Here is a 144,179-nt window from a genome sequence, read left to right as displayed (position 1 = left end):
GGGTGCTGATCGTGCTACACTGCTGCAGTTGTACAAATCCCTCGTGCAATCCCGTATTGCCTTTGGAAGCGTGGTGCATGGTTCAGCATCGCCCTCCACACTGTGTCCGCTGAACCCTATCCACCACTGTGGAGTTCCGCTCATGAATGAACACCATGAACAGCCTCCTTGTGGAAGCTGGTGTTCCTCCACTGTGGCTCTGGAGGCAACTATTGCTTGCAAATTATACTGCCCACATTCGCAATTCACCTCGCCATCCAAATTACCATCTCCTTTTTCCTAACATGGCGAACCATCTTCTACAATGGAGGCCCTGCACTTGGAATCCCCTCGCTGTCCGTGTCCTGTCGTTTCTTAATGAACTTGACACTTTCCCCCTACCAGATTTCTGTGGGTCCACTTCTGTACACCTCCATGGTCCATATCTCGGCCATGGCTTCGCCTGGACCTATCACAACGCCCAAAGGGCTCCGTTTCACCTGAGGTCCTCTGCTGGCAATTTCTCTCTCTTCTCAGTGAGTTCCAGGGCTCAGAAATAATCTACACCGATGGATCAATGGTCGACAGACTTGTTGGCTTCGCTTACACTCACGCTGGGCATACTGAACAGCATTACTTGCCGGATGGCTGCAGTGGTTTCATTGCAGAGTTGGTAGCCATTTATCGCGCCCTTGAGCATATCCACTCTTGCACCAGTGAGTCCTTCGTCATCTGTAGTGACTCCTTAAGCAGCCTACAAGCTCTCAACGAGTGCTTCCCTCGACATCAACTGGTAATGACCATCCTTGAGTCTCTTTATGCCCTCGAGAACAGTGGACATTCCATGACCTTCATTTGGACTGCCTGGACAAACAGGCTACTAGTAAACCATGTCTGGAGATTGGCCTGCTGGAGACCGATTTGCGATCGGTTTTCCGCTGCAAAGTTTTTGCGATCTGGGATACTGAATGGCGCACCCTCAGTACACCAGACAAACTCCTTGTTATCAAGAAGACAACAAATGTGTGGCGGTCATCCATGCAAGCCACTCACAGGGAATCTATTGTTCTTTGCTGGTTCTGCATTGGCCATACATGACTAACACATGGTCACCTCCTCCATCCCAAGGACTCACCTCGGCGTTGCTGCGGCTCCACTGTGACTGTCGTCCACATCTTGTTGGACTGTCCACCTTTTGCCAGTCTGCAGCGGACCTGCACCCTTCCCAGCACCCTACCTACGGTGTTGGGCGACAATGCCTCAATAGCAGATTTAGTTTTACATTTTATTCGTGATGAGTGTTTTTATCATACCATCTAAGGGTGGCCGTCTGGCCTTCTTTCCAAGGCCTCCAACCTCCCTCCATTTTAACTCTGTCTCTTTCTTTGCATTTATTTGTCTTGGTGTTCGTCTTCTCCGTATGTGTGTTTATCTCACCTTGTCTTTTTGGGATGGACATTTTAGTGTGTTGCAGAGTGGCTGGCACATCCTCTTTTATTCTTGTGATCAGCCGGCGCAGACCATTTGATTTCTGGTTTTCGTACTTTCTTCTACTTTCCCTTGTGGTGTACGTTTTCCCCTTTTCTTGTGCATTTCTTTCATTTTCTCTTTCGTTGTGGTTCCCCATTCCTTTCTAACCCAGTTTACTGTCTCACACTAAATTTAGGTGTCTTACTTTGCGCTTTGTTTGTGTCAGGAAAAAGGGCCTGATGACCCTGCAGTTTGGTCCCTCCACACTCCAAACCAACCAACCAGCCCAAAATCAGCAGGAACCCTGTCATGGTGGAACCACATGCTGCGCTTCACATTTACTGTTACATCCTCAAACAAGCGCTATTCCCCCTCTTGCGTACAGCACAACCTAGCAGTGCATGACAGTGTTTGCAACCATGTATTGCCATACACTTCTCAGTCCTTATGATGAGCCCCACCTCACATAGAAGTCCATCACAACATGAAACAGTTCAAGTTTTGCAACACAGAATTAAGGTGTTCTAAGTAAAGCAATATATAACAGAAACACAAGTAGTTGTGTGCTAATCTTTACATTAGTTACAGATTTAAAATAGCATGAATACTATTATCATATCAATATAAGCCACTGCAACAATGCACAAGAACTTCTACACCATTTGATACATGTTGTTTTGCAAAAAGTGGAAATTTTCCTTTAACATAGGCGCCAAAGTTTCGTTCCTGTAATGTTATAGTCTCCCTACACTCAATAGTAATTGTTAAAAACATTCACCAAGTAAGTAACGAGACTTTTTGAGAAGATACATCTTCAGCTGGTTCTTAAATGGTGGCACTATTCTAGCCAATTTTTTTGATGTTCAGCAGGATCGTCATTGCACAAACTCAAGCCTTTTTAATACTGTGCAGTTAATATTTTCGTTTCTTTATTTTTTATTTGGTTTTCGGTGATATCCATCTATTTTTGTTTCTACACAAGGTGCACTATCAAGATTTACATGTGACATATTCTCATATCATCTTTAACAAAACTGAAATTAAATATTTATGTGACAGTCATAGATAAATATTCATTACAAATGTAACTACACTTTGATGTCTGTGTCCTTCAGACACATTCCTGTAATGTGATAAATCCCTATATCATTTGCACTTAATAATACAGTAATGGATGCTGGCAATGGGATCTTCAGCTGGTTCAAATTGCAATATAATTTCACTTTCTGTGTCTGGTATTTGGTGCATGATTGTATTATATGATTTAATTTGGCTTCTCTTCACTGTCATGACTGCACATGATGAAATCGATAACATTATTAATTTTATAAAGGTGACAGGTAATATCCACATCCTAACTGCATTCTTATTACAGACCTTTGGTGCCTTTTACTCATTCTGACTCCACTGAACCACACTTTCCTCTGCAGTTTCAGTTCCGGCATAAAATCGTCCTTTGTTCCTTTGGGCAATGGTCCTCTCCTTGGTCCATTCCTCCCATGCTTTTAGTGTATTTTCCATATAAAATCACTACATGGGACTCCAGTTCCTTGGAACATGCCTTGAGTTATGCTTTTGTTAGCATATCTGTCATCTATATCATTTCTGTTGATGCCTGTATGTCCTTTGATCTACAAGAAGTTTACATCAGTATCAATGCCATCGGTTCACTGTGGGGTGTATCAGGAGTACAATCAAGTATGATGGCAAAATATTTACTTCGTTTTACAAAATGAATTATTCGTTTTTTTTATTTTTTGGCAAGCATTAACATATCTGTCAGTGATTTCGTTTCCAAAAATGCCTGTATGTTCTTTGATCTACAAGAAGTTTACATCAATATCAGATTTTCTAGCAGTATGAATCAGACACAGCATATCTTAAATGTCGTGATGGGTGGTCGCATTCCAATAAGAATTTCTATCCTCTGGAGAGTACTTTTAGAATCTGTTAAGAAGAAAACTTTTTAAATCCGTTCCTTATTTCATACATAGCCACTTCGTGAATTGCTAATATTTCTGCATGATAGATAGACCCTTCATGAGGTATAGCATACTTCCTCATACTGTTTTTTAATGGGCAATAGTATGCATACCTTGTTCCTTTTAAAATCTTGGAGCTGTCCATTTACATTTGGATGAATTTTTTCCACCTGTTTTCTCTGACAGATTTTGGTTGTTTGTTCTCAGTATCCTCTTTCGGTGTTGGGAATAATATATCTTGTTACCCAAGGAAACTGGCTCATATAGATAGCTGTATTCCAGATTGCTTGAAGGTCTAATTGCGATAAAGCTCAGAGCTGGTGATAGCTTGTTGTAAGAAGAAGAGTTCAGATAGTATGTTTGTTTATTTTTGTTTCAGTAACCGTTATCGGATGAAGAGGGACATTTCTTTTCCTTCTATGGGAAGTGCGTGGTCGGTGAGGCAACATAGCCCCCAACCATGTTCTCCTTGTTCTGTATTATGGTTTCTCCACTTTAATAGAAATTTTAGTGCACTCAGATAGGATATACACCCATGATCTAGTACCAATCCTATTAACGACCTATAGAGAATCAGAAGAGTCTCTGGATCAGCTAGTATCAGCTACATACACTTGGTGGATCGTAAAATGCTCAGTTTTTTTTTATTAATTTTTAACGTCACATAGTTGATGTAACACTACGATCTGCTGTCCAGATATAGCCCTAAGAACCTAACTGTTGGTTTATTAAGAAACATATACAGACCCAATAATAGGTTATCAGGCGTCAGCATCAGCTTCGGATCACGTCCAAATTTCGTAGAATGGTTTTGAATGGTCTCTAGTGGTCCAAACATGAACACGATAGCTATTATTGCAGTAACACTGTACCCAAAAGTAGCGCGATGACGTTCAGTGGTGAAGCAGTCCCACAGTGTCTTTAGAAAAGGGTTGAAACGTCTCAGGGAGTCAGCAATGTCAAAATTTGTCAAGAACGTCTTCTTGTAGCTCATTGAACAGCGAACTGTCGTTTTCGACTGGGAAATGTATAGGAGTCAACGCCCCAGCGAAAGGGGTGGTTTGATTGACGCCCTTTACGACAACCCCTGTGGCCTTTTCGTGTCAATTTCGCGCGGTGGTGTGTGTGAAATGTTTCCCTCGGCGACTCATAATAAAACCGTCTGTTTTCAACGCTGGGTGTCGTGGTTCTAAGCTCCATCGCAGAGACGTCAAAAGTAGGGTTGAAATGTGGGTAAGAGGGGCTGTGATGATCTTCTCATCGTGTGAAACATCCACGGTGGCGTTCGGCAGAATTGTGACGAAATTTTGTGCGAATGTTGCGTTGTTAATCTATCTTACAGGTCACCTGAACTTCCGACTTGGGACCCCTTTCTCATGTGTCGACTTCTTGCTCTTCGTAGCGTCGCCAAGACCGAGGGTGGCGTCGGTGGGTACCAGCCTTCTGTACCATTACAGAGGTAGGTCGTAGTCACCTTTGAACCAAATTACAAACTTATGCGGTGCATTGGGGGATAATTACGGGGTTTCGAAAAAGTGATCCTTTAATTTTGTTGCACAGTGCAGTTTGGCGTAAGGATTGTGGGGCGCAGTTGTTATAGCTTAAGCAATTCCTATACTGTATTACTGGAGTAACATATCGTTATAATAAGCATCTCGTACACAGATTTATTAAGTTAAGCGGTAATATTTGAGTCCTAAATGCGTTCTTGCATATCGGTAGTAGCACATTACGTTCTGTGTTTGTCCTAACTGCTCATATGTATAGCTGGACACTAACAACTAGGTATTGGCTCTGTACGTCCACGTAGATATTTTTTCTGATAAAGTTGTGTCAATATCAGGTATGACCCCATATGTACATAGCAATAAATTGGGGATATACACATCCAGTTTTTTTTCTTTGCATATAGACACCTCGATTTAACTGTTCGCTGCAGCTGCTGACTTCGGATGAATTTTCAGTCTCTTCTTGCATGCCCGACTGATATAAATGTGGGCGCTGTAAGAGTGCATCAGTTTACGAATAGCCATGAGATGTAAATTTTCAATATTTTTTTCTAGGTTTTCCACGAAAAGAATGAAAGACCCCAGATCCATTCTACTGTCCTCGTTGTTATTACTTTTACGTTAATGTGTACTTTCTACCAGAGGAGGTTGCTGATCCCACACCTGACATCTTGAGCCAACACTACTATAGGATTACGTTCAGTAGTGTATGTGTCAGTTAACTCTGTTGTTCATTTTCCCCAGTTCTTTTATTCATCATCCTTTTGTGGATATCAAGTTCCATGTCAACTTATTATCTCCTACTATAGTCATGGGATCAGAAGAGGTTTCACTTGAATTGTGAGTAGCCACTGGCACCATGTGCTTATCTAATATCATCCTTTTTCCATTTCTGCATGTCATTTCCTTGGTGTCTCCGTATCTGGGGTATCCATACTAAGGTCTTTCTCCTGCAAGACCTGTACAACGTTGGTGACAGTCACCAATGTTTTAAGATTTTTGCGTAAGTCATGCTATGCTCTCTCTGCAGTCTCCATTGTCCATAGTGGAGTGTCAATTATAGTCCTTTGGAGTTCAGAATATAAGTAATTCACTCTTTTCTAGCTTATGAATTTGATGTACACTTCATGTTTATCAGTTGCTAACCAAAGATATTCCTCATAATATTTTGAGCCTATATTGTGAATAGACATAATCTGTTTTTGTGAGTTGGCAAATAAAGTTGTCCTTGACCCAATGGTTAATTTAAGAATTGCAGTACTGAAGTAAGAATGGTCCTGTTAGAGGTGATATGTTTTTGCACTCCTGCTTCCTCTAACATTTGTGCTGACTTACCTAGATAGTTGAAAGAGGAAGATCAGATTAATATGGACTCCAAACCACGATGCAAATTGCCATTTGCCACATTTATAAACAATTGTCAGAGATGATTGAAGTAACGAGTGATATAAACAACAGTATAACTGGCTGAAATTTTAACCTCAGAACTTTATATTGGCAGCTGACATTCACTTTATCACCGATCCACATATATTAGTGAAGGGGTACATAAACAAGAAGACACACAGAGCCAGCTTTGTGTACACAGATTCCACATGAGGTTTCTTCATACATGTCTCGAATGGATGCCACCAGGTTTTTAAAATGCTCCATTCACTGGGAAAAATTCCTTAGCTATTTCCACGAGAATGATACCATATGAAAACAAAAAATAGAAGTACCCCCGTCCCCTCTCGCCATTTATCAATAGTTGACAGAATTATGCATAAGACAGAACTTGCTGAGCTGTTATTTATCAGGTCAAGTATAGGGCAAGACCAATTTCGTCTGTTGCCAATGTGTAGGTCCAAGAATTTACTTGCTATTTTGTTTATCATAAACCCTCTGATTTTTTTAGAGCAGAGTGTGCTGAACGTCTTTTTAATATTTACGACAATCCCACTACAACTAAATTACTGTTGTGCATTCACAGAAACACTACTGATAGATAGAATTTCTGAGAGATTCAAACTTTTCTGCTATATCCCCTATGAAATTAGCACCATCGCATTCTGTGGGTTATGCTCTTGACTGACTCAGCATCCAGAACATTTCTTTTGAGTACAAAACTTTATATATGTCCTTCTGCATGACTTATTGGACTAGTTAGCCTGTGAGACAGTATGTGTCTAAGAAATGGTGTGAAGCGGGGTTGTCATAATTCAAGAACAAAAATCAAGGACATAGTCCAAGCATTAAAGCTATGAGCAAAGGAGTTGTCGTTAATGAAGAAAATTGATTTTAGTTTGCATTAGCTAACTTTTTTAATACAACATTAAACGCAAATTACCATATGCATAACTGTGTTGCTGCAGTTGGGATCTATATTGCACTAAGATTTGTACCAACAACATTTCTCTGAGCTTTGAACAGAAAAAAGGAACTTTCTCTGATTCGAAGTGAATCTGTGCAAACCAATGGAACTTATATTTTTCGTTATACTGAATTTGTAGCATTGCATTGACTAAAGTTAATGCCAAACTGTCCTTTGTTCTGTCCATTGTGCATTCACACTAGCATTAAGCTATGGATTGCACAATTGCAAGCAGTTCCAAATATTGCTCATCAAAAACACAGTCTTCAAAAAAATTACCCATTTTTATGAGGTACAACTCCAAATTATGATTCTTGCCTCTCCTAGAAAATGTTAAAATTTTACAATCTTGTCAAAGACCAAACTCTCATTCACTTTCCAGGTTACATTTTCTTGCATTCACTTCAATGAAGATTCTACATTTACCCCATCACATACAGCCTTCAACAGTATCCTGTCAAAATGTTCAAGTTAGTATAAAGACTTGCTCCATTTTATGAGGTAAGCTGGAACTGTTGAACAAAGTACCATGTCTACTTCTTGAAATTTTCACTACTGATACTGTGTCAGATCTGACGTTAATTGTTTTACTTTAGTAGTCATAAAGTTACATTTTTTCCCTCTAAAACATGCAAGGCTTGGTGAAGTACTTCAATGGTGGTCAGCAGTAACACCCAAGCTAGCTAAAAAATATTTTAAACACTCACTACTTTCGTAGACTTTTATCTCTTCGTTCCGATATTCATATCCTAGTATAAAATCGTGGATTTTTCGCGAAATCCGCGATGTATGGCAATCCTAGTGCGAAGATTAAGCTTTTACAATACCTGAACAAAAAAAAGCTCTACACTGTGTGCAAAAAAACATTAATTGATGAAACATTTTTCACATTTAGTGACAGAGAAAAATAACATTTTTTTACGTTATTTGATACTTAGGAAGGATAAAAAATTGTTCTATGTGTTGTCTACTAAACATTATTTGAGGTCTTTGTACCTATCCAGAAAGTAAGTTTCCCGATGTCGTTTGCTTTAAAGTAGACGTATGTAGCAGGGAAAATTGCGCATGCCCAACAAGTCTATGAAGTGACAATCAAATGCCGGCCGACATTTCCCGCCTGTTGGCAGTACTGCGACAGCAATGCCCTGAAACGGCGTCTCTCATTCATTCTCCCGCCGCCTGTGAGGTTCAGTCAGTGATAAGGTTCCATAATGCACAAAATATAGCGCCCACCGAAATTCATCGTCAGCTCTGTCAGGCCTACGGGCAGAGCATCAGGAGCAAACTGATGGTGCATCGCTGGTGTAGACTTTTTTTTCCAAAGGTCGTCAAAGTTTCCATGATGAAGAGTGCAGTGGGCGACTGTCCCTATCAGTGATCATCTGGTTGAGCTGGTGCAACAGTGCATCCCGGAGAACCGTCGTTTCACGATTATGGAGCTCAGGGCCGGCGCAAGCCCAAGTTCTGCCTCGTGTGAGCTGCTAAATTGCCACCCCCCCCCCCTCATTTTTTTCCAAAACGTTTGTGGAATTTTATTTAAGCAAATCTGTAGGAAATGTCAGCAATCAATCGCAATTTTTGTTTTTACTTTTCAGATCCACCTAGGTTTCGGCCACTGAGTGGCCAGTCTCAAAGCATAAATCTAAACCGTCATGTTGACAGTTACGTTCAGCATGACGGTAGAGATGTAAACATAACTCAAAGCATTGAGAATAGCCACACTGTGCCCGAAATCTATGTAGACCTGGAAAATAAAAACAAAAATTGCGACTGATTGGTGACATTCTCTACAGATTTGTACAAAACAGTCGCTGGGCATCAGCTCAAAAATGGAGTCAACCCTAATTGAAGAAATCTAGCTAATTTTAATAAGCCTTTTGAATTTACAAAAATGTTCAAATGTGTGTGAAATCTTATGGGACTTAACTGCTAAGGTCATCAGTCCCTAAGCTTACACACTACTTAACCTAAATTATCCAAGGACAAACATACACACCCATGGCCGAGGGAGGACTCGAACCTCCGCCGGGACCAGCCGCACAGTCCATGACTGCAGCGCCCTAGACCGCTCGGCTAATCCTGCGTGGCATGAATGTAAATAAACATTTTCAATGGTTGTAAACAGATAATATATTCAACGGAAAACAAAATATATTTACAATTTAACGATAATTTGGTTTGAAGAATAATATTTAAAATAACTAATTAATGTTGAACAAAATAAGAAACAACACAGTAAATAGCCAAGACACTGATCATAATATAAAAATTTAAAAAAATACTAGACAAGTCGAACCTTCCTTGGCTTTTGCTTGTACAAACTCTTTCACACGATCTGTGTAATTTAAGTCCTCTGCAAGCTCGTGTTCAATCGATATTGTTGCAAGATCATTCAAATGAGTTTGACTCATCGTTGATCGGAGGTATGTCTTTATCAATTTCAGTTTTGAGAAACTCCTCTCTCCGCTCGCAACTGTCACTGGGATTGTTAGGAGAATTCTCAGAGCAATGTTAACATTAGGGCGAAAATTATATCTTCCTATAAACTTCAGAGTCTCTTTTGGACCTATTCCAGGTTTCAACAATGTTGAAAGCACTTTTAGTTCTTCCCTCAACTCCAGTGCATCAATGTCGCTTGACTCATGATCTTGCAAAATCGCTGCGAGGTTTCTACACTTTGTGTCCAGGCTGCCAGGAGTTGCATTCTTCAGCTCGCCGATGTCGTAGAGAAAATCAAAATAATCACAATGAGATTTCAGCTGATTGAATCTCTCATCCAAAGATGTGGTTACTATATCTAAAAGATAATAGTAGAATTCAATCTTGTAACATTTTGTTGGGTCAGCTATTGTCTCATCCCTTCCTTCCTAGGTAAAGTGTATTGGCTTCTTACTTCTTCGCCGGGAAACACTTATTCGTGGTAACGTTAGATCTTCTAGCTCTAATTCTGTAGCCAATTCTTTGGAACCCATCAAGAAAGACAGAAACTTTTCTTCTGTTCTGCAGGTCTCAAAATATGCTTTCGTTTTTTCAAGTATTTACAGGGCCTCAGAAACATTTATGTCAATGGTCTGGAGGGTCTTACTGACTACACTGATGTGAAGCAGAACATCGTACCAGATTACCAGAGAAGTGAGAAAGGTGTAATTTTTTATTTGATTCGCAAGTGACGTTGCTTCGTGAGCGGTCATGGCATCTAATTCTTCTGATAGCTGAACCAGTGCATCATAAATGCCTCCAATTTGAAACCTCAGGGGAGTAAGTGCATCGATGCGACTTTCCCACCCAGTATCGCTCAGTGGCTTCAGCGAAAGGTTAGGCAGATACTTCTTCAAGACATCCTAACGTCGAACAGAGGACGAGAAGAAGTCATACAAGCTTTTCACTGTCGAAAACATAGAAACAGCATATTTAGAAGACATAGCAGCATCGTTTACAACAAGATTCAATGAGTGACTGCTACATGGTACATAAAATGCTCTCTTGTTCATATCTGAAATTCTTTTCTGGAGATCAGACTTCTTTCCTTTCATGTTTGCTCCGTTGTCGTATCCTTGCCCTCTCATATTACACAATAGGACTTTTCTATCTTCCAAGAACTTGAATACGACCTGCGTCAAAGTGGAGCTTGAAGAATCGGGCAGTGAAAGAAATCCCAGAAAATGCTCCCGAATTCGGACATCGTATACCCCTTCGAGTCTTGTCTCCTGGACGAAACGTACCACAACTGTCATCTGCTCAACTTTTGAAATATCTGATGTGCAGTCCAGAATTATACTTTATTACTTTGCAGATTTCATCATTAATAGAATATTGTTGGTTATAGATGATCCAATAAGATGAATTATTTCATTCTGTTTCTTTTCCAAGATAATGATGACCCTTGTTCTCACCGTGCTTTATTCTGTGCAGGTGTTCCATCAGCACAGTGTCGAACTTTCCGAATAATTCAACGAGTTTCAAGAAGTTTCCGTTGTCAGGCTGAAAGAGTGTATCTGTACTTCTCTCAAAGGCAGACATTGCCGAGCCAGGAAATGAATTATTGCTATTAAGCGCTCAAGAAAATTTTTGCAATGTTCGCTTTCAGTATTCAGAAGCCTTTGATGATGGGCGTCGACAGTTCATGACTTTTTCAGTCCCTCGGAAAACACGATCCACTTTTTATGTGAATTCAAATGCTCGGTAGACTTCCCGTGACTTTCGAGATACTAAACAAGGTGCCGCCGGTCTCTTATACCGTGCTTTGCAATTTTTACTGTAGATGACGAAAAAAGTTTGCAACAAAATCAGAACACAGCTTCCTTGCTCTTTGAGTACACCAACCAATGTCTATCTGCTTCTTCTAAATTCTTCAAAGAATAGCTGTAGTACACAGGGCCGAAACGCCGGTTGACCGCGTTTTTAGGACATTCTTCAGCTTCCTTAATGCGCTCGGGAGGACCTCCCATGACCAAAGTCGTTTGAATGCAGTCGGTAATAATTTCCGGCCATCTTCCGGGATTTGAGTAAATTGTGTCTTCCAGTTTAGGCTCGCCTTCAATTCCTTCTCCGGTGGTGAGTACCTCGGCTGACGTTCCTCCGGTATTTTCCGAATCGAGTCGCCTAATTTCAGTTCTGCCTGATGTTTCAATCTCGGAGCTTTCGTCACAAAGCACGTCTTGAGTCCAGAAGAGGTCTGTTGAACATGTTGTGGATGGCCCACCGTCAGCATTGCTACTGTATGCGGTGGTCGCAGCACTGTGTTCGTCAACTTTCTGGTCATGTCCAGAAGACGAAGATGTAGCTGCAGTAGCTCCACTAGTTTCTGTACTTTCTTGATCTCTTTTTCCACCCTCGCCGCTGCTAGGTCGTTCTCTCTTTGGCTTGAAATATCGTTGTAGTGCATCCTTTGCCTTCTTATCGTCATCTTCCTTTAGCGTCCGTCTTTTCCTATATTCACTGCCAGACAGTCTTTTTCTACCGTCGGAAATGTTTCGATCCAGCCTGTGAAGAACGATTACGTGAAACTAACTGTTGATGTCAGTGTACTAACTTCATTTGCAACACACTTCGCAGACAGTTTCCTGATATTCCACTGCACGTAAACGGAAAATTATATTACTGTAGGATACACTGTTCAGGAGATGAAGTGATAAGAATTGAGCCTCGTGAAATTGAATTTCAGGCCGAATTTCACTACAGACGCAAACGAAACGGTCAAAGAGTGGGGCGGAAGACAATGGAGAGAGGAAGAATGAGGAGATGGAGTAATATGATAATGCAATAAATACACACCCGGGCATCGACGGGTAGCAATGCTAGTCGAAATATATTAACTCACTGCACTGCGATTGTTCATTTCAAAGAACTGACACTCGACATCTGTCGTAATTTCCATGTGTCACTTCCGTCGTATCTGACTATGGAATAAGGGGTAACAAATTAGTCATCGCCGTATCACTTCACTTTTCTTCGTTTTATTTTCATTCTAGCTATTGGGACGACTCGTGCTTATTTGCCGACTTGCCAATTTTTGAAGTGACAGATAATTAAAAAAAATTCCTATTCTGTAATCTTGTAGGAGAAAAATTCTAACTTATGAGTAACGTGCATGCGCAATACTAATTGCACGTTATATGAAAAGACTATTACATCCCAAGTTGCAAGAAATTCGGACGCACCAATTCTTCCGTTCTTACGAAACGCAATGAAAGTGCTTCTGACCAATCTTGACTCCCTCGGCCAACTACCGAAACGAATTCTGTAATTTTCGTTGTAGAGTACGCAATAATACCTATTGCCTGGATGGCGAAGAAGTGGAGACGCGGCAGTGCCAGGAACTAGGTCACATGACGAGGTACAACGAGGCTACGGTTAAATTAGCGTCCAGGAAGAAGCAAGAAGCTCACAATAAGTATGTGACCGATGATCTGGATAAATGTATTATCAGACAGCAATTTCTATGGTATTACGAACAATAGAAAGAAATACGAACTTTGCGAAATCTGCACAACTTTTGTTAAACAGAAATGAGATTCAAAGCTAGCAAGGAAACCCTTAGAAGCAATGTTCTGTCTATGGATTTTCGTTTTGTTTTGTGCAGACGAGAGGGCATTGTTGCTAAAAGACCATACTTTCTCGGGTTTTCATCAGATTAAAATCGATCAGTAGTTTATTAAGATGAAACATGGATTCACACGTATTATACAGTAAATAAATGTTGGCAAAGTGATAGTGTGAGAGTAGTATTGTCAAACAAAAGTGCCGGCTAGAGTTTAATCATTGTTCATGCAGGCGGTGACAGGTGTTTCATGGCTCAAAAACCAAAACGTCCGACTATCACTCAGAAACGGATAGCAAAAATTTTCAAAAATACGTCGAAACCCAAATTATGCCAGGCTTATTAGTAATGCCTTTGTCCCTTGTAATTACTCGTAGCATATTTCGTCTTCTGCAAAATTAGTTGTGAGCAAACGCACAGCACGTAGCAGGCTGGCAGCACTCCACTCATAAGAACACTGGCGTGTACGCCAGACTGCTTCCCCCTCTCTTGTTCCTCCGGCGTAAACACGATGGTCCTGCCACAGTGGCGAGGAAGAAATTAGTCCCCCTCCTTCCCCATGTTCAACAGGGGCGGCCGGCAGGTAGTCGAGGCGCCATGCCACAGTTCCCAAAGCCGCTCCCTCCGAGGTTTGGTTTCGAATCCCTTCTTGGGCATGAATGTTGAGTTTTTCCTAAAAAAAAATGTGGGGGGTGGCAGATTTGCCGCCCTCGGAATTGCCGCCCCGTGCGGTATTATGACGAAGCGACTAGTTCGTCGAGAGGATCGTCACGAGCGATGAGACATGGATTTCTCACTTAACCCTGTAAATCAAGCAGCAGTCGATACATTGGTGTCACAGTGGATCTCTGGTCAAGATGAAATTCAAACAGACTGTGATGGTGCAGAAAATGCTGTACATGATGTTCTGAACAGGAAGAACATTCTGCTCGTTGACTCCTGCCCACAGGTGGAACAGTTAATGTTGACCATTTCTGTAAAACAATACGGAAACTGCGACCTGCCATTCAGAACACAAGGTGTGGAATGCTTACTGCAGGTGCTGTGCTGTTCCATGACAATGCTCGTCAGCATACAACTTGGTACACAGCAGCTGTTTTGCAGAAATTGGGCTGGGAGCTGTTTGATCATCCAAAATACACTCCAGATCTTGTTCCCAGCAATTTTCATCTTTTCTTGCACATCAGGAAATTTCTGTGCTCCAGCAAGTGTTTTGATAGTGACGAAGGGCTGAAGATGACTCACACACTGGTTGTGTTTACAAATGGCAGACTTTTATGACAAAGAAATACTAAAGTTGATCCCATTACATGACAAGTGCGTCAGTTCTTTTGGTTACTTTGTCGAGAAATAGCTCAAACATTTCTGCACCAGTTACCAATAAAGTTTTTCATGTAAGTATGTTGTCTATTTTTTTAAAAAATATAGAGAAACTTACTTTCTGGATGTATCTCCTATTTTCTCTAGTAAATAAATGTGGATGATTTGAAATGTGTGGATGACACTTTTCTACTGTTTCTCTTCTCAGCAGCTTACCACAAGAACTTTATCAAGAACTACATTATGAATTTTGCTTTGACCATCTACATAAAAACAGATGCAGTAATATATAGATCATTGTTCTTAGTTTCTCAATTTTGATATTATATTCCAATTCTTTTTATTGCAAATACTATCTTCTTACCTCACTTCCACCATTCAGGATTGTGCTAAATGAAGTGACATGTTGAAGTTCCACCTAGTTTAAGCCCCATTTTACACACTCTGACTATTTGAGACAAGTAAGTCTACTGCAGAACCCCTGGTGTTTCATTCCTGTATGGAGACTTGTGTGTTTTGAATCAACATTTTTGTCTGCACATCAGTGGTAAAATTGTGTGTGTTGTCAGAGCTGTCTGCTGTGAAGTTTGGCATCTGATCGGTGAAAATTAGTTTATGATGGGCTATCCTTTTTATGAAAAAGGGAAAAATAGTAACAAAATGTAGGAACAATGATGATACTAATCCCCAATACAGAATTCAAGTTCTTCTAGACAGTCATGTGGTAAATTTTTTAAAATCTTGAGAACTAAAAGAATAGAAAAGTGTCATTGAATCATTTCAGAACATATAGATACTTTTCACTGAGTAAATATGTACTTGAAAACATATCAAAATATATCTAGAACGCTGTAAAAAGCACCTTATGGTATAGACTATCGATTGTACCATGTTCCCTTATTAACTACCGAGTAACGTCAATTTTTTTTGTCAAATAATTCTCAATTTTTGACTGGAATAATTTTCATTAAAACACATTTATCTATTTATATTCTTATTTATTCATAGTGTAGGTTTCTCTCTGTGTAAAACGTAAATACCCTCTTGCTTTTGGATATTTCGCCTCTTTTGTAGGGGAACACTAACAGGAAATATACCATGACATTTGTAAGTTTTCAGAGTGTCACGAAAACAAAACAAACAACACAATAAAGATTAAGAAGGCATCAAAGCCCAAAATCCATGCCTGTAATAGAAGTGAGCTCAGCCTGAATAGGTTAACTTCCAACACTGCAATAATTCCATGTATCAGCATATGCACAGTGTTCAGCACACTTTGAAAATTAGAATTCCAAACTCAGCACAATCTATAGGTCATCCACATCATAGGTAAAGGAGATTAGAATAAGCCCTTGTGTCATGGTTGTCTGGTGATTTACACCCATGCATGACAGAAGCAAGCACTTTGAAGGGTTGACTTTGACCAGAAAATCGCTCATGTAAAACATCCTTAAAAACATTACAGAACATCAAAACATAAGAAGTGCAAGGCCCCTGTCATGACATGGAAACAGAGAATTACAGCAGTGTTCCAAGTGGTGTGGCAACGAACCAAGGGCTTTTTATCAGAAGTCCATATCTGAATTTCCCCCATGTAAAAGATTACATCACACAAAGTTGTCAACATCCATTCCATTTTGTTCCATTGACATCCAGTGTGACTTGGCCTTAATGTGAAATATGTAGATGGTTTCAGTGTACTTCAGAATCTATGTGGAAGCTAATAAATAATTAATATGTTTCTGTAATCTATTACACTTTTGGAAATAAATCTAGTAGTAAATAGTCCCACAAGATATAGTAAAGATACGTGAAACATTAATAGACAATGTGATTACCAATAAACCATAATACAGACAAAACGTACAGATCATAAACACAAACATTGCTGATTACCATGGGGTATTATTACGATTATCAGATGAGATAACAATGTCAGAAAAAAATGTTTAAACAGTTGTGACAAACAAAGCAATCAAACCTACAGAGGCAACAAATTACACAGATCTTGCACGTCCATTAGTATGTAAGAATACAAATGTTAAGTGGAATAAAAACTGGGTCACAGCAGATAAGGAAATGAATGAAAGAAAAGAAAGCTAAAAACTATTGTGACCAATCTTGGACAAATCCAACACAAGCAAACTATGATTCCTACAAGGGTCAAGAAGACATTATATAAGGAACTGATAAGAGAAACCAAATCCAATTACTACACAAACAAAATTATAGTGTTTAATAATATCACAGAGCCCACATCGTCACACATAAGGAAATAGAGGGAAGGTGTAGACATGAAAATCATTGGACCCATAACTATAAAGAAAATGGGAAGAAATCAGAGACCCTAAAGAAGTCAGTAATATTTTAAACCAACATTAAGTCTAGGCAGTGGATAAATTAATAGAGCAAACCTCTTCTAACACAAAATGCATACAAACTACTCTTCACCAGACAAAAGTTTGTTCCTTCTCCCTTCAAATGAACCTCAATTAGTAAAAATAATAAACTGATTAACAACAAAAAATACTGAGGGACTAGTTGGTATATCAATTAGAATAACGAAATGCTGCTTGTAGTGGGTGGTAAGGCCTCTGACTTTTCTCATAAATTTGGCCATGGAAGAAGGAATATTCTTGAGATATTTAAAAAAGACTATGGAAGATCCAGGAAATTACCAACCAATAACTACTACACCTGTTGTAACTTACTAGTCTTTCTTTGATTACATATACTTTTATTTTCAATTGAGTGTGTAATTAAGGACAGAATAGTATATTTTATAGAAAACTGTGGTACTTTGAATTATGCCCTGCATGGGTTTAGGAAGGGTAGATCCACCAAAAAGCAACAGCTGAATTTATGGCATGTGTAACTAAGGCACTAGACCAACAAAAGAAAGTTTGTGGTCTGTTTCTTGACTTTTCAAAAGCTTTTGGTTGTGTATGACCCAAGATATTATTAGAAAAGCTGAAGTGTTATGGAATAAGGGGAAAAGCAGCTACTATCATAAAAATCATTCATAGAAAATAGAGAACAGTGTGTAGAAATAAAACAAAATGTGAACAATACTATTATGTATATCTACTCCAATTTTGAATTTGTTAAATATGGAGCTCCTGAAGGATCAGTGTTTTGCCCACTGCATTTTATTTTATGTAGATAAGATATGTCCAAAATAATAGGTGGAAAAGCTGTCATTTATGCAGATGAAACTTAGTGTTTGTTGTAAGTGATGTTTCAACAGATGACTCACAAAAACGAGTGTTCACTAAATTTGCAAAATTGAAACAATAATTTTAGAGGATGTAATCTTTTTATAAATGTATATACAACCACATACATTTAAATACATGCAAACAAAAATGTAACTTCAACAGTATTACTGTCAATCTCGGAGACTTGGGTCTAAAAGAGACAGAAACTTATAAATTCCTGAGTGTGATAGTGAATAGGTACTTTACGTGAGAAATGTATATAAACAATATTTTCATAAAGTGATGTCGAATATATTTGTAATGAGATAAATGTCAAACACAATAAACATGCAAACACTGCTAATAATGTGCTACAGGCTAGTTCATTCCAAATTTCGTAATGTATCCTGGTCTGGGGAAATCATGCAAATGTGCACATACTAAGAGTACTAAATCTACAAAAGAAGGCTATAAGATGCATAAGAAGTTATCTCCTACAGATTCCTGCAGAAATAAATTCAGGAAGCTAAACATATTTACAATTGCATCATTATACATATATGAAATGATTACTTATGTAAAAAGTAACTATGCTTCAATGTTAAACAGAGGTATCCGTAACTACAACACAAGAAATGAAAATGATTATCATATTGTAGGAAATCGTCTCAAATTAACTAACAAGGGACCTATAAAAGCAAGATGCCTTCTATACAACAGTTCGCCAATCTCTTTAAAGATATGTCTGTTTTCAAAAATAAACTAAAATGTCACATGTAACTGTGCAACTATATAAAAACTTTTAGTAACAATAAGTTTACTTTAATCTTTGTAATTATTATTTTAGATGCTTGTATTTTAGAGGCTTTTTTTAAGAAATTAGTAATTTTACTGAAATGTGCATGTAGTTGCGTAATCTTGAAACTTTTTTTCAAACTTCATGTAAACATGATTTGTACAATACCATTCTACAGAATGAACCACTGATATAAATAAATAAATGATCTGGAACGTTGTACCCATTGCTCGTGATTAATAGTTGAGTCTATCCCCAGAACGCACCTTCATTTGATTGCATAGTTCCCTTCTGTTCCATACCCTTGCTGTCCAGCGCGAATCGACCGTAGGCACATCTATTAATACCTTTGGTACGACTGTTTGTTTATGATATTGAAGTAAACAGTAAGGTATTTTTTGTCATTACATGTGGAAGTCAGGTTTTTTTATGTGTTAACGATGCTTTCTAACGTATGCGGTTGCTTGCGAGTTGTGTGTGCACCGAGAGTTCAACAAATACGCTTTCATGCAAACAATTCAATGACTTTTTCTGGACCAAAAATTGTTTTCACTGATAGTGGTTCGACTATAGTGTGTTGGCACCCGGAAGAACCATTCCCCTATGAACATTCATTACCATTACCTGCAAAAGAGAAGGAGGCAGACTATGTGCTCAAATTGCATGACAGAGAGAGAGTTATGGCTCAGTTTAAAAGTAAACACCCCGAAGTTGTCCGGCAAGAACTCATGAAAATAACGCATACAACGAAACATCGGTGGTTCCCACGTGCACGTGACAAATATGCAAAGAAGACACCACCTGATCGTGAATATCTTTAACATTCATAGCGATCACCTATAATTTGCAACGTGAATTGTAGAAAACTGTATTTATGAAGCGTGGTTAGTTTCAAACTAAACTTCATGCAGTATCGCTTAATGTTTGTAAAATATGTAATGCTGATGGTAGACAAACCTCAAAGCTTCACAAATTGTTGATAGCAGAAACTTTATAAATACGAGCAGTAATGCCCGCTAGAAAATAAATTAATTCGATTGAATGGTAGATTTTTATGATTACCTTTACATCAAGTAAGAGGCATATATGCGTAACATTACCAATTACATGTCTGACTAACCCATAACTCCTCAGCATCTTGATTTATTGCATAAAATATTAAAAGGTAACATGCATATAATACCGGTAATACATTATTATAACGTGTTCATGCCATTTTCTTTAGTAGTGCCCTGTACAGATGTTCGATTTCTTTCCAATATCGCTACTTCTAGTTTCAGTAACAGTGATTTGAAGAAAGATATCCACAGATACTGTAATTCAGTTCATTAAAGTGAGTAACTTAAGAAATAGGTGTGATTGAAGTTAACAATATTTGTACCAGTATCTGTAAAATGGGTCTGAAACAGTGCTTGGCTATGACTCTGAAACAACTTGTTCACCTCACTTTGTGTGCTACTAAATTGTTTCACAATTGTGCCATCCTGATAATACTATCATAATTCAAAAGATATCAAATTAAAGTCCTGTTGGGTCACACAACATGTAAATCAATGCAACAGCTCTACAGTACTAGTTGTAGATTGAGAAGTTGTGAAGCATAGAGGTTTCCTTATTATGTATCTACAATAATGTAATGATCACAACATTTCATGTAAATGTGGACAATGTATACATCCAGATACTTTTTTCACACATGTACTGCAATTATAGGGTCAATACGCAGGCTACTAGATTATGTTGAAGTGTTAGTCATGAAACGAAAATAGTTAATGAAATCCGGTTATTCCACACCTATCTTCAAATTTCGATGCAGGAAGATGATGAAATACCAACAGAAATTAAACATATATGTGTACATGGATACAAGCTAATATAATATTTTGTATAACCAGTGAAGGAATGGGGGAGTGATTAAATACTGGCATTTTTTATTTTCATGCGGTAGTTGAATTTATTAATGGAAAATATATTAAAAATTTACTAGCATTTTTGTGGAAACAATACATCCATTTGAAAGCACATTTTAAGGTTTGTTGGACCATAGGTAGTCCTGTATTATTATTTTATACAGAAGTAAATTTACAGGCATCAGTATTTGATACTCAGATATTTATGTCAGCTTCTTGCATGTGACACGCTGTTAAACTGTTCATATCAAATTTGTTCCAATTCATTAAAGTTTCAATAGCTGCATGTATTACTTTGTATGTATTTGTTGCCAGTTGTGGTGATACAATCCAATGTCTTCATTCCCCTTGACACGGCAACCCTATCATTTGTTGTACTGTAAGAATGACAACATAGATGAAGACAAATTTTTGATATCAGCTTTGACCAGTGACATATGTTAATGACAGGCATGATGTCACCTTTTGGAGTGTGTTTTCACAGTTTGGTTGTGAGTAGGTGAAGCCAACAGATTTGAAACCAGAAGCTTCATTGTGATGACAGACCAGTCTGTAGCTTAGGCAGTTCAAAAAATTGCTGTTGATATTACATTATAACAGCCAAGTTGCTTACGATGTTCATCAAGTTTTCTACATCAATGGTCAAAGCCAGTGATGAATATTGAACATTCCTCTTTATCTGATAACATAATACTATATTTACTTCATTACACAATGAAATGTCACCTATATTAGACAACCAATTTTCATCACATGTCACCTACATTAGACTAAAACAATTTTCACAACATAGCTGTGTGTCTGTGACTGTTATATTATTAAAGCTTGGAAGGCATCAACTATAGGTAGTGTCTGCATTGTACAAATCTGTAATAATGAAACACCCAGTAGCTTCTACTGTAAATGGATAGGATTGTCCAAGAGGGTCTAAAAACTATTAGTGTGTCATTCCATGTCAAATCAACACACCTATTTTACCTCACCCTCTTAGATTTTGCTAAAAGTTGGTATACATGTAGTGGGCACTGAGATTAAGAAAAATACCAAATTTCAATTTTTTATCTCAAACCATTCCTGAAATATGGCTATGTAAACTTCTCAAAAACCAGCCAAAAATGTGTGAACGGACTTTTTTTTAAATTGTCGTAGGAGCTGCCCTAATTGAGCTAGAGAACTGGGAAAGGTGTCATTTTGCATGCTCTTTCCAGGGATATACAACAAAACATACCTTCTAATTAATAACCTTTTTCAAAATTCTAATTAATATTTTGATTTAATTTTAATTTTTTTTACAAAAAGTACATAATTGAAAATTTTCAAAATATTTCCATAACTACTTCATACTATTGTAAATCACATGGCAAAATATAAATCTGGGATGATTATGGGTTCATTGTTAAAAAAAACGGCCCTAGTTTGATTGACCTTTAACAAACAGGAATTTCTTTAAAATATACTGAAAGGTAAGTAAAAAAAGTATTAGAAATATCAGAACATCACTTTATTAAACCAAAGCTAATCAGCATATTTTATAATTAAGTTGACTGCTTATTTTAATTTCATACAACTTCACTAACAGTATATTAACCGTTATAACAAAAACAAGAAATTGAGCATTTAACTACAAACTGAAATAAAGTATGAATAAGTACAAGTATTTACATAATAGTTCTGGTCCATGATGTTTGAAATGGACTTATTAAACAAATTAAATACGTAATGCCTGTTTTTGAGTAACAGAATTGAATTGAATTGAATTTTATTTGATCCTGTAAGATTACATCGTGTACAGTAAATGTACGTGTAATATAGGACATGTCAAAGTATTACAATTCCTTATCAATTATTTTTCTACACCTTTAGCTTACATTTTTACATCACTGATAATGAGTAACAATATATACAAATTTAATGGCATAAGTATTCTGCAACACTGTAAAACTCTTTTTCAATGAGATGGTCTTTAAGTTTCTTTGTAAATTCATTGTGAAGTACACTATCTTGCAGGGTTTTGGGCAGACTTCTTAGTAGTCTGATACCAGAGTACTGGGGTCCTTTTTCTAGCATTGCCAGTCGGTGGGGTATGCTCCGTACTTCATTCTTCTTTCTTGTATTGTGGGTGTGTACACTAGCATTTGTAATCCAGTCCTCACTACCTTTTGTGATGTACATTATAGTTTTGTATATATATAATGATGAAAAAGTTAAGATACCTAAATTCTTGAAACAGTTTCTGCATGTTTCAGAGGTCTTTCTTCTTAAAATGGTCCTAATTGCTTTTTTTTGTAATGTGAACACTCGTTTTGTCTCTTGTTTGTTTGAGTTTCCCCACACCGTCACTCCATACTGTAAGTATGGTTCGAAAAGTCCATGATACACTGTACACAGAAGGTTCTTGTCTGAATACTGTGATAGCTGCATCATTAAGAATATGACAGAGCTCAGTTTCTTACAGACATTATTAATATGTTTTTTCCATTTCAGTTCATTATCCACAAGAATACCTAAGAATCTAGCAGATTCTGCTTCTTCCAGCCTTGTTCCGTCAACCTCTAAATCCATGTCTACAGCCTTTTCCTTTTTTTTAAACACTGCATACATAGTCTTTTTTAGATTTATAACCAGTTCATTTTCCAACAGCCATTGAGCTGTGACATTTGCAGATATGTATGCTCTTCGCTCAAGCTGTTCCATATTTTGGTCACTATTTAGTATTGTCATGTCATCAGCATACAATATTTTCTTTTCTTCCTCCTCAACACCTATATCATTAACAAATACATTAAATAACAATGGCCCCATTACCGAACCCTGCGGCACTCCATATTTGATGGATTTGGTTTCTGATTGGTACGAGTTTCCTAATGATACATACTGCTTGCGGTTGCACAAGTATGATTTTATCCATTCACCTGGTTGCCCCCGAATGCCATAGTTGCTTAATTTTTGTATCAGCATTTCATGGTCAACGGTGTCAAATGCCTTTGAAAGATCCAGAAACATTGCAGAGACAACCTTTTTCTCATCTAAGGACTGTAAAATGTATTCTGTTAGACTGACAATTGCTGATTCTGTAGATTTACCCTTTCTGAAACCATGTTGTGAGGTCATGAGAATGTTATGTTTGTCCAAATAGTTAACTAATCTGGTATACATAAGCATTTCTAGGATTTTTGAGAAACTTGATATCAGTGAAACTGGTCTGTAGTTGTTGGGATCATCCTTACACCCTTTCTTGTACACTGGCACTACCTTCGTTATCTTCAGTTTTTCTGGAAAAATTGCATCTCTGAAAGAACAGTTTGCTATGTTCAGCAGTGGTGTTATTATCTCCTCACATACCAGCTTTATTACATGATTTGATATTTCATCATCACCAGCTGATTTCTTGGACTTCAGTTTCTGTATAGTTTTCCGCAATTCATCTTCCGTGACTGGTCTTAAGAACATAGTACTGCATGATCTTTTTGGTACCTTAATACCCTTTTGTTTTTGACTATTTCTTTCCAATTTTAGGTTTTCTACTACACTGATATAGTTATTATTCAGTATGTTTGCTATTTCCATACCATCTGTGACCACTGTGTTGTCTACTTTAATTGACCTAATATCTTCTTCTTTGTTTGACCCATCTTTTTCCTTTCTTTCAGCATTGATTGCATTCCAAGCTGCCTTTGCCTTGTTTTTTGAGTTCGCTATAGTGGTGTCAATTGCTCTTGCTTTCGCTTCTCTTATTGTTTTTCTATACTTCTTTTTTAACATTTTATAGTTTTCAGCTTCGCCCATCCGTCTCACGTCCTGAAGCTTCCTTCGCTGTTCTAGTATTTCACTCGTAATCCACTGTATTTGATCTTGATGCCTTTCTTGTCTCTTTACTTTGGGAAATGCTACATTAAAATGGTACTTAATTGTTGAAATAAATGCATCATATTTTTCATTTACATTCTGGGCCTGTAGGGTTTCATTCCAGGTTTCCTTACTTAACATTGTTCTAAAGATGTTGATATTTTGTTCACTGATGATCCTAATTTCTTTGGTTGTTTGTTTTGGTTCTGATACTGTGTCATCACTTTTGCAAAAGCTGATTAGTTGTCCATGGTGATCATATATTTCTGTCTGAACTACATGTGACTCATAGTTACACATATTAGTAATTATGTTGTCAATAATTGTCTCACTTTGTGAAGTCACTCTTGTTGGTGCAGTTATTGTCACTTTCATGTTATGCTGTATTAACAATTCTTCAAAATCCTGTCTTATTTTTGTGTCTTTTCCCATGTCAATGTTGAAGTCTCCACATATAAGGTATCTGTACATAGCTAAATTTAACACAAAAGGTACTAACAATAATTTTGAAACAACTTTCTATAAAATATACATTAACACTAACCTAAGACAAAAATTAAGTTTTGAGTTGAAAGCAGTTTCCCAATAAATTGTCTTGGGTCTTCACATATTACATTTTAATAAAGCTGACTGGGTTTGGTTTACATCCCTTTCATTAAGAATGTATGTTCTCCCTGTCGGAGTAAGTGGATTCACTTTCGTGAGAACATCCACAACTGACACCCACAGGACATCTGCATGTGCAGGATAAGAGAATGACTTAGCTGGTCCACACGGATGAAGAAAAGTTATTTTCATTTCATCAAGTTCTTCATTTTTTTCTAAAATGTACCCAAGCCACCAGTTTCTGCCATATACAGTGGTGACATAGCCTGATACATCTTGTAACTTCAGTTTGTCTGGTGATGTAGTTACTTCCCTCTCCCAACTCTGCACCTGAGAAGTATTTGACTATTAATTTTGATGTAGTGTTGGGAATGAAAGCGTGAAATATACAGACACAAGCAGACATATTTAAAGACCTTTAAATATGTCTGCTTGTGTCTGTATATGTGTGGATGGATATGTGTGTGTGTGCGCGAGTGTATACCCGTCCTTTTTTCCCCCTAAGGTAAGTCTTTCCGCTCCCGGGATTGGAATGACTCCTTACCCTCTCCCTTAAAACCCACATCCTTTCGTCTTTCCCTCTCCTTCCCTCTTTCCTGGTGAGGCAACAGTTTGTTGCGAAAGCTTGAATTTTGTGTGTATGTTTGTGTTTGTTTGTGTGTCTATCGACCTGCCAGCGCTTTTGTTTGGTAAGTCACATCATCTTTGTTTTTTGATAAATATTTTATATTTATATATTTGTAATTTAATACATTACACATGGCTGTGTACAAAGCTCCACACACTTCTTCCAAGTGAGGCAAGTAAGTGATCTGGAATGAGATTCCTCTAAGTGTGTTGCACCATAACAGTGAGATCTTATTAGTAACAAGGCAACATAGAGTAAATTGTGTACATGTCCTCAGCTACAAGATGCAAATAAATGTATCCACATGGCGTACTGTGGTTATATATGAGGTGGTGTCTAAATGTGAAGCTAGAAAGTATATCTTGTATGAATATCAAGAGCTCAGATGGAAACCCAGTTCTAAGCAAAAAAGGGAAAGCAGAACATTGGAAGGAGTATATAGAGGGTCTATACAAGGGTGATGTACTTGAGGACAATATTATGGAAACGGAAGAGGATGTAGATGAAGATGAAATGGGAGATATGATACTGCGTGAAGAGTTCAACAGAGCACTGAAAGACCTGAGTCGAAACAAGGCCCCCGGAGTAGACAATATTCCATTGGAACTACTGACGGCCGTGGGAGAGCCAGTCCTGACAAAACTCTACCATCTGGTGAGCAAGATGTATGAAACAGGCGAAATACCCTCAGACTTCAAGAAGAATATAATAATCCCAATCCCAAAGAAAGCAGGTGTTGACAGATGTGAAAATTACCTACCGAACTATCAGTTTAATAAATCACGGCTGCAAAATACTAACGCAAATTCTTTACAGACGAATGGAAAAACTAGTAGAAGCCGACCTCGGGGAAGATCAGTTTGGAGTCCGTAGAAATGTTGGAACACGTGAGGCAATACTGACCCTACGGCTTATCTTAGAAGCTAGATTAAGGAAAGGCAAACCTACATTTCTAGCATTTTTAGACTTAGAGAAAGCTTTTGACAATTTTTGACTGGAATACTCTCTTTCAAATTCTGAAGGGGGTAAAATATAGGGAGCGAAAGGCTATTTATAATTCGTATAGAAACCAAATGGCAGTTATAACAGTTGAGGGACATGAAAGGGAAGCAGTGGTTGGGAAGGGAGTGAGACAGGGTTGTAGCCTGTCCCTGATGTTATTCAATCTGTATATTGAACAAGCAGTGAATGAAACAAAAGAAAAATTCGGAGTAGGTATTAAAATCCATGGAGAAGAAATAAAAACTTTGAGGTTCGCTGATGACATTGTAATTCTGTCAGACAGCAAAGGACTTGGAAGAGGAGTTGAAGGGAATGGATGGTGTCTTGAGGGGAGGATATAAGATGAACATCAACAAAAGCAAAACGAGGATAATGGAATGTAGTCGAATTAAGTCAGGTGATGCTGAGGGAATTAGATTAGGAAATGAGACACTTAAAGTAGTAAAGGAGTTTTGCTATTTGGGGAGCAAAATAACTGATGAAGGTCGAAGTAGAGAGGATATAAAATGTAGACTGGCAATGGGAAGGAAAGCGTTTCTGAAGAAGAAAAATTTGTTAACATCGAGTATTGAGTTAAGTGTCAGGAAGTCGTTTCTGAAAGCATTTGTATGGAGTGTAGCCATGTATGGAAGTGAAACATGGTCAATAAATAGTTTAGACAAGAAGAGAATAGAAGCTTTCGAAATGTGGTGCTACAGAAGAATGCTGAAGATTAGATGAGTAGATCACATAACTAATGAGGAGGTGTTGAATAGGATTGGGGAGAAAAGAAGTTTGTGGAACAACTTGACTAGAAGAAGGGATCAGTTGGTAGGACATGTTCTGAGGCATCAAGGGATCACCAATTTAATATTGGAAGGCAGCGTGGAGGGTAAAAATTGTAGAGGGAGACCAAGAGATGAATACACCAAGCAGATTCAGAAAGATGTAGGTTGCAGAAGGTACTGGGAGATGAAGGAGCTTGCACAGGATAGAGTAGCATGGAGAGCTGCATCAAACCAGTCTCAGGACTGAAGACCACAACAACAACAACAGAAGGTATATAACAACAATCGCAGTAAGTGTAGTTAAGTAGGCACTCATGGGCTAACAGAGTTATGCGATGGTATCAGATACGACTTTAAAGTGCAATTAGCTCCAAACTGCCTTTTATAATGCATTATTCTATTTTGCCTATGTAACAAAACTATAACTTAGTAAAGGGGTAAATATTTCCGCAAGTATGTCAATCCAGAAATGGATGTGTATCCAATATATGCCATGTTATCATAAACATAGCTTACTGGCAGAAGTAAAGCTGTGAGGATGGGGCACGAGTAGTGCTTGGGTAGCTCAGATGGTAGGCACTTGCCCGCAGAAGGCAAAGGTTCCGAGTTCGAGTCCCAGTCTGGCACACAGTTTTAATCTGCCAGGAAGTTTCATAAACTTAGCATAGGTTGTTTGGTTTGTGGAGACACTATGTATAGTTGTCTATTGGATCACTGAATGGGTTCACATATAAATAAAAACTAATAAGTGGAGATAAAGTTATTATCATTTTTGCACATAAATATAACAGCTACAGTTCTAACGACCATTGGAAGATGAATGTACAGAAATTGGCTTAGACTCGGTAATCTTGATGTTCACCACATGTTGGAGATTCTCTCTCTCCAATCCCTATGGAGGTGTGCACGGAAACATGCATGCCGTAAAACTTTATGCAAATAATTAAAGTATTGTGTCTCATTGAAAGGGCTTTTTCTGTCTGTGATGTTTGCCACTGGTATGCCTCATTAATTATACGGAGAAAGTTGGAATTTACAAGTTGTGTAAATAGCAGTTTTCTTGCTTAATACTGTCTTTTGTAAGGTCATCTATTACTTCATTTTGTCAGATGCCAAAGTGCCCCTTTAATTAGATTCATCTAATTCAACAGTCATCTAATGTTTTTTCTTTCTTTCTTGGCTTTCATTATTAATTCCACAACATAAATGTAGCTGTTGATATGAGATTTCTATTTCTGTAATTGCTCCATTTTTGGATACCAAACATAGTTTTTTCTCTAATTGTAGACTCTTTGTAGGGACTTTGTCGATTTTCTATAGATAGCAATTATAAGAACACACACAGCTGTTGATTTCCAGCTTTAGATCATTTCCACCCTTAAAGTTTATAGTAAGGGTTGAAGATCATTCTCTGACAGCTTTTGAGTTGTTTTTTAGGAGTAAATCCTACACTGATAAACAGAGGTAAATGTTACAGTGATGAACACAAGTATATTAAAACATGGCAAACAATTAGCGTTAGATCACAAAAGAAAAATACTGTGTAACTGATTTTTCACATGTGTTTGTAACTAGTGACTCAATTTCAATGTTAAAGAAGTGAGAAGTCTTCAAAGCACACACTGAAGTTAAAAGTAGTTGTTTTTCCCTGCAGCACTTAGAGTCCATTTTTAAATAAATTAAATGACAGTAAAATTCAACAGAAGCAGAGATAAGGGCAACACTCTGGATTACAGTGTCTTGAAATAGGAAGAGATAGCTACTGATTCAGAGAACAAGCTTTGTTTGTGTGTTGAAACTCCATTAACATCATTAATTCAGAATCCTCCAGTCTATTGAGAGAGTAATTTGTGACAATTCTCAGATAGTTCGTTCTCGTTTCTCTTGCTGTATGCAAACAGATTTGGACCAGTCCCTCCATTAACAGCTGACTCGAATTGATATCATGATGCTCTTTTACACCCAGCAATGCAACACGAGGCATGTCAACTGACTTTTAGTTGTAAAAGACACAACATAAAAAAAAAAAGAAAAACTGAGAAAATTTTATTTTCCAGTCTTTTATAAAACGTGAAACATATGACCTCAAAATCTAAAGTAGAGTATTATTGGATGAGACAAAAAATGTGAGCTGAATAAAGCTGCTTGAAAATAGCTATGACAGAAATGATGACACATTGAAATTATTGTACGTAAAATTCAATGTTTACTTTCAAAAAGTGGCAGCCGAACATTGCTTCTACAAAAATAAATAAAAATAAAAAAAATCAAATGCACATATATTAGATTTACTCTGGCAAACACTATACATCAATGTTAGAATTTAATTGAAAAAATACAGCTCCTAAGGTGACTGAAAACAAATTAGGGTATTAAAAATGATCATTATTCTGGCTATAGTTGTTTTTCTACTTTAGTATTAAAAAATCTTGTACTGATGTTACTGGGTACATCCTGTACAAAGCCCACTTAAAATAACTTCCAGTAACATAGTAGAAATGTTCATGTATAAGTGTTTGCTTTGTCAATATTTGCAGTGCTTACTAGTCAGTTGCTACTACTATTATATTACCACACACAGATAAGAAAAAGTCTGTCATTTTTAGCTGAATATTTATATTATTTCTGACCAAACAAGTTTCACCTATTCATACTAGGCACCATTAGTGTTTGAAAAATGAAAATTGGTAATTCTCAAGATCAATACCTCTTCAACTTCTTGAATCATCGTGTGAAGAGAAATTGGATACGACGACAGTAATCATTTTGTAATTTTTGGCAGGAGGTTGAATGCTCGTCAGTATGTGGCAAGGATGAAAATCCCTGTTATCATACTCTTCATGACCAATGCATGTGCCCCAAGTCATTTTGGCATGTGAAAGTACAAATGTAAGAAAAATGGTTGTGGGGACCTCATCTTTGATGATACAAAATATCACACAGTTGAAACTCTTTGGCAGTAGGGTTGTCCTCAGTTCACTGTGAATGATTGTATTGTGTGCAGGTGTTTTGTCTATATGTACCATTGGTTGTAATAAATTCTTGTTAACCTCACTCACTAGCATCCAGCTTTATCTCACAGACCTACTGCACTAGAATTTCTACATGGTGGACAAAATTAGCTTCTAACAGTTGTTTTGCTATGTTAATGTGTACCTTACCTCATTCCTCATCCTCAAATGCTGTCTTTCTTTAAGAATATTAATGATTTAATGAATTCGTGCCAACCACAGAAATTATTGTTTCTAACCAGTATATGACTATTTCTACAGGAAGCCAGATATTGTGATTCACTGTAATACTCAAGAGTGGAAACACAGACATGTTGAACCATGGGTTGTCAAAGATACGTGATTGGAATGTGTGGTGTCCGTTCTTTCAGACATGGCCAAAAGAATAGACACCACGCATTCATATAATTGATTCGCCTCAATGGGCAATGAATCCACAACCTTCAGTGTGGATGCCCGTTTATGTTTGACTTCCTATGGGAATCTACAATTAGCGAACATGAAGAACATGAATGGAAACTGAGAATAGGTGGTGCTACTTGGGAATGTGAGTCAGTCCATGCATTTGCGATTAATGCGGTATCCAGCAGTGGTTAATGCAACTGCCTAGTGAACAAAGATCCCAGATTGGAGTCCCAGTCAGACACACATTTTCACTTGTCGTCACTGATTCCGCATAAAGACCCGATGCGGATCTCTTTAGTTGTTGAAGTGGCATAAAAGTTTCAATTAAATATCTCTATAGACAGAATCAAAATATGGCCACCAAATAAAGTAATTTAGTCAGGACTAAGTTATTGACATTGGATAATAAGAAAGTCAACAAATTTTATCCGTAGATTGTGACAGTATTTACACATACAATTCAGTGTCTGTATAGTAGAATCAAGTGGAGCCTACGAGTCAGTAGGTAAAGCAATCCTAGGCTCTAAAAGCAAATGGCACTGCCAGTAATGACTCATGGATGTGAATGCTGGACATTAACAAGGCAGCAGACCAGAAAAATAGTGCCCACATAGAAGAGATTCCCTATAAGAATAACAGGTATATCAATGTGATGCAAGCAGCAATCTGAAGGAGTCAGGGAACGGGAATTGATGGTAGTGTATGGGTGGGGAGACAAAAACACTCTCTGGTGGAGTGTGCAGGGATTGTACTGACAACAGACGCAGTGTCAGGAGGTTGTGAGGCAGGGAGGTAGGGAAAAAAGGGGAGTGGGGACAGACAGGCAGAAACATTGACAGGAAACTGCAAATAAACATGGAGGGAGAGGAGAATGGGGAGAAGATGACAGGACAGAGGGGGTGGAAACTATTGGGTGGAGGGTGCATGAACAGCATGTTACCGTATGTTGAGGCCGGGATAATTACGGGAGCAAAGAGTGTGCTGTAAGGATAACATCCATCTGTGCAGTTCAACGAAGCTGGTGGTGGAAGTAAGATGGCTTGGGTAGTAAAGCATCAAGTGTGTTATGTTCATCAGCTACATGTTGTCACACAGGGTGATCTACACTCTTGGCCACAGTTTGGCAGTGGCCGTTCATCCTGGTGGATAGCTGGCACATAGCCACACCAATATAAAAGGCTGTGCAATGACTGCAGCAGAGTTTGTAAATGACATGGCTACTTTCACATGTGACCAGGCCCCTGATGCATTGCACAGCCTCTTATATTGGTATGACTACCAACCACTTGTCCACCAGAATGAACAGGCACTGCCAAACTGTGGCCAAGAGCAAAGCAGAACCCCCTGTGGCACAACATGCAGCTGAACATAATACACTTGATTTCAGTGGCTGATTCACTACATGCACCATCTGGATCCTTCCCTTTTCTGAACTGTGCAGATGGCAGTTATTCTTAAAACACATTCTCTGCTCCTGTAATTGTCTCGGCCTCAACCTATGGTAACATACTGTCCCCGAACCCTCCACCCAACAGTTTCCACCCCCTTTGTCCTATCATTCCCTTCCCATTCTCATCTCCCACCTTGTTTATTTGTAGCCCTCTGCCAACGCATCTGCCCATCTTTCCCCACTCACCTTTTCTGCTCCTTTTTTTCCCACCTCCCTGCCCCACAACCTCTTGATGCTGAATCTGTTATCAGTTTTGTCTCTGCACACTTCACCAGACAGCACTTGTCCCCCCCCCCCCCCCCCCACACACACACACACACACACACACACATCGCTGCTTGCATCCCATGTGATGTTGAATTGTGGCCCTGTGACAGTGGAGTTGGCAGTCATGTGTGCGTGAGTTGTGCTTGCTTGTGTGTGTGAATGCTCTGCACTCTCTTTTACTGATGAAGTCTGTGGCCAAAAGCTTTATATAAGTCTCTTTTAATTGTGCCTGTTTGCAACTTGACATGTCTTCTTTATGGTAAGTAGCAATCTGTCCTTTCCTACATTGTTAATTATGAGACCAAGGCTGTTGAGGGCATTACTACCCAGAAATGGTTTAATCCTTGATGCTGATATAAAGAGATAGAGGAAAAACAGCCAAACTGCATACTTAGAGTTCTCTACAGCACAACCAAGTTTTGAATCTGCAGAAAGTAACTTTTGGTTAAATCATAGAATTATTAATCTCATAACAATCAAGCAATGGAAACTCCAGGATGGAATGTAACAATATAATGAAAAGGAAAGTTGCCACTCGCAATATAGCAAAGATGCTAAGTTGCAGATCACACAACAAAACACTGTCACAAATAAAGCTTTTGCCCAGTAAGGCCTTTGTCAAAAATACACACACACACACACACACACACACACACACACACACACACACACACACACACACACACGACTGCAGCCCCAGGCAACTGAAGCGACACTGCGAGCAGCAGCATCAGTGTATGATGGAAGTGGTGACTGGGTGGGGGTAAGGAGGAGGCTGGGGCAGGGAGAGGGAGGCATAGTAGGGTAGGGGTGGCGAACAGTGAAGTGCTGCTGGGGTGTGTGCAGGGACGAGGTGGAGAGAGAATAGGGCAGCTATGTGCAGTCAGGAGGTTAGACGCAGTCAGGGGGTTAGACAGAGGGCAGGGGAGAGGTGGCGAGGGAGGGTATGGGGGTCGTGGAAAAGGAGAGAGGTAACAAGACTGTTTGCAATGGTGGAATGAGGGCTGCGTAGTGCTCGGGTGGGAACAGGGAAGGAGCAGATGGGTGAGGACAATTATTAACAGAGGTTGAGGCCAGGATGGTTACGGAAATGTAGACTACATTAGAGGGAAAGTTCCAACCTGTACAATTCAAAGAAGCTGGTGTTGGTGGGAAGGACCCATATGGCACAGGCTGTGAAGCAGTAATTGAAATTAAGGATGCCATGTTTGGCAGCATGCTCAGCAAAAGTGTGGTCCACTTGTTTCTTGGCCACAGTTTGTCAGTGGCTATTCATGTGGACAGACAGGTTGTTGATTGTCATGCCCACATAGAATGCAGCACAGTAGTTGCAGCTTAGCTTGTAGATCACATAACTGGTTTCACAGGTAGCCGTGCCTTTGATGGGATAGGTGATGTTTGTGACTGGACTGGAGTAGGTGGTGGAGGGAGGACGTACGGGGCAGCACTTGCATCTAGGTCTATTACAGGGGTATGGACCATGAGGTAAGGGATTGGGAGCAGGGGTTGTGTAGGGGTGGACGAGTATATTGTGTAGGTTTGGTGGATGGTGGAATACCACTGTGGGAGGTGTGTGGAGGATAGTGGGCAGGACATTTCTCATTTCAGGGCACAACGATAGGTAGCTGAAATCCTGGTAGAGAATGTAATTCAGTAATTGGCCAGTTACTGTGCCCCCACTGAGAGAATCTGCTCTTGCAGACCAACACCTTCAACCTATTACTTGGAACCTACCCTCCTATATAAAAGATACCAACCATTTCCTCCACTGACTCTCCACAGTTCCCGCACCTTTAATCACAGTGCCCTGCTTGTCACTATTGATGCCACCTCCGTTCTTTAAATTAACATCCCTAATATCCATGGCCTTACCAGTATTGAACACTATCCTTTCCAACACCCGATGGATTCCATACCAACAACCTCCATCCTAGACGCAACAATTACTTGTGCTTTGAAGGCATTACCTGCAAGCAAATCCAGGGTACAGCTTTGGGCACCCGCATGGCACCATCCTATGCCAACCTATTCATGCGCCATCTAGAGGAATACTTCCTAAACACCCAGAATCATAAACCCCTCACTTGGTGCAGGTTCAGCAATGACATCTTTGGGAAATGGATCGAGGGTGAGGACACCCTATCCACATTCCTCCAGAGCCTCAACGACTTCGCCCCATTTACTTCAGCTGGTCCTACAGAACCCAACAAGCCACCTTCCTAGATGATCTTCACCTGAAAGATGGCTACATCAGTACCTCTGACCATATCAAACCTACTATCTATCAGCAATACCTCCACTTCGACAACTTCCACCCATTTCATACCAAGAAGTCTCTTACATGTAGCCAAGCCACCCATGGTCGTTGCGTCTGTGGTGGCAAGCGGTCCCTCTTGAAATATACCAAGGGTCTCACTGAAGCCTTCACAGACCATATCTTGTATAAAAACAAATCTCTCGTGCCTTACCTATCAAGTCTCTCACCACCTCCCAAAGTCCAACCGTCTGGCCACAGAGGAGCATTCCGCTCGGAACTCAGTAACACGGAGGACTGGAGCAACTGAATTACATTCTCTGCCAGGGTTTTGACTACCTCTCATTGTGCCCTGAAATGAGAAATGTCCTGACCACTATCCTTCATACACCTCCCACACTGGTATTCCACAGTCCACTGAACCTACACAATATACTCGTCCATCACTACACAACCCCTGCTCCCAACCCCTTACCTCATGGCGTTGCAGGGGCATACCATATAATAGACATAGATGTAAGTCCTGTTCTGTAATTCCTCCCACCACCACCTGCTCAGTCTGGTCACAAACATCACCTGTCCCATCAAAGGCAGGGCTATCTGTGAAACCAGTCATGTGATCTACAAGCTAAGCTTTAATCACTGCGCTGCATTCTATGTGGACATGACAATCAACAACCTGTCTGTCCACATGAATAGCCACCGACAAACTGCAGCCAAGAAACAAGTGAACCACCCTTTTTCTGAGCGCGCTGCCAAATATGACATACTTAATTTCAAAATCTGCTCCACAGCGTGTGCCATATAGATCCTTCCCACCCATACCAGCTTTTTTGAATTGTGCAAGTGCAAGTGAGAACTTTCCCTCCCATATATCCTACGTTCCCATAACCCTCCTGGCCTCAACCTTCGTTAGTCATTGTCGTTAGTCATTGTCCTCACCCATTCAGCCTCTTCTCTGTTCCTATCCCAGCACTTACACAGCCTTCATTCCACCATTGCACCCAGTCTTTTTACCTCTCTCCTTTCCCACTACCCCCCCCCCCCATCCCCTCCCCACCTCTCCCCTGCCCGCCTGTCTAACCTCCTGACTGCGCATAGCTGCCCTGCCCTCTCTCCACCTCATCCCTGTGCACTCCCCAGCAGCACTTCCCTGTGCACTACCCCTACTCTACTATCCCTCCCCCTACCTCCCCCAGCCTCTTCCATGTCCCCACCCAGTTGCCACTCCCATCATGCACTGGTGCTGCTGCTCGCAGTGTGGCTTCAGTTGCCTGAGACTGCAGTCATGTGTGTGTGTTTTTGATGAAAGCCTTATTGGCTGAAAGCTTTATTTGTGACAGTCTTTTTGTTGTGCCTATCTGCGGCTCAGCATTTCTGTTATATGGTGAGTGGCAACTTTCCTTTTCATAATTTGATTAATCTCAAAACATACATTTCATTCAGATACATGTTGAATCTCAAAACATACATTTCATTCAGATACATGTTGCACATCATAAACATGATAAAACATAATAACTATTAAAATACAACTAATGAGTTGCTACTGGAAGTAAACTAGTACTATACTGTGAAACACTGAAATGGCAGTCATTTCTTCCATATGTTATATTCCTTTGTTCTATAGCTGCCAATGTCCACCTCCTTGGCCAAGTGGCCAGTGTGGTTGACTACCATGTGGGGGGGGGGGGGGGGGGGTCAGATCCAATTCCTGGCTCGGTTGGAGATTTTATTGACTTGGGGATTGGGTGTTGCGTTATTCTCATCATCATGTCATCATAACCATCATCAATGGACAGACTGCTGAAGTGGCATCAGATAAAAAGACACACCAGTCGGCCAATCAACCTCAGATGGGGTTTCCTGGCATATAATGCCATACAATCATTTCATTCCATAAATGCCAATATGAAATTTTTCTTTAACTTATGACCATAAGTCAATGATGATGTCAACACACTGTCATTTCAACTGTAGACACCATCAAAATAGCATCATAATAAAAAAAAATTCATTGACAGACAGACACTTGTATTTGACACAGATTATGTGCCAACATACTACTTGGTTCACATTTCTGTTGCCAGTATGGATCATATTTCAACAATCAAGCTGTGAGAGCTACTTTGCTATCGGCAAGCAGGCTCTGATGGAAATATGCTATAGGATGGAGAAAAACTGTGTCATCACAAAATTTTAACTCTGGATAGCTGATGCCAGTAGGAACCAAAACTACTAATGTTGTGTAGGTGAACAACGCACCATTTTTAAACTGCGGAAACTTGGCGCCACATGCTCCAATTGGCCATGGGATTGCCCTGTTGCCATTCATCAGTTGACAGGCAGCATAATGGTTGTCGGTTCACACATACAAACATCTCTCACGCCATCACTGCCACAACGTGATATGCACATGTGTCGAACAGGCTTTGCTGTTTGTCTCCATCTCATGTCAGAGTCAATCACATGTAAGCTTCACTTTTGAGCACACACACATCACCTGTGATTTAGCCATACAGTAAGCATGGTGGCACAGTATTCGTTTGAAGAACAAGATATGGTTTTTGTTTACAGACTAGCCGATGGTAATGTGCATGTAGTTCGATGGTTGTATGAGGAACGGTACCCAGTAAGATGCCACCCACACCAACAAACATTTACAGCAATCCACCGGTGACTTGGCAAAACGGGCTCGTTAGTGGGATAGCATGATGATGCTGGAAGACCTCGAACACGATGGGATGCTGCATTTGAAGAGACTGTTCTCGAGCGCTTCGAGGAAGCACCTACAACAAATACTCGATTAGATGGACACAACGGGGGGGTCACTTATTGGTTAGTTGGGGGGGGGGGGGGGTTTGAGGGATGATGGCTAGCATCCATTTAGTTTCCACCCTGTCCAAGACCTAAATCCTGTGGTGGACTGTGAACACAGGCTAGGGTTTTGTCTGTGGTTTCTGCAACATGTGTGAGATCCCTACTTCCACACCATTGTGTTGTTTACCAACGAGTGCACCTTCCATCGGATGGCCTTTACAACACCAAAACATTCATTACTGGGCAAGGGAAAATCCTCATGTCACATACATCCATGGACACCAGGAACGATTTTTGCTCAACATTTGGGCTAGCATTGTGGGTGACCATGTGATTGGGATGGTCCGCCTACCTCCTCGATTTACTGGGGCAAATTTCCTTCACTTTTTGCAAGAAACTCTACGTCACACCACCCGACTTTTTCCTGTGGGGATTCTCCAAGGTTCCAGTTCACCCACCCGGATGTGAACCACCTTGAAAAATGCCACCAATCACATCAGGGCAATGTCAGGAATCTTTGAAAGTGTTTGGCGAAACACCGTTCAACGTTACCAGGCTTTTGTCGTGTCAGAGGGTCGCCATTTAGAGCACCTGCTTTGAGTAAACAATGTCCTAGCTACAAAAAAGGCCCTTTTCAGGGTGGACACATTTTGTGAAAGACTTTCTGTATGTGAACTAACAGCTGTTGATGGGCTTGTTTCCGGTGTGTCTTATCAAGAAACAACAACGGATACGTTGGGACGCCAGTGGATTCGCCCTCAAGCCCCCAGAGTGGTAGGCTTGGTAGGCTGGCATGCTACCACCTAGCATGTGGGCTGTCTTGGATACATCGCGATCTCTGGCAGGCAAAGCATTCACGGTCATGCGTTGTCCAGAGCATCCGGCAACAGGGCAACCCTGCGGCCAATTGGAGCACATGGTGCCAAGTTTCTGCAGTTTAAAAATTGTGCGTTGGCGTTGTCAGCCTACACAACATCAGTAATTTCGGTTCCTATTGGCATCAGCTATCCAAGGTTAAAATTTCATGCCACAATTTTTCTCCACCCTTATCTGTCTGTTTAGTTGTCTTATAGCAATTTTCTGGAGTTTAAATATCTAGCATGTGCTATTTGTGCTTCCCCAAAGAAAACTACGTTCATTCATAGATTGGAAATAACTGTGATAACCTAAGACCGGAGTAGTGCAGGTGTAGGTATAATAATAAATGAGAAAATAGGAATGTAGATAAGCTACTGTAAACAGCATAGTGAACATATTATACTAGCCAAAACAGACATGTAGCTGACATCTGCCAAGTAGCTCCATGCTAGCTCCACAGATAATAGAGACATCGAACTTACAATGAGATAAAAAAATTATTCCATTAGTTAAGAGAGATGAAAATTTATTGTGATGGAAGATTGGAGTTCATTTGCAAGGAAAGGAATGAAAGGAGACGCTGCCTGATAGATTTTGCACAGTGTATAACTTAATCACTGTTTACATTTGGTTTCAAAATCAGAAAAAAAACATTTTATGCTAGAAAGAGATTTACCTGACAATAAAAAGTTTCAGTTATATTATATAGTAGTAATAGTAGTAAGACAGCTATGTAGACATCAGAAGTTAAATTATGAAACATTTCCAGGGGCAGAGGATTATATAATCAAAAAGACAAGGCCCAATAAAAATCAGTGGATACTGCATAAACTACTGAATTTAATTGATGTAAGGAGAAAATATAAAAATACAGCATGTGAAGCAGGCCAAAAGGGAATACAGAGTTCTTAAATATGAGCACAAAAAATTGGCAAAGGAGAAATGCAGAGCTATAAAAGCACACATGCATGGCTATGGGAGAGATAAAAGCTGCATATAGGAACATTAAAAAGACCTCTGATAAAAAGAGAAGCAACTGTTTGACTACTAAGAGATGAGATGGCAAGCCACTGCTGAGCAAAGAAGGGAAGGCTGAAAAGTGAAAGGAATATACAGGACAATACAAGGGAAACAAAATATTGCGGAAAGGGAAAAGGAACTAGGTGGAAATTAGATTGGAGGTATTATACTCTGAGAGAGCTCTAAAAGTCCTAACTCAAAACAAAGCCTCTGGAGTAGATAACATCCCCTCAGAATTATTGAGACTTTTGGGAGAGCAATCCATGATATACATTTTGGAATTCTGAAAGTAGTAGAGATAAAATACAAGATGCAAGAGGTTATCTACGATCAAGGGCGCTGACTTATAAAACATGTTGGGGGGGGGGGGGGGGGGAGCATACTGGGGGTCTTGCCCTGGGGAATTTTCTAAATTTTAGATGAAAAATAGTGAGGTTTAAAGTTTTTTAAGCATTTTAGAGTCATATGACCAACATTAGAACCCCAAAAACTGGACTCTCGATAACTCGACACTCTGGGAAACTCGACAAGCCTGACACATTTTATTGGCCTTGAAAAAAAGAAACAAAACATAAACACACACGGTATTTTCATAAAAAGATAATTTAATTTACAGTAATAATCATGCTTATAGACTATTATGGAGCAGTGAATATATAGCTCTTAAAAAACTGAAATTATATTTAAATAAATCCTAAACTATCATTACAAGAATGAAATACAAAATATCGCTGTCACACAGTAATAGCACTTTGATTAATAAGTGACATAGCTAATTTAAACTTACTTTGAATAAGGCTCAGGTTTCATTAAATAAAAACAATATCTCGGAGTTGATGCTTTAATACAATTAATGCAGTATACCTAATACTTTCAGTCAATATGTACGTAAATAGTGGGTCTTAATTGGGTCTTACACCCTAAAAATATTTAAGTATTTGAAAATAACTCATACAGTACTATAGTAATACAGTACTAAACTAGTACTAATATTTCGAAACTGAAAATTTAACATTATGTATGTATTTAATTCTCTATTTTATAAAGATTTTTAATATTGCTCTAAATGCCATTATTAGGGATAGTGTGTCTTTAGAAAGGTGCAAATGTCGACCGTCTGACTGGATTACTGAATATGAAGTCACTGATGACTGGTCAGATATTCAATTCATCTAAAACATCTCGGTGGGCATGAAGAACAGCCAAGTTGTTCAATCACTTCTGTCCCATTGTTGATCGGAGATATGACTTCAGATGTCCAAGGGCGCTAAATGACCATTCTGCTGTTGCTGTCTTGATTGGAACTACTTGGAGAAGTTTGATGCACTTCGCTGCTTTAGATAACATTTCTCCAACTGCAGGCCCTTGTGTAATGTACTTTCTTACACCATGCATGTTTTTTAAGACCAGTTGTTTTTTATTAGCAATATCGACTGACATATTCAATTGTAAGGGCAGTCTCTCAATGTCTAGATCATTTTTGAAAAACTCAGTTGATTTTTCCAAATTTGTTTCACCTCTGTTTACTAAGAGCAAGCACTCTTGTTCAACTGCAATGACCTGTGCGAGTCCACATGAGGTAAACCACTCAGTAATGCAAGACTGCACAGTTTCGCAAACTTCACTGTAAATAGCTTTGTAGCCTTTGGGGTTTTGAAAGTGTGCGGTGAGCTCGCTTCGTTGTTATCATGCTTCTTTGGTATACTTCGATTTCGAGGCAGCGAAGGATCAACAACTTGTGAAGGGTTTTCTTTTAAACACAATTCCCAAAAGTGATCAAAACTACCACACCTTCCATTCAATACACAAATCAAGCCGTCATACATTTCTTCCAGATCAGCAACACTTAGATGAGAGCATTGAATTTTTTCATTGACATCCTCTACTGGGTTCATTGCAAGACAATAAAGACATAAAAGGAAATAAGTCTTGAACTGTAACATTGACTCTAGGTAGCCTGCACATTTATAACTGCCTCTGTTTTGTCCTCTGCAGAAAATGTTTCAAAAAGCTCTAGAAGTTCTTCAAAGTTTTTCAAGATTCTCAGGATACTAGAAGCTCGCATAGTCCATTGAGTCGGGCAAAGGGGTCATAGACCAGCTTGGTCATTGGCACTCTCACAATGTATGCTTCTGAAAAGTTCCATCCTTTTGGTGAATTCTCTTACGATGTTTATTAAGTACTTGGCTAAAGCCATATATAATGGCGGAGACTGTCTACAACTGCCAAATCTAAACTGTGAGCAGTGCAGTGCACATAACGTGCTTTTGGTTGTATATCCAAAACTAACTTTTTTTTTAGTCCTTTGAACTTACCTCCCATATTCGAGGCACCATCATAGCACTGTCCTCTTAAGTTATCCATTGGAAAATCAAGGCGAGCAAAAACATCTTTTAAAATACTAAACAGAGTTTTTGATTCAGTGCTGGGTGTCTCGTACAAGCCAATGACAAAAGTCTTCATTGATGATTAAGGAATCATTGACAGTACAAATACAAAATGACACTTGTTCGTGAATCAAAGAATCACTTGTTTCATCAACCATAATAGAAAAATGGTCAGTCTTCTTGATTGAAGCCAATTCCTTTTTCAACACAGACTTTTCTAGTAGATCAATGATATCGTTTTGAATATCAAGGGATGTCCACTTATACCCCGAATGCCCTAACCAATCAATGTAATTCTTTCGAAGTTTCAACAATTGGAAAAAAAAAAGAACAAAAAATTGAGTTTACATCCTCGTGCCCTCTTAATTGCTAGTCCTTGTTGGCATAGAAATTGCACGGTAGTAAAAATTGTCTCAAGAGCTAGACAGCCTTTCTTCATATCACTATCTAACTGTTCATTCAATTGGGAGGCCACACTTCGGTTAGTGATAGAATTTAGTTTCAGAACACCTTCTTTATGCGTAAACATATTTTCATGAAGACAGAATTTTTCCAAAGCCTTTTTCCAGTTATAAAACCCTACAGAAGTAATGCATCTCCATTTTTTGACGAAAATTGTAAGAGATTTTTAGCATCTGCCTCTTTGCAGGTTTTGCAAAAAAACTTTTTCAGTAGATGCTTCATATTCTAGCCATGTATATTTGATCAACCAAGACTTCTGAAATGATCTTCCCTTACCGGATTGTCCACGTTTCGGCTGTGAACGGTTCTCACCAGAAGACAACGAAGGCAACTGATGACACAATTGTTGGAGGTTGACTTCGGTATCATCAAATTCCACGTGCGCCTTTTTGGTAACAAATTTATCCATTGTAAACTTTACACTAAGAGACTAAAGTAAACAAATAAAATATAGTCATATAAAATAGGTGACCAGACACTAAAGTCGGAACACTAAACACGTCTGCAGCATGCGCACAATGTAACTATCCACATTGAATGACTGTGACAGCAGGGTGGGCTTTATATAGACACGGCATTGTAATGTCTTGAGGCTTCAAGGCGATGCGAGGCGGAGGGTTCCAGGCGCTTCTGCTCCAGTCCTTGTGATGTCGCTGTGGCCACAGTGCTGGTCTGCCGGCGCCAGACTTAACCCGAAGGTTCGTGCACCAGGACAAATTCTAAGTGTGCCAGCAACACCATAACACTATCATGATTCACACCATTCATTTTCAATTGACCTGCTTACTACTGCAATAATTATTTGTTTTAAGTCATTACTGAATGTATTTTAAAAGGTAACTATCATCAAACAAGGAAAATAAAAAATTCCAACATAATTTTGTGATTTTACAAAGCATAATATAACTAATAATTTTCTTAAATTATTGAACGGGGGGGGGGGGGGGGGGGGGGGGTTCTGCAATTGTAAGAGTCAAAGGACATAGAAGAAAAGTAGTAGTTGAGAAGGGAGAGACATCTATGCATGTACCTTGTACTGGATCTTATTCATTCTCTATACTGAGCACGATGTAAAGATAACCTAGTAGAAATTTGGAAAGAAAATTAATGTTCAGTGGAAAAAAATACAAACTTTGAGGTTTGACGGTGACATTGTAAATCTTCCAGACAGCCGTGCTTGGTAGCCTCGCAGTCTGAGGCGCCTCGCCACGGATTCGCATGGCACACCCCCTTTGGAGGTTCGAGTCTTCCCTTGGGCATGGGTGTGTCTGTTGTCCTTAGTGTACGTTAGTTTAAGTTCGATTAAGTAGTGTGTAAGCCTAGGGACTGGGACTGATGACCTCAGCAGTTTCGTTCCATAGGAACTTACCACAAATTTTCTGCCGGACAGCACAAAGCCTATGGAAGATCAGTTGAACAGAATTGATGTCTTGGAAAGAAGTTATAAGGTGAACATCAACAGTATATGTATTCCACTGTCAAAGGTATCAGAATGATTTTTGCTTATAACATGCAACTCTGTCATTTCCAGACTAAGGTCCTTTGCCTCAAATTAATACATTTACCCTTTTCAACAATCCTTGAAAGTTTGTATCATTGCCATGTATGTCTCATAGAAACACCTTGGCTTTGTAAAGGAAACCTTGCTTTTGGAACTCTTGGAATAATGATCAGTTCTTGTCTCATTGTTAACAAATGCAAAGGACTGTTGTGTTCCTTCACATCATCACTCATCCTAGCTCTAAGGCAGACAGGATTTATTGCACCACTTCAAATGAGACGATTTTAACTACCCATCATAAAGTTCAGATTTGACTCCAAGTAATTATTATTATTTTTCATGATATCAAAGGGTGTTTTATGTACAGGTGATTCGACACTGACACAGAACTTCAAGATGCCATCAATGACTAGCTGCAGTCTCAGATGGCACAAACTGATGAGTCTACAAACTGGTCAGTACAATAAATAATTCTGAGTACACTCTAATACAATTTTTGTAGGTGTATCGATGTCCAACTTGTAACAGAATGTGATTTCTTTCTGGACAGCCCTCTAACAGTATGACAATTATTGAACTATATGAAATAAAATCATCGTAACTTCTGAATGGTTTGTGTTACAATGTTCAAACTGCGCAGTTGTGTACCGATATACTGTACAAAATATTAAAATGTGTGATGAAAAGTCAGACACAAAACAAAGTAAAATGAAAATAGAAAAAAAAACCTCTGAAAATGTGCTTGCAATTAGCTCTCATAATGGTAATTTATAATAAAATGAAATAATAATGGCACAAACAGACTCTATAAGATAACCGTATAGTATCTCTATGATAATAGATTAGTCCTTTACTCGCTGACAAAAGGAACTAAAAAGACCAGTGTTATTACACACTCTCTGTTCTAGTCTTGAAGCTAACACATGTTATGGCGTCCATTACGCATTGTAAGTTGTAAATTTAAAATAATATATGATAATTTATGCTGATTGTGTATTTTTTCCTTCATATGCCTAGTGACCTTCATGCAGAAATAAAAATATTATTTGTAAGGTTTTCAGCACACTGGATAAATGACAAGAATGGTCAAACAATCGACCATTCTTGGCAGACATCTTGCGTAGGAAAAATTTCGTTATAAATTTCATTGCTTTCCATCATCAACAGATGCATTAAAATATTTGCACCATACTTATTAAGGAAAAGAACGTGAATATACTATTTTATGTTGTATGAAAGTAAAAACTAAGAACATTCCATTAAGATCAGATATTGGCCACTTCTTGGCAAGATGAACATTAGTATGTTAAGAAATACTTTCTTTCAATATAAGGTTTCTTTTAATTACATTTCACTACAGTAAAGATATCCTGCAGCAATATTTTAATGTGATAACACGACATACAATTCCTGAGATTGTTTTTTTAAATTCTTTTGTCAGTATGAATGCTCCACGTAGATTTCAGTTTTAACATATGCTAAAAGTGCCTCACCCAATCCTATATTAGCAAGGCGGTGAGTCGCACACTGTTGAATAATCAGAGTTCAGGGAATTATTTTACGAAAGTATAAATTCAGGTCCCACATGGTATCATGATTTTTTCGTGTGTCCACTCCCCTAAATAAATGCTCTATTCACACTCTTGCTGGGCGTAAACATCAGTAAAGTTAAGTGGTAAAATCTTACGTTCGCTGAATACACCGTAAGTATACTTACGACGGTGTACGGACCTGAGTGGTAATGGCACAGTTGGCCACTGGGAATGATGGGAATTAGTATGTGCATGGTTTGGTTTAACTGACTTTCATGTGGATGGATTCATCAATAAACAAAATTGATGCATTTGGGTAACTGAGAACCCGTTTTCTGCAATTAAGAAGTCTCTTCACCCTCAATGTCCAGTCATGGAATAATCTGTGTGATATTCCTTGATGGCACAGTGACTACTAAACTGTATGTGAAAGTTTTGGAGATGATTCCATCTCCATTATCCAAAGTGGTCCCGATTTCAACAAGATGTGGCTCATGCAAGATGGAGCTCGACCCCATTGAAGCAGGAGAGTGTTTGATATCCTGGAGAAGCTCTTTGGGGACCACACTCTGGCTCTGGGGTACCCAGAGGCCATTGGCATGGGCCTCAATTGACCACCATATTCTCTGGATCTGAACGCATGCAACTCCTTTTTGTGGGGCTACAGCAATAACTCCAAAACTATTGCTGAAGTGAAAACAGCCATTCAGGAGGTCATCAACAGCATTGATGTTCTAACACTTCAGTGCGTCATACAGAATTTTGCTATTCATCTGCACCACATCATTGCCAATGACGGCAAGCATATTGAACATGTCATAACTTAAATCTGAATATCTGCAGTGATGTTTACATGTTGAATAAAGTTTGTGCATGCTGAAGTTTGTAACTAATTTACGTTCTTTTTCATATAGTTCAATAATTGTCACCTTGTATTAACAATGCCAACACTGTTTAAAAGTGCAAAATCTTCACAAGGAAGATTAGAACTAAGCATACCATTGACATAATCACTAGAGATGGTGTGCAAAGGAACTATCCTGGCATTTACCTTAATCAATTTCATAAAACCTTGGAAAAGCTACACCTACCTGGTACTTGATGCAGAAATACAACTTCATTATTCACAGGACTCTGATTCAAATATACTTGTATACATAAATTATTGTGAACTGCTCCTATAAAGCTGTATACACTGATAAAAAAATTAGGGGATCAGATAATATATCGTCCATTAGAGGATACAGTTTCAGAAGCAATATGATGTACTGGAATATACAGTTGCAAGGGATGTCTAATGATTGTCCACCTAGTTCTGGATGAGAATAAAATGGTGATCAAATTATTTAACATCTAAAATTTCAAAAAAAATATAAAGCACTTTATTTCACACATTTAAAAATCCTGTGATGAACTGATACCAGACTTATGAGTATTATATTCACAGAATATAAGTATGTCCTTTCTCGATAGCTTGAGCTATTGTAAGGCAAACAATGACCACATTACATAAATAAATGTAACAGATCAAATGTTCTGCTGATTTCTATGCCTTCATAATACCTGCAGATTCTGCAAAATGCAATTACCCAATATGTAATACTATCTTCAATGGTAAAATTTAGAATTTTCCAAACTTTGAAGATACAGTTACATGAGATTATTAAAAGAAATTAATGAGTTCAGCAATGAGATGAAGATAAAATAACAATTTACAACTAAGGATACATACAAATGATATAAGTCCTTTTGACATTTTCTGTAGAAAATACTACACCTTATTAATATCTTGAAACTATGTTTTCATCTCATCAGACTATCAAATTAAAAATAGAGCAAGTTTTTTTTGCAGAAAACTACAATTACTTGAATGTCTAATACTAACAGAAAGACAAATAGTTAAATCATTACAGCCCTGAAACACATTTCTGGGCCATACACATTATTAATGGATATACACATTATTTCAGGCAGTTAAAAATGAAGAAAAAGAAGAACTGTAAAGCTCTTAATTTCTTGTAAATATGTGGCAGTCCCACACAATGAAAGCTTCTTGTTAAAACAACTACTGCACTCACTTGGTGTTGTAAGCAATTGATATCAATTATAGCAATCTTTGCTACTATATGGTCACTTAAAATCTTGACAGAGCATGACCAATATTAGATGAGTTGAATTAGTTAGCAAGTAAAACATTCTATTTCCCAGACATCAGCAGATCACCAGTTACACACAAAATGGAACTTCAGTCAGTGGAGCAGTTAACAAAGAAAGTAGCAGTGAAATGTCAGTCACTCTCAAAAATCTAATACCTATGAAGTTAAAGACAAGTGGCACTGAGAGATGTTGACAAATTAGATATAATGGGAGGGAAGGCTAGGAAAAGAAAATGACATGCAAGAAGAACAAAAGATAAATGAAGATACAAGTAAATTCAATAACAAAGGAAGACCACCCACATTAGTTTGTTTACAACTTATTAAATCTCCTGGTGAGGATTTGGAATCATCTTCAGCTCATTATCTTATAACTGCAAAACTTTTCCTGTACAATTTCATCCACTACATACTTTAGCTGCATCACATTTATAAACTATTCCAACAAAACTAAGAAACAAATGGCTGACATGCAACCCCTCTATCTTTTTCTGTTGGTATGGCAACCACAACTGATTGATATTAACTGGAGATTCTCTCTTTATAGTTTCTTTTTCATTCCCAACTGCCCTCTCCCTCTCCCAGCAAGCAAATCTGTTCCTCTGTCCCTTTCCATCCTCTAATTTTTTTTTACTTTCCCTTTTTCTTCCAGTCTCTCTTTCTCTCCTGAAGTTTACATTTTAGTCTAGTGTTTTCAGTTCTTGCACTCTCTGCCCAACTTTGACTCTTCTAAGATTCTTTGTATGATATACCTGTGTCACCTGTACTACCCCTTCCACCATTTGTAATGTTTTTGGTGTTTGAATATCATCTGTTGTTGACATTTCAAGTATATTCCCTGACATGCTGCAGCATTCTTAACCTGAAATTTACATTAGCTTTACTATTTTAGCTTCTTAAAAGCTTCATTTCCTTCATATCCTATCCTTTTCTACATGAGAGAACCTTGCAAATGTCCAGTGATATGCTGCTGACTGGAAAAAAAGGGGTGGATAGACAGAAAATTGGAAGAAACATCTGAATCAATGATGGTACCAATAAAATCATCAAGTTTCCATGATCTGAATCAACAAGTTTATCAGTAGCTATGTTCATTACCTGTCTTAATGACAAATTAGAAACATCCAATGAAACAATAAAAACTACTAACAATGATTGATTTGCACTATAATCATTAATACAACAATCTTTCAATATTAGCTTTGATAAGCTTCATAACACGTATTCGTTTAGAAGATATCTGACTTTGTCAAAAGGTGGAAAATGTGTTGAATACTTGATGAAAGTACATGGTAATACTGCAATACTGAAAATATGAGAACAGACCAGCTGCAATATTGTTTGTGAATCCCGCTTGCATGTATAAATATCTTTACATCATCATTCCAAAATATGTAAATTAACAAATTAAATAGTTGTCTCTAGGCTTCTACTGAGACAGCAGATGAAATCACTCAAATGGCAACCTATACAAATGATCTGCTTAGGGGTATCAACACCACAAGCCAGCATCTCACATAAGGTTGCAATACTGCTTGGTTCCCAACTATGTGACTATTTATCAGCAACATAAAGGTGGGTAGTTTCTTTTCATTATACATCTGTCTCACAATGAAGAGAGACAGAAAAGTTACAAAAATGGTTTTTAATACACATTGTGCAACATAGTTACTTAAGAGAAGACAATACTTATCATCAAAACAATACAACATCACATGGGCAAGCACTGTAATAGATTAAGCAATACATTGATATCTTGTGATAAAAACTTTGTAACCTTTTAACACATAGTGCTAAACTCTTGAAAGTACAATCTAGATGGTTACTGTTTATAATATGATTTTATGTTTATGTAAAAGATTACAAAACACACTAACATTTAATCAAACGCATTCATGGTTTGGTGATGAGTACTTAAAAAAATCCAAAAATTACTGTAAAAATGCGATAAAAATACATTTTCTCAATTTGTTCCCATCATTTCCACTAAGAGTTATACAACTGTTAGTATACTGCCTATATATTCTGGCACAGTAAAGATGCATGGAACATATTACACATTTCATCCTTTTCACCAAAGCACAACATGTTGCAAGTGTTACTACAGAAGGCCTTCCTTCGGTAACAGTGTTGTTTTTTCATACTCTCAAGACAATTACGAAAATAGGGGTTTCACAAAATGAGAAGAAACTTCACAGAGCTACCTAAACTGGCACTGTCACAGAGGCATTATGTGATGGGGATGGTGTTGATGATGGTGGTGGGATTGTGTGTGCATAGCAATATGCATATGCTCTGGATGGTAGATTTGCAGTTGTGGTGGAGTTGGTTGTGAATGGTGTGGCTGTAGAGCAGACTGGTGGTACAGTGTTTCCGTAATTACTGGTAACTGAGTAACTCCCAACTGTTGCTGTTGCTGCTGCTGCTGCAGGGATGGCGGTGGCGGTGGGGGAGGTGGTGGTGGTGGTGGCGGTGCTGGTGGAGGCTGGCACACAGCAACATGAAGAGAGCCTGACTGTAGCTGCTGTTGCTGTGGCTGAACTTGTTGCTGAGATTGCTGTTGTTGAATCAAATGCTGCAAAACAATATTTACAGTTTTGTTTACTAACATTTTTTTACCAGCATTAAAATATTAAGCCTGCCATTCTAGTAATTTTATTGGAATTACATTGACAGATGACAACCCACCACAATTCAACACACATTTAATAATCACTATTATGCTTCACTGCATGTCAACTAAAATGGAATCTGATGAGATACATTACTGAACATACCGGTAATTTATGAATTGTATGGAGAGCAATATTAGGTATGATATACCAACTACCATATTTTTAAAATATACTATAAATTATATCTACTATTACAACAATATGGGCCCTTGTTCTAGGTTTTATACCAATTCAATAGGTTTTATGTAAAAAATCTATAGAAAAAGAAACCTGCATTGATGAGAGGAAAGGAAGGCAGAAAATAATTTCTTACCCCTAGCAATACCAACACCTTTTCGATAATGTATTACCAACAAGGGGAGTGCGGGGGTGCTACTGTACGACAAACATCAAAGCAACAAAAAATGCAAATTTTGTTAGTTGTTGTTGACTTTTATTGACATCATACTTGTTAAACAGATACTGATGCTTAATAGCATTGAGAACCTGAAGATACTGAATACAAGATTTTTAGACTACAGGTTTTTATAACAATGAAAACAATCAATTACTGACAAAATTATCTAATTAGATAGATAAAAAATCTACTCACCAAGCAGCAGCGGAACACACACACACACACACACACACACACACACACACACACACACAAAAAGGCAGTTGTAATTGGCAAGCTTTCAGAGCCAGTGGCTTCTTGTTCAGGCAGAAGGATTGAAGGAGAAGAAAGAAGGGGGAAGGAAAAGGACTGGAGAGGTCTAGGAAAAGTGGTAGATTTTGGGAAATTCACCCACAACTGCAGGTCAGGGGAAACTTACCATATGGGATGAGAAGGAAAGACTGATTGTTGGGGACTGCATTGGACGAGATTTGAAAACCTGAGAGCTTAAAAGGTGGAAGACAGGGTAATATTCAGACAAAGATAACTGCTTAAACACCAAGCATGAGTTGATAAGACTGAAAAGCTAAGTGCATTGTACATAACAGACGTGGGACGGGGGTGGTGAAAAATAGGCTGGAAAGACAAAGAAAGATGTAGAAAACCAAAATGGAGTGAAGAAAAGAGTAGTTACAATGCAGAAATGCTGAGATGGAAGAAATTAATTAATTTGCCTTAATTTACATTAATTTCTTCCATCTCAGCATTTCTTCACTGTAACTACTCTTCGCTTCACTCTGTTTTCGTTTTCTACATCCTTTATTGTCCTTTCCATCTATTTTTCACTGCCCTCTTCCCACATCTGTACGTACAATGCACTTAGCATTTCACTCTTATTAACTCATGCATGATGTTTAAGAGTAATCTCTGTCTGCATATTATCCTGTCTTCCACCAAGCTCTCAGATTTTCAAATCTCGTTTGATGCAGTCCTCAACGATTAGTCTTTCCTTTTCACAGGAAGCGGTTATTAGGGTAGCGGAGTATGTGTGGCACACACATGGGGCTTTTTTAGCTTAGAGAATCCCTCTCTTGGGATCAAAGACGATTTGCATGTTAAATAAGCCACAGTAACCTTACAGAATCTCAGTCCTCGCAGATCAGAGATAGAAAAGATTAATATGATTTTAGTAAACTGCAGGAGCATCCAAGGAAAAGTCCCAGAATTAGTATCACTTACTGAAGGTTATAATGCACAGATAGTATTGAGAACAGAAAGCTGGTTGAAACCAGGTGTCTATGACAACAAAATCCTAAGTTCAGATTGGAATGTTTATCGTACGGATAGGTTAGTCACCAATGGTGGTGGTGTGTTTATTGCAGTACAAAATTCGACAAAATCTAGCGAGGTTATCACGGATTCCGAAAATGAATTAATATGGGTGAAACTGAGTATCAAAGAGTGGTCAAAAATGATGATCAGACCACCTGGGTCAGGATCTGTAGTTGTAGAGCACTTCAGACAGAACTTGTAGAATATCATTAGTAATTTTCTTGATCACGCCGTTATAATAGGGGGTGACTTCAACTTACCAGTTATAGATTGGGAGTGTTATGCCATCAAAACTGGTGCCAGAGACAGGGATTTGTGTTTCACTTTTCTGGATGTCTTGTCCAAAAATTACCTTCAGCAGATAGTTGGAGAACCAACTAATGAGGATAACATCTTAGACCTCCAGGCAACAAACAGACCTGAACTTATCAGATCAGTTAACGTAGAGGAAGGTATCAGGGATTATAAGGCTGTGACAGCATCTACGACATTGGATCCTACAAGGAATGTTAATGAAGGTAGGAAGATACATTTGCGCAGCAAGGGTGACGGGATACAAATTTCAAACTACCTTAGCAGTCAGCATCAAATATTCAGTGATGAGGATGAAGATGTGGAGAACAAATGGAAAAAATTCAAAAGCATTGTTCGATATGGCCTAGACAAGTATGTTCCGAGTAAGGTTTTAACGGATGGGAAAGATCCACCGTGGTTTAATAGCTGCGTTAGAAATGCGCTACGTAAACTAAGAGCACTTCATCTCAGATTCGAGAGAAGTAAAAACCTAGCTGACAAACAAAAGCTGAACAAAGTGAAAATGGGTATAAGGAGAGCAATGAGAGAAGCATTCACGATTTTGAAAGTAAGACATTGTTAACCGACCTGAGTAAAAATCCTAAGAGATTCTGGTCGTATGTAAAATCAGTAAGTGGGTCAAAATCATCTGTTCATTCTCTCAGTGCCCACACTGGCACCGCAATGGAAGATAACAGAGAGAAGACCGAAATACTGAATTCGGTCTCCCGAAGTTGTTTCACTGCAGAAGACTGTAAAACTGTCCCTCCTTTCAATCGTCATATGAATGTCGAAATGGCAGATATTGAAATAACCGATCACGGAACTGAAAAGCAGCTAAATTGCTTAGTATTGGAAAGGTGTCAGGACCAGATGAGATACCTATAAGATTCTATAAAGATTATTTGAAAGAACTTGCTCCCCTTCCTGCAGTAATTTATCACAGAGCGCTTGAGCAATGAAATGTACCTAACGACTGGAAAAAAGTGCAGGTCATTCCCATTTTCAAGAAAGGCCATAAGACAGATCCACACAATTACAGACCTATATTGTTGATGTCAATCTGTTGTAGAATTATGGAACAAGTTTTATGCTCAAGAATTATGACTTTTTGGAAAATGAACATCTCCTCTATAAAAATCAACATTGATTCTGTAAAAAGAAACCCTGTGAAACTCAGCTTGCTCTGTTCCTCCACGAGACCCACAGCGCAGTGGACAATGGTGCTCAGGTTGATGTCGTGTTCCTTGATTTCAGTAAGGCATTTGACACACTGCCCCCGTTGCCGTTTAATGAAAAAAAATACGAGCTTACAGAGTATCGGGGCAGACTTGCAATTGGATTCAATACTTTCTTGCAGACAGATCTCAACATGTCACTCTTAATGGAACAAAATTGACAGGTGTATAGGTAATACCACAGGAAAGTGTGATAGGACTGTTGCTGTTTACAAAATATATAAATGATCTAGTAGAAAGCGTCAGACACTCTTTAAGGCTATTTGCAGATGATGGAGTTGTCTATACCAAAGTAGCAACGCCAGAAGATAGTAAGAATTTGCAGAAAAACCTGCAGAGAATTGGTGATTGGTGGAGGCTCTGGCAGTTGACCCTGAATGTAAATAAATGTAACATATTGCGCATACATAGGAAAAGATATCCACTACTGTACAGCTACACTATTGATGACAAACAACTGGAGACAGCATTTGCTGTAAAATATCTAGGCTTAACTATCCAGAATGACCTTAAGTGGAATGACCACACAAAACAGATAGTGGGAAAAGTAGACGCCAGGATCACTGTCAGATTCATTGGAAGAATCTTAAGGAAATGTAACTCATCCACAAAAGAAGTGGCTTATAAGATGCTTGTTTACCCAATTCTTGAGTATTGTTCCTCTATCTGGGATTCATATCATGCAGGACTGATGGAGGAGATAGAAAAGTTCCAATGACGAGCGGCATGTTTTGTCATAGGACTGTTTAGCTGGTGAGAGAGAGTTACAGAAATGCTAAATGAACTCCGTTGGCAGATGTTACAAGAGAGGTGTTGTGCATCACGGAGAGATTTACTATTGAAATTTCGAGACAGCACTTTTCAGAAGGAGTCAAGACAACATTGTACTTCCTCCCACATACATATCGTGTATTGACCAGGAGAAGAAAATCCAAGAAATTAGAGCCAGTACAGAGGGGCAGCACTTTTGAGGAGGAGCTGGACAACGTATTAAATCCCGCCCCCCCCCCCCCCCCACCCCACCCCACCCCGCACATATGTCTCACGTATTGACCACGAGGAGAAAATTTGAGAACTTACAGCCAGTACAGAGGCTTACCGACAATCATTCTTCCCACGTACTATTCGTGAGTGGAACACAGTTGGAAGTATCAGATAGTGGTACCGAAAGTACCCTAGGCCACACACCATTAGGTGGCTTGTGGAGTATGATAGTATGATGTAGATGTAGATGTAGATGTAGATGTACAGTAAGTCTCTCCTGACCAATAGTTTTGGTGACTTTCCCAAAATCTACCCCTTTTCCTGGACTGCCTGAAGAAGGAGCCATGGGCTCAGAAAGCTTGCCAATTACAACTGTCTTTTGTGTGTGTGTGTGTGTGTGTGTGTGTGTGTGTGTGTGTGTGTGTGTGTGTGTATTCCACTGCTGCTTGGTGGGTAGATTTTTTATCTATCCAATTCAATAATTTAGACTACAGTTTTTGGATTAAGTTTACCCCTGAAAAACTACAGCCTTTATCCCCCCCCCAAACCCTCTGAGGTGACACAGCTCTATCGTATGGCTTAATGATGATGGCATCCTCTTGGTTAAAATATCTGGAGGTAAAATACTTCCCCATTCAGATCTCTGAACAGGGACTTCTCAGGGAGAGTGTCATCATCAGGACATCAGGAAAAACATAACTAGCATTCAATGGGTTGAAGTGTGGAATGTTAACAATGTAAGTATGTTACAGAATTTAACCATGGAAATGGATAGGTTGAAGTTAGATATAGTGGGAATTAGTAAAGTGTGGTGGCAGGATGAGCAGGACTTTTGGTCAGGTCATTACAGGGCTGCGACCACAAAATCAAATATGGGTATTGCAAGAGCAATAATGAATAAGAAAATAAGACTGTGGATAAACTACTGCAAACAATGTAGTGAATGCATTATTGTAACCAAGACAGACATAGAGCCCACACCCACCATAGTAGTACTAGTTTATAACCCAAGTAGCTCTGCAGATGATGGAAGAATTGAGAGAATGTATGATGAGATAAACAAAATTATTCAGGAAGTTAAGGGAGATCAAAATTTCATTGTGATGGATTGCTACCCACCACATAGAGGAGGCACTGAGTCACAGATGACACAATGAAAAGATCACTGAACATCTACGCTTTTGGACAAAAAAGATCCTTCTTCAAAAATAATAATAATAATAAAAAAACATACACACCACATTCACACAAGTACAACTCTCACACACATGGCCATTGTCTCTGGTGTGTGTGTGTGTGTGTGTGTGTGTGTGTGTGTGTGTGTGTGTGTGTGTGTGTGTGTTCATTTCTATTTCTGAATACAGACTTTTTTGTTCAAAAGCTTAAATGTTTAACAGTGTCTTTACAGTGCTTGCCTACAACTCAGTGCCTCCTCTATGTGGTGAGTAGCAATCTATCATTTTCATAACATTTTTTCTATCCCATCCTGGCATTTCCACTGTTTAACTGTGATGGAAGACTGAAATTCGGTAGTAGGAAAAGGACAAGAAGGAAAAATAGTGGGAAAACAAGGACTGGGGGAAAGGATGAAAGGGGAAGCCCTTGGTAGAATTTTGCACAGAGCATAATTTAATCATCACTAATACTTGGTTTTTAAGAGACATGAAAGGAGGTTGTATACATGAAAGAGACTGAGGACACTGGAAGGTTTCAAACAGAGTATGTATTGGTAAGAGAAAGATTCTGAAACCAGATTTTAAATTATAAGACTTCAGGGGCAGATGGGGATTCTGGCCCTAATTTATTGGTTGTGAACTGCAGATTGAAATTCAAGAAATTGCAAAATGGTAATAAACTAAGAAGATAAGACTTGGGATTAATTGAAAGAACCAGAGGTTGTTTAGAATTTCACTGGGAGCTTTAGGCAACATTGGACAGAGTGAATTAAAGGGAATACAATAGAAGACAAACAGGTAACTTTGAAAGAAGAAACAGAGACTGCAGCAGAGGATCACAAGGTAAAAAGACAAAGCTCAGTGAAAATCTTTGAACAGCACAAGTGATACTGATTTAACTGATGAAAGAAGAAAATATGAAAATGGAGCAAATGAAGCACACAACAGAGAATACACACATCTAAAAAAGTGAGAATGACAGAAAGTGCGAAATGGCTACACAAGAATACTAGAGGACAAATGCAAGGCTGCAGAAGCATGCATAACTAGGGGAAAGATGGATGCCACTATACAAAAATTAGAGAGATCTTTGGAGAAAAGAGAAACTATCAGTTTCATAAGCCATGCTGGCAAAAACTGACACAAATTATTTACAGAAAAATGGAAAAAAATTGACAAAATTAAATTTTGGGGAAGATCAGTTTGAATTCCAGAGAAATGTAGGAATATTTGTGGGAAAACAGACCCTATGATTTATCCTAGAATATAGGCTGAAGACAGGAAAACCTACTATTGTAGCATTTGCAGATTTATAAAAAGCTTTTGACAATGTTAACTGGAATACAGTTTTTGAAATTATGAAAGTAGCAGGGATAACAAAAGGCTACTTACAATTTGTACAGAAAGCAGGCTGCAGTTGTGTGAAAGGACATTAAAAGGAAGCTGTAGTTGCAAAGGGTTGTAGCCTATCCTCAATATTATTCAATCTATATGTTGAGCAAGTTTGGAAGGAAACGTAAGACAAATCTGGGAATCAAAATTCATGAAGTAGAAATAAAAACTTTGAGGTTTGCTGATGACATTGCAACTCTGTCAGAGACAACAAAGCACTCGGACGAACAGTGGTGTGGAATGTATAATGTCTTAAAAAGATGCAATATGATCAGCTTCAAAAGAAGTAAGACAAGGGTCATGGAATGTAATCGATTTAGACAAAGCAATGCTGTGGGAATTAGATTAGGAAATAAGACACTAAAAGTAGCAGGTTTGCTATCTCAGCAGCAAAATAACTGATGATAATTGAAGCACAGAAGATGTAAGACTGGCAACAGCTAGAAAAGCATTTCTGACAAAGAGAAATATGTTAACATCTATCAATCCAAGTGTTAGGAAGTCTCTTCTCAAGCTATTTGTTTGGAATGAAGCCTTATATGGCAGTGAAATATGAATGATAAGCAGTTCCAGTAAAAAGAGAATAGAAGCCATTGAAATGTGCTAAAATGCTGAGATTAGATGGGCAGATTGAACAATAAATAATGAGGTACTTCATTGAATTGGGGGGGGGGGGGGGGGTGAAGATTTATGGCAAAACTTGACTAAAAGAAGGGATTGGTTGACTGAACACATCCAAGGCATCAAAGAATTGTCAATTTGGTAATGGAAGTGTAGCGACTCACATCCTCTTGCTGAAGTGTCGCGCTGGGTAGTGCGACTGGTGTCAAACTGTTTTCACGCCAGCCACCAGAGGCACTGTTTTATTTCCTTAATAATGTGTGTATTCTTAGTCTTGTGATCTATTGTTTTTCAGAGATATATTCCTGTCCAGTTACTTGATTTTGGACGTAACAACACACTGATTCATCCTTTTATCTCAGGGAAGTGTCTACATGTTCGAAAATGTCTCAGAGTTGCTACATCTTAATACTACCCATTGCTGTGCACTACAATAAAGTTTTGTTCATTCCTTGGTCAAGAGTCAGGCTAGAGCTCAACATGACAAAGCACCATATCACCAACGATAGTAACGTGTGGACTGTGGCTATCTTGCAGCCAAGGCTGATGTGCTCACTAAACAGATCAGTGAACCGTTATCTTGGCAAAACTGTAGCAGCGACAAAAACTGCTACCACAAGAGATCAAGAAGCCACTCTTCCACAACCTTTTCATCTTCTGAAGCATATCAATTAGGTATACAAATGTACCATGCTCTACCAGTGGCCATTAGGTTTAAGCACATCATCTGATAACCGAGCACAATCATAGTGCACATTTATAATGGGGTCAGAAGTCAGATCGGAAATATTTTGGGGATACTGTACCAGACTTAAGCATATTTCCCTGAATCCTATTACACAGCAAACAAGCATCAACCTTATTCTGCCTTACCACAGCAAACAACTCTTCCATGCAGATGGAATGCAGCAAATGGAATTAGATCTGGGGTTGCATAATATCTTTGCATGGTATTTCACGATTGCAGATGCGAGAGTCCATCGTGGAGCCAATTTCTCAGCGTACTATTACCTGCTGCCTGAGATAGTGAAAGTGCAAATTGCTGACAGCATCACAGGCCTGACGGCATCACTGGCCTGACGGCATCAAGATTCCAATGCAGTGCAGCAATGCACACGGCCATTGTCATGCAAGCGGCCAGTGGCAAGCCTGCGGACCTATTGCTGCGATTTCCAGCCCTGATGCAACCACCTGGAGCACTGAAAAGGTACGTCACAACACAGTTCATCGTATTAAAACCACTGATGGACTGCCTGTCCCATTTAAACCTAGATATCTAGCACCCGACCGCTTAGCCATTGTGAAGGCAGAATTTAACACCATGCTTAGGGAAGGAATTATTCATCCATCCTGTAGTCCATAGTCATCTCCCTAGCCTCTTGTATCAAAGAAGTGTGGTGCATAGTGTCCTTGTGGGGCTATTGTGCACTCGATGCTTGAACAGTACCAAATCATTACCCAGTGTCTTTATTACGGGATTGTAATTACACATTATGTGGTGCAACAATTTTCAGTGTCCTTGATTGTGCTAAGGTGTTTACTCAGACACCAGTGGTGTAAAAAGATATACTGCAGACAGCCACCATCACATCATCTGGGTTATTTGGGAGCCTTTTCATGACATTTGACCTACAGAATGCTGCACAATCATGGCAATGATTCATCAGTTCAGTCTTCCTTTCTATGTCGCATATTTGGATGACACACTTAGCTGAGCACCACAGATGGCACTTAACAGAAGTTCTCAAGCATTTAGAATTTTATGGTGCAGAGCTGAACACTGCAAAGCATGTATTTGGTCAGTCACATGTCAACTTCCTAGGGAACCTTACAAATTTCTCAACTGAATACTGCTAGAAGACTGTGCTGCTTCCTTCGCACATTCAACTTCTATCACTGATATCTGCCACACTTGACAGAGCTACACATATTGTAGACAGCAGCACTTGCTGGTCCGAAAATCTAGAGTAACTTACCAATCCAGTGGCAGATGCCATGAGTTCTACCTTTGAGGCAGCAAAACCGATGCAGCACTTCGCACTCATCCTGAACTGGATGCAGTCCTTGCACTAATTGTTGATGTACACCCCTCACCATTTAGTTATTGATGGAATCCAAATAGTTACCAGAGCAGTGTTACAACAATTCCATGATGGCACATGGCAGCCACTCTCTTTTTACTCTCACAAGCTGTCTCCTTCATAGCAAAAGAGGAGCACAAATGATAGAGAACTTCTTGCTATCTATGATGATATGAAGTACTTTCATACACAACTAGAGGTCAGAAAGTTTACTATTTTTACAGATCTCAAAGTGCTCACTTATGCATTCTGGCATAATGATAAAAGTTTTACAGTGATTAATTTGAGCTATGTAGGGTAATTGAAGTTAATGATACAATCTCAATTTCAAGAGGAGAGGAGTAACATGGAATACAGTGGAGAGGGAAAAGCTACACCAGGACAGATATCAATGAGGAAGTTCTGACAGTGATGATGATTGTGGTGGTGATGATGATGATGATGATACAATCTATATATTTACACTATTTTGGTTTATTTTGAATACTACTTATCTGTGTTTGGTGGGTATTCTGGAGTTGACTGTAGCTATGCAGTAAAGTGGAGATCTGTACAAGACCATAAAGTAACAAAAATGTCATGGGCACTGCACATAAAAGAAACAGGCAGCAAAATAATCCTACTCCACATGGAGTAAAACACTGCCTCTGTTCAAAGTGCATTTCATTTCATTTCCTATGTACAATGCTTTCTGAACTATGCAGCTTCATCTCTGGGTGTTACGTGACATTTTTACTTGTTATGGTTGTTTATATACACAAAATGTTTGGTTAGAATCTGAAAATGAAGACTTGGGATTTTCATTCCAAAATTAATTTAAAATAATCCTATTCTGAATATCAGATACGATATGATGGAGTTAGGCAAAAAAAATTATGTGCATGTGAATGTTCAGTTCCGGCATCATTGTATACTCAGCCTTCGCACCTGAAGATGACGGCCAGATGGATGCCAAAATATCATGTAGTGAAGACAATCATATGCAGCAGCATACCCATGAAGAGCATAAACAAGACGCCGGGAAAATCTACGGAATCACAGTGTGCATCTTTGTTTACCAATGAGGCATCCACATAATTATCCACTTTTGTTATAGGTTATAATACTAAACAATAAAACTAAAAAACTGTCTCAAATGTGGTTAATTTCTAACATTTCAAGTAACATGTGTCTTTTGAAAACATTTTGTTCTTATGCATTATGTGTTATGTGTTTTTTCAAACATATTAACCATATCTACTTTCTTCTTTAGTAAAAGGTAAAGCCTCTGGCACAAGCCAGAGACAGGCCTGACTGCAGGTAGAGTGCAGCATTTCCTTGCAATGGTTGGTTGGTTGGTTGGTTGGTTGGTTGGTTGGTTGGTTGGTTGGTTGGTTGGTTGGTTCGTTGATTGGTTGGTTTAAAAGGGGGAGGGGGGGGGAGGATCTAACCACGAGATCATCAGTCCCTTGTTCCCAGCAGAACAATTACCCAAGAGAAAGAAGAAAACAAAGAAGATGTATGGCACAATAACAGGAGAAAGGAAGAAGGACAACAAACACTACAATGAACAAAACAGGACAAGAAAACCACAGAGACACGCAAGAAACAGGGAGAGGAGATTAAAAACAAGAAAGCAGATTACCATGGCTGGCTGACCATGACAATAAAAAAGGAGAAGCCAGCCACTTTGCAACACATTAAAACTTCCACCCTGAAAGTCCTAGGGTGGGGGACGAAGAGGGACAAAGGACGTGTACTAAAACTCAGATCAAATGACAAAACCCACCCTCATGAATAAAATGTAAAAGTAAAGCTGCTATTGAGGCATTGGTGCCCAATGCTGAAGGTAGGGTGCTGGGAAAGTTAAAAGTCTGCTGCAGAGCGGCTAGAAGTGGCGGACCACTGTCATTTGGGAGCCACAGCAACACTGAGGTGGGTCCCCACGACGGAGGAGGTAACCATATGTGAGACACGCATGGCCAATGCAGAGTCGACAAAGGACAACTGATTCCCTGTGAGAAGCCCACAGGGAAGACTTCAACACATTCTCAGTCTCCTTAATGACACACAGTTTGTTGTGCACACTGTTATGCCACTGAATCTTCCAAGACAGAATGCAGGTCAATTTCAGAGATGCCCATCTCCAGGAGTGGTTTCCGCGTAGCCTGTTTGGTCAGCCTATTAGCAAGTTCATTGCCTGGAATTCCGACGTGTCCTGGGGTCCACGCAAACACGACAGTAAGACTGGACGATTCCAGAGCAGAGATGGACTCCTGGATGTTCACTACCAAAGGATGGCAAGGGTAGCACTGGTCAATAGCTTGTAAGTTGCTCAGGGAGTCAAAACAGAGAAGAAACGACTCACTAGAACAGGAACGGATGTACTGAAGTACACGGGATACAGCCACAAGCTCTGCAGTGAACACACTGCAGCCAGCGGGCAAGGAATACTGTTCAGTATGACCTCTGTGGACATAGGCGAAGCCAACATTACCATCAGCCATTGAGTCATCAGTGTAAACAACTTCAGAGCCCCAGAATGTGTCAAGAATCGAGAGGAAGTGACAAGCGGAGAGCGGTAGGTTAACAGAGTCCTTAGGGCCATGCAAAAGGTCCAGACAAAACTTCGGCCAAGGTGTACACCATGGAGGTGTACGTGAATGGACCTCAAATAGAGGTGGTAACTGTAACCCAGACTCCCACAGTCAGGGCGGGACTGAAGAAGGGCTCTGTAGAGGAGCAGCAGCGTAGAGCGATCTGCACCCCGGTTGGTATTGCTCAGGCAGTGGAGAGTACTGAGGTGCTGCCAGCACTCCCACTTAAGCTGATGAAGGTGAGGTAGCCAAGTAAACTGGGCATCAAAAACCAGTTTTAAGAATCGATACTTCTCCACTACAGAGAGTGGATTGTCATTAAGATAATGTTCAGGTTCTGGATGAACAGTGCGATGCCAACAGAAGTGCACGACACACGACTTCACGGCTGAAAACTGGAAGCCGTGGGCCAGAGCCCATGACTGCACCTTGTGAATGGCTCCCTGTAGGCGCCACTCAGCAACACCAGTACTGGAGGAGCAATACGAAATGCAGAAGTCATCCACATACAGAGAAGGGAGACTGACGGCCCTACAGTTGCTGCTAGGCCATTGATGGCCACTAAAATAGTGATACAGTCAATACGGAACCCTGCAGAATGCCATTCTCCTGAATGTGGGGGGAACTAGGGGAGGCACCAACTTGGACATGGAAAATATGGAGCGACAGGAAGTTTTGGATAAAAATCGGGAGTGGGCCTCGGAGACCCCACCCATACAATGTAGCAAGGATATGACGTCGCCAGTCGCCAGGTCATGTCATATGCTTATGTAAGTAAAAAAAGATGGCAACCAGATGTTGGAGTCTAGAAAAGGGTGTTTGGATGGCAGACTCGAGGCACACAAAATTATCAGTGGTAGAGCAACCCTGGCGGAAGCCACCCTGACATGGAGCTTGTAGATCAGGTGACTCCAGGACCCAACCCAACCACCGACACACCATACATTCCAGCAGCTTACAGAGAATGTTGGTGAGGCTGATGGGCCGATAGCTATCCACATAAAGCGGATTTTTACCGGGTTTTAGTGCTGGAATGATGGTGCTCTCCCGCCATTGCGATGGAAAGACACCATCGCACCAGATCCAGTTGAAGATGACAAGGAGATATCGCTTGTAGTCAGACGAGAGACGTTTAATCATCTGACTGTGGATCCGATCCGGCCCAGGGGCTGTGTCGGGGCAATGTGCAAGGGTGCTGAGGAGCTCCCACTCTGTAAATGGGGTGTTATAGGGTTCACTGTGGTGTGTAGTTCCTACGCAGAGGCTCATGCATAATGCTCAGCAAAGTGCTTGGCAATCGCATTTGCGTCGGTAGAGGGCACACCATTGATGTTAACGCCAGGAACACATGTTGGGGACTGGTGCCCAAAAAGAAGTCTGATCTTCATCCAAACTTGGGAAGGTGATGTATGGCACCCAATGGTCGACAACACTCCTGTTTCCGTGATTTTATAAGCAGGCAAATGCGGGTACAGAGCTGCTTAAAGGCTATTAGGTGCTCTAGGGAAGGGTGCAAATTATGTCATTGTAGAGCTCACCAACGCTCTTTAATTGCCTCAGTGACTTCCGGTGACCACCAAGGGACTGTCTTTTGCCGGGGGCACCCTAGAGAATGAGGGATCACGTTTTCCGCCACAGAAACTATTGTTGTAGTGACCTGCTCTATCACAACATCGATGGTATAACATGGGGGAGATTCAATGTTGACAGCAGAGGTGAAGGCTACCCAGCCTGCCTTGTTTAAAGCCCATATGGGTAGGCGGTTCAAGGGCATGATGCAGGGAGAGTGACAGGAAGATGGGGAAGTGGTCACTACCACACAGGTCATCATGTGCTCTCCAGTGGATAGATGGGAGGAGACCTGGGCGGCAAATTGATAAATCAGTGGCCGAGTAACTACTATGAGCCACACTGAAATGTGTAGCGGCCCCAGTATTTAAGAGGCAGAGATCGAGTTGGGACAGTAAATTTTTGACATCTCTGCCATGGCCAGTAAGCATGTTGCTACCCCACAAGGGGTTATGGGCACTAAAATCTCCAAAATGTAGGAAAGGTTTAGGAAGTTGATCAATCATTGCAACCAATATGTTCAGGAGTACCGCACCCTCTAGAGACAGATATATGTTACAGACAGTTATTTCCTGTGTTGTCCATATCCTGACAGCCACAGCTTCAAGAGGAGTTTGAAGGGGCACAGGTTCACTACATATCGAGTTCAAGACATAAACGCAAACTCCACCTGACATTCTATTATATTTGCTACGATTCTTGTAATATCACCTGTAGCCATGAAGGGCAGGGGTCTGCATTGCCGGGAACCAGGTTTCCAGGAGGGCAATGCAGAAAGCACGTGTAAAGCTTAACAGCTGCCATAGCTCAGCCAGGTGGTGGAAAAACTGCCGCAATTCCACTGGAGGATGACGTGATCGTGAGACTGGGAAGGCATGAAACACTCAATGAGGTAGTCTACGCCTCAGGGTTACCTGCTGCCACTGACTTATTTCCTGAACAGGCTATATCCACATTGTGTCTGAGGATTTGGCGAGATCTAGGTCCTGAACAGATGCCAGAATCTTCACCTCATCCTCAGACGCAGAGCTTGTAGGTAGTGTGGTGTGGGTGCCACCGCAATTCCCTTGGTCTTGGGAGTCTTCTTTCTGGATTTCTCTCACTGATCCTTGGGTTTCTCTGGCTGGGAGGGCTTCAAGGATTCAGTTTCCAGGACTAAGGATGACAGTGAAGCCCTTATGACCAGCTGTTTTTGGGCACTTCAGCCACTGGCGGGTGTCATCTTTCCCACTAGCAGAAACCTGGGAAGGGAGTGATCCAAAGAAGACTTATGCTTCTTCGGCTGAGAAGTGGGGACTGGTGTCCCTGATGGTTGGAGGGACACTGCTCCCAAGGTAGGTGGTGCAGGAGCAACTGGGAGGGAAAAAATGCCCCCCCCCCCCCCCCATCATCATCAAGGGGGCAGGTGTAGTCTTCCGGCTCCAAGAACCAACTGGAACTCGAGGAACTGACGGGGCTACAACTGTTCTCGAAGCAGCAGCATAAGAGTAGGTCATAGCCACATGATGTAGGTGCTCAAATTTCCTCTTGACCTCAGTGTAGGTCAGTCGGTGGAGGGTCTTGTATTCCATGATTTCCCTTTCTTGCTGTAAAATCCTGCAGTCTGCTGAGCAAGGTGAATGATGCTCTCTGCAGCTGACACAGATAGGACGTAGGGAACATGGAGTATTGGGATGGGATGGACGTCCACAATCTCAACATGCGATGCTGGAAGTACAGCGGGAAGACGTATGGCTGAACTTCCAGCACTTAAAAATACAGCATGGGGGGAGAGATATATGGCTTGCAATCACAGCGGTAGACCATCACCTTGACTTTCTCAGGTAAAGTGTCACCCTCATAGGCCAAGATGAAGGCACCAGTGGCAACCTGATTATCCCTTGGACCCCAATGGACGTGCTGGATGAAATGAACTCCTCGTCACTGTAAGTTGGTGCACAGCTCATCGTCAGACTGCAAAAGAAGGTACCTGTGGAAAACACTATCCTGGCCCACATTTAAGCTCTAACGAGGCATGGCAGTAATGGAAACATCCCCCGGCTTGTCACAAGTGAGTTATGCCCATGACTGGGCAGAGGATGCCATTTTTATCAAGACTGACCCTGACAGCATTTTGGACAAGCCCTCCACCTCCCAAACTTGTCCTCTAAATGCTCCACAAAAAACTGAGGCTTCATTGAGACAAAGGAGCCCCATCAGCTCTTGTACATATGAGGTACTGGGGCGAATAAGGTTTGCTACCATCCTTAGCCTGGCATTCCTACCATGGTGTGCCATGGAGGGGAACGATTTAGGATCATACTTCCTTGCATTGTATTGAGACTTGGAACGCTTAGAGACTGCTGACGTTTGATCACCAGCAAGTGGTGATGTGGTACGCTTCATCGTGCATCATCTGCCCTCATGCCACTCACTCTGACCACGGGACCTCCCCACGGCTGCCACCCAGCCGCAGCAAAGGCCACCAGGCAGGATGACCATTGTAGGAGTCCTGATGCCCTAGGGTGACGAGCATCTATTCCTTGGCATACATGGGGAGTTAACGGTGCATGCATCAGCAGAGCGATCTCTGTGTAGTCAGGGGGCTACAACCAATAGCGTACATGGCGGCCCAACTACAACGGACTGGCTACTGTGCTGAATATGAGGGGCAAAGAATTCCATGCTTCTCGTTGGCGCAGAAAACGACACTGCATAGTGGGTGGAGGAAAATGCACTCAGGAAGGTGTCCTCACTCAAGAGATGGAGGATGAGCGGGACTGCAATGCCACAATGAGAGAGTGGGCTACAGATCTCAATGCATAATGGGCACAATGCACCATGTAAGTCACCCTCCCCCAATTGGCTCACTCTTTGGGAAAATTCTGCAAAACAGAGGTCAAACCCTACAGGGGACCATCACATAAAGGCTGAAAGGTGTGGACTCCTTTTAGTCATCTCTTACAACAGGCAGGAAAACCTAGGGCCTATTCTAACCCCCGGGCCCACACGAGGGTTCTTCGTAATGGCACTAGGAGGGGAAAGGTGGTGGTTCCATTGCCCTGACTGCCTTTTTTTCCTTGGGAGAGATGGCCAACACTCATTTGATACCACGCTGAGTGAACCCGGGCCATCCTGGAGGGCAGACCTTGGGCCGGAGCCTAGTGCTCTATCCACTAGACCACCACAGCCACCTTTTTAAGTACATGTTTCAAAAAGAGATGAAATAGTTGAGGGAAGGGGAAATGATTAGTAATAGTATTATGCTCCAACCAGACTGTGAATAAGCAGAATAAACAGAAAGGAAGAACTTCCTATGATTTGTTTTACTGTGATACTATGATTAGATTAGATCTAGTTTTCGCTCCATAGACCCAAAAATGAGGTGACTCTCATGGGTGTGGAACAAGTCAGAAAGTATAATATAAAAAACATAAAACATCTGAATATAATACTCGCTACCCTGATCATTTGTCAGGAAATTGTCAAAATAAGTGAATATATTACTATATGAAAGTAACAGTAAACCTTCCTATGACGGCAAGACATGAAGACACAAGCAGAGTTCGGTCTACCAAGAGTCCTAATGATGAAAAGTTAAAAAATGTTATATTGATAATATATGCTGACTTTCATGGCCTGTATTTGCATTTTGTTACATGGGTGCTAGATCATGGCTTGAGGGATTTTTCTGTGCCTGGTTTTATGCCTTCTAATGCTGGAGACATCAGATGCTATAATGACTCATGTAGCAGTTTGAATTCAAATAAGTCCAATTTGGCTTCTTGAGTTTGAAATCACTATTTGAGTCTTTATAACCTCTACTGAGAGCACAGTGTTTTTAAATGTGAATAGTGAAATGCAATGGTACATACCCAAGTAAATAATTATGAAATATGACAATGTGGAGATGACACGTAGATTAGATATCTATTAATGCTTGGAGTAAGCACAATATTAGAAAATCTTTAACATTTTTATGGTGAAATGTTATGAGCTATTGGGAATTTGATAAAGCATTATCAAAATTTACATTCTGTTAATGGAACCATACAACCAAAAGATTAATACTGCTCTTATTCAATAGCCATTTGAAGGCCCTCGCGGCAGCTTTTAAAATGTAATAGCTAAGTTTAGGATTCACTGATTTCCATTATATATATCAGACTCCCACTACCATCAACTGCAGGAAGAATGATTGGAGAACTTTACAACTCAGCTAATTTTTAGTATTATGCAACTTTGTGTGATCTCCACCATATCAGACCAAAGGAAGAGATTCAAACTGAATTGTAATTTTTTGGGTGAGTAAATATGAGCGAGTTCTGATGATAACAGGAATCAGGAATTTACAGTGAAACTGGATAAAAATAGCTTATTGCTAAACAATGGTGGGCAAAGCTACAGAACTCACATTGAACAGAACCTGTTAACAATTTTCTGCTGCTTTCAATGTATATTTGGCACAGAATCATACGGACAATACACAACTGCCATTAGAAAAGAGCTCAATGGCAAATGATTTGCTCAACACGTGGCTGGCTATGCACTACAAGGCACATATTTGAAAACACACTTGTTAATAAAAAATGTCTAATGAACTAAAATGTTTCTGGTCCTGATCTTTTTATTTTATTTTTAGAAGGTAATTAGTCAATTACTTGCAACTCATTCTGGATTGTGAATTTGCCAAATTAGCTCAGATAATGAGTTGGGTTGATAACCTATGCAATATTTCATTAACTTATGTTTCTACATTAATTTTTTGGTACCTGTGGCTGCATGATATGTTGTGCCTGCTGTGGCTGCGACTGTTGCTGCTGTGACTGCTGCTGCATTACACCTCCTCGAGGATCAGCCTTATGACGTCTACGTGTATGCTTCAGCCAATTGGGGTAATTTGTAAATGTTCTTTCACAGAATTTGCACGCATATGGCCTCTCGCCTGTGTGGATATTGTAGTGTTGCTATGTATATTTAAGAGGTAAAGAAAAGAAACAAGTTAGTTATATGAAACATGTCTGCAATAAAGGAACACATTTTTGAAACCAGAAGTCTGAGCACTATTTGAAGGGAAGCCAATGTACTATGGTTAGATGCATTATTTGCAAATTAATAGTATCCCGAGTTCACACACAAAATGTATCCAATATTTGACATAATTATTCATTACCCTTTATTTTACATAGTTTTCCACTGCTATATTGTTTACCAGCATTGCAAAAAGAAATATACAACTTTTGATTAAGCTTTGCTTCTTAAAGTTCAGGTTATTCATATTTATATATATGATGGAAATTAAATAGCATGGAAAATAGTGCACGTCCACAGAAAACAAGTCTGTACTCCAGGTCAGCAAAGTACCACTACAAAAAATTGGAAAACTACAAGGAGACAGAATCACATTCTACAAATTTCCTCAGCAGCATCTTGTTTGGAAGATCACATTCCCTTAATTTTGCTGTAGCTATTTATGTAATTAGTGCAACATTCCCCCTTTTCTCACTCATTTACTAGTTTGTATAAGGAAGTGTTTGAAAATATATGATTGCAATGTGAACAAAACTCTTTTAAAGGCAACTGCTGTTTCTTGGTACAGCATTTTACATTTCTATAATTGTCTTATAATGAAACATTTAATTTCCCCTTCCAACATCAGTGTATATTATCTGTATTCACAATAAATTCCACATTTTCAAGTTTTTAGTCACAATAATATTTTTTTTTAAACAAAATAAAACAAAAAATCAGAAAGTTCCACATGGTTTCAGGGAACTGATAAATTTCATTCGGGATATCTTTTCCTTTGTCAAAACAGAAATAACTTTATTGGGTGTACATTGTTTCAGTTCTTAAATTAAATATGTATTCTTTGTAACATAACTCATCCAAAAATAAAGAGAGAACCAACAAGCTTAAATTAAAGTTGTTCTCTTTCTGTTCCATAATGAACCACCCACAATACAGCCCAACTACGTCGTCCTTAGGAATGGATCGATTCACTTGCTGTTTGCAAGCAACTGGAAATTGGGCTGACTGTTTTCAAGTGACTGGAAGCTACTGCAAGAAACATGTACCAGAAATAGCAAAGGTACATCCAATGCTACACTATCCCGTGGATGTTGTCTGCTCCACAGGGAGTACATGTCCATTTGACTGTGAGTGGAATGTTGGTGGTAGGTTTAGGGGCCCTTCTGAGGGGAGGAAGAGAACAGAGAGAACTCAGAGTATTGCTCACATTCCCTTTATCAACAAATTCAAATTGCTGTTTCCCAAAGAAACTAAAACCACTGAACATACTTCACCTGTTGAGAAGCCTGCTGTATTTCATGTCAAGGGGAGGTGAGCACAAAAGGGCAGGGGTCCGTTAATCATCAACAGTTCACAAACATGCCGTGAATAATGGTCCCCCCTTAGGGAAATGCCAGAAAGGCATGAGAAGGAATACCCGATGCACTTAGTGTGTATGCCTGGGGGCCTCATTCAAAATGCTGAATAGACTGTTTTGACAGCCAATTCAGGGACAACGTGCAACCAACTGCTGACTGTGGAACACGTTAAAAAAACAATGCTGGTCACCTACATTTCTAGCATTTGTAGACTTAGAGAAAGCTTTTGAGAATGTTGACTGGAATACTCTCTTTCAAATTCTGAAGGTGGCAGGGGTAAAATACAGGGAGCGAAAGGCTATTTACAATTTTTACAGAAAGCAGATGGCAGTTATAAGAGTCGAGGGACATGAAAGGGAGCAGTGGTTGGGAAGGGAGTGAGACAGGGTTGTAGCCTCTCCCCGATGCTATTCAATCTGTATATTGAGCAAGCAGTAAAGGAAACAAAAGAAAAGTTAGGAGTAGGTATTAAAATCCATGGAGAAGAAATAAAAACTTTGAGGTTCACTGATGACATTGTAATTCTGTCAGAGACAGCAAAGGACTTGGAAGAGCAGTTGAATGGAATGGACAGTGTCGTGAAAGGAGGGTATATGATGAGCATCAACAAAAGCAAAATGAGGATAATGGTATGTAGTTGAATTAAGTCAGGTGATTCTGAGGGAATTAGATTAGGAAATGAGACACTTAAAGTAGGAAAGGAGTTTTGCTATTTGGGGAGCAAAATAACTGATGATGGTCAAAGTAGAGAGGATATAAAATGTAGACCGGTAATGGCAAGGAAAGCGTTTCTGAAGAAGAGAAATTTGTTAACATCGAGTATAGATTTAAGTGTCAGGAAGTCGTTTCTGAAAGTATTTGTATGGAGTGTAGCCATGTATGGAAGTGAAACATGGACAATAAATAGTTTGGACAAGAAGAGAATAGAAGCTTTCGAAATGTGATGCTACAGAAGAATGCTGAAGATTAGATGGGTAGATCACATAACTAATGAGGAGGTATTGAATAGAATTGGGGAGAAGAGGAGTTTGTGGCACAACTTGACTAGAAGAAGGGATCGGTTGGTAGGACATGTTCTGAGGCATCAAGGGATCACCAGTTTAGTACTGGAGGACAGGGTGGAGGGTAAAAATTGTACAGGGAGACCAAGAGATGAATACACTAAGCAGATTCAGAAGGATGTAGGCTGCAGTAGGTACGGGGGGAGATGAAGAAGCTTGCACAGGATTGAGTAGCATGGAGAGCTGCATCAAACCAATCTCAGGACTGAAGACCACAACAACAACAGTCACCTGTGCTTTGAGGACAAATTAGCTCATTCTAGCAACCGGCAGGCAAGGTGGAGAAAATCAGCCTTTCTCTTGGAACTTCAATGAAGTTCACATTCTCAGTACTGTCCCCAGAACTAATTGTGTGGCCCCCTGATTCTGAGCCAAATGGAAGGCTTGAAGCAGTGACTTCAAAGCTTCTGTGACAAGCTATGCTGCAACTTCCTAGTCTTACTCCATTAAGATGAGAACTGTAGGATCCTTCTAAATGGGTCACATGCATGCTACACTTCAGAGGCTGCTACAAAAGTAGATGATCGTGTCTGGGTTGCACACAAGGAAATCTTTTAGATTAGGCAACTCTTTAGGTGATGAGAGCTGTAGGAGGCCTTGAATTATTCGTGTAAGATCCAAAGAAATGCCCCCACAGACAAGACTACAAAAATTCCAGTGATCAACTGCCAAAGCATTCACAGCACTGCACAGACAAGATTTTTAAAATACTAGTGATCAACTGGCGGAGCATTATCAAGAAAGCATCAAAGTCTGAGACACTCCTAAAAACATAGGAGATCATATAATACAAGGAGCAAACCCACAAACAAACAACAGTACCTTCAGTTTGATAGCTGCCATCCATCCCACATCACATGCTCCCTTCCCTACAGCCTAGGTATTCGTGGCAAACGTATCTGCTCCAGTGACGAATCCCTCAACAATTACACCAATAACCTGACCAGTGCTTTCCTCTCCCGCAACTATCCTGCAGACCTTGTCCACAAACAGATCTCCTGAGCAATACATTCCTCCCCATCCAACAACAATGTTCCTACCCCCAGACCACACAGAAGCATCCCCCTTGTCACCCAATATTATCCTGGCCTCAAATACATCAACAAATTACTCTGCCAGGGATATGACTTTCTCAAGTCAACCCCTGAAATGAGATTATCCCTTGACAAAATTCTCCCCACACCACCCAGAGTTGCCTTTCATCGCCCCCCTAACCTCCGTAACATACTTGTTAAACCCTACAATATTCCCAGACTACCTTCTCTACCCAGCGGTTCCTACCCCTGTAACCGACCCCACTGCAAAACCTACCCCATGCATCCCCCCACAACCACCTACTCCAGTCCCGCTACTGGTAAAACATACACATTTCAAGGCAGGGCCACGTGTGAAACTACACATGTCATTTATCAGCTGACATGCCTGCACTGCACAGCCTTTTACATAGGTATGACAACAACTAAACTGGCTGAGCGCATGAACGGACACAAACGAACTGTCAGCCTAGGAGATGTCCAATACCCAGTAGTGGAGCATGCCCTCCAGCATAATTCTAGGGCTGGCCGGAGTGGCCTTGCAGTTCTAGGCACTACAGTCTGGAACCGAGCAACCGCTACGGTCGCAGGTTCGAATCCTGCCTCGGGCATGGATGTGTGTGATGTCCTTAGGTTAGTTAGGTTTAATTAGTTCTAAGTTTAGGTTAGTTAGGTTTAATTAGTTCTAAGTTCTAGGCGACTTATGACCTCAGAAGTTAAGTCGCATAGTGCTCAGAGCCATTTGAACCATAATTCTTGGGACCTAGGAACCTGCTACACCGTATGTGCCATTTGGCTTCTCCCACCCAACACCAGTCCCTCTGAACTGCGGAGATGGGAACTTGCACTCCAACACATCCTTTCATCCCGCCATCCCCCTGGACTGAACCTATGTTAAACAACCTCACTCCCATTTACTCTTCAGTCTTCTCCTCTTTCCCTTTCCTCTTTAGCCATTCACGCATCTTTTCATCCTACATAGTTGTGTTTATACTATATACCTCTTTACTTCTGTATGCATCCTCTTTGGTTTGAAGCTGGCACAGTACTTACAGTAGAATATCTTTGGCTTCCCTCTGACAACCATGCCTCCATCCTTGCTACCCTCCCTGTTTTCCTTTCCCTGTTGCTTCATAACCTGGGTTGTGAGTAACTGAATCCACTTTCCCTTCTTCCCCCTCTCTCCTCCCTGATGAAGGAACATTTGTTCCGAAAGCTAGGAACATAAATTTTTGGTTCTGTTTTTTGTGTATCTATCGGCTGTACTGAGCTGAGGTAAGTACTGGCCAGCCCCTCTATCTCTTTGTTAGCATTTGTTTAAAAATATTGTGGGGATAATATACCAAAACCGCCCTAGGGGTGAGGAAGAGGATGAGAAGATTTGACATGTAAAAATATTCAGTAATGATTGATACTTGTAGCAAATCTATATTTTTCCAGGCTTCTAGACTTATCAGTGGCAGTCATGACAATGTTTCACACCTACAGATGGGGGAAATAAGGGGTGCAAAGAGATTGACGTATCAGCATATTTCTATTATGCCTGAAGGAATTTCCACCACAACTGACACACATATCACTTGATGTCTTTAAAAATTAACTGGGACAATAAGACATTCCTAACACATCTATTGTTTAGTGTTTGGGTTAAAAAAGTATAACTTAGGAATGCCTGGAGCAATTACAATCAATTGTGGTATATACATGGCTCATTACTTGCATAAAGAAGCTGTGGGATTACTACTCCATTACCACTAGGGGTGGCAGTGATGATGAGAAAGAGTGATATGTACAAACATTCAAAAATGAAATGTTGGCATTTGTTCCCTGTAATTATTTGTCTTGGAATACTTCAAATCTATGAAGCATAGTCAGTCTCTCATTTGTGTTACAAAATGCATCAACCACATCAGGTTTCAGACCTAAGATCATGCCACATGGCTCAGTACTACAGATGCATTTAACACCTTCTCTAGAGTAACATGATGTAAAACAGCAAAGAATCAGTCACTAGAGATCTGGAGGAAGTGTGTGTACAAATATGTGTGAAATATGTTAAACATATGTGGAAGTGAATATTCATCTCTCTCTCTCTCTCTCTCTCTCTCTCTCTCTCTGTGTGTGTGTGTGTGTGTGTGTGTGTGTGTGTGTGTGTGTGTGTGTGTGTGTGTAAAAAGAGGCATTGCATTGCAAAAGACAAAAGAGGCAAAGCTAGTATGGAATATAATGGCAACAAACAAACCTGACCTCTTTGAGAATGACCATGTTGAAACTGGTATCAGTGATATGAAGCAGCTATAGCAATAATGGTTACCACGTTACAAAGGACAGCTAAATAATGAGAAATATTTACATCTTCTGCAAGCGAGATAACGAAGTAGTAATGCCACATCTCGTGGAAGAACTAGAAATATTTTGCCAAGGGCAGAAGCATCTCCTGGAACTGTGGTCAAAAGTTAGAAGAATATGGACTACATAAATGTGTACCTAGTCAACAGTTCATGATAGGAGGAACCCTCCATAGCATACAGTCTCTGTAAAGGAACTTCTAAAGAAACAATGACTATTGCATAACAGAGCTATAGTTAGACAAATGTTAAATTGTGCTGTCAAAATGCATAGTGCAAAAACCCTCAACAATTACCTTAGCAGAATCCATGAAGATACTTCTCACAAACCACAAATAAGCTCTGGTCATATGTACAGGCTGTCAATAACACCAAAGTTAGTGTCCTGATACTCGAAAACGACAGAGGACCCAAATTGAATGTAGCAAAGGAGAAGCAGAAATGTTTAACTTCATTTTGAAAATGTTCTTTTGTACATGAAGATCCAGGAATACTGCCCTAGTTTAATTCTCGCACCACTGCAAAAATGACTGATATAGATAGCAGTGTCAGTGGTGTTGAGAAATGATTGAAATCACTAAAATTGGATAAAGCTCCAGGGAATTTCTATCAGATTCCACACAGAATTTGCATTTGAGTGAACCCCTTTTTTTTAACTGTAAAATACCATACATCTCTCAAATGAGAAACTGCCCAGTAGTTGGAAGAAAGCACACACTGCATCCACCAACAAGAAGAGAGGCAGAAGTGATTCACAAAAGTGTGACCCAATACCTTTAACATTGACCTGTTGTACAATCTTATAACATATTCTGAGCTCACATGTAATGAATTATCTCAACCAGAATGACATATTCTATGTCAATTAGCACAGTTTTTGAAAAATCTGTCATTTGAAACAAAACTCCACTTTTCTGATGACATCATAGAAGCAATGGCGTAAGTCAGTCAGACAGATGCAGTATTTCTTGACTTCTGAAAAACATTTGAGTCAGTACCACACCAACAATACCCCAGGGAAAGGATGTTAGAATCATTGCTGTTAACATTGTGTATTAATGACATAGCAGACAATATTAATAGTGCCCTCTGATTGTTAGCAGGTGATGTTATCTGTCACAAAGTATTGTCTGAAAATAAGCTGCATACATACTCAGTCAGATCTTGATAAGATATCAATGTGGTGCAGATATTGAAAATTTGCTTTACATGTTCAGAAATGTAACATTGCTTGTGTCATCAGATGAAAAAGCATAGGACCTATGATTAGTTTACGGTGAATGCATTAATTTAGTAATTAAAAATAAAAGTCAGTATTTTTATTTAAAAAATATTAAATACATATTATTTCCTATTTGTTAACAAATATGAAATTGAAATAAAAGTAGAAAAAAGTTGTTGCTTGCAAGATTCAAACTAATGACAGCAAAATTACCAGACACTTATATTATACACTGATCTATTGACAATTACAGTAAATAGATTGAAATGTTTTGTACTTCACCACATTCAGAAATCTTCTGATCTTCAAAGATGGCTGTTTAAGTCTTTCTGAGAATTGTGCTGTACTGCTTTGGGAAATTGATGTCTGGGTACTGACCTTTAAATCCTATAGGTATAATGAAAATCCAGGAGGGCCAGTCTGCAAGGTCTCAGGTCTCATTGTAAATTCTAAGTCAAGCAGGTGGCAGACTTTGGTTCAGTGATAGGATACTGGAAAAATGCTACCCGTCTACAAAGGAGACTGCTTACAAAACACTTGTGGTCCCATCATAGAATATTACTCAAGTGTTGGGAGGGCCCATGGAGTCAGATCAATAGGATATATTGAATATGTATGAAGAATGGCAGCACAAATGGTCACAGGTTTGTTTGCTCCTGAGATGCCATGAGGGTGCTAAAACATGTAAACTAGCTGTTACTTGGGGATAGATATCAAAATATCCTATGAAACTACAGGGAGGAAGGGGGCATTTGCGGTCCCATCCAAATGCACAGGATTCAGAAGATACAGCATTACGAAAGGTGACACCTATTATCCCACTGGTTGCTTTCTTTCCAGAAGAGGCTGTGGCAATTTTAGCCCACTTCATGCTGCCCGTGTGGTATGTCCATCACAGACTGAAGTATATAATAGAGGGAAACATTCCATGTGGGAAAAATATATCTAAAAACACAGATGATGTGACTTACCGAACGAAAGTGCTGGCAGGTCGATAGACACACAAACAATTGCCTCATCAGGAAAGAGGGAAGGAGAGGGAAAGACGAAAGGATGTGGGTTTTAAGGGAGAGGGTAAGGAGTCATTCCAATCCCGGGAGCGGAAAGACTTGCCTTAGGGGGAAAAAAGGGGTATAAACTTGCACACACACACATATCCATCCGCATATACACAGACACAAGCAGACATTTGTAAAGGCAAAGAGTTTGGGCAGAGATGCCAGTCGAGGTGGAAGTACAGAGGCAAAGATGTTGTTGAAAGACAGGTGAGGTATGAGCGGCGGCAAATTGAAATTAGCGGAGATTGAGGCCTGGCGGGTAACGAGAAGAGAGGATATACTGAAGGGCAAGTTCCCATCTCCGGAGTTCTGACAGGTTGGTGTTAGTGGGAAGTATCCAGATAACCCGGACAGTGTAACACTGTGCCAAGATGTGCTGGCCGTGCACCAAGGCATGTTTAGCCACCTGTCAGAACTCCGGAGATGGGAACTTGCCCTTCAGTATATCCTCTCTTCTCGTTACCCGCCAGGCCTCAATCTCCGCTAATTTCAATTTGCCGCCGCTCATACCTCACCTGTCTTTCAACAACATCTTTGCCTCTGTACTTCCGCCTCGACTGACATCTCTGCCCAAACTCTTTGCCTTTACAAATGTCTGCTTGTGTCTGTGTATGTGCGGATGGATATGTGTGTGTGTGCGAGTGTATACCCCTTTTTTCCCCCTAAGGTAAGTCTTTCCGCTTCCGGGATTGGAATGACTCCTTACCCTCTCCCTTAAAACCCACATCCCTTCGTCTTTCCCTCTCCTTCCCTCTTTCCTGATGAGGCAACAGTTTGTTGCGAAAGCTTGAATTTCATGTGTATGTTTGTGTTTGTTTGTGTGTCTATCGACCTGCCAGCACTTTCGTTCGGTAAGTCACATCATCTGTGTTTTTAGATATATTTTTCCCACGTGGAATGTTTCCCTCTATTATATTCATATCATTAATTTGAACCCAACAATTACGTTTGTTATTGTCACTGTTGCATTTCGAAATCTTTCCTGTCATCTTATTTTCTCTTTCTGTTTTTGCAAGTAGTTTCACTTTGTATTCACCTTCTCCTCTTTACCGAATTTGATCCCGCCTGTATATACTCAATAATACGTAACCCACTTCCAAACCATAACCAAAAAAAATTTTTTTTTCTTCCGCTTTCAACAATACTGCTGCTACAAAATCCACCATTTCCAGTTCACAAACAGATCCTTTCAGCTATTAAACAGCCATTTTGGCTAGTTCCAATAACTTTCGCTTTTTTCGCTTTTTTTCCATTTCCGTTTTTCCCACATCACTGATCTTTTTTAGCCACTTCCCACAGGTTTTAACGTCATTATTTCTTCGTCAGACAATTGTTAGCCTCATTTTCACAATCTGCCACCACAAAACCACTCCTTTTAATACATTTACACGCAGTTTTTTCGAAATTTTCCCAAATTGCTCCACCCTTTAACGTGTTTTGGCGGCAACACAACCACATAACCTTTGTGCACATCGTTGTCTACCAACCCAAGTTCACCACAGGATCAACATAGCCCAGCTATAACCAACACCTTTTCACCTTTTTTCACACCAGATCTCCAGATGCTTTCTAGTTCACCTTATCTCTCGCCATATATTTTTATTTTCATTTTCATTTCAGCCTCATGTTACACTTTCCACCTTCTAATACCATGTCACCCTCACAACATCCCCACAACGACCCCATTAAGTTTTATTTACATTCCCTCCGCAAACATCCTTCGCCCTAGCCAGATTACACTCCCATATTTTATTTGCTCAGGCTTGTCTGACATTTGGCATTACCCCCAAAGGCCTCACACTTAAAGTTCCCATCTCTGGCTGTAATCCTTCTTTCCATCAGTCCCTATACCAGTTCCAAACTGAACAATCCATTGCCCTCACCCACCTAATCCTTCACCTACACATCAACTCAGCCAATGAACACATTCGTCAACTCCTATCCTTATTAAAAGTCCTCAATCTTTCCTCTCCCACATCCACACCGGCTATTCAGAGCATCCTCCTACAGGCCAATCGCAAATTAGAACAGCATGCCACCCTCCACCTCAAAAAACTATCCAATCTCCTGGTTTCCCACCTCCGGAAAGGCAACTCACTCACCCTTCACAACCTTTCCAGCAAACCTCAACCTCCTCTCATTGCACACAGACCCAGTCTCTCCCATCTACTCAATCTCCCACTTCCAGCTCCACTCCCCCCAAAACCTCAAAATTCCAATCAACACAATCTGGAACCACAACACCCTAATTCAGTAGTTAACCTTTCCTCCAAACCTCTCTCCCAATACGAAACCTCTGTCCTATCCAAAGGCCTCACCGTCAGCCCCACTCCCAAATTCAACCAAACAGCCCTTGTCAAAGATTTACTGTCCTACACCCGTACTCTCTGCTGGAAATATCACTTTGCCACGAAGAAAAATGATCCTAATCCTACTCCTAATGGTCCAACTCCCCAAGACACTATCCAAATTGAACCCTGCCTGGAACAGTTCCGTCCTCCGTCACAGCGGGACCCACCTCCTCTTCCTCAAAATCACCCTCTCTAAACTTTCCAGGAATTTCTGACTTCCAGCCTTGCCTCTCTATCCTTCTTAAAAAACCTTAATCCTACTCCCAACATCACCACTGCTGAAGCCCAGGCTATCCGTGATCTGAAGGCTGACCGATCCATCGTCATTCTTCCGGCGGACAAGGGTTCCACAACCGTGGTACTTGATCATCGGGAGTATGTGGCTGAGGGACTGCGTCAGCTTTCAGACAACACTACATACAAAGTTTGCCAAGGTAATCCCATTCCTGATGTTCAGGCGGAGCTTCAAGGAATCCTCAGAACCTTAGGCCCCCTACAAAACCTTTCACCTGACTCCATCAACCTCCTGACCCCACCAACACCCCGCACCCCTACCTTCTACCTTCTTCCTAAAATTCACAAACCCAATCCTCCCGGCCGTCCCATTGTAGCTGGCTACCAAGCCCCCACAGAACGTATCTCTGCCTACGTAGATCAACACCTTCAACCCATTACATGCAGTCTCCCATCCTTCATCAAAGACACCAACCACTTTCTCGAACGCCTGGAATCCCTACCCAGTCTGTTACCCCCAGAAACCATCCTTGTAACCATTGATGCCACTTCCTTATACACAAATATTCCGCATGTCCAGGGCCTCGCTGTGATGGAGCACTTCCTTTCACGCCGATCACCTGCCACGCTACCAAAAACCTCTTTCCTCATTACCTTAGCCAGCTTCATCCTGACCCACAACTTCTTCACTTTCGAAGGGAACAGCCATGGGCACCAGGATGGCCCCCTCGTACGCCAATCTATTCATGGGTCGCTTAGAGGAAGCCTTCTTGGTTGCCCAGGCCTGCCAACCCAAAGTTTGGTACAGATTTATTGATGACATCTTCATGATCTGGACTCACAGTGAAGAACTCCAGAATTTCCTCTCCAACCTCAACTCCTTTGGTTCCATCAGATTTACCTGGTCCTACTCCACATCCCATGCCACTTTCCTTGACGTTGACCTCCACCTGTCCAATGGCCAGCTTCACACGTCCGTCCACATCAAACCCACCAACAAGCAACAGTACCTCCATTATGACAGCTGCCACCCATTCCACATCAAACGGTCCCTTCCCTACAGCCTAGGTCTTCGTGGCAAACGAATCTGCTCCAGTCCGGAATCCCTTAACCATTACACCAAAAACCTGAAAAAGCTTTCGCATCCCGCAACTACCCTCCCGACCTGGTACAGAAGCAAATAACCAGAGCCACTTCCTCATCTACTCAAACCCAGAACCTCCCACAGAAGAACCACAAAAGTGCCCCAATTGTGACAGGATACTTTCCGGGACTGGATCAGACTCTGAATGTGGCTCTCCAGCAGGGATACGACTTCCTCAAATCCTGCCCTGAAATGAGATCCATCCTTCATGAAATCCTCCCCACTCCACCAAGAGTGTCTTACCGCCGTCCACCTAACCTTCGTAACCTCTTAGTTCATCCCTATGAAATTCCCAAACCACCTTCCCTACCCTCTGGCTCCTACCCTTGTAACCGCCCCCGGTGTAAAACCTGTCCCATGCACCCTCCCACCACCACCTACTCCAGTCCTGTAACCCGGAAGGTGTACACGATCAAAGGCAGAGCCACGTGTGAAAGCACCCACGTGATTTACCAACTGACCTGCCTACACTGTGAAGCTTTCTATGTGGGAATGACCCGCAACAAACTGTCCATTCGCATGAATGGACACAGGCAGACAGTGTTTGTTGGTAATGAGGATCACCCTGTGGCTAAACATGCCTTGGTGCACGGCCAGCACATCTTGGCACAGTGTTACACCGTCCGGGTTATCTGGATACTTCCCACTAACACCAACCTGTCAGAACTCCGGAGATGGGAACTTGCCCTTCAGTATATCCTCTCTTCTCGTTACCCGCCAGGCCTCAATCTCCGCTAATTTCAATTTGCCGCCGCTCATACCTCACCTGTCTTTCAACATCTTTGCCTCTGTAGTTCCGCCTCGACTGACACCTCTGCCCAAACTCTTTGCCTTTACAAATGTCTGCTTGTGTCTGTGTATGTGCGGATGGATATGTGTATGTGTGCGAGTGTATACCCCTTTTTTTTCCCCCTAAGGTAAGTCTTTCCGCTCCCGGGATTGGAATGACTCCTTACCCTCTCCCTTAAAACCCACATCCTTTCATCTTTCCCTCTCCTTCCGTCTTTCCTGATGAGGCAACAGTTTGTTGCGAAAGCTTGAATTTCATGTGTATGTTTGTGTTTGTTTGTGTGTCTATCGACCTGCCAGCACTTTCGTTCAGTAAGTCACATCATCTGTGTTTTTAGACAGACTGAAGTATTGTTTTTATACAGAATCAGACCTTCTATTAAAAGTCATCAATGGACATTCTTGGGACATTATTACATTTCTGAATTTGATTGATGTTCTTTGTACGGCATGTTGACTTCAGGGCAACTGACATTTCATCTTTAAATGTTAGTGTTTCTTGCACTAATCCTACTTGTATTTATTCTCCTATACCAATATATCTTACCTCGGAGGTGTCTTCTAATAAGGTTCTGCATTGTGCTTATTATTGTACATATCTATAATCATTATTTGCCTCAACTTAACTATTTAAAATTTGTAGTACTGTATGAGTGGCAGCAAAAACCGGCCCTGGATCATAAGAGGCACCTCCATTATAAAACAACAAAAGATCACTTCAAGCTACTTAACAAATGTTACAGATACAATGTGCACAATCACTCTCCCTACACTGCTAGTCTCTTTAACATTCATTTTTTTCTTCACTCTCTGCATTGTTAACTTCTCACTCTTCATTATCTTATACTCAACTAGGAATGGTGGAAATTTGAAATACACAGCTGTTATTCATCCATAAAAATGTAATGTTTATCTGATAAAAGGAAAATTATGTAGAACTAATGCTCAGTTTTGTTCAACATCCCATGAAATCACAAAATGTTTCCATTTTCCTGTCATCATTCCTTCATTATCTTGCTAAGGTGAGCTACTTCATTTATGCCATATAAAGTCTTTTCAATTGTTATACTACACACTTCTGACAGGGCTCTATTACATACAATACAATACAAAATTGTGTGGGGCTGTGAAACGAGCAATACAATACCTTTAATTTTGTAGTGCTAAGGAATCCTTTATTGCAATATGTGCAAACATAAGGTCTCGCTTCAGCATGAACCATAGCATGGACCTTCAAGCACCGTTCAGTTTTGTACATTTTTTGACAGACAGGACACTGATAAGGCCTCTTCTCACTGTGAAAGCTGTAGTGACGATTTAAGTGTGATTTTTCAGCAAAGCTGAAACAAAAGAAAAAATAAAACCATAAGAATTTTTCATGGTAGTGAAGTATTTGAGTCCAAAAATGAAATCAACACACTTAAAAAAAAAAAAAAATATTTGGGATAAATTCATACCACTTTCCACATTTTTCACAGGCGTATGGACGTTCCCCAGTGTGATGCTTCACATGTTGCTGCATGTTTACTTTCTGTGTGAAAGTCTTCCCACAAACATCGCACATGAAACGTCGACCTAATTTATGAACATTTTGATGAGCTGTCAGACCACCTCTAGTGTGTAAGCTAAAATTGAAATACACAAAGTTGAAAGTAATGAATTTACATTCTCACAATTCTCTCTTGTTTATCAAATAATATGACATTTTCAAGGTCCATCACTGCACTGATTTTGTTAGTAACGTTACTCTTTGGGCAACAACGATACATTTCATTTATGTTAAACTGTACGTATCACAGTGCATCTTGGTGACAAGACTAGTTGCAAGCACACTGTACAGTCTATAAGACAATACTGTTAGCATGTCATGATAAGCTCTGGTACCTTCGGTTGTGCGCAGCTTGCAGTAGTGGTTATGCGACAAACACTGGTAATAGCGGCAGCATCAGATGTAGGATAACACACTTTCTTCAGTGTACTTGTTTCCTTCTTATTGTAATGATTTTACTTATACATTTCTGATTTTCTGTGATTGAATACAATTACCACATATTATTTGATATATACATTGTAACACTTACTCTTATACTATTATGCTACATTGAGCTGCTTTTGCCACGACTACAGAAATAATAACAAATCTGCATAGTTACATGGTCGCCACATAGCAGCATTTCTCCAAAATTCCGCTGAAGTAGTTGGGGTTCACATCCCCTCAATAACATTTTTGTCACTGTATTGTTTATTGGAGGGTTGCAAGTGGAACATAAATTTACCTGAGGTATGCTGAACATGATAACACAATGTGCCACAGACAGGTATGTGACAAATGATCATTTACTGTCAGGATGTCCCAGCATACACAGGCTACAAGACATAGTGTTCTGGCACTCATCCAGAATGGTGGTTTCAGTGAACATAAACCAGCAGCTAGGTGTGGTTTTGAACCTTACTTTGCCCAGAAGGGGATAAAGTGATGCCACAAGAGAGGGGTAATTGGCTGGATTTATGCAATGGCTTCAGCAAGGAGCTGACACCTCAGAAAAACAATGTTTAAGTAGACACCTGTATGGAATGTCTGTTTCTAAATACCGACAAACTAAAAAAATGAGATCAATTTCCCTGGATAATCAAATCATTCACAACTGCTTACAGGATGCTGGGCTTAGAGCCCGCAGGGTTGCAAATAAGGTAGCCCTCTCTGATGGTCACAAACATTATAGCGTTGCATTTGCTGAACTGAATGTAGACTGTGCCTGGCATCACTTCATCTTTTCAGATGAGCGCTATTTAGCTCAGTGAATGATGTTCCTGTGAAGGTCTGCAGGCCTTGGAGAACACACTATGATCCACCAATACAAGGTGCAACATTCATATGTTGGCCACATCACAGTCTCTTGTTTGGGGTGGACGTACAAGCCTCATTCCATATGAGAAACTTCCCTAGTGTCACATTACTCCTCTTTATATTACAACATTTGGTATAACTGTATGTTTGTTAATTGGAAGTCTACATGAAGTCATTGCACTTTAAATTTTATTTATGGAATTCATGCTAATTAACACTTAACATCTATTTCCTCATTCTGTTTGCAACTTCTATGAACAGTTTTATGCATACAGACATAACTTCATCTTCAGCAACTTAATTTGGACCTGACTGTCTTCAAAATTGAGGATGATAGTGAATTTTAGTGTTCCCAAATAAATATGGGAAAGGATCACTATTGAGTTTGGCACTTACATTTGAGTACATAAAAAGTATATTAGATTCTTTCATGCTAAAGAAATAAATAAGTATTCAATTAGTTACTTACTACATTTGAAATATGAGCTTTGTAAAAGATAAAAATTTTTGTAGAAGTAAATCAGATTGGTCTAAAATCACTTACTCCTCAAAATAACAATATTATCTCATGCCTATAAAACAAATGCCCTTAAAATAACTTGGGTGAACTTTGTGATACAGATTTGTTAGTTCAAGCTACAGTATTTCTCTAAAAGATGACAAATAAAAGGCACCAGTGTTGCACTCATCAAGAGAAGCTCATCCAGAAAGGCCATTGACACCTACCATAATGGGGACAAAAAAAATATTAGCTGAATGGCAGAACCAAACTGGGATTCAACAAGTGACACCCAGGAACTCTGACTGTGAACTACTTACACAGTGATGCCAACACCTGTTTTGGAATGCATCTAATGCCGCTGGTCAAATCACTACATATTTTGTGATCACTGTTTACGTCCAATATGTCCATGTATAATGTTTAACTGGTATTAATTTCCTATGTTCTATATAATACATCTCACTTGTATGATGATGTCACTATAACCCAATATGGGCATTAATAGGACAAAAGCGTTCACACAATTTGTGATGTGGGTGTACATGCTGAGAATGCCGACATAGAATTTGGCCATTTCCCATGCAAACAGTTTTGCTTTGTTGACTGTACATACTTGTATGCCTTCCAATGAAAGCCATAATCATTGACTTATATAAAAATCATGACAATTTCAATCTACATTTCATAAGTTCATTCATTAGCTATACAATTCAAGAAACACAAACAACAGCTAGATCATACTAATTTTCACAATGTAAAGAATATGTTTCTGTTTCCCATTGAGAAAAATTACAGAGGAGAAAAAGGGGGGAGGAGAGGAGGTAGGGGAAATGTAGAGATGAGAGAGTAGGAGGGATGTAACAAAAATACATTCCTTGGTACAAAGCAAAATTAAATTTTCAAAAATAAGATGTCTTACATTTTACCACAGTCAGTGCAGGGGTACTCCATCTTTTCATCACTTTTATGTTTTTTGAGATGGATATTGAGACCTGGTCTTGTAACAAAACCTTTACCACATTCTTCACAGATAAATGGTTTTACTGTTGTGTGCTTTGCCAACACATGGACACGTAACATACTTCTTAAACTGAAGCCTTTCTGGCAGTAATCACACCTGCAAGGAATTGTAAGTTCATAAAGCCATACATAAATGAACTAAAAAAGAAACAAAAATCTAAAAAAAATGTACTTCTTTCATAATCTATTTCAAATTGCTTCCAGTATGATCTTGGTCTTTCAACGTCATTGTCGCCGCCATCATCATCATAATGTGGGTACTACGTAACTCATGTTGTGTAGACAGAAGCTGGAAGTATCAACAAGTCCTATCATAGTCAGTTGTACGGTTGTACACAGGGAGAGACATAAATAGTAATGGGCAAATGATGACCTAGAACAGGATAGTCTAACTTTTTTGCCTACTGCCCACTATTGTACCTCTGTTAGCAGCAAAATTTTCTAACCACCCATTAGTTCCAGAATAACTATTATTTTTACAATAGGAAAGTAACTTTAAATTATAAAATTTTTATAGCAGAATTGCAGTATGTTAAAGCATATAATAACAATTACTTAGCAAATACTTTATCAAAATTTTATGAAAGCCTAATGAATGTATCTTTAACTTCCCAATTGCCCATTGCACACCATGAAAACTGGAATTTCTATTAGTGGGTGGTAAGACCAGGTTGACTACCACTGATCTAGAAGCCACTCAGTTGCCTTTACTGCTGTAACTGACACTGAAATCATACTAGCAACAACAAACTTTGACTCACTGATTGACATTCTACACACAAATAATGGTCAATATACTGTTACACCACTCTTTCTTTTTGTGAAAATATATGACACTAGCAAATGATCTGTCACAGAAAACTGTTCTATTTATTCACAAAACACACCATCAGTATAAAACCCAGCATCTCAGCAGCCACTTACACAAAGAAGTCACTGCTGCAAGTAATTCTAACCTCTGAATTTGGTCACTAATCCTTCAACAGCTCTTGCAATTTTACATCCAGCTCTTGCAATTTTACATCCTACCAAGTATGGCTCTGTGGTTGCAGTTTATACCAATTCCTCTGTTTTACCAGATAAAATGACGATATGTCACTGGCTATGAGTTCACACAAGTTAATACAAAACATGACAATGAGTATTACGAATGACAAACACTCAAAGTGAATTTTACTTATCTAAAGTTCTGTTTTACTGTACCTGAAATTGAACTGATCACTTTTCTCCCTATTCTTCTAAATATAATTCCACCTGACAATTTTTAATCATGAAATATCTTATCTGCATGATAAACATAATTAAACATTTCTGTACAATCAAATGTATGGGGCAGCTATTGTACAATATGGAAACATGAGCTTGGAGCTTTTCTACATATCAAAAATAAGGCTCCCATTTAATACATAGGATGATTATAATTAAAGTTCCAGTTTTAAAACACAGTAATAAATAAATCTCTGCTCAGCATGACACCAAATTTGAACAGAATATTACCAAAGAGGGGGGTAAATATTATGGAAACAAAAAGAAGTTTAACAAAAATGTTACCACTTTTAGTGGCAGAATATGAAAAAAAAAGAGGTTGTGGGATACACAGCTGAGCCTCAGTTTGCATCTGAGACACTTGGCATCCATGTTTCAATGTAGAAAAGCATTCTGTTGGTAAAGCTCTTTTACAAGAATGGTGACTGTGCACCAGCAACTCTGCGGAAGTCCTGGACACTCAGTGGTATGAAAAAAGGTGTTGTTCCAATACCTGCCAAAAGTACAGAGAAAGTGGTATGGAATTGGAAAAGACAGTTTCTTTTGAAGTGCAGTGTGGCAGAGGGAGGAAAACAATTGATCTTACATCAGTAGAAGACATGGCCACAACACTGCAGGAAGCGTCACATGATAGTGTGCAAACATGCAGTGCACAGGGAATTGATGGAAAATCTGCTCACACATCAACAATACCACTTCATTCTGCAAAGGTAACTGTGTGGCATGGGTTGATGGCATCATTTATTGTAGGGCCAGATTTTTTTAAACGAAATGGATCTTGGAGGTCCTGTTACCTGTACCATCACTGGTATATGCTCTGAGAGTTTTGAACACCATCATTCCAACCCTTCAGCAGTGTGGATAGGATCATTTTTACGCAGGACGGCACACCTCCGCACATTGCACAGCCAGTTAAGCAGCTTCTGTGGAAACATATTTGGAAATGCTAGAATTATCAGCCATCATTTCCCTACAGCCTGGCACACTTTGCTGCACGTAAAAGCTAAGTACATTTTGATGGACATTATTTCACTAAATGGTTTTTCTTGCTTCTCACGTGTTGCCTAGTTATTCTGTTGTAGGTAGATTGTCCTGTAACATAACTGTGCCAAGCATGCAGGTAAGCCACTTTCCTGCAGCCAGAGAATTCTGTAGCTGGAGGTTCGTTTCCCGCTACCTTTATTTTGGGAACATAGTGAATACAATAATTTCTCACCTGTATCTTCCTTCTGTAACATGCCTGTAGCAATGTGATCTGAATGTTGAATATTTCTCCATCATTTTATTACAGTATGAGCAAGTGTATACAGGTTTCTTCTCATAGGAATTAATGTAATGTTTATCAAACTGTGATTTGAAAGGAAATATCTGGTCACACTGGTTGCACTTTATGCCCCAATGTGTTTTCCATTCTTCTTTATCATTCTGTTCTTCATTATCATCTTCATCAGCACAAAAATCATCTTCGTTAACATTACCATTCATACCTGTAAGATATCACATTCCAACTTTACCATTATACATATTTTGGTGAATGGAAAGTAAATGTTATACTGATTTTACTCTAAATATCAGCATAAAAGATATTTTATTTATTATAAAATTTATTGAGTTGCATGCAAACAGTTACAGCAATATCTAGACCTGAGGAAAGACTTCAGATGGAAGTGCAGAAGTAATTGCCAATTTTGCAATTTTATAAACTGTGAGACAGACCTGCTGGCAAGTACATTTCACATTTTTAAGGTGAAATGTTTAGTACTGCTGAAAGATACACATAAAAGTACATGTGACAACACTATCCAAACTTTCAGAACTACATTCTAACATGTGGGTCCCTCTCATCTGGTCTGATACAATTAATGTGCAAATTTTATTACCAAACATGTAAAATTTGATTGATAACATAAACACTGATTCCCACCCATTAAAAACACTTCATCTTTTATTGGATTTTCACTCTCTTTCTGGTTTATAGTTGTGTCATACGTGAATCACTTCATGTGAAATCAACTAATGGCTCTGGTTCATGCCATATCAAATATTGTTATTCTTCTGTACATTGATAAGAGAAGTCGCTTACATGAAAAAAATCAAATTAAGATTTGTTTTGGACCAAACATTTTTGCATTATTAATTCTTGATGTTTCCAAAATTGTACGATTTTTTGTCAGATTGTGAAACCTTAAAATAGCCATAGCTCAGAAATTTATTAGCTTACAGACCTAAAATTTGCACTATTTTATTCAGTTTCTCTTAATCTTTAAAAATATGCGTTACTTCACTATATTCATAAAAATGCTGAATTTTCTTAAACAATTTTTTTTTACATCTTAAAATTTCAAAACCTGATCTTTTTTTCTGTTGGGGGAAAAAATTAAGTCATACACTATTTCGTGATGCATGTGCCAAATTTCACAATGGTATTCAAGTGGGAACATATTAAGATAAATTCTATTTTGATGATAAGCGCAGCATTCAGTATGTAGTCTGTAGGATTTTGGACTTATTTCTAGATTTTACATTGTGAACGGCAAATAATCCTGTCAAACCACTGGGATTTTTTATTTGGTGATTAATAATTTATCGCATTATAAGAGTTATCATTTTAAATTCAGATTCGGTTTTCCAATGTTAACTGTAAAATATTTTAACACATGCCATAACAACATATGCTCAGTAAAGATTATAAACAATTTATTTAATTCTATCTTTATTTTACAATAACATTAACATTAATTAAACATTGGAGATGATGTTCCTGTTTAACTGTGTGTTATTTGAGTGCCTTGATGTGAGAAACTTTCTACTTGCCTCAAAAAGATAAATATTATGGTGAACCAAATACAATCTTATTAGAGTCTAAAATTATACATTACAGCCTTCTTTTAAATGACGTAACCTAGTCCACACAGGCAATAATGACATATTATGATACTATAACATATCTGTCTTCAATGTAATCTATGAGAGTTTTATAATCTCTCTATCTCATGTATGTACTTTTGGTGGCTGTTGGGGGGTATAATTTACAAGCTGATTAGCTAATTTATCTAGTCTTCTTGGGTATGAAAAAGGAATTGGCCAACAAGGATGCATAAATAAAAAGTTTATTTATCCTTTTTCGTATTCTGATAGCACCCCCATTGACCATTTGTTGTTAAAAACAGAAGTGACAAATCCTATAATCTGTCCAAAGGCCATGCCATCTAAATATGGTCCCACTTGAATTTTATGAACATCAAAATTCTTAAAATCAGAAACAATTTATGATTTAATTTTGGTGTTGCTGATTGGAATAAATGCATTGTATTTCTGCCTCTTTATGACTGCTATGGTTTCATAAAATCTTTGTCAAGCTCTTTTCTTCTGTTGCATGCTCATAATATGACATGCAGAAAAAAGTGACTGATGATATACTTGTTTTACCCCACTTCAACAACTGGAAGAGAGTTAATATTTGATTATTCATAGGATTTTGCAAACTAGCTTTGACTGCAAGCCTTTTTACTGTGCCACCAAAACCATTGCACTCTCCCTTTAAATGTGAAGTAGCATAAAAAGGCCACTGTGCCTCAATTTCTTCAAAATCTACAAGACAATAACAAAAGTTAGAAAAGTTTTTTTATGATTACATTGTGCTGCTGAGATATCACTGTTCAAAACAAAAAATTATTTTCAAATTGGGAAGGAAATAAAGTTTCATAAACTCTGTAAGCTTTTTAAACATTTTTATAAGGCATGGTTTACTACATTGTTAAAATGATAAATTGAATGTTCTTAACTAGTGCACAACAATTTCATTCAAACTTTAATTTTATGAACCAGTCTGCAAACCATGTGCAGCTGTGGTGCAGTGGACAAACCAAATGAAGTAAGATAAATTTTATTTCAGGAGCTTCCCATTGCAATACCATCATGAAATTTGGCAAAGACATTAACATGAGTGACATTTTTTTCAATAAAAAGAAGTTCTGACTTTTAAAAAAATCTGTGAAAATTTAGCAGATTCACGACTACAATCAAATAGATCTTATTTTCAAAGTTTGTGAGAAACTGATAAAAATGGTTCTAACTTCAGATCAGTAAGTCAAACAGTTTGTGAGATATGGCAATTACAAGGTTTTCAAGCAAGACAAACATCAAACACTTTGTAAACTTTAAGAATTAATGTCTTAAAAATTAAATGTACAAAAGTTTTGGATTTTGGATTTTATCTTATTTTGATAGATACAAAAAAATTACCAAATCGAAAATCATCAAGGTTCATTTTTTTTAATTGATTGATTTCACACAGAATGACGCAAATAAATATGGCACACCTTGAAACATACCATTTACTTCAGACTCATCTGCTGCAGTTAGCCTTTCATCGCTAAACTTTTCATTCATGTCTTCATGCTTTTCCTCCTCACACTCTTTCTTTTCTCCTTCTCCAACTGAGTCCTCATCACTATCACCATTACCATCATCACGATCACCATCGCCATCATCTTGGTGATCATCACCACCATCATTGTCATCATCATCACCATCATCATCCCCACTTGAACTGTGAGGTTTTATATGTTGTACAGTGCGTCTTCTTGGAATGTTCTGGGACTTAGAAGACAGGTGGGCTTTCCTTGGTTGTGGAAGTTTTCTGCGTCTCTGAGGAGATTGATGGCTCTGGCTAGAGGTACTGACATCTCTGTCACTGGTGTTGTGATTGTATTCCAGAACTGTCTTGGATTCTGTAACAGAAATATATACAATTAAATTACATATGGATAAGAGTATAAATGTCACACTACAAATTCAAAGCTTTGTGGATCAGCCCCTTCAGTTTAATGTTTGGAAATGATTTGCATACAGTAATGCACCTTTACACTGATGACTGTTTTTCTGTACCCTCTTCATAGAGGTTTTTCCAGGAATTCCAGATTCTTATTAAGAATTCCTGCTGGCATAATGTAGTGTTTTAAACATAACTGAGATATATGAAGTTGAAAGATGAATATTGTTATTGTTATTGTTATTATTATTATTATTATTATGTACCATATGTTTTAGGCATCATCTCTAAGGTTGGTTTGATGCAGTTCTTCATTCCTGTCACTTTCCAGCACCTGTCTCCATTCTTCTCCATCCCACACCAATGACTATGTCTTATACATTTTTATCCAAAACTCGCCCTGTTATTCTTTTCTTATACCATCCCTTCAACTACACTTTCCCGAAACAACCCAAACTCTATTATCTGCCCAACCATGCTCCCTCCTTATAAGCTTGGTAGGAAAGTCTCTGGTGAAATATAAAGAATTTAAGGAGTAAAGGTTACAACTCACCGAATAGTTGAGACACAGGATCATCAATAGGCATATAAACAAGACAGAGAACTTTCAAACAATGGAAAATCCAGGATGGAATATTGGCAATATTATGAAAAGGATAGATCGCTACCCACCATATAGACATTGAGTGACAGAGTGGCACAACAAAGAACCGCCTATACATTTAACCTTTCGGCCAAAAGATCTTCTTTTCAAGTAGAAAAGACAGACACACACACACACACACACACACACACACACACACACACACACACACACACGACATGGTCTCTGCCCACTGAGGCCAGACTTCACACAGCAACTGCGCCTCGTGGTATAAGTAGTAATCTGTGGGTGGTGGGGTTAAGGAAGTGGCTGGGTTGGGAAGGGGAGAGGGATAGCAATGTAGGGTGGGGGAAGGGTGTAGTGCTGCTCGTGGGGGCACGCTTGAAGATGGGGGGAGAGGGATAACAATGTAGGGTGGGGGAAGGGTGTACTGCTGCTCGTGGGGGCACGCATGAAGATGGTGGGGACATGGTGGGGCTGCTATGTGCAATCAGGATATTTGAAAGAGGGGAGGGGGGGGGGGGGGAAGGAAGAGAAGTAGAGTAGTGGGTGTGATGGGAGAGTTCCCACCTTAGCAATTCAGAAAACCTGATGGTGGGAAAGATACAGATGGTACAGGTGGAGAATGTGATTCAGTTGCTCCAGTTGTGGGTGGTACTGAGTCACAAGGGAGGTGCTCCTTTGTGATTGGACAGTGGGAATTTGGCAGGTGGTAGGGGACTAAAGAGACAAGACATGGGTTATCTGTTTCTGTACATGGTTGGAAGGGTAATTTAGGTCTGTGAGGGCTTCAGGGAGATCCTTGGTATATTTGGAGAGGGAGTGCTCATCGTTATAGATGCAATGGCCAAGGGTGACTAGCCTTATGAAAGGGACTTCCTGGTATGGAATGGTTGACATCTGCCAAAGTGAAGGTATTGCTGGTGAATATCCAGGATGCCATGCAACAATATTATGAAAAGGATAGTTGCTATTCGCCATATAGCGGTGATGGTGAGTCACAGATAGACACAATAAAAAGAGTGTCAGAAAGCTAACTTTCTGACAGTCTTTTTGTTGCAAATCTGCAACTCAGCATCTTCACTATATGGTGAGTAGAAACTACCCTCTTCACAATATTATTGTTGGCCATTGGTAGATTTGATATGGATGGGGGTACTGATGTAGTCACCTTTGTTGTGGTGGTTAACATTGAGGATGGTGGTGTGTTGTGTCGGGAAGGGCCAGGTGAAGAAAATGGGGGAGGACATGTTGAGGTTCTGGAAGAATGTGGATAGGGTGTGCTCACCCTCAGCCCAGATCACGAAGATCTCATCAATGAATCCAAGGGGTTTGGCAAACTGGGTGGTTAGGGAGGATTCCTGTCGATGGCCCATGAATAGGTTGACATTGGATGGTGCAATGCGCGTGCTCACTGCTGTACCACAGATATGTTTGTAGGTGATGCCTTCAATGGTGAACTAATTATGGATGAGGATGTATTTTTGGTCATGGTGACTGGGAAGGAGGTTGTGGGTTTGGAGTCAGTCAGGTGTCGGGAACGGTAGTATTCAATAGCAGCAAGGCCGCAACCATTAGGGATGTTAGTGTAGAGGGAGGCGGCATTAATAGTGATGGAGAAGGAACCATGAGGTAAAGGAACAGGAACTATGGATAGCTGGTGAAGGAAATGGTTGGTGTCTTTTATATAGAAGAGTAGGTTACAGGCAAGTTTCTGAAGGTGTTGGTCCATGACAGCAGAGATACTCTCACTGGAGGCACAGTAACCGGTCACAATGGGGCATCCTGGGTGGTTGGGTTTATGGACTTTAAGAAGCATGTAGAAGGTAGTAGTGTGGCGATTGTAGGGGTGAGGAGACAGAAAGAGGGCAAGGGCACACTATCCACATTCCTCCAGAACCTCAACGCCTTCTCCCATTCACTTTGCTGGTCCTCCCCAATTCAATAAGTCACCTTCCTTGATGTTACCTCCATCTCAAAGATGGTTACATCAGTACCTCCATCCATATTGAAACCTACCAATCATCAGCAATCCAGTCCATACCAAGAAGCCTCTTCCATACAGCCTGGCCACTCATGGCTGTCGCATCACTAGTGATGAGTAGTCCTTCTCTAGATATACCAAGGGTCTCACTGAAGCCTTCACAGACTGAAGTTACCCAACAGAAACAGATTTCCCATAGCTTGTCTCTCCAGTCACCTATGTTGTTGTTGTGGTCTTCAGTCCTGAGACTGGTTTGATGCAGCTCTCCATGCTAATCTATCCTGTGCAAGCTCCTTCATCTCTCAGTACCTACTGCAACCTACATCCTTCTGAATCTGCTTAGTGTATTCATCTCTTGGTCTCCCTCTACGATTTTTACCCTCCACGCTGCCCTCCAATGCTAAATTTGTGATCCCTTGATGCCTCAGGACATGTCCTACCAACCGATCCCTTCTTCTAGTCAAGTTGTGCCACAAACTTCTCTTCTCCCCAATCCTATTCAATACCTCCTAATTAGTTACTTGATCTACCCACCTAATCTTCAACATTCTTCTGTAGCACCACATTTCGAAAGCTTCTATTCTCTTCTTGCCCAAACTATTTATCGTCCATGTTTCACTTCCATACATGGCTACACTCCATACAAATACTTTCAGAAACGACTTCCTGACACTTAAATCTATACTCGATGTTAACCAATTTCTCTTCTTCAGAAACGCTTTCCTTGCCATTGCCAGTCTACATTTTATATCCTCTCTACTTCGACCGTCATCAGTTATTTTGCTCCCCAAATAGTAAAACTCCTTTGCTACTTTAAGTGTCTCATTTCCTAATCTAATTACCTCAGCATCACCCGACTTAATTCGACTACATTCCATTATCCTTGTTTTGCTTTTGTTGATGTTCATCTTATATCCTCCTTTCAAGACACTGTCCATTCCATTCAACTTCTCTTCCAAGTCCTTTGCTGTCTCTGACAGAATTACAATGTCATCGGCAAACCCCAAAGTTTTTATTTCTTCTTCCTGGATTTTAATACCTACTCCAAATTTTTCTTTTGTTTCCTTCACTGCTTGCTCAGTATACAGATTGAATAACATCGGGGAGAGGCTACAACCCTGTCTCACTCCCTTCCCAGCCACTGCTTCCCTTTCATGTCCCTCAACTCTTATAACTGCCATCTGATTTCTGTACAAATTGTAAATAGCCTTTCACTCACTGTATTTTACCCCTGCCACCTTTAGAATTTGAAAGAGAGTATTCCAGTCAACATTGTCAAAAGCTTTCTCTAAGGCTACAAATGCTAGAAACATAGGTTTGCCTTTCCTTAATCTTTCTTCTAAGATAAGTCGTAAGGTCAGTATTGCCTCACGTGTCCCAACATTTCTACGGAATTCAAGCTGATCTTCCCCGAGGTCGGCTTCTACCAGTTTTTCCATTCGTCTGTAAATAATTCGTGTTAGTATTTTGCAGCAGTGATTTATTAAACTGATAGTTCGGTAATTTTCACATCTGTCAACACCTGCTTTCTTTGGGATTGGAATTATTATATTCTTCTGGAAGTCTGAGGGTATTTCACCTGTCTCATACATCTTGCTCACCAGTTGGTAGAGTTTTGTCAGGTCGTCAGTAGTTCTAATGGAATGTCTACTCCCGGGGCCTTGTTTCGACTCAGGTCTTTCAGTGCTCTGTCAAACTCTTCACGCAGTATCATATCTCCCATTTCATCTTCATCTACATCCTCTTCCATTTCCATAATATTGTCCTCAAGTATATCGCCCTTGTATAGACCTTCTATATACTCCTTCCACCTTTCTGCTTTCCTCTCTTTGCTTAGAACTGAGTTTCCATCTGAGCTCTTGATATTCATACAAGTGGCTCTCTTTTCTCCAAAGGTCTCTTTAATTTTCCTGCAGGCTGTATCTATCTTACCCCTAGTGAGATAAGCCTCCACATCCTTACATTTGTCCTCTAGCCATGCCTGCTTAACCATCTTGCACTTCCTGTCGATCTCATTTTTGAGACGTTTGTATTCCTTTTTGCCTGCTTCATTTAATGCATTTTTATATTTTCTCATTTCATCGATTAAATTCAATATTTCTTCTGTTACCCAAGGATTTCTACTAGCCCTCGTCTTTTTACCTACTTGATCCTCTGCTGCCTTCACTACTTCATCCCTCAGAGCTACCCATTCGTCTTCTACTGTATTTCTTTCCCCCATTCCTGTCAATTGTTCCCATATGCTCTCCCTGAAACTCTGTACAACCTCTGGTTTAGTCAGTTTATCCAGGTCCCATCTCCTTAAATTCCCACCTTTTTGCAATTTCTTCAGTTTTAATGCCAGTCACCTACCTGCTCCCAAATTCCCACTGTCTGGCCATAAAGGAGCACTCCCTGCATGACTCAGTACCACGCATGACTGGAGCAACTGAATCACATTCTCCACCGTGGATTTGATAGGCTGGGCACCAGGCCCGACATATTCACACTGTAAGTGAACATGGCTGTTCCTTAGTCACGGTCCAAGAAAGCACATGCGGGCAGGAGTTAGCTACTTATCAGGAGTTCCAACTTAAGGTGCACTATGAAGCCTCTTAGGAAGATAGCATTCCGGGCAGGAAAGAAAGCCAATGTGTACTTGGTATGTCAGCTGGGGGCCTTATCTGAAATGTGGAGGTGGCCTTGCCTGCAACTATTGACCCTGCAGGTTGCAGTTGTCTACAAGTTGTGGCTTACACCAGCACCAGCAAAGTTTGTTGCATGAGTTCTGGGAACATCCTCAGTTCATTCAGGTAGCTGGCAGTCGTGGTGAAGACAGTTGGCCTCTCGTGCAGGGTACAAGTTGAGCTTGCAATTTGCAGCATAGTTTCCAGAGCTGATCAGGATCCTTTGGGTTGGAGCTTAGTGGAGGGTCTCAACCAATGGCTTCATCAGGTATGTGATAGTCTTGGCTGCAGATTTCTAGATGTGCGTAATCGAGTGGCGAATTGTAGGACTCCCTTTGATAGGTCAGGGGTGCACTACACAAAGGAAGTGCCACTTGGGTAGCAGAGTACTTGTGGAGTGCACACGGGACTTTTAAGGCTATGACGTAGTTTGAGGTATTCTGATGAACACTCACCAGTCAATACGCAGGTAGGAAATCAGACCACGCTGAGAGTAAAGATGCTGTGAATGTCAAAATTTTATCAGTAAATTGTCGAAATATTCATAACAAATTTCCCCAATTTAGTGTCCTCCAGAAATTTTCTCACTCTCAAATTGTTATTGGGACCAAAACTGGCTAAAACGCAAAGTAAGAAGCTCCAAGATCTTAAGCGAATCATGGAACATTTATTGCAAGGATGGATTAGATGCCATTGGAAGGGGAGTGCTCACTGCAGTTGATAAAAATATTGCTTCTACTGAGGTAGAAACTGAGTGTGACAGTGAAGTTATCCAGTCGCATATAACAGGTCTATGTGAAATCTAGTTAATTTTTACTGGCTACTCTATTCTGCTGTGACAGTTCTTGAGTCATCCAAAGAAAGTCTACAGTCAGTACCATGTAAATATCCAGACCATGCAATACTCATTGGAGGTGACTATAACCTACTGAGTATAGACTGGGATGTCTATGGGTTCACTGCAGGGGGTGCAGACAGTCTTCCAAAATAGTTTTGAATACTTTTCTGGAAACTGTCTCGAACAGCTAGTTTGGCAGCTCACACACAATGGCATATCTTAGATCCTGCAGCTACAAACAACATTATCGATGGCATCACTATAGAAAAAGGGATTAGTGATCATTATGTCATCATAGTGACTATGGTTACGAAAGTTAATAAATTAGTCAAGAAGGGTACGAGGGTGTTTTGCTAGAAAGAGCAGATAAGCAGGTGTTAGCATCTCACTTAGATAATCAATTGCAGTCATTTAATTTCAGTATGAATGTCATAGAGGAATTATAAGCAAAGTTTAAACAGATTGTAAATTATGTTCTGGACAAGTACGTGATTCATAAGCGGATTAAACAGAGAAAAGATCCACTGTGGTTTAGCAATGTCACACTCTCATTTCAAAAGAGAATGTGCAAATGACAACAGGCAAAGGCTAGCAGGCATTTGTGTGTCTGTGAAAAGATCTGTGTGCGAAGCAAACAACTACTACCACTATCATACCTTAGCAAAATATCTGGCTGAGAACCCAAGAAAATTCTAGTCCTATGTAAAATTGGTAAGTTGGTCTGATGTCCAGTCACTCCCTTCATTAGCTTGGTGTGGCTGTTGAAGATACCAAAATGAAAGCCAAAGTTTTAAATTCTGCATTTAAGAAATCATTCACAAAGGAGAATTATATACACACACCACTGTATGACCATTGCACAAAGATATGAGTGATACAGTAATAGGCATCCCTGGTGCAGAAAGAGTTGAAAACAAATAAGTCACCATGTCTAGATGGATCCCAATCCCATTTTACAAAGAGTTGTCTACAGCAATGACTGCTTACTTAGTTTGTCTTATCACGAATCTCTTGAACAGTGGAAAGTCCCAAGTGACCGGAAAAACATACAGGTAACTCTTGTATATAAGAAAGGTAAAAGAATGGATCCACAAAATCACATACCAATATTCTTAACATTGGTTTGCTGCAGAATTCTAAAACATATTCTGAGTCTGAATATAACAAGTTTCCTAGAGAGTTAAAAGCTTATATACACAAATAGGCATTGTTTTAGAAAGCACTGCCCATGTGGAACTCAGATTGCCCTTTTCTCACATAATATACTGTGAACTATGGATGAAGGCCAACACGCAGATTCCATATTTCTTTATTTCCAAAACGCATTTGACACAGTACCCCACTGCAGACTGTTAATGAAGGTACGATATGGAATAGGTTCCCAGATATGCAAGTGGTTTGAAGACTTCTTAAGCAATAGAACCCAGTATGTTGCCCTTGACGACAAGTGTTCATCAGAGACAAGGGTATCGTCAGGAGTGCCGCAGGTAGGTGCGATAAGACTGCTATTATTTCCTAAACATATGCATCATCTGGCAGACAGGATGCAGCTATCTGCGGTTGTTTGCTGATGATGCTGTTTTCTATAGGAAAGTGTCAAAGATTAGTGACTGTAGGGTGATACAAGATTACTTAGGCACATTTTCTAGTTCATGTGATGAATGACAGCTGGCTCTAAATGTAGAAACATTTAAGTTAATACAGATGAGTACAAAAAACAAACAGCTAATGTTTGGATACAGCATTAGAAGTGAGCTGCTTGACATAGTCATGTTGTTTAAATACCTGGCCATAACATTGCAAAGTATATGAAATGGAACAGACATGTGAGGATTGTGGTAGGGACGGCGAATGGAGAGAATTTTATGAAAGGGTGGTTCATCTACGAAGGAGACTGCATATATGACACAACTGCGACCTATTCATGAGTACTGCTTGAGTATTTGGGATCTGTACCAGGTTGGATTAAAGAAGGAAATTGAAGCAAATCAGAGGCGAATGGAGAGAATTTTATGAAAGGGTGGTTCATCTACGAAGGAGACTGCATATATGACACAACTGCGACCTATTCATGAGTACTGCTTGAGTATTTGGGATCTGTACCAGGTTAGATTAAAGAAGGAAATTGAAGCAAATCAGAGGCGGGCTGCTCATCTGTTACCGATAGGTTCGAGCAACACGCAAGTGTTATGGAGATGCTTCATCAACTAAAATAGGAATGTCTGAAGATAATGCAACATTCTCTTCAAGGAACACTACTGAGAAAATTCAGACAATGGGACTTTAAGCTGACTGCAGAATGATTCTACTGCCACTAACATACATTTTGCATAAGGACCAAGAAGATAAAAGATTCGAGAAATTAGGACTCATATGGAGGCACGTAGACAGTTATTTTTCCCTTGATCTATCTGTGAGTGGAATACAAAAGAAAATGACTAGTAGTGGTACAAGATATCCTCCACCATGTATGTATGTAGAGGTAGATGTACACATCTCATCGTGGCCTGAAATGACCCATATCCTACTTACTATCATTCCCAACCCTCTACAGTGGTAATCCACCACCCACTGAAATTATGCAGTTTCCTTGTCCACTCGTGTTCCACCCCTGCCCCCATATTACAGCAATAGACCTAAATTCAAGATCTGTCCCACACATTCTCCCACCACCACCTACTCCAGTTCAGTCACTGGAACTGCCTATCCCATCAAAGGCAGAGCTACTTGGAAAAGCAATCATGTGATCTACCAACTAAGCTACAACCACAGTACTGCTTTCTCTGTGGGCATGATAACTAACAAGCAGTCTGTTTGCATGAAGGGCCACCAACAAAATGTGGCCAAGAGATAGGCAGCCTGCCACGAATTTCTCTTCTTTGCCAACCCCATCATCTCAGAGTAGCACTTGCAACCTACGTCCTCAATTATTTGCTGGATGTCTTCCAATCTCTGTCTTCTTCTACAGTTTACCCTTCTACTGCTCCCTCTAGTACCATGGAAGTCATTCTCTGATGTCTTAACAGATGTCCTATCAACCTGTCCCTTCTCCTTGTTAGTGTTTTCCCCACATTCCTTTCTTCTCCAATTCTGTACAGAACCTCCTCATTCTTTACCTTATCAGTCCACCTAATTTTCAACATTCGTCTGCAGAACCACGTCTCAAATGCCCTGATTCTCTTCTGTTCTAGTTTTCCCACAGTTCATGTTTCACTACCATACAATGCTGTGCTCCAAACGTACATTCTCAGAAATTTCTTCCTTAAATTAAGGCCTATGTTTCATACTAGTAGACTTGTCTTGGCGAGGAATGCCTCTTTTGCCAGTGCTAGTCTGCTTTTGGAGCCCTCCTTGCCCTGTACATCACTGGTTATTTTGCTGCCTAGGTAGCAGACTTCGCGACCATCTACCCTGATGTTAAGTTTCTCACTGTCTTCATTGCTGCTACTTCTCATTACTTTCATCTTCCTTCAATTTACTGTCAATCCATATTCGAACTTATTAAACTGTTCATTCCATTCAATATATCATCTGTTCCAGAAACCCCTCTGGCCTCAACCTTCACTAGCCCTTGTCCTTCACCACCTATCCCCTTCCCTGCCCCCAATCTGGCACTACACAGCCTTCTATACCACCAATGCACCCATTACTCTTTTTCTACTCCTATACTTTTCTCCCTTCCTGCCCCCCCCCCCCCCCCCCCCACCCTCCAAGCTTCCTGACTGCATCTAGCAGTCCTACCCTGTCTCCATTGTGTTCCTGCATGCTCTCACAAGCAGCACTGCACCTTCTCCCACACCTACCCTGCTATTCCTCCCCCTCCTTGCTTCAGCCTCTTCCTGACCTCACCATCTTATCCTATGAAATGCAGTTGCTGTGCGCAGTCTGGCTTCAGAGAGCAGAAATAGTGATCGTGTACATGTTTTCTACTTTAGAAGGTCTTTTGGTCTAAAGCTTAAACTTACAGCAGTCTTTTTGTTGTGCATGTCTGCAACTCAACATCTCTATATGGTGAGTAGCAATCTACCCTTTTCTGGATATATCCTCTTTCAGAGTTACAGAGCATACTCCCCTCTCCCCTGCCCCCAGATAAATACACCCTGCCCCAGATAAATAAATACATACATATATCAATATAATGGAAGGAAACATTCCACGTGGGAAAAATTATATATTGAATTTTGTGTGTGTGAATTTTGCGTGTGTGTTTGTGTTTGTTTGTGTGTCTATCGACCTGCCAGCGCTTTTGTTCGGTAAGTCACCTCATCTTTATATAAATACATACATACATACACAAAATCTCTGCAGCTACACTGTCCTGGCTGACTTCGATGTTCTGGCACTGTAGCTCAACTGGGGTGAAGGTTTCTGAAATCTGTAGTGGAGGGGAAGGGGAGGAGATGGGGAGCAGATAGTTTGGTTGAGGTAGGATGGCGATTGGCTGGAAGGGAGAGGCAGCATGTGCATGGGATAGGAATGCAGCACCAATGAGTTCACTTCATCTGCAGGCAAGGGGTACTGAGAACAGTGCACAATAATGTAGAGGGCTATTGGGAGAGGCAGCTAGAACAGAGGACGAGGGATACTGGAGAACAGAGTGTGAGTGCAGGATGAAAGTGAGTGTCATGGGGCAAGGGTGGAAATGGATGTAGTGCAATGTTTAGAGGAGACAGAGGACTGGATGATACCGAAACAGAAGGCTTTGTTGCTAGAAAATTCTCATTTATGCAATTCAGACAACTGGTGTTGGGAAAAGGGGGTGTGAAAGGGGGGTGGGGTTGGGGCGGGGTGGTGGGGGACAGAAGGATCTAGATGTCATAGTTTGGAAACCAGCCAATGAAATTGAGCACTGTGTGCTCAAAGACGAGTTCTGACACAGTGTTGTCAACTCTGATCCTGGCAACAGTTTACTGTTGACCATGCCCACATAAAACACTGTGAATAAATAACAGAAGAGCTGGTGTATGTTGATTGCTTATACAAGTGGTCCTTATTCCGAGAGGAGAATATACGCCTGGGATGGACGTGGCAGATGGCTATATTGGCCAGTCTTGCACCTGGATCTTATGCAGAGGTATAACCCATGTGGCTAGTGGACAGCAGTAGATGGGTTAGAATACTGTGTCGATTTGGTGGGCAACAGAATATCACATTAATAACCCATGTGGCAAGGGACTGGGAGTAGGTGTTGTGGAAGATTGGACTAGAATGTTGTGTGGGTGACAGAATGCTTTGGCACAGTGGGAAGGATTTTGGTAGGATGTCCTCATTTTCAGACCTAAAATTAAGTAATCACAGCCCTGGTGAAGGAAATGGTTCAGTTCTTGCAGTGCAGGATAATATTAGGTGATGGTAGGTGTTTCATTTACAGCTGGTTTCTTGGCAAAGGGGTGTATATGGAAAGGCATGGGAAACCTGTATGCAGGTTAGATTAGGAGGTAATGCTCCTGTGAAAGCCTTAATACAACCAACAGTATACCACTCTAGGGACCGCTCATCACTGCAGGCAAGTGGTCCATGGGTAGCCAGGCTACATGGGAGAGACTTTCTTGTAAGCTGATAGTCTTACGAAGGCCATCACATCTACACCTATACAAAAACTCAGCAAACCACTGTGAACTACATGGCAGAGGGTACTTATCATAGTACCATGTTAGAGTTTCCTCCTATTTCAATCATGTGCAGAGCAGGAAGAATGACTGCTTACATGCCTCTGTGCATGCTGTAATTAGTCTACTTTTGTCTTATAGGTCCACACAGGAGTGATACACGGTGCACTGTAGAATATCCTAGATTCTTCAATTAATACTGGTTCTTGAACTTCTGTAACTAGGTTTCTCAGGATTATTTGTGTCTATCCTCAAGTGTCCATCAATTCATGTTTTTCAACATTTCCAAAATGTTCTCTCACAAGTCAAATAATCCCAATAAGTTGTACTATTTTTTCAGTTATGCATGGCTTATTGGCCTCTGCTTTTTATGTATGTATGGAAGCCACTATGGAAATAATTATTTCTTTTTTTATTGTACAAGCAAATAATACTAGTAACGTCTTCTGAATATATAATGAGAGACAGTATGTTGGTGGTTGTTCCAATGGACAGTTGGATGGTGGTCATGTGAACATAAAATGCTGTGCAGAAATTACAGCAGAACTGACATGTAATATGACTGCTTCCTCAGGCAGCCTTGCTTCTGTTAGGACAGGATAAACCTGTGACAGGACTAGAGTAGGATGTGGTGGATGGGCCCAAGTCTTCCAAAAGGGTGTGTCCCCATATGGCACAGGATTAGGTGTAGATGAGGCACAAAGATGGTCTAGGATATTGTGTAGATTGGATGTACAGTGTAATACCACTTTGTGAGGGTGGGAAGAACTGCGAGTACGATGTTCCTCATTTCTCTGTACAGTAATAAGTAGTAAAAGACAGGGTGAAGGATATAGTTCAGTTATTCCTGTCTGGAATTATACTGAATATTTGCACTTGGTTCCTGAAGGTAGTCAGATGACGATATGTCATGGAAAATATGTTTGTGGATTAGTTTTTTTAAGTGTGTGTGTGTGTGTGTGGGGGGGGGGGGGGGGGGGGGGGGGGGAGCAGCCAGCAGCCTGCCTATCTGCTGCTCCAAGGCCTCATGTCATCCCTACCAGGTACTATACACAATTTGCTGCTGAGCAAGCTCTCATTTTAACCAGAATATATAGTGTAGATCCAATGAAAAGCCTGCTCAATGATTGGGAAAAAACCACACATCCCACTTATCCACCCTATATGAATGTGTGGCGTCTGTTCTATCGGACACGTCCGATAGAACAGACTATCTTGGCACACCTCTTGGCCAACCCACCAGCCCACTTACCACCACCTAACCGCAGTCCCTGAGTGTGTCCTCCATGCTCATTACTTGAAGACTCCTGCAGAAGGTCAGACATAATTGTACATCTGCATATGTGCATCCAGACATGTCCAAAAAGAACAGACACCACGCATTCATATAATTGATTCACTTTGATGGGGCAATGGGTCCATCTCTTTCAGTGTGGACGCACAATTATGTCAGAGTGCTGCAGGAATCTCCAAGTGGCGAGCTTGGAGGACATAGATAGGGATTGTGCATAAGTGGCACTACATAGGAGTATGTGTCAGCTGAGAGGAATGCCGACATAGTCTGTGCAGTTTGCAATAAACATTGTCTCCAAATAGTGCAGGGGTTAATGCAACTGCCTAGTAAGCAGGACAGCCCGGGTTCAAATACCAATCTGGCACACATTTTCACTCATTGCCGCTGATTCTATGTCAAGTCCCAATGCAGCTGACATCAACAGTCCCCTTTTCTTCCCTTTCCCTCCCTCCACCTTCAATTTACACAGATCACACATGTCTAGGAGAAGGGTAACATAAGTGATCCACTACAGAACTGCTCAATCTCACACATGCCTGTCTGTTGTAGAATCCTAGAACAGAACAATCTCCTCCATGTCAACCACCATAAATTCGGGCAATCAGAGATTGTGCAGAGCACAACTGACACTCTTCTCACAAAACAGTCTGAAAACCACAAATCAAGGAAATTGAGTAGATGCAATATTTACTGGCTTCTGAAAAGAGTTTGAGTCAGTACCACATGAATGATCATTAATGAAACACTGATCATATGGGCAGCTGAACATTATTTGTGACTTGGCAGAGGAGGATACAACATGTTATCTTGTATGGAGACTCACTGATAGATGTAGAAGTACCTTTAGGTGTGCCAAGGGAAGAGTTTTTGGACCCTCATTGTTCATGTTGTATATTAATGACCCAATAGACAATATTAACAGCAATGTTAGATATTTTGCAGATGATAGTTATCTATAATGAAATATTTTGTGTAAAGAGCTGCAGAAACATTCAATCAGATCTTGGTTAGATTTCAAGGTGGTACAGATTGGCGACTAAATTTAAATGTACAGTGATGTAACATTACACACTTTACAAAAAAAGTAGTATCCTATGACTACATCAGTGAATCACAGTTATAAAATTGGTGTTACATTGCACACCCAATCTACACAGCAACCTAGATCATCTTTATGCCTCACCTATTCCCAAACCCTTGCCATATGGCGCATGCCCTTTTGGAAGATGACTTAGGCCCATCCACCACATCCTACTCTAGTTCTGTCACAGGTTTATCCTGTCCTAACAGAAACAAGGCCATCTGTGGACGCAATCATATTACATATCAGCTTTACTGTAATTTCTGCACAGCATTTTATGGGATGTGACAACCATCCAGCTGTCCACTGGAACGAATTGCCACCACCAAACTGTCTCATATTATTTATTCAAAAGACATTATGAATATTGTTTGCTAGTACAAAAAAGAAAGAGAAATAATTTCATGGTGGCCTCCACACATACAGCAGAGGCAAAAAAACCATGTATAACTGAAGAAATAGTAAAACTTATTGATGAAAGAAGAAAATAAAGGAATGCAAAGGATCATAGAGGAAGGCAGCAATAAAGGCCACTCAGAAACAAATTTGAGAAACTGAAAGTAAAAACAGAATGGATAACAAACAAATAGCAAAATAAAAAAAATACAGAGAGATACTTGTAAGCAAATTTATGCAACATACAGTGAAACTAAATATGGGTTCATAGATGTGAAAATAAAAGCTGTTAATCTACAGGGTGAAGATGAGACCTTTTATTACATGCAGAAGATAATTGGCAGAAGTTTGTGCAGCATAGAAGAGCTGTAAATAATTGACGAAAGAGAGAGTTGTTGGCATGAAAGAAATAGCTGATTCTGCAGTGAGTGACAACATCCTCTGAAAGAAACTCAAGTATAGGTGCTGATAAAATTACTGCAACTAACTGCCTTCCATTTATAGTATTTTTCCATCTTTTAACTATCTGCTTGATGTAAGAGACAAAGGAATTTAAGAGATCATGCATAAAATACAAGGCCATTCAAAGACTTCATATTCACCATATGCCCTCCAGATAAACTTAATGCAATATCTGTACGGTCAGATAAAACTGCTGTCATATTATGTATGATCCAAGTGTGCCTGACAGAACATTTTTACACCTGAGAAACTCTACAACAACCAGTGCACATTAAAGCAGAAACTCTGGCTTACACCGAGCATACAAGCAGTAACATTCAAATAAGACCAAATGTGTTACTTTTAGTATTAGCAATTAGCTGCACTACAATTCATAAAGTTCTCACTTAACTATTATTGTACAATAAAAACCTCAAGAAAATTAAATGGCAAGAGTGTGATAGTGTTACCAGCCCCTCCCATCCACCTCCGCCCACAATTTTGTTTACGGTGACAAGACTAATCTGCAGCATAGCCTGAGATCTATGTTAGTTTAGAAGGTGACATTCTAGGCAATCAGAGACAATGAATCTGGGTGCAAAATAAATGTAGTGGTAACAGATGTGGAGTATAGCCCAATGTCCAAGTCAGTGCTATATTTAATACAATTTTCACTACAAAAACGGAAACAGTAATGTAAATTCAGAAAAGGTGCATTAGATACCATGATCATATGGTACACAAAGAAACTGTAAAAGGATTTTAAAGCCTTTGTGTGAAATGTACCACAAAACAAAAAAAAAAAACCATGGAAGTTGCACTGCAACAATGCACTTGCCTATACACTACTTCTGATCTGCAGTTATCACATAAAATATCATACAACTGTCCTGGCTCACCCACATTAATCATATGGTTTGGTCTCAGCAGACTCATATCAAGGAAATTTGACAGTGTAATTTGGCACTATACCATGGAGTGCATTCAAACAGTGAAGAGACATTGGGAATGAGGTGTAATTGTGGAAGTGAATTATTTCTGATGGAACAACAGTCAATAAATATTGCACAATGAAGTGCAGTAGTCTGCTATCTTTCTGAACATACATTACGAAATGCTAAACTGACAGAAGATTGTCAATACAAGGATTGCATGGGATGCGATCCCTGTTAGAAAAAGAAAGCACAAAAAATACCGCAGGAAGAATTAGAAGATGTATTCTTTTTACATAGAGCAATGATGAGGTGTAGAATGAACATATGGTACATGACAAGAACACAATAAGGATATAGGTCTACACTTAATTTTTCTTTATCCCTAGTGGTAATATACACTAAAGTGGCCTTTTTGTAAAAATATTCATCATTTATTAAGTTTTAAGTAAAAACACTTCTATTAACATAACCACAAAGTCTTTTGCAATGAACCTGTTCTACATCTATTAACTGCCCATTTCCAGTACCTTCTTCACAGCTGTCAGTTTTCCTATCCACATCATTTTCAGTATCAGACTCCAAAGTTACATTAAGTGGCAATTCCAGCATTTCATCCTTGATGTGCATATCGTCAGGATCATTTTTGACTTCTATGGGTTGGTCATCATGGGCTTTTTCCACAACCTGTGGCATATAATTAGCATAGATCCAGTTATTTGGTACATAAAGGTATTACATTAACCATTTATTTAATAACATACCAATGTATTATATCTTGCTTTTATCTGCAGTAGTAGTTCTAGCGTATGCTGAACTCTTGTTGCTCTTTCAGTGAACCTATGCAGATCATCAAGTTGATTATGGCATTTATCACAAACCTTCTTTGGTAGATGGTCGTACATAGATACCTGTTAACAGCATTAATCAAACTTTTTACAAGCAGAAACAAACTTTTTACAAGAAGAAAGTAATTATTGTACAATATAAACAAATGGAGACCTATATACAGAGCTTGAATAGTTAGTTTTCAATATGGATTAAACTCAAACAAGTTATGTGCTTATTGTGTTACTCCAAATCCAAACGGGATAAGTTAGCCAATTCATACAAACAGTGTGTGTAAGTTACATAAAATTTCATAGGTATTCACAGGATCTTCTATATGTACTAGTATGTTAAGTCTTTAAATCCTTACTTAATTTACATCGCTATGCATTTTAATCTCTCATAATATTACACTCCTGAGGTTATAATTCATTATTCAGCTTATTTGTGAAGAAAATATGCGTCTAAACGAGCATTAGACTATGAGTATCGCTTACAAACGTTTTACACACAAAAACATATAGTTGAATTTCAGGGGGAAAGGTGTATCAAAAACACTCAACAGTGTGGTTAATAGTTTACTAATCACCAAATTTATTACTCATGAAGGGAAACGTCAAAAGCAACTTCTCACACAAAACAACAGATGTGGAATTTCTGACCATGGAAAGTGTATTAATTGAAAATGGTGCCAATAGCACTTCTTTCTTTCATTCTTGCACAACTACTCTGTATAAATTTGTGTGTATATCTACTTCATACTACGTTTAAGGTAATTCAGATACGTTTCCTAGCATACTTTAAAACAGAATAGTAATTCTGATTCACAGTCCATTTTATGTTTACACAAGGGATTAATGTTTTGTTTTGGGAAGGATGCGGGACTTCACTGGTAGGCCAAATGCTTATTGAACAGCTTCTGGTTGCCCATTTTATTTTTGTTTTGGTGCTGTGGTAAAATCGTACATCAACGGAAAAATGATTTACATTTCGTCTTATTAATTAGTCAACACGACATTGACAGCTATTGACGCTAAAGATACATCCACACACTAAAGTTCTGTAACACGGAAAAGCATGTCGTTCCTTACTTCAATTCTCAAGCACTGAATTATCTTTTCTTCAAGACACAGTCCCATGCCTTCCGTACTGTAAATAAAAATACCACCGTTCCCCTCAACTGCACATAAACGACAATAATTTTCAATCCCTCCGGCATTTGGAGCCATTTTATCAGAGACTCTACAGTATAGGACGCGGACTTGGAGAGAGCGGAGGCAATTTTGTCAGCATTGGTTTTGTTGGGTGGTTTTGTTTTCGAAGCCAGAATTGATCTGCTTCTGTTTATGGTTCAAATTAACTGAACAACTGATCTTATAGTTCTATGTGAATTAAAATCTCAGAAGAACATCCGCGTGTACGAGTAATGTCCATTATCATATGTTTCCTGTTGTCATTAGGTATGACATTAGCATATTACGGTCAAACGTCAATACGAGTAGATCTGTAACTGTGGTTCATACACCGCGGAGCGCGTAGAGAGCTGTGGAGTAGGGGATTGTGAAACAAGTCATGGTATTCCTTAATAGTCACATAACCACAACGATAATCATCAAATAATGGAGTTATCGATCTAGAGGCGTTATTTACAACTAAGTAGTAACAGGCGGCTAGAGGCCCCTTTACACGAAACAGTCTGTCTGCGCAGATGTACCCTTAGTTCTGTATAGGAGAACATATGTGCCAACTGGAAGTGGTGTTGGAGGTTTGCGCAACATTCCCCGAATTTGTGGGCACCAATGAGCAGACAACTCGTAGCTTGCGGACAGGAGGTCGTCGCATAATGACGCTGTTTGTTTAGTCTAGTGTTTCTTTCCTGTGAGTGCACAGTGAATTTTTAAATGACAGGGACGTGTACGTGCTATATAGAGTCCATCGCTAAATTTATTGAAATGTGTAGGAGTTACACTTGTTTGTGGAAAATTAAGAGCAAGGAATACAACGCTCGAGATAAGAAGAGGGGTTGACCCTCCAGCAAAAAAGGAAAGGGTAGTGAAAAATAAATTCGTTTCAGACTATTTACCACAAAGAGCTAAGCAGAGTAACGAAATCTGTTCGATAGAGCGCTGGGAACGATGAAATATATAAGCCAAGTTTGTGGTGTTTTGACCTCTTCTCTTCTGAGTGATTCCGATGAAGATGGATTAAATGATACACAGTTTAAGGTTCATCTTGTAGCTGGTAGTAACTATTAGTTGTCTCTTGCAACTCTGTTCACTTATCTACAAGATAAAAAGCATACAAGTAACAACTGAGGGAACTATATAGACATTGAAACAGAAGTTTACTCAATTCCTTTTTTAGAAGCTACTGAATAGAAATAATTTCATCAAACAGAGGTGGCACAAGCATATGGATAACTGAACCAAAATTCTGAGTTTTCCGTGCTTTGCACTTAGAAATCTCTCTCATTATGTTGACCTGCAAAAGAGATTGCTAGTATACTTTCAATCAGAAAGTGTGACAGTGGGTAGAGGAAAGTAGCCCCTTTTTTATTCTAAAGAAGAGTGTAATCAAAATATTGTGTTAAATTGGTGATGGAAGATCTTGCAAAAGTGCCTTCAGAGATTCTTCCACTTGTTTTACTTTGTAATATGATATGAGATTCATAACAGTAGTGAATTAGAAGAGCTGAACTGTAGAATTCAGTATGACAACTCTAGAAGTAAAATTTCCCAGAAAGATACGGATCCCTGTCTAGAGTTCAGAATGGAGGTTTGCATTTTGGTGCAAAAGTCTACAAGAGATTAGTGGTAGACTTCCGACAGAGAACTGAAAACCCCGGTTCAGAAAGAAACTAAAGTTCAGCTCATTGGCCACAGCTGTAATTTCCAAGAATATACTGATGTTAAAACACATCTAAAACCGTAATAATCTTTTCTGGGAGTTGTAAGAATTGTTGTATTACAGAATTCAGGTACTTTACTTGCCTTCATCAAAGTCTGTTCCAGAAAAGTGTAAAGAGCTTTCCATGTGTTGGGTGGGTTTTCATAAAATGACTGTTTCAAAATTGCAGAAGAAAATTCTAGAGCCTTGTAGCTTCTTCCTGTTTCCAGGAACCTTAACGCCACCATCAGCCGACCATGTGGAGATGTTGCTCTCCTCATACAAATATTTTATGTATTATACAAAGCGCTACGAGTGACAAAAGACAATTACACGTTTCAGAGTCCATCCGCAAATAATTACACCAGTCGTTTGGTTCGCACTCTAGCTCGAGAAATAAGTTTCCATACCAAAACTGGCTTTTTCTTAAGTAGCCACTGTCTAGACAATTATGCACACTCTTTTTGTTTCTTGCTTTTTCTTTTGCAACCCTAGTTGCGAACACATACGAAAATAGAATATACTTCATTCGAGTTTCTGAATAAATGAAATAAAATAATTAGATTGCAAGAACAAAGTCATTTAAATATCTTTTATAGACTGGCAGAAGGTGGACAAGCAGAAGTTTGGAACTTGTGTCGTATGTACACACAACATATGAAGAGGTTTATTCCATGCACACACATTGGCACTGATATCAATTAATCATGGAGCAAGAGCCACTTCAGAATTTCGTTCCCAAAATCAAAATAAGGAACACAAGACAGCGCTTTCTTCCAGAGAGTATAACTGTTCAACAAATTTTCCAAGGACACAGAAAAAAATACTAAAATACATCTATTTTAAAAGGTAGCTAATCAGATATAACTCATAAATAATGATTACTACATAATTACAGATTATTTACTGGACTCAGTATGTGGGTTAATAATAAGGGGACAGCTGCAACACCCTGTCACATTAAAGAACATAATCACACTGTAATGCTTTTCCAAGCAAATGGGTCAATATGTATACTGGATGTAGTAATGTCTTGTCATTCTTGAGCTCATTATCTATCTCATCAGCAGGGATACAGTCTCAATTTTCCAGGCCAGCTGAATAGAGGAGCTGGTGGTGTGCATGTTGTTGGTCCTGGAGTCACCATCAAAACATATTTCTATATTCTGTGTTGTGTGCATATTATAACGATACAGTCTTCCCCAAAATCCGGATAGTTATTGGACAATTCAGTGGTTCCTAAGGCCTTGTATGTGTGTCTTTATACGTACCATTCTGACCTATTTGATAAAAAACTTGATATTCATTGCAAAGGCATGTGGAATGTTCTAGAAGGACGTGCATTGTCGTAATTATCAGTGGATTGTTGTCATTGATAAAATTATGTACATATACTAAATTAAGTTACTAATCAAGAAATTGGAGTAATAAGTTCTTAGCAGTAAATAACTAGGCACTGCAGATATGTTAGTATGAAATATCAATGCTTCTTATTAACAAAATGGTAATCTAAAAATGCAGTAACAGAAGACCTCACATCCTGAGAAAAAGCTTAAAAGTTATTACCAACCGATGTATTTTCATTTGTTATTTTATTTTTATGTCTTCCTCTGTAATTAATATTCTTTGTAATTAGATTTCTAATTAACTCTCCAATTGTTTACAGTTCACAGTTTTCCAATTTCCAGAATCTGAGGCCTTATTTGTGCATTTTATGTATATAATTTGATAAAGCATGAGCTCTGTACTACCATTGTATGTTAGTAACCAAATCCAAACTGTAATTAAATACATAACTAAAATAATACAAGAGACATTATTGTAATTGAGTTCAGAATGATTTTCTTGTGGAAAACTAAAGGTATTACTATAAAAGATTGTCATTCAATATTGTATTTTATACCTTATTCGGCTGTAACATCAGTTTCTTTACGTTTTGTAAATTTTAATTGTAACATCAAAATTTTGCAAAATTAATAATGCTTCATTTTGGAAGTTCTATATAAAGCGATGCTTGCAATGAAACAGTTTTGAAATTAATTTTGGAAGTCAAAGAGATCAGTGAAGTCTGTCCGTGTTTTGCTTACATGACGAGTGTGCAGTTCAGATGTCAATTAATGTGAATAAATTTTGTGAAGCACGAAAATTTCGCATTCATTCATCAGTGGACCAGGCAGAAGAAACTTAAGTAACATTCAGCATGAATCGTTACAAAATATATCGCAACTATTTATTTTCATAGTCTTATCATGACAAAATCCTATATGATTGTGAAAGCAACCCCGAATGAATGAATGAATAAATAAATTCTTCAATATAGCTGATCAAATGCTTTGTAGAAGTATTAGTCAATAAGTGTTGATTGTAATTAGCTATTTAATTGATACAGACTGCTTCTATCATTAAGTCTGAAGTGAACTTCTTGAAGACAGTATGAATAGAACACAGACCATTACTGCCAGTTTCTGGTCAGTGAGGACAGAAAAGTGCAGCTGTCCTACTCCCCTAAAAGAAACAAATCCTTCACAAATGGAACTCACGCCTGGCTCACCAAAAAGGTAAGCATATCAATTCAGTATAACTTTGAGGAAAACGAGAATATGTAATGGATATTGACTAGTAAGCATGTGTACCCATAGCCATTTGTAGTAAAATCTCCAACCCATTTTGTCTTGCTGTGAAACTATCATAAATCACTCCCTCCCTCCTTCTAACTCAGGCGATATAGAGTACACTTGTGTCTCACTTCAGATGTTGTGAAGGTGCTTCTGTTTCTAATGAAAGGAGGTTCAGTACTCATTCTTTGCGTAATGGTGCTTAGCCATCACATGTTGCTGTTTTCCATAGTTGGGTGTTTATCGCATAAGTTACTTGAGCCATAGATTATATGCGCAATAAACATTATGATTTGTAACACACACACAGACTTGTACACATACAGAGTGTCTCTCTTAAGAGCTGTCAGATACATTTTCTTTGGTGCTTCAGCAGATGTTTGCAATTTCGTTTATGCATTGTGTAGCTGGAGTCAGCCCAAACAAATAGTGCTCATCATGTCTTTCATGCGACGCCCAGTGTCGGCAGAAAGCATCGGTTTGTTTCCCATTACAAACAAATGATTTTTAAAGTGGAAATTTAATTCGATAGAGTGCTCCCAGGTTAGTCTACGGCGATATTTGTTTTATCGATATGTATTAACAAGGAGATTGAAATGATATCTTGGTGTGTCTAGGGCCTCCAGTCGGGTAGACCAGTCGCCTGATGCAAGTCCTTTTAGTTGACGCCACTTCAGTGACTATCATGGTCATGAGGATGAAATGATGATGAAGATAACACAACACTCAGTCCCCAAGCGGAGAAAATCTCTAATTGGACTGGCAATGGAACCCTGACCTCTTGTATGGCGTTATACTGCACCAACCATGCCAACTATGGAGGCATACAACAAGGGGCAATGAAATCTGATGAATAACCAATAAACCTTTAGCGACAGTACTAGCCTGGCCCACGCTGACTGCTGTCGCCAAACATGCACCGCTACTGGTTGTGAATCACTGCTATAGGGATCATATTGTTAGCCAATAAACAGATTGTATTAATACTTGGAAAGTGTATTTTTAAATGGAAAAATGCCTACCATCATTAACAAATTAAAGGAAAGGTAAATTAGAATGTGAGTGGTGTTTGCTGCACAGGTCTACTGCGAGTCGTTTACGAGGTATGGTATATTTTGAAAAGTCTGTACACTGATGGTTGTGCCATTCAACCTGTATTGTTGCTAGGTAAGATGTTGTAAGTTGGTTTACAGTGTGCTTTTGTGGTCTTTGAGTGCATTGCAGCTTGCTAGTCAGTTAGTATGTCACAGTAAAAGCAGTAGGTTGTCAGAGAACGATGAGCTTTACCAATGCAGAAAAAGCTGACATGCTGATGGGGTATGGAGAGTGTAGGAAGAATGGGGCGTCATATATATATATATATATATATATATATATATATATATATATATATATATATATATATATATATATATATATATGGCACCCCATCCCCTCATGAGTGTTTAAGATATATTTCAAAAACATGTCATTTTGAATCTTATCTGCTTTCCTTAGATATACATATGCCACACTGCAGAAAAATACTACTTTCCTACAATACTGTTGGACCACAAAGAATGGGAGGCAGGCTGAATAGTAACAGTTCTCCAGGAGGGTGTCCTGTGCCTTTCTATCAGTGCACTAACTTCATACTGAATATGGCTTCATCTCTGAATTTATTATACATTTTCTTCCTCTTGTACTGTAGAATCAGAGCACATGTCCAGTGTGTGGAAAGCTAACTTTTTCTCATTTCAAAAATACATTCTCTTGAGAAAACCGTAAAATTATCAAAGGCTGGAACGTACTCACCTTTAGAAGGTAAAATTCTGAATACTGCCAAAAAAAGCACACACACACACACACACACACAAATAAACAGTGTGGAGAAAAACTGTGTCACGAAATTTTAACCCTGGATAGCTAATACCAGTAGGAACCAAAATTACTAATGTTGTGTAGGTCGAGAGCACACCATTTTTAAACTACGGATACTTGGCGCCATGTGCTCCAATTGGCTGTGGGATTGCCCTGTTGTCATTCGTCGGTTGACAGGCAGTGCTATGGCTGTCGGTTCCCACATACAAACGTCCATCACCCAATCACTGACCCAACGTGATACGCACACATGTCGAATAGGTCTTGCTGTTTGTCTCCAGCTCCTGTCAGAGACGTTCACATGTAAGCTTCGCTTCAGAGCACACACACACAACATTACCTGCCATTTAGTCATACAGTAAGCATGGCGGCACGGTATTCGTTTCACGAACAACGAGATATGGTTTTTGTTTATGGGCTAGAAAACGGTGATGTTCATGAAGCTCAACAGTTGTATGAGGAACGGTACCCAGCAAGACGCCACTCACATGTGCAAACGTTTACAGCAGTTCACTGGCGACTTGGCGAAACAGGCTCATTAGCGGGATATCATGGTGATGCTGGAAGACCTGAACATGATGGGATGCTGCATTTGTAGAGACTTCTCGAGTGCTCCATGGAAGCACTTACGACAAGTACTCGAGCAGTTGGACATATTCTCTCTTTCTCTGTGAGGTATTGAATGGGTTAAACAAAAGGTTTCGAACGCTAAGCATATTTTTTGAATGTGTTGATCAGAAAATATTAGTCCAGAAGTTGTACCATTATGGAATATGGGGAGTAGCTCACAATTGGTTCACCTCTTGTTTTAAGAACAGACAGCAGAAGGTCATCTTCCACAGTATTGAGAATGGCTATGATGTTGGGTCGAGTGGGGCATAGTTAAAAGGAGGATGCCCCAGGGATTAGTGCTGGGGCCACTTCTGTTCCTGGTATGCCTTCTAGTATTACAAGTGATTCTAAATTATTTATGTTTGCTGATGACTCTACTTTGGTAGTAAAGGAAGTTGTGTGCAACTCTGTTCCATATAGTGCAGTTCAAGTCATAAGTTCATGCCTTGTAGAAAATAAACTAATGCTAAACCGCAAGAAGAGTTAGTTTTTACAGTTTCAAACACGCGATTCAACAAAAGTTGACATTCTTATTACACAGAAAGAGAGATTAAACAATTGGCTCAGAAGAAGGCGGTTCAGGCAATAAGTGTTGTAAGTTTGCGAACCTCTTATCGACCCTTGTTCATTAGTATGCGTATTCTGACGTTGGCCTCTTTACATACTGGGTTGTTATAATTAAACTTTCCTTATTTAACACATTATAATATGGAAAATAATTATTGTGCGAGTACCAAACTTTGTGACATTAATGTTAAGGACATGGGGAAGAGAAATAATGCAGAATCAGTTCAACTGAAACACTTTTAATGTGCTGCTTCGGTACATCATACCATTACATACTGCTACCATTACTGCTACTGCGCCCATCAGTGCCCAGATGTGTCTGAAAGCGCGAGATTGCATTCTGCACAGCAGAACGAAGCATTTCCGTAGGTATGCTGGCTACATTTCCCGATATGCTGCGCTTCAGATCAGCACATGTGTGAATGTTCCCCTTGTAAATTCTGTCCTTCAGGTAGCCCCACAACCAGAAATTACACGGATTCAGATCAGATGATCATGCCGGCCAAGCACTGGGAAACAATCGGCTGATAATTCGATCGTTTCAAAATGTGTTTTGGAGAAGCAGGAGAACATCACCAAAGGTGTGCGGTGGGGCCCCATATTGCATGAAAACTGTAGAGTTCAATGTGTCTCACTCCTGTAGGGCGGGTGTGGCATGCAGGCAAAGCATATGGCAGTAGTGCTGGTGAGTCACACTGCACATATTTAGTCCTTGCACGCCAATTTGTTCAAAAAAGAATAAGTCAATGTTGAATGTGGTCTTGAAGCCACACCATATGGTGACACATTCACCCTACAGAGGAACTTCATGCATAGTGACTGGAAGTGAAGATCCCTACTCTCGGAAATTCTGTGTGTTCACCTCACCCGTGAGAGAAAAATGAGCTTTGTCTGTCTATAGGATTGTCCAGGGCCAGCCCCATCAACTTCAATCCTTGCGAGAAAGTGGAGAGCAAAGTCAACAAGTGGTTGTGCGTCCTGTGATGCAAGCTGCTGTACAGTACGGATCTTGTACAGATAGCATTTGAGAATGGTTGAAAGCACCTTCCATACAATGGACTACTGGAAGTTCAACTGTAGTGACACAGTATGTGCACTGCCTGACGATCAGGAACTGCGCCCAGCGTTGCCTGTCATAGCAACTGCGATTTCATCAACCACCTGTGGTGCAGCCAGTCGTCAGTCGTCAGTTCTCCAGTTGATTTGAAATTCTTTATCATGTTCTGCACAGCAGCAGGAAAAAGGGGTCCCTTCCATAATCGTTTCAGTTGACAACATTCTTGAAGTGCAACTGCAGCAATACTGTTGTTTTTATAATATAGTTTCACCAATAATATCCTGCTCCTTTTGTCCAACTTCATGTTGACATGTCAACAAGTGCACTGTGACTGATCAGGTGTGTGAGCCTATGAATCATGATGACTGATCATGTCACCTTGTGTCCATAGTTGAAACTGGATGGTGGCGCTGTAACGCATGCAACTCATGCTCTGGACATTAATGCAACCTCGTTTGGTATTCATAAGGTAATTAGTTTCTGTGTTACAACATGTTAAATAGGGAAACTTTAATTATAACCATCCAGTGTATAGTCTTTAATGTTGTTTCTTGTTAAAAATATGAGCTTATTCCCAAGAATTAGCAGGTTTCACTCGGACAACACTAAGAAGAAATCCAATTTACATTTGGATCATAGCTCCTTGGCTCTTGTCCAGAAAGGCGTGTAGCATCCTGCTGCATCTATTTTAAATAAGCTACCACAAGAATTCAAATACCTTAGCAGCAATCCAAACGCTTTCAAATATAAGCTGAAGAGTTTCCTCATGGGTCACTCTTTCTTTGTCAAGGAGTTCCTTGAAAAATTAAGCTAATTCATGTATTACATTGTTGACTGTGTTATATAAACTTATAGCTTGTTGTCTTTTTAGTATTTGTAAACAATTTATTGCATCTGTTATTACCTTTATGTTGCAATTTCATGTAGTGACACATTCCACGACCATGGAGATTTGCTCCTCAGTTTGGTCCGATGTAACTAGACATGTAAAATAAAAAAAATGGTCTGGGGAGACATACTGTTGTAGGAGTGTACTGATTTCCAAATCTTTGATTATGGTACACACACTGATCAACATTGGTGTGACACTGTACTCCTTCCACATTTGACTCTTTTCAGTGGTGCATTTGACCCTAACTTCATTTTTATCGATGACAATGTGTGGCCACATTGAACAACGCAACTGGAGGAGCTCTTGAAATGAGAGGGTATTCGGCGAATGAACAAACCTACTTGAATCCCATTGGGCACATGTGGAATGTATTGAAAAGATTTATTACAGGCATGTCTTCATGCAGCAATGACTGTTCAACAGTTGTCAACTGCGCTGGTGGAGGAATGAATGTCCTATCATAATAATTCCTCACTGGCCTTCAGGCCAGCATAGGAGCACGCACTGTTGTACATGGAGATAATACATCTTATTAAGAACTATGTCCAGCCTTTTGCAATATTCAGGGGACCACCATCAATTGTAATTTCAGTGCAATTATTGTCTTTCAGTAAAAATGTCATTTGCTTTCATCTCACTGTATATTTCTTTCAATTGCCTTCTGTAAAGTTTTCTAGCATGTTTCTTTGAACTATCCTACTTGGCATCATTTGCCAGTTACCTTCACCCTTAAATTTTGCGCACCAGTGTATTACATATTAGCAACAATGTTAGTAGTATGGTACACTCAATGACAGAGCCACATTTTTTAGTTATATTCCGCATACTACAGTATTTCCACAAGCTTCTTTAGCTGAATTGGCACCATGTTCAAGATAAAAATAATTATTACCAGGATTACAGTGTAAGAGGTCCGAGCAGATGTAATTTCGATGTATTGCTCATGCGCTGCCTGCGATATGCAAGGTATAAGAGAATCGCTGACCAGAGAGCAGTGTTGACTGAGTAGGAACTGTGTAGCTGTAGCAGAAAGTTGTTCCTAGTCTGCGCTAGTCTGGAGTCTGCTCTGGTCTGGTATAGTGTATTGTGTTGGCTGGGCCAGTCACGGTACAGCGATGTTGGAGCCTGAGTATTATTGTATAAGGTAAAAAGCAGCCTCGCGCATATCTAGTAATGTTATCTGAACTCCCATGTAAATGTTTTAAAAATGTCCTAATAATAATCTTTGTCATATAAAGTAATTTTTTAAACAAGCATTCATTTCAATTTAAAGAATTTACTAATTTCTCCAATCTATGATCATTCCAATTGTTGCAAAAAAAATCACTTGTTTCCTTTCATAAATGACAAATCTATCGGCCAGCATTGCACAGAGCTGTGCTGGAAAAGTTTATTGTAAGAGCAGACATTTGGCGACTTTATTGAGGCAAGAATTTTTGCTTTTTTATTCAGAATGATCTTACAGGGCCATGACACAGCACTGCTGTCGTCCAAAATTTACCAGGTTACTAAATTTATTTTTTATTACGAGGTTTAGGAATTTTTCTGTTTCGAGCTTACATTAAATGAGAAACTGTTAACAGTACATCGCGATGTGCAATGAGTGAAATAGTCGACTCGAATAATTTGACCAATAATACTTGCAACACTCAGTGTAATAATGATGATCCCCTAATTACAGATAATCAGTGCCTGCCGATCACTAGTATTGAGTCAAATCCTAATGATGGGCAAATAAATTCAATTATACCCACAGTAAATTTACCAATTGATGAGGCGGCACATTCTGATACAATGAATGTTGCCCAGTTTGACACACCCGGTTTGCAAAATTTGAATTGTGAACAGATAAATTTTTCTCACGAAGATTAACAATGTAGTCAAAACACGTCAGATTTATTTGGTTCCGAGGTAGTGACCTGGAGTGCACATCCGATTGGCAAACCTTTTCAACAATCACAGAATGACCAAATGATTATACAAAACGTGACACATACAGATACATCATCACACAGCACAGAGAATAGAGTCGCTACTTTTGGCTTGGACCAAATTATGGCATTATTGCTACAAATCAATGAAAACAATAAAAACAAGACAACAATTACAAACAACTTAATGAAAACTAGATAACAATTCCAAACAGTTGAATGAAAAACAAGACAACAACTTCAAACAACTTCAAACAACTTAATGAAAATCTTAAACAGTTGAATGAAAAACACGACAACCTAAATGAACAGAACAAACAACTTAGTGAACAGATTACAGCCGTTGCCGTGCAATGTCGCGATACTAAAGAACAATTACGTGAGGAAATTAAGGCTTGTGCTAGGAATAGTAGTGAAGAAATTAGATCTGTGGCTCAAGAATTAAGTAGTACACATGCAGCCACAACTAAATTACTTAGAGATGAAATTAGTGCAGTCGCTAAACAATGCTCTGAAAACGCAACACAGTTACGCGACGAGTTTAAATTAATGTCAGCAGAACTTTCACGCACGCTGGATGCGAAAGTAGACGCGAAATATGACCAACAGAACAGCCAAATTGACGAACATTTTAATCATCACTTACAAAGCAGTGAAACGCGTTACCGTAAATTTATACAGGAACAGAATAAAGTAAAGCAACAAGTCATGGAAACAATTACTGCACAGAGACAGGAAGATAAGCGTAAATTGTTTACGAAAGCAAAAACATACGTAGACAACAATATTGCTACAGTATCAAACGAAATTAATACTATCAAACAGTTGAACACCGAATTACATGATGAAATCTCTGATCTTAAAACAAAAACAGACACACACACAGTAGACTTTCAGACAGTGACCGTCAGACTTGAACAATTAGAACTAATACAGGATGCCATCAAAGCAGACATTAAGAAATTAAACAAAACCACACGTAAAATACAAGAACAAATTAATGCTTGCGATACTAAAAACGATGATCAGGTAAAAGTACTGACTGAAAAATATGATGAATTGGCCAGTCGTATTGATGTTATCGAAAGTAATAATGACACCAAATCAGACGATACTTCACCAGTTTCGTTTAATCAAACACCTGAATTCCAAAATTTACAGCAGACAATCAGTGAGATAGGTTCGTCCAATAATACATTATGTAGAAAATTGTCAACTTTACAGCAAGAAGTGACAGAGATGAAAACTGTTTCAGCCTCTAACACGGCACAGCATATGCCACATTCCGAACATTTCTCACTCATGCAGCCTGTGTAATTTAGGTAATTTACAGAGAGTACGTGAGTTAGATTCCGAACAGTCACAGACAAACAGATTATCATTCAATTCTGAACCTGCTCAGACATTCCGAGACGATAATTTTGATTACAAGCACTTTCTATCCGTGAGAAAATTTAAAGTATTTAAAAATGACAGAACACAGATTCACCCCTTGGATTGGATACAACAATTTAGCTTTGCTTTTCCACCGACTTGGCACGTAGCACACAAACTTGAATTTATTTGAAGTTTTTTGGAAGGCGAACCGGCAACTCGTATGAGACCGATCGCGAGACAATGCTATTCGGTAGAAGAATTTCAGAATGCTTTTCTGTCAGCGTATTGGTCGAAGACGACACAGAGCGGAATCAAGGATCAGTTAATTAGTTTACCGAATTATGAGAACTCAAGTTTTTCCACTGTCACGCAATTTTTTGAACACATGGTCCAACAAAACCAGTACTTACATGAACCATACAGTGAATCTGCACTTATTCAATTATGTATTCCTAAATTACCACGATCATTAAGAATATCACTTTTAACGGCTCAGCAGAAAGAAAATATTTCGGCATTCAGAGATCTGTTACAGCTTTTGGAAGTTCAGCAATCAGATTATTCCTTCATAAACAAAAATTTTTCATGTAATAACCAAGGTCAACAAGCATACAGCAATTATGATGAGCCACGCCATTTCAGTAGCAAAGGTAATAGACGCTTCAGGAACGACAAACACCAGAACTTTAATAACAGACAAAATTTTAATTATCAGTATCGTCAAAATTATCAGCAACAGGAACCACATTTTGGTAACAATAGAGGTTTTTCCCAACAACAGCAACAAAACCAACTGGTTAGTATACAAAACCAACAATGCAGTCTGCAAGGTCAACCAAGCTTTAATGTTTCGCCGCCTACATGTATAACGTCGGCCACACCAAATAGTAACGCACAGCAACAAGGAAATCAGTACGTACAGAAGACACACCATTTCAACTCATACCACAATGCACCGTATAGAAATGACTATCATGACAGACGTAAAAGTAATGAGCACAATTTTCAGCATATGTTTAATAACAGTCGGTCTTACCAGCAACAAAATCATCCGCAACAACAGATTATCATGAATGAACCAGACAGTAGATATCATCCCGAACGTAATACGTCAGGAAAAAATAACAGAACAGTACAAATAGTCGAAATGCCACAGCATCCTCCCGCAAATAATAGCACGTCAGATAGAATTTGACTAGATACAGTACAGGTTGCATCTTCCAGCAACGCAAGCAATACTTTTGACACGCAGAATCTTGTTCACGAAAATGTTATTACTTTTGACGACATCTGAGACACTCTTTTGCAGGAAAGACCAGTTATTCAAAAAACCATTTCACACCCTGTCATTAAAGTAAAGATTGGATCATCCAAATTTTCAGCAGTAACCGATTCTGGATCACCTATGTCAGTTATAAATGAGGAAACTTTCAACGAATGTAACAAAGAGAATACCTATCCTACATTACCATTAAGCAAAACTAAAGTAAAAGGAGCAGTATCTGGTAAAGGAGTAGATGTAAAATTACAGACACATTTATCATTTTGTATTGCAGGTCATACATTTCACTCAAATTTTTGGATTGTTCCCTTATTGACAACAGACGTTATTTTAGGTACGAATTTTCTGGTACAACATGACGCAATTATTGACTTTCAAAACTCCTATTTAATGTTAAAGGATGAAAATGTACAACTGGCATTAGAATTTCAGCACTCAGATGGTACATAAAGCATCTTCTACCCAGGAGAACCTATTTAGAAAGATAACCAACATCACAAAACTGTGTGGTGTATATGTTTTGAGAGTGCTTATCTTAGCTGCAAGGTTTTCTTCATGTTTATGCACTAATTTAGCAAGGCAGATATCTAATGATAGTCACTTAGATCGAACCGGTTATAAAACAAAAGAAAAATGTTTGTGGACCAAGACTATCCTAAACTCAATGTAGAAGAACAAACAATTAATCGTACAGAGGTCATTTATGCTTCACGTAACATAGACTGTCATTCCACATTGTTCATAGATACGTACATACACAACTATAATACTCCAGACGAAGCTGACTATGACGTTATGCAAATGATTTCTGATAAAGTTAAACAGAGCAGTGCAAATACAGACGACGAACTTACAGAGCTACGCAAAATTCTCTTACAGCAAGCTCCAGTTTTTGACAACATCCCTGGTACTATGTCCGGCTTTATGTATGAATTTCAAGTTAAACAGCACGACACATTTAAAGCCAAACATTATCCCATTCCTTATATTCACAGAGATCAAGTTAAGAAAGAATTGCAAGCTATGCTTGACCAAGGAATTATTGAACCGGCAGTTAGTCCGTACATAAACCCACTGCATATTGTTAAGAAAAGGGATGGTTCACTTCGCCTCGTACTTGATTCGCGCCACATCAATGACATTATTATTAATGAAACTGTTCGCCCTCAAACACTAGAAGAAGTTCTACAGAAATTTCATGGTACTGCTATTTATTCCACATTAGATTTGAAATCGGGATTTTGGCAAATTCAGCTCCATCCCGACTGCAGAAAGTACACGGCTTTTCTCTGTTTTGATGACTGTTATCAATTTTGTAAATTACCGTTCGGTTTAACTACACTCCTGGAAATGGAAAAAAGAACACATTGACACCGGTGTGTCAGACCCACCATACTTGCTCCGGACACTGCGAGAGGGCTGTACAAGCAATGATCACACGCACGGCACAGCGGACACACCAGGAACCGCGGTGTTGGCCGTCGAATGGCGCTAGCTGCGCAGCATTTGTGCACCGCCGCCGTCAGTGTCAGCCGGTTTGCCGTGGCATACGGAGCTCCATCGCAGTCTTTAACACTGGTAGCATGCCGCGACAGCGTGGACGTGAACCGTATGTGCAGTTGACGGACTTTGAGCGAGGGCGTAGAGTGGGCATGCGGGAGGCCGGGTGGACGTACCGCCGAATTGCTCAACACGTGGGGCGTGAGGTCTCCACAGTTCATCGATGTTGTCGCCAGTGGTCGGCGGAAGGTGCACGTGCCCATCGACCTGGGACCGGACCGCAGCGACGCACGGATGCATGCCAAGACCGTAGGATCCTACGCAGTGCCGTAGGGGACCGCACCGCCACTTCCCAGCAAATTAGGGACACTGTTGCTCCTGGGGTATCGGCGAGGACCATTAGAAACCGTCTCCATGAAGCTGGGCTACGGTCCCGCACACCGTTAGGCCGTCTTCCGCTCACGCCCCAACATTGTGCAGCCCGCCTCCAGTGGTGTCGCGACAGGCGTGAATGGAGGGACGAATGGAGACGTGTCGTCTTCAGCGATGAGAGTCGCTTCTGCCTTGGTGCCAATGATGGTCGTATGCGTGTTTGGCGCCGTGCAGATGAGCGCCACAATCAGGACTGCATACGACCGAGGCACACAGGGCCAACACCCGGCATCATGGTGTGGGGAGCGATCTCCTACACTGGCCGTACACCACTGGTGATCGCGTCGAGGGGACACTGAATAGTGCACGGTACATCCAAACCGTCATCGAACCCATCGTTCTACCATTCCTAGACCGGCAAGGGAATTTGCTGTTCCAACAGGACAATGCACGTCCGCATGTATCCCGTGCCACCCAACGTGCTCTAGAAGGTGTAAGTCAACTACCCTGGCCAGCAAGATCTCCGGATCTGTCCCCCATTGAGCATGTTTGGGACTGGATGAAGCGTCGTCTCACGCGGTCTGCACGTCCAGCACGAACGCTGGTCCAACTGAGGCGCCAGGTGGAAATGGCATGGCAAGCCGTTCCACAGGACTACATCCAGCATCTCTACGATCGTCTCCATGGGAGAATAGCAGCCTGCATTGCTGCGAAAGGTGGATATACACTGTACCAGTGCCGACATTGTGCATGCTCTGTTGCCTGTGTCTATGTGCCTGTGGTTCTGTCAGTGTGATCATGTGATGTATCTGACCCCAGGAATGTGTCAATAAAGTTTCCCCTTCCTGGGACAATGAATTCACGGTGAATTATTTCAATTTCCAAGAGTGTATTTCTTCAGCAGCATTTATTCGCGGATTGAATACTATACTTCCGACAGAATTAAAAGACAGAATCACAACGTATGTAGACGACATTCTTATTGCAGAAGCTAACTGGTCTGAACACAATCTGATTCTTGAACAACTGTTACGAACTTTTCTTGCACGAGGACTCACAGTTGATCTCAGTAAATCGCGCTGTGGCAAAACTTCTATAAAATTTCTTGGACATTGCGCCTGACCCGGAAAAACTTCAAGCTTTACGTGACATTACTGTTCCTATGACGAAGAAACAACTACGCAGCTTTTTGGGTTTAATTAACTTTTTCCGTAAATTTATTCATTACTCTGCTTTAGACACACCTAGATTATGTCAATTGACGGGTAAAAACACTATTTGGTCCTGGGATAGCCAAGCACATTCTGAATTTGTCAATCTGAAACAAGCTTTGTTGAATGCACCACTTTTATCACATCCAGATCTTACTAGAAATTTTTCCATTGCCACCGACAGTTCTAACACCGCTTTAAGCGTACACATTTATCAGGAAATTGAAGAAGATCGTTGTACAGTAATTAAAAACATCGCCTTTGCGAGTCGCATTCTGTCACCTGCTGAACGCAATTATTCTGTTATAGAACTTGAAACATTATGTGTTGTTTGGGCATTTACGAGATTTAGTCATTTTCTTTATGGAAGACACACTACCGTTTACACAGATCATAGAGCTACCCAGTTTTTACTTTCCGCTAAATATACACACGACAGATTAAGCAGATGGAAACTTTATTTACAGGCATTTAATTTTACAATTGTTCACATTCCCGGTACACAAAATATTGTAGCAGACGCACTGTCCCGTTCTCTCAGCAACAATCAGCAAGACATCGCTACCAACTTCTGCAAAGCAAATTTCAGCGTCACGTATATTCAACAAGTTGCATTTGAAAATTTCATTTCGTCGTCATTACGAGACATAGCATAAGAGCAGAGTAAAGACAACGTATGGAAAGAAATTAAACACCTTTGGCAAGATAGGAATAATGTTACCATTAGAAACCATTACACTGTACGCGATAATATTCTGTTTCGCCGCTCTCACCCTGACAGCAACAATTGGTTATTATGCATTCCTGACGAATTGGTTAACAAATTAATCTGGTATACTCATTTAAGTTACGCACATTATGGAGCCAGAAAATGTTTTCTTATACTGAGACAGAACTGTTACTTTGCCAATATGGAGAAATGTATTCGATGAGTTTTAGCGTCATGTAAAATCTGTCAGAAAGCTAAGTCAGATACGACTTCACATATTCCTCCATTACATCCCATTGTACCTGTTAAATTGAGACACATGGCCGCTGCAGACATTTTTGGTCCGATTCCCAGAACTAATAGAGGTTTTTGCTACATCTTTGTCGCTGTTGAATTCACTTCAAAATTTGTTACCTTCACTCCGTTACGCAAAGCTACTGCTAAATCTGTTTCAAATGCATTTGTCAAACATTTTCTATTTCATGTAGGGCATGTATTGAAAGTAATTTCCGACAATGGACCACAATTTCGATCTGCTAGATGGACACGTATGTTACGAGCTAGAAACATCTCTCCGATCTATATATCCAGGTACCACGCTTCTTCGAACCCTTGTGAACGACTAATGAAAGAGATTGGTAAACTATGTAGAATATACTGCCATAAAAGACATATCGATTGGGACACACACATACTCTCATTCCAGGATGTAATTAACTCGATACCAAATAAATCTACTATGCTATCTCCGACTGTTATAGTGAAAAATGTTGAACAACCTAACAAAATTAAAGAATTAGTATCCTTTCCTACATCTCATCGACTACGACACCATGAAATAATTGACATTGTGCTGAACAACATCAAACGTACCGCAGAGCGCCGGAGAAGACAGCAAAAACAGGTTTGTACACGCCATGACTTTCACATTGGACAGAAGATATTAACACGTACACACTATCCAACAGAGGAAAGAATAGATGCAGTAAATTTGAGCTTCTATACGCACGTCCATATCGAATTCGCAGCATTCCTCACCCCAATGTAGTACACGTCGAAACTCTGAGAACAAGAGAAAGTAAAGGCAATCACCATGTCTCCAATATTAAACCCTTTATTGAATGAACATACTTTATGATTTATCACACTGTAATGCCATTTTCTGATTTTTATATGACCAATGATGCAATTATATTTATGTGACTACTTACTGATGATTATCATATTTTTTCTTGGCGAGTGCCCGGCAAGGTAAGGTTAGCAGGTCGCTTTTCTTGTCATTATATATCAGACCGTGCACATTTTTCCATTTTTCGTGTATGTATGATTGTTTTCCTGTATGCACTATGAAATGTTTAAGATGTAACAAACACCAGTTGACTTTGACATTTTTCCTTATGATACATCAATATCTTGACTATTCTACATTTTTGGCTATTGTATTATGAGACTGTGTGTACATTTTTGCACCTGAACACTCTCTATGTTTTTGACATAATACGTTTTCTGTCATGCTATGCTGTATGCTTAATTATATCACTAGAAACCAGTTTTTATTTAATGGGTATATGATTTAAATGCAAGATATTAATCCTTATTCATCATTTTCAGAAAGCAATAACGTGTAAAAGAAATAACTGAAACAAACCACAGTGGATTACTATGAAATGGGAATTTCACCTTCGGAATGAACGAAAGAAAATGTAATACCAAGTCATGAAGAGTAAATGGATCAGAATTAACAAGAATATACTATACACATCGTATGATAGCAGTCTTAACTAATTATTTTTCTTTCAGAATACGAGGTGACTGATGCAGGCTGTCAGACAGAACTATACATCTTAGTTTTAGTGATGAAATATGCTAGAAATAAGAAACTCTATACTATGAATAGTTGTGTGAAGTAAATAGTAATATGAATAATGAAGTGTCTTTTTTGCAGATGATAATGAATGGTGATGAATAGTTATATGAAGAATATGCTAATATGAATAATGAAGTTTTTCTTTGCAGGTGATGATAGTAATGAAGTTATGGTAATATGAATAATGCAGTTTTTCCTTGCAGATGAGAATAATGATGAAGTTTACATATTTACTATTAGTTAAGAGATGCTATGTAGCTATTTAAGTATTTGTTGCAGTTCGTTTTGACAGTATGTCTTATGTCGCATGATATAATGACTGAATGTTTTGGAAAGGACAGTTAGAGTCCATACATATTGAGTACACGTTTCATTACCTGTTAATTCGAAGTTCACTACTTTCAGCCCAGTAATCCACTTTGTATTTTTTCCAGGAGAAGCTATTCATGAAATTAATGTGCTATAAGCAGTTAATTATTAAACCTGTTCTAGTACTTGCATTTTTTTACCCATTTGTATGTGTCATTCATAAATGTGATCACATATACTCTACTTGTTTCATAACCTTGCTACAGCTGACTCATGATGAATGACGTTACTAATCCTTATTTGCAGCAATAAGTCAAAAGCAAATCTTTTTATGCCCCAGCAATTAATTATCGATCCCAACGCAATGCATTGCTAGCACAAAAAAAAATGTGTTACCAGTCCCAAATAATGCTACCAGTTTAAGAGAGTTCTGAGTAATACTGAATGATGTTTTCTAACCACAGACCTTGAGTAATAGTTACAGTGTGTTACATTTTAAATATGTCCTATGTCACTTGAATGATGAGTTCTGAATAATACTGAATAATGTTTTATAAAACTATATGAATACTTCGTAATTGGCCAATGAATGTCACTGTTCCTTATATTTTAAATTTGTCTTATGTCACTTACATGATATCATATATGAATACCAGTAGCTTGATGCTACACTCATTAGCTCCTGTTTTGAATGATGACTTCTGAATAATGCATAAGAAATGGTTTGTAACTGGCCAATGAGTGCCAATAATTACCACAATCAGATGAGTTATGAATAGTGTTTTGTAATATTCAATACTCGCTACATGTTTAGTAACTGGCCAATGAATGCCAATGATTACTATAACTAGATGAATTATGTAAATGGTATGCGATTAATTAACTCTTGCTTTGAATGATCACTTTTGAATAATGCTTAAAATTGGTTTGTAACTGGCCAGTGAGTGCCAATGTTCACTGTAATCAGATGACTTATGGATAATATTCTGTAATACTTCATACATAGTACAGAAATGTTTAGTAACTAGGCTATGAGTGCCACCAATTACTCAAATCGTTTGACAGACTAGTGTAATTCTCAATGATGACTAGCATTAGACTTAATGTCCTTCACCTTCTGACCTAATTACCAGAAATTACTGCAATATCCGTTTATCCTGTCCATCCTCATGATCATGGAGCACTATATCTGGTTTTTGCACTAATTCTATGTTGGTGAAAGAGTATGGATTCTGCAAGAGCGTGGTGTTGACACATCATGCTGTCCACCACCTTGAACGATGGAGATGTTATTATGGTCACACTGTTTGGTGTACTTAATGTACTTCCAAAATGATAACATTGAATATTAATACGACATTTCAGTGTCTTGGCTACACTGATTAATACTTCTGGGAAGAGAACTTCAGATTGTGTCACTTGGTGTTGTGCTTCTGTAGAAAGATATGGACTTTCAGTGCAGCTACGTGCAACCTACTGTGCTACAACCATGATGCAATCCTTCACTTTCCTTTCCTAGTTCTTGTAAAATGGTAAAAAATATATACAGTGCGTGTGCACTTTATGTCATTTGTTAATATTTTTGTACTCATTGCGTATACATTTTGTCATTACCTGATATGTTCTGTACTCAGTGCATGTGCACTCTATTTCATTTTATGTTCTGCACTTATATATATGTATATACTCTGTGACTGTAAACTTAGTTAATTAAGAAAAATTTGTTGCTCATGGCATGTCCAATTGACTCACCATCGCTGTCAAATTTTTGCCCCCCCCCCCCCCCCCCCAGTGGAGGGTTATGTAAGAGGTCCGACCAGATGTAATTTCGATGTATTGCTCATGCGCTGCCTGCGATATGCAAGGTATAAGAGAATCGCTGACCAGAGAGCAGTGTTGACTGAGTAGGAACGGTGTAGCTGTAGCAGTAAGTTGTTGCTAGTCTGCACTAGTCTGGAGTCTGCTCTGGTCTGGTATAGTGTATCGTGTTGGCTGGGCCAGTCACGGTGCAGCGATGCTGGAGCCTGAGTATTATTGTATAAGGTAAAAAGCAGTGTCACGCATATCTAGTAATGTTATCTGAACTCCCATGTAAATATTTTAAAAATGTCCTAATAATAATCTTTGTCATATAAAGTAATTTTTTAAACAAGCATTCATTTCAATTTAAAGAATTTACTAATTTCCCCAATCCATGATCGTTCCAATTGTTGCAAAAAAATCACTTGTTTCCTTTCATAAATGACAAATCTGTTGGCCAGCATTGCACAGAGCTGCGCCGGAAACGTTTATTGTAAGAGCAGATATTTGGCGACTTTATTGAGGTAAGAATTTTTGCTTTTTTATTCAGAATGATCTTACAGGGCCATAACGCAGCACTGCTGTCGTCCAAAATTTACCAGGTTACTGAATTTATTTTTTATTACAAGGTTTAGGAATTTTTCTGTTTCGAGCTTACATTAAATGAGAAAAGAATTTTGTGGGTACATTAAATGGGAAACAAATTTTGTGTCGAGGTTAAATGTGAATGACTTTCTGTAGGGAGGTTATAAATGGGAACCAATTTTGTTCTGAGGTTACACTAAAATTAGAATCATATTCGTTATTATTATTTATTCAATTTTGTGGGGATGTTATAACAGAATTAACGAAAAAAGAAAATATTATTTTCTTTACCTGAATTGAATACATTGATCGCATTTGTCACACACACACACACACACACACACACACACACACACACACACACACTCACACACACACACACGCACGCATGCACACACACGCACACAATGACCTACAAGAATTTTTGGGTCATATTGTAAAGTATGCAGTTATGCTACAGTATTTCCACAAGGTTCTACTTCAGGTGGAAATTTGCGCCATGTTCGATAGTATTCGATTATTTATCAAAAATTTTCCCAAGCATGCATGCATATGTCAGTATTCTTTACCAAAAATACGTAAGCTTCTAAAATTCTCTCTGCTTCATCAGCATTCTGCATCATCATCGTTAGTAACAGTAACAAAAATCACTAAAGCAAGGGCATACATACAACAGTTTGTAGGGAGGTGGAGTCATAGACTTGGGAGTATGGACTATTTTTAATGTACTGCAAAATGAATTGTGACTTGTAAGTAGCTATAAAAACGATCATTTTCAGTGTTGTTAAAAACCTGTGTAATTCGACTTTTTAATCAGTTTCTTGAAGGAAAAACACTAATCCATAGTATATTTTTTTCCTTTCCTTAATGTACAGAGGTGGGGAGTGGGCTGTATTCCCCACTTGCCCTCAGGTATGATCGCCCTTGCACTACAGTATTTATATTGCTGGCTAATGAGAATGCCAGATAGAGGAGAGGTGTCTACTACTTGTGCTGTAAGCAGTTGGAAGTGGCAGTCAGCTATTCTGACTTTTCAGCTACTCTGAGATCTCAACTGCAGGGAGGAGTGTTAGCTGGGTCATAATGAGTAAATGATAATCAGTAACAGTAAAATAGTTTGTTGGGTTATGTGATGACATACTGTCGAGAGGACGAGATAGAGTGTATAATTCGTTAAGGAAGAAGTAACGAAATTGTACAGATATAGTAGTGTGTGAACCTAATATTCCATGCATGCTGCCAACATTGAACTACGATTGTTAGATGATATCTGTTTAACGTTTTTTTATGCTAAGAACTAAAGTATTTAGGAGTATTTAGAAGAAACGATGGAAATCGAAATATGTCAGATAAGAAAAAAGTGGCTTTCCATAAATAAGTAGCACAAAGATCTAATTACTGACTGACACCATTCATGGGAATTTTATGTAAAACCACACACGCTAAATCCTCACGAAACTGGACAACAAATCTACAGATTTCAAACAGATGACCACATGTTGAAAAATTCTCTACTGCTCTGTGAAACTTTTAGAGTAATAAATACCAAACAAATGGGCCAAGACATTCTTAAGAATTATCGAATAGCTACCTACTTTGCAGACTACTAGAATAGGACTAAGTATCATGATGACATATACTACAGTTAAACCTTCGATAGACTAGTGAACAATATGTACGAACAGTTGACAATTTTAGCAATCTAATCTGGCAGATTCTCTATCGCTGATAATCTGTAATATTCTCGCATTAGAAGTGCCGACATTTAAAATTTATGCTTGCTCATATGTTGATGATATTGGCAGCTTCTATATATACAAACTACGTGCATAATTTCATAAATCGAAATTAGTATTTGCTTCATTGTTTAGCTGCAAAGTTTTAAAAAATCCAATGGAGTTTCCAACATTTTTATATTCTTGCACATTTCTGTCATGTTATATTGTGTTGTATTGTTTTATTGAAATTTTCATCATTTTTGTGCATAGACACCAACTGAAATGAGACAAATCAGAATAATGGGAAGATAAGATGACACAATTTGAATTAATGTGATGATCTTAAACAGTAGGGCTATATATATTACAAACATACAGAAGTTTGCACATAAAAAGCTGTAAGCAAGTTATCACATACACAAAATCACACTTAGTTTTTTCAATTCAAACTGTGATTAAATCTAAAAAACGGTACATGTATGGAAACTCTTCTTAAGAATACAAAAAAGCTATAGGATGTTTACATACACTACAAATAATATCTGTTACACACAGTTTAATATCGCATATGGTCAGTAATTTCTCGCTTCAAAACTATTAGGCCTGAAGCTCAATAACCAGGCCAAGTGCAATGCAGTAAATTTGTACAGAAATAACTGAACAGTGTTAAATTTTGACACAGCTTGCACAATTAGTTTACTGCCAGAATAAGAGCTTTCATCAGACCTCTAACAATAAATCTCATAACAGACCACACCTTTCTAATTTCTCATATGTCAGTTATATAGTGAAAGTGAAACTATGAAGAAATCAATAATATATTGTATCACATCACAAAATCCTGAAGTTTTTATGTAATGCATGAATGGAAACAAAGAGAATATGGGAATAAATATTGATGAAATTACCAAAACATTTGTGTATGTGTTAATTTCGATTAAGCAGTCTGCACCAATATCAGCAAATTAATGTGAGAAGAAATTATTCATTGTTGGTGCTGCAAATAAAGTGAAAGTAGACATAATGTGGGTATAATTCCTTGGATTTACACAATTGTGCAACAATGAGGGCATTTGTTGTTTTTAAGTATTTGTAACGATGTTAGTCCTCGTGTACTGATTACAGAGCATTGTATTTTTCTGTCTTTAAGGCTGTTATGTGCAGCTCTGTAAGCGATAACAAGGAAAATATGGTGTGAAATTGTGAAAGGCAGGAATTCGATGCGTCTCTCTACTAGTGCAATATGCACTGTATGACACAAATACAGAAGGTATTGTCTGAATACTGTATCTGGTACAGTGTCTATCTGGCGACACTTCGAAATATACAGTTTGCAGACAGAGTGAGGTACTTTGCAGAAAAAAATTTACAACACTCACCTTGTACACAGAAGCTTGCCCAAGGCACATGAACAGTCTTTCAGAAGAGAGAGCTGACATATGCACTCCTCATGTTGTGCATGATGGCACTGTGTGATATGCCGATCATTGCTACTTGCGCCATCACAGACATGTTGTCATGTTCAAAAGTATCTGAATTTTGCGGCATGTTCAAAAATATCCAAACCATAGGAATTTTGCGTAAACTGGTGTTGTGTTCAGTACTTAGAACTCTTCTATCCATTTGTTGGATGCTTTAACACCGGTCCACTATATTTCATAATCTACGCTAATACTACGGATGTAGGTTAATTATACAACTGATGCTTAAGGAATTAGTGCTTCTTAACTCTATAAACCACTTTGGAAAATAGTGGGTGACTCACACAGTTTTCATTATTGCATTTGACTCTCATCTTGTCGATTAGGCATCTGCAAGACTGAACTAGCTGTCTCAACATTTCACTTGTTCCAGCAAGTCTTGTCTTACTATGACATCCAGTCGACATAATATGACAAACATGTCGATTAGACATAGGTAAGCCTGCCTCTCGCTGACTTGGCAAGACTTCTCGAATCGGTGAAGTACAAGCATGATGTTCTGGGAAATTATATCCATATGTATGCACAGTCATAAGAAACTGATTCAGCTGAAACGGGGTTATGGAAAGGGGAACAGACACTCATGGCAAATTACTGATGCTGGACCATCATAGCTGTCATCTATGGACATGCAGGCAACTCTCCAAAAAATGTTGGTGTAACATATATTACTACTAACCATCTTACGTCTTTTTACCTAGTAATTACTTTTTCTCATTCAGTGTTGCAGAATTTGGAAGCATCAGGAGACAGAGCTGTGACTGTCGAAAATACAACTGATCAATCGCTGAGTAGTGGAGAATATGCAGTGATCGAAGGATTTCAGTGGCTAGTACCTGATCAATGAAGAAGAAGAAGACTGCCATAGGAGAAATCTCATGAATATCACCATGCCAACCTTGAGGCTAGTAATACTATTGTATCTGTGTCAAGTTAGCAATGATCGGTCAACCAGCACCAAAATGCATTAAATTAGATGATCTTGAGTGGGTTGCCATTGACTCTGCATTTAGAAGTCCAATATGTACCGGCATGATATCTGATAAGCTAGCTATTCCTTGGATCTCTCTTTTCACATATTTATGAACAGAGTTCATCGAATGAACCAACCTTTTAAAATCATTTCTTTGCTAGTCTGCAACTTCCTGTTGCCCTTGTCAGGTGAAGCACAACAAATGTGTCTCAATACAAAGAATGCAAGTTTAGTGCTGTATGAGGTTAGTGATTATTGGCATTTGACGAATGTTATAGATAAGCTGTTAAAGAAACTTAAGACTTTTTGAGAGACTCTGGTTGGACTGAAGGAAATTGTTCAACTGTGTGTTACTGTGAACAAAAACAAGTGATTTTGTGCAGGACTATAAAACTACAAAAAGTGATAGTAAATAGACATGCAGTAATAAACAATCATTCACATGACAATACCTTGTTTAAGTGGCCAATTCTGGAAGATTTACATTTTGCAACTCAGAATGTACATAGTGTCTATTTTATATATGTAAACAAACTAAACTGCGCCAGCATACCATACCAAGCTATCGCTTTTTCGATTCCCTCATCTTTCTGGTGTGATCTTTGGAAAAATGTGTCTCATATTTAAAGACTGACGATTTGAAAATAGCAAGAGAATGTTCCCCAACAGTGAGCAGTGTAGTTTGATTAATAAGAAAGGCGTCGGTCGTTATGAGTGAGTAACTAGTGAATCCATTTTGTTGGGAGGACAGTTACTGCTGGCAGAGGTGGTGAAAAACCTTGCTGTCAGTTGAAACAGCAAAGAACTGGACTGCCAAAGGACAGGTAAAATGTGGAGTTTATTTGAATGCAAGGCCTTAGAAGATTATTGTGACTTACATTTGAAACACAACATCTCGTTTTTGACCAATATGTTTGATAACGTTTGCACAGTCTATCCTAAAACATATGAACTAGATCCAAACTATTATGTGCATTACTGAAAACGACTAAACTGGAATTGCAACTTATTGTGGACACAGAACAATTACAGTTTGTTGAATGTAGCATTAGAAATAATATAATTCACTGCCCATACAGACATACAGTTACAAAGAACAGGTGCATGGCTGACTATGATGAAAATAAGGATGAGTCTGTCGTCATTCACCTTGATGTTAACAGTCTGTATAGCTGGACCATGTTGCAGTAGCTAACGCTCTCTGATTTTGGATGGATGTCAGTCAAGTGTTTTGATGTTATTAGTATACCTGACGATTCAGAAGTAGGATAATTTTAGAGGTGGATCTTTAGTATTCAGAAAATTTATATGAACTTCACTCTCATCAACCACTATGTCTGGAGAAAATTGTATTAGCACCTGGCATCAACTAGCTGGAAGATCCATAGTAGCTCATTTCCACATTATACAACAAGAAAGAACATGTGTTTCATCATAGAAATGTAAAGCACACACTGAAGAATAATCTTATTCTAAGCAAAATTCACTGGATATTGTCATTATGCCATCCATCTGCCTTGAAGAAAGTGTATAAAGTTACTAATGATGAGAAATGCATGAAAGTTAAAAATGATTTCGAAAAAAATATTGAAATTGAATAATGACAGTGTTTTTGGCAAAACTATGCAAAATGTGTGGAAAATGATTGATGTGGACTGACGAACTGGGAAGGTAGATATGCACCATACAGCCACTGCTGATTGCAAGATGGAATTTCAAGTACAGTGTTATATATAAATAAAATTTAGTTGCAATTGAGTTAAGTAGACTTGTCATTGCTTTTAATAAACGTTTAGCTGTAGGAATAGCTATTTTAGATATTTCCAAGCCAGTGCTTGTAGATTTTCGTTTTAGCTATAAGCTGAATAAATGTGAGCCAAGAAATGTTAAAATGTGTTACATGGACACTGAAAGCCTAACATTTCATGTAACCACTGCAAATGTTCGTGTTATTTTTAAGAGCAATGTGGTTAGGTGGTTTGCCACTTTGGCTTACTCAGATGATAACATTTATAACATTCCATATGTCATTGTGTGGGTTTAATGAGAGATGAATTTCTAGAAGAAATTATTACCGAATTCATGGGACTGAGAGGAAAAATGTATGCTCTTAGAACTAAGGGATACTGTGTAATAAGTAGTCCATAAAACACTCATCAGCAAAAGAACTCAGCATTTATAATTACAGAGTATGTGTATTGAATGATACTGAAAAATCAACTGATCAATACTTGTATACAGTTCGTTCTCAGCTGCACTCAGTTTTGACCTGAAAGCAAACCAAATTAGCACTTTTGGCAAAAGATGATAAGCATTTCATGCTTCCTAATTACTTTATTTTTTATTGTCATTACCATCAAAGGAATGTTGTTGATGATGATGACTGATCTTATTACGTAAATCTAAACTGTAGCTTAAGATAACTACCACCTTTTTTATATTGTAGTTAGTGTGTGTGTGTAGGGGGCTACGATGAATGGTGTATGTAAGTGTAGACAATCAACAAAGTGTCCATCTAACTTTCTTTTAATGAAACCCTTTTTGTATCTCTCGTATTTTTGTACTGTGAAAATGTGTAAAAACACTGAATGTAAAAATTTGAATTCTGAAAATTCCTTGACATAGAGTGTATGTAAATTTGTACAGTTAACGAATTATACATCTAACTTTCTTGGAAATGTAGAATTTTTTTAGAGATTTTATCGCCTGTGTGTGAAAACTATAAAAACATTTAATGTAGAAACATACAGTTCTGAATATTCCTCATTGTAACAGTCTAATAGGCAATGCTGAATGGTGTATGAAAATGTGCAGTCAGACAAGTGTGCATCTAATTCTCTTATGACTGTAGTCCTTTTTAAAGTAAATTTTATATCTAGAGAATTGTTTTGGGTTGATTTTCCCCATCCCATTTCTGCACTATATTACAAAGATGGAGATAAAATTTACTGAAGTTTAGGCAGTACAGTAATTGAGATAAACACAGATACACAGAATTTACTGATGATGAGATATGACAGCATGTAACATCAACATTAGCAGAGTGTGAAAACAGAAAGCGAAAGAGAGAGAGAGTGAGAGAAAGAGAAACAGAGATAAGAATACCATTAATTTATGCAATTCGGGTGAAGAAGATTACGCAAAATGTTTAGAAATACTGCAGTACTGGCAATATGTGTTTATTTTTGAACATGGCGCCAAATTCAAATGAAGAAGCTTGTGCAAAAACTGTAACATAATTCAATACAACCTAAAAATACTACTCTGTCGTTGGATGTAAAATTTTTCCCACTTTCTTCTATTATGTTTACATGAAAAATATTTCCCACCAGCACCACTGTCCAGTTTCCTAAATTCACTGCCCAGTATTATCTTTAATATTACAAATTTCCCATCCACTACCATATCTAATTTTTTAAAATTTTCCACCATACAGCATGCTAAATTTTAAAATTTGTCTCTATCTGCAATCTTTAATTTTTAATTTCCCTACCACAAACTGTCTTTAATATTTCAATTTCCTGTGAGCCAACATCTGTAATTTTCAAACTTCCCACAATCCTCCATCTTTGATTTTTCAGTTTCCCACCAGAGCCACCTTCATGATGCCACACTATTGCAGCCCCAACTAGCAGTGGATGTTTGAGCTGTGTTCCAAAGAGTTGGATAATATATTTCTATTATTAGTATAGAAAACAAGCATAAAAACTGTTGGCTAAAAGTAGATAAAATGAAAATTTAAAAAGAAGAATTAATACTAGACAGACAACACCATGAAACAGTAAGGGATATTTTACACTTGGTTCTAAATAAGAGAACAACAGGGAAAGATGAACAGTTAGATCGAATGCCATCACCTTATAAAAATATGAGTGCACCCCTCTTCATATTCCCTTGCTATTCCATCTCTACTTTCTACCCAACAGAATCAAAACAGTAGTTTTCTATTTTCTTGTGGACTTAAGAAGACCCCTGTTGCTCACTGTTTCTACATTCTGTTTTACACAACAGTTCTATAGTTATAGACCATGAAGAACAGAGCCGTACTGTACTGTTGCTGTGTATATTTATACTTGATATATATCTCCAAATGTGTCAGTCCAAAAAAGAAAATACCATTTTCTATGATAGGAGAGACAAAAAAAGGAATTTCAAGATTGGATAGATGCCGTTTCTGAGAGTTGCTACCTCAACTATGTAGGGTGTGATGCAGCATGATATGTAGCTGTACTGCTATGAATTCATAGTCCAGTTGACTTAATTAGAATAACGTGACTAACTTGATTCAGTCCTAATCTGTTAAAAGCCAATTCCATCAACCCAGCTGACGGTGGTTTTCAGAGATTTACCACTTTTATCTACATGTATACTGGCTTTGGGCAACACTTTTAGCTTTTAAAATATATCTTGTACAATTTTAGATGTGCTATCAACATTACAAAGCTAGAGAGGCTGAAAATGATGCTATAAATCCATTAACTTGTGGTGCTTTTTTATAGTTAAACAAATTGTAAATGCCCTAACAGCTGGATCAGACTTTTTTGTAGTTTGTTTGCTGTCTCTCAAATACGAGGAGTGCTAATGAGACGCTTTTGTTGGTTATTTTTGTGAATGTCAGTACAAAATTTCTTATTTATTCTGGCTTTTGGTTCCTATTTAATATTTATAATTTTCAGTTCCATCCTAACATTACTGGAATAGTAAAAACAAAATGAGAATATTATCTAGTACATTGAATACCCAGGATTTAACCACAGGACGGTGTAATTTCCGATTGCTAAATAACAAAGATGACATTCATATTGAGATTAATAATGTAAACCATGTACTTTGTTCACGTTGTTGATAGTAGATCCCCAGCATAGACAGCACTGAATATCTATTGAAAGATGGCTTGTCCAGTGTACAGATAATAGATTACACACACAAACCTTTCCTGTGAATCAGCCTACCTGTTAGTGAAAACTCTATTGAAATCCCTACAGGAGTCCCTGCGATTAGCCTTCACATACTAACAGAAAACGTGGTATGGGAATTTAAGTTAGTAATATGTATAGAAATGCTTACCATTTATGTATCAAATAATCTACCTTAAAATACTAAGTGGATAATTATCAGTCGTTTGAGACACGTAAGCTTTGTGTACGTCTTGTCAAATCTGGTTTTGGAGCATGACATGTTAGCAAATTTCATCAAACTCACCGAATCAATTATATAATAAATGACAATTTCAGAAACTAGTCCCCTCTAACACAAATTCCTGCAAGTGCCCACACCAGTAGTGGAGCTCTGTATGTTTCAGCACAGTGGGTCCATTGTTCCCTACATATAAACAATGCATCACTTGGCCTTAATTCTAGTGTAAATGAACACTATATATATAAATTGTAGGTGGAGGGGCTGAAAGAGAGGAAAGGGAAGAAATCACTGATGAATGCTGCATCAAGACACTATACAAAATCAGTGGCTATGAGTGAAAATGTATACTGGACCAGGATTAAAACCTGGGATATCCTGTTTACTATTCAGGTGCATTAACCACTGCGGCATCCAAGACACAGTGTTTACACAAGTGAGCCGACCCACTTTCCCAGCGAGCGCCACCTATCTGCAGTCCCTGTCCATTTCCTCCATGCAAGCTACTCTGAGATTCCCCACAGGAGGTAGGATGTACTTGCACATCCGTACTGAAGAAGGCTGATCCATTGCCCATCTAGGCAAATCAGTTATATGAATGCATGGTGTCTGTTCTTTCTGTCATGTCCGACCTCCTGCAGGAATCTCAGAGTAGCGAGCACGGAGGAAATGGACAGGGACAGCAGATAGGTGGCACTCGTTGGGAATGTGGATCGGCCATGCAGATTGCTGAGATAGTCTGCACAGTAATGTTAAACACTGTGTTGGAGATGGTGCAGCGGTTAATGCATCTGCCTAGTAAGCAGGACCACTGATTTTGCGTAATGTCCTGATACAACTGACATCAGTAATCCCTCCCCTCTCTTTTCCTTCCCCCACCCTCCTGCCTCTTCAATTTACATATAATATATTCCAGCTGTGGATTCTGTGTGGGGTATGTTCTTGCAGACATGTCCAAAAGTACACATACCAGGCATTCATATAATTAATTTGTCTAGATGTGCAATGGATTCACCTAATAAATTCACCTTCAGTGCAGATGCACAAGTACATCTGACCTCCTGTGGGATTAGATTAGATTAGTTTTTCGTTCCATAGATCCGTGCTGAGGAGATCCTCATGGATGTGGAACACGTCAATTTTTGTAAGCCAAAATAACAATATTAATAGTATGAGTATATACAATACATCATTTTTTTAAGCTGAAATAACAACACTAATAGTATGGATACATACAATACATCATTTGTTTCTATTAAAAAATTCATCAATGGAGTAGAAGGAGTTGCCCACTAGTAAGTCTTTCAGGCTCCTTTTAAACTGATCTTTATTTGTAACTAAATTTTTTATGTTTGCTGGCAAATTATTGAAGATGAGTGTTCCTGAGTAGTAGACCCCTTTTTGAACTAAAGTAAGTGCTTTTAAGTCCCTGTGCAGATCATTTTTGTTCCTGGTATCGAATGTATGAACTGAGCAGTTTGTAGGAAAAAGAGATATATTATTCAGGACAAATTTCATTAAGGATTAAATATATTGAGAGGTAGTAATTAGTATACCCAGTTCTTTGAAAAGGTTTCTACAGGACGTCCGTGAATTTACTCCACAAATAATATGTATTACACACCTTTGGACTCTGAAAGCTTTTGTTTGACTTGAAGAGTTACCCCAAAATATTATACCATATGACATTATGGAATGAAAGTAGACAAAGTATGCAAGCTTTTTCATTTTTATGTCGGCTATGTCTGCTAACACTCGAATTGCAAATACAGATATTTTAAGGCGTTTCTGCAGTTGTGTGGTGTGCTCCTCCCAACTGAATTTATTATCAAGTTGTAATCCCAGGAATTTAAGACTGTCAACCTCTTCTATCTGCTCTTTTTCATACTTTATGCATATGCTGGGTGGAAACCTCTTTCAGGTTCTGAATTGCATATAGTCTACATCTACATCTACATTTATACTCCGCAAGCCACCTAACGGTGTGTGGCGGAGGGCACTTTACGTGCCACTGTCATTACCTCCCTTTCCTGCTCCAGTCGCGTATGGTTTGCGGGAAAGAACGACTGTCTGAAAGCCTCCGTGCGCGCTCTAATCTCTCTAATTTTACATTCGTGATCTCCTCGGGAGGTATAAGTAGGGGGAAGCAATATATTCGATACCTCATCCAGAAACGCACCCTCTCGAAACCTGGGGAGCAAGCTACACCGCGATGCAGAGCGCCTCTCTTGCAGAGTCTGCCACTTGAGTTTATTAAACATCTCCGTAACGCTATCCTGGTTACCAAATAACCCTGTGACGAAACGCGCCGCTCTTCTTTGGATCTTCTCTATCTCCTCCGTCAAACTGATCTGGTACGGATCCCACACTGATGAGCAATACTCAAGTATAGGTCGAACGAGTGTTTTGTAAGCCACCTCCTTTGTTGATGGACTACATTTTCTAAGCACTCTCCCAATGAATCTCAACCTGGTACCCACCTTACCAACAATTAATTTTATATGATCATTCCACTTCAAATCGTTCTGCACGAATACTCCCAGATATTTTACAGAAGTAACTGCTACCAGTGTTTGTTCCGCTATCATATAATCATACAATAAAGGATCCTTCTTTCTATGTATTTGCAATACATTACATTTGTCTATGTTAAGGGTCAGTTGCCACTCCCTGTACCAAGTGCCTATCCGCTGCAGATCTTCCTGCATTTCGCTACAATTTTCTAATGCTGCAACTTCTCTGTATACTACAGCATCATCCGCGAAAAGCCGCATGGAACTTCCGACACTATCTACTAGGTCATTTATATATATTGTGAAAAGCAATGGTCCCATAACACTCCCCTGTGGCACGCCAGAGGTTACTTTAACGTCTGTAGACGTCTCTCCATTGATAACAACATGCTGT

At 39.3% G+C, this 144,179-nt stretch overlaps 1 protein-coding gene across 2 annotated transcripts; it reads right to left on the bottom strand.

The window, feature by feature from the left end:
* Positions 1 to 46,754: 46,754 nt before the first annotated feature.
* On the bottom strand, positions 46,755 to 109,765 carry LOC124789109 (zinc finger and SCAN domain-containing protein 12-like). Of its 2 annotated transcripts, none has more exons than XM_047256400.1 (10): positions 109,624 to 109,765; positions 108,469 to 108,615; positions 108,235 to 108,391; positions 91,420 to 91,818; positions 88,302 to 88,572; positions 85,719 to 85,916; positions 82,907 to 83,074; positions 82,597 to 82,789; positions 68,592 to 68,786; positions 46,755 to 50,102 (listed from the first exon to the last, which is right to left on the bottom strand). In XM_047256400.1, exons 1-10 carry the CDS (start codon positions 109,759 to 109,761, stop codon positions 49,746 to 49,748), a joined length of 2,223 nt encoding a protein of 740 aa, XP_047112356.1. In that variant the 5' UTR covers positions 109,762 to 109,765; the 3' UTR covers positions 46,755 to 49,745. The 2 variants fall into 2 exon arrangements, with proteins under 2 accessions (XP_047112356.1, XP_047112362.1); XM_047256406.1 differs by having other exon boundaries at positions 108,469 to 108,544; positions 109,624 to 109,760.
* Positions 109,766 to 144,179: the final 34,414 nt, after the last annotated feature.

The sequence above is a fragment of the Schistocerca piceifrons genome, chromosome 1 (genome assembly GCF_021461385.2).
Source record: "Schistocerca piceifrons isolate TAMUIC-IGC-003096 chromosome 1, iqSchPice1.1, whole genome shotgun sequence".
In the NCBI taxonomy this organism is placed as follows: Eukaryota; Metazoa; Arthropoda; class Insecta; order Orthoptera; family Acrididae; genus Schistocerca; species Schistocerca piceifrons.
Note: the sequence above shows the minus strand (reverse complement) of the source record. Positions and strands in the feature narration are given on the sequence as shown.

Excerpts from the sequence above, each read along its gene's own strand:
- LOC124789109 (XM_047256400.1), bottom strand. The coding sequence starts at position 109,761 with ATGGCTCCAAATGCCGGAGGGATTGAAAATTATTGTCGTTTATGTGCA. Across the intron at positions 88,573-91,419 it reads AGATGAGTCTGAAGTAAATG|GTATGAATGGTAATGTTAAC; the intron begins GTATGTTTCAAG and ends GATATCTTACAG. Across the intron at positions 85,917-88,301 it reads GTTACAGAAGGAAGATACAG|GTGTGATTACTGCCAGAAAG; the intron begins GTGAGAAATTAT and ends AATTCCTTGCAG.